The sequence below is a fragment of the Thamnophis sirtalis genome, unplaced genomic scaffold (genome assembly GCF_051295495.1).
Source record: "Thamnophis sirtalis isolate CommonGarterSnake01/CBP01778 unplaced genomic scaffold, rThaSir2_p1.2 scaffold_5, whole genome shotgun sequence".
In the NCBI taxonomy this organism is placed as follows: Eukaryota; Metazoa; Chordata; class Lepidosauria; order Squamata; family Natricidae; genus Thamnophis; species Thamnophis sirtalis.
In genome coordinates this window covers 106,093,989-106,222,709 of record NW_028261385.1, presented here as the reverse complement: position 1 = coordinate 106,222,709, position 128,721 = coordinate 106,093,989, and the positions used below count along the sequence as shown (strand labels likewise).

Sequence of the window (128,721 nt, the reverse complement as noted above, 5' to 3'; positions counted from 1 at the left end):
TTATATACTGCTTTACAGACCTCTCTAAGTGGTTTACAGAATAAGCATATTGCCCCCAACAATCCAGGTCCTCATTTTACCCACCTTGGAAGGATGAAAGGCTGAGTCAACCTTGAACCTGGTGAGATTTGAATTGCCAAATTGCAGTCAGCAAGCAGTCAGCAGAAGTAGCCTGCAGTACTGCCCTCTAACCACTGTGCCACCATGGCTCATGGTACCATTCTGAGCTGGGAGTAAGACAAGACTATAATCCTCCATAGTTGTTTAATGTATTTATTGATTTATGTATAAGGAATGTTTGTGGTGGAATTAGAGATGCATTGGCTGTGGATAAGATTGCAAGTACATTTTTATATATAGATACTACTATGTTGTTAAGAATCAGAATAATTTGTGAGGAAGCTTCAGTAGATTGCATGCATGATAGAAAGAGAAGCTGATTACATTCCATCAAGTCATTTTCAACCCCTAGTGATCACATAGACTTTCTCCATGACAATCTATTCCTGACCTATTCTTTCAAGTCTCCCAACTACGGTATATACCCATTGCCACTGCAACCATCCATCTTGCTGCTGGTCGTTCTCTTATTTTCTTTCCTTCTATCTTTCCCAGCATTACCCCTTTTTCCAGAGAACCAGGCCTTTGCATAATATATCTGCAGTAGGATAATTTGAACCTGTTCAATTGTGCAGCCAGTGATAGCGCTGAGTTGAGCAATGAGAAGCAGGAGTCCAAAAACTAATTATCTATAATAGATCAAGGTAACTGTGTTTAAACAGGGGAAATGGAGTGAACAATTACAAATTCTCCATAAATGATGAAAATTGAGGGCAAGGTAATTAATTTTTTTTATCTTGGAAGAACATTTATTGAAATGAGGAAACGAAGCTTTAAGATACCCAAAATTAAGATTAAAATGAGGGTAAAATGTGAGTGGTTTATTGCAAGGAATGACTGCACTAAGAACTGAAAACTGCAATATCCAAAAATGTCCTTGTCAGCCTTGAAGCTGTTCTGGCCAAAGCCATATTGGAGCTTAAGTGCTGCTACACTAGAGCGAGGGATAGGGAGGAGAGATTAGAGATAGTTGGGGTTGCATAGTCAAAATAAAATGCTTTCTCTTGGGAACCAAGGGCGTTCTCACACCTGGCCATAAGGAGGAGGTGTGATGTCACCAGACCAGCAGACACTTCCTTTGATTGGGCCATGTGACTGATATTTTGGGGTTGAGGAGAAAACTTTCACTTTTAATTAGGTGAAAACCAACGGGCCCATCAGAGTTGGTTTTCACCAGATATGTGCCAATATATTTCCAATAAAGCTATTCTTTGAGGAATCCACCTGCCTTGGAGTTTTTGCTTGGGATGGATCTATTACGTGGAACCCTGATAGTCCTTCTGTCTACCTTCTTATGAGCAAATATGATTTCATTGGGTGAAGAAAAGCTTCAAAATAGTTAACTGGATATTTAAATGTATACCTTGTTAAATAAGCAATTGGGAAGCAAATGAATCTTGATTGAATACAAAACGAATGCTACAAAAGTAGTATATTGGTTTGTAGTGGTTTGATCAGATAGAGAGAATGAACAAGGGCTGGATTGTGAAGAATAAATGGGTTGTAAGTACAGCGACAGCGAAAGTCGTGACTGGATGGAGTTGCCGAGAGATGAGAGATGTTTAAAGAACAAAAGGCAACGCATGAATTTAAAGGGAAAGGAGAGATGGTTTACAAAGAATAACACGGCATGGGACAGTATAGTGAATTTCACCGGTATAATTTGGGAATTGAGCTTTTCAAGTCTCAAAGCCATTCATTTCTTTCGTTTACTATCCCTCGCGTTTTTTCCCCTATTCTCTCTATATTGCTCACCCCGAAAGGAAATGGTGCGGTGTGGTTATGTACGTACTACGCTCAGGCTCGGAGCAACACGCCTCCAGCCGTGAAACTAGAAACCACAACCCATAGCTGAGGCGCTTAAAAACGAAAAACAGCGAACCCTGCCTCCTTCCGGTAACAAAATAGCTATTAATTCCCGCTTGCTCCCAGCCCTGACAGAACAGCGGCCGCGAGACTCCCTGGTCCGCGCCGGCCAAGTCCCGCCTCTTTGTTCCTCAGCTCCCCGGCAGCAACTCCTCCCGCGGCGCTTCTAGCCGCGTTTTGGGGGTGCTCAGCCGCTGGAATTTACAGCCTTTGTGTTCCCACCCACCTCGGCTGCGGGAGGGACCACAATCGAAAAGAAAGGAAGGGCTTCTCGGGCAGTAATCTGCAGAAACTGGAGGGGACAAAGGGAAGGACGTGCGTTTCAGGCTCTGATGCGCTCGGCAGCTTGTAGGAAAAACAACGCCACAGAGCTCATAAACGGAATTCAGATTCGATGGGCTTCTTTTTTTTTTTTTTGGCCGAAAAGTGACAGGTTCTTGCTTTGGAAAAAAACTGCGGTGATTGGCTTTGTTCTAGCAGCCCTGAAATAGATTTCAGCTTGTCGGAAATTAGTATTCAAAAAGACAGTTGGTCAGCCCTTTTGCTGATGCATCACTTAGGAGAGCTACAGAGGGACTGTCTCTGCATATGACCCTGATCACTTTGGTACTTGGTGTGCAGCTTGCTGATAACTGCTGATGGGCCAAGCCTTAATTTAGGTACAAAATGTAGCTGGGAATCTTCCTTAGATAACAGGTGGAGACTTGCCTTGCTCACACCAGGAGTTCCAAAGCTGAAAGCCTGAAAAGTCACAAGACTGGCAGAAAGCGTCCATGAAAAGCCAGAAGACTCAATGTTAACCATAATTTCAAAAACAAACATACCTCAAAACAACAGACCAGATCTTCCTTATTAGATGTTTATCAGTTTTCACCATCCCTGCATTAATGTTATATGACATTACACCTTATTTCCAAAAGTACAGCACTGAATATAAAGTTTATGGATTTCTGTTAAAAATATGCATGTGTTCTAGTGAAATATGGTGTGTCTTTATCTTTCAACCCCATTTTGAGGGCAACAGATGAAAAATCGCCAAACTGAGGAGCCTGAGAATCACTCGGCTCCTGTCCACTTACAGTTCCACCAATATAACATCTGTTTCCTTGTCCAGCTGTTTTTTCTTCCCAGATCTTTTCCTACTGTCAACAAAATTACAAGACAATTTGATTGCCGATATTTGATTGCCTATATTCCATTAAGCACCTATGAAATGTTCAACTACTTAAGCCCACTATGATTCACCTGTCCACATAGTGAGGACAGACCAGTTGCACTTAAAAGCTTGAGGTGCCAAAATTCTTTTAAGATGGTCTTTGGTACAGATATCCTGGCTGGGCACCATATTAACTGGGACATGAATACAGTAGGACTGGAAATAGAAACTCAGATACTTTTTGAATTATCCAATGTTTCAAAAGTACCTATGGGATCACCTAACCAGCATTGGTCTGACCTCTTAAAAAATCATTATTTAAAGATCCCAGAGGTTTTGGGGTGTGGGGGAGCTGAAACCCAAAGGCACTGTTTTCTTCCATGGCAGCACTTTGCTCTGGAATATTTTCTTCATGGAGGAAATACTTCTTTGCCACTTGTATGTTAGTCCACCTGCTGTGGTGCCTTTCATTGCCTGCTCAAATAAAAGTTGCCATGCAATTCAGCAACATCACTGTGGGTTACTTAAGCAGAGCAAGCCTATACACGTGTGATTCATGACTGGCCTTCCCTTTGCCTGCCTTACTGGTTTGCATCAGCACTTCCCATCTTACAGTCTCCAGACATTTAAATTATTATTTGTAACATTCCAGAGCAGCCAAGTTGATGGGAACTGCAGTCTAACATAATATGGAAGTCTTTAGGTTGGACAAGGCTGAATAGCACCTATAGAAGAGAATACATATAGCCCAGGGCTGAAGTGTGGAGTTCTTGCTGCTCTCAGTGCTTAGTTGTTTGCTTGCAGATGTTTCATTGCCTGCCTTAGTTCTAGTGAGTGTGGGGTTTGCTGCCTGTTTAGTATCTTGCCTGCCAGTGTTGGTGAGGGTGTGGTTTTTTCCTTGGTAGTTCCTTGACTGGGGAAATGTTTCCTGCTCTTTTGTCTGGTGCTATCCAGTGGTGGGTTGCAGGTAGGGGCATACCGGATCCTGCCCAGAGCACTGGATACTGTGCCGGTACGGTGCTCCAGAGGGCCCACCCACCTGCCCGAGCTCCTTACCGGTCTTTTAAGTCTTCAGCACTTCTGCACATGCGCATGGCATGTACAGCACCTGCGCGATGCTCCACTGAGCAGCTGGAGCGTCGCAGAGGCTTGCAGAGACGCTAAGACACATGCATGTGCTGTGTGCATCCATGTGGATGCTGCCAGGCCCGTTCCAACTGTACTAGTTGGAACAGGATCCAGAACCCACCACTGGTGCTATCCCTCTTATCTGCTTAACAGCCTCTAGCCTTATGAACAAAATACTATCAGAGATATATAATACAATTGTGGGAGTTGGCACAGATCAAATAATATTCCAAAAATGGCATTCTTTTGTCAATCACATTACTTTTGACTCAACTTTCATTAGTTCACTCTATAAAATGATGTCACATTTTTGAGTATTAAAAATAATTTTTAACATACACTGTTTTTAAGGGTTGGAAGCAATTGTTCTTGTCTCATTTAAGTACAATGCTATCTTTTTAAATATTCTTCCATTTTGCAAACATGCTTCTAGCTGCTTTGTACAAAGCAGCAAAATCCTGGGAAAATGTGATGATAGTAAATAGAATTATTTTGAACTCTTTAAAGTTATTATTTTATTTTAATAATTATACAACTATTTTAAAACTTTCTTTTATTGTGGTTTTGCAGATGACATGTTAGTTTATTACACTGAGGCCTCAAATGTTTTTTTCTTTCTTTACAGAAAGATATCAAAATGTGTAGATATGCCTTCTAGCAATACAGGACTCACCTACCTCTAGAAGACTGATACCTTTCAACTGCTGCTTTTTTAACCTGATGCTCATCCTCTGACATCATATCTGCCTTTGTTTTGACCTACAATAAGACTGTTCCATTGACTGCATTCATTTTCAGATTTTTTAGCTACTCCTTTCCTATATTTGTTATAAGTTAAATACAGTCCAGGAGAACAGCACGTCTTCATTTTTAATGTGCATGGATATTGAGGCATCATAGGCTTTACATATTTCCAGCTGAGTGTTGGAATTGTGAATCATGGTACTGTAGATATTCTAAATACATATAGGTACTACTTTAGAAGAAGTGGGTTGTCTCCATTCAGTCTGGGTTCAGACCTCCGTATGGGAACGAGACAGCTTTGGTCTCTTTCTTGGATGATCTGTGTAATGCACTTCTCCTTTTCCTTTTAGACTTCTTAGTGACCTTCCTGCCCTTTTAGACATCTTCTCTCTAGCATCTTACTAGACTGCCTAAGGAGGTCAGGCTTTGTGGCACTGTTTTGCAGGGGTTCCACTCCTGTGAATGGCTTCAGTCTGCTGTAAAGAGGGAAGTGAGGTCAGCCTATCAGACCCTTACTTTACAGGGATTAGTCTTCACCCTCCTGCTTCTTAACTTTTATTTGAAACTGTTGGGGAAAGATCATAGGATGACAATTTTGGCTATGAATAATCTGTATGCCACACATTGCTATCTTGGGTAGTAAAGGGAGGTACTGCCAATATTCTTTCCTGGGGTTTGAAGCCTTGATGGCAAGGGTGGGATTCTACCGGTTTGGACCAGTTCGGGCAAACCAGTAGCTCCGACCATGAGCTGGGAGTGAACCGGCTCGCCCCAACAATGAAGTGGGCCTGCCCGCCCCTGCGCTTTACTCACCTTTATCTTCTCAGCTGAGTCGCATGGCAAAGCAGATAGCCACGCCTCAGCTGCTTTCCTCCCCAGCAATAATCCAGTACTTTTTCCCAAAACTGCGGAGCGTTTGATCACCGAACAGGTTGTTAAACCGGTAGGATCCCACCACTGTTTGATGGTCTGGAGAGAGAACAGGTTCGAATTGAACCCAAGGAACTTGGAGTTTCTCTTTGTTCAGGTAGTCCTCAATTTACAACTACAATTGGGACCAAAATTTCTGTGATTAAGAAAGATGGTTGCTAAGTGAGTGGCACCTGTTAGATTGGGTAAAGGAAGGCACACAAAGGCTCCAGTAACAACAGCTCTTTATTGCAAGTCAGGTAAACATCTGGCTGGAGATGTTCGGACAGCATTCCCTTTTAAAGGGATCTGTCAGATCTTGACCAATGGGGTTAAACCTCTGTTCCGGCAGGAACAGAGGACCTTGGTGGAAACCTCTGTCAGTGTGTGTGTGCGGGGGGGGGAATATCTAACAGCACCCAATTTTATGACTTTTTTTGCCATGGTTGTTAAGAGAATCACTGCAGTTAAGGTGGTTATTAAGTGAATCCGTTTTCCTGATTGGTTTTGCTTGTCGGAAGCCAGCTGCACAGGTCGCAAATGATAATCATGTGACCTTGGCATGCTGCAATCATTCATAAATACATGTTGGTTGTCGAACACCCAATTTTGGTCATGTGACCGTGGGGATGCAGTGGTGGTTGTAATTGTGAGGATTGGTTGTTAGTCACATTTTTGAGTTTGTTGTAACTTTGAATGGTCGCTAAATGAATGGTTGTAAGTCAAGGTTTATCTATATGTCAGGGCTCTCCTTTGGTGCTGGTGTTATTCATGAATGGAGAGGAGTAGGTCTTTGATGTAGGGATCCTCCTGGACTTGTAGTTCCCATTTGAACAGGAGGTGGAGGCTATGGCTAGCAGAGCTTAAACATATCCTAAAGCTAGTGGAGGAGGATTTAGCAACAATAACTGATGCTCTCATCACCACCATTCATATAGGCTGCTGCAGTAGGCTTTACGTGGGGCTGCCTTAAAGACTACTCAGAAATTGTAATGATTAGCCCAGAATGTGGTGGCCTGTCTTTTAACTAGCTCCTGATGTTGGAAGCATATTAAATGTGTGTGGCAGGCCCTTCATTGGTTACAGGTTCAGTTCCACATGTAACTTAAAGTGTTGCTGTTACCCTACAAAGCCCCCGGGCTTTGGCACCCGGGCACCCATGGGACTGGCTCCTCCCAACAGGTTGGAGCAAGTAGGGAGGGTCTCCTTGTTTAACATTTCTGGGACATCAGGAGAGCTGAAGCTAGAAGGCACTGCTTCTCCGCACAGCATTGACCTATAGAAAGAGCTCCCTGCTGAGACCTTGCCAGCCCCTACCAGATTGTTCTTTTAGTTGTTAAATACAGATTTTTTGAAGAGTCTTTCAGTAGCATCACCTGCACCTTTGGTTGTTCTTACTATGTTTCTGCACCGCTTTGGTTTGTTTCTGTAATTTGGATTTTACATTGCTATAATTTGGTTGTTGTTTCTATTGTGACATTGAACCAGGGTCACAAGATTGCAGCAAGATAGGCATTAATTCATTAATTAAATAATTAGGATTGTTGTTTGTCACACAGTCTGTTTGAGAGGAATGTGCAGCAATTTATGTGGAGAAAAGAAGAATGTCTCCGGACAAGGAAATTACTCTGATCCATGAAATGTCAGGGGATACCTTTCCATATGCCATTGTAGCTGATCATTATTATTTTTAAATATCCTTACTAGGTAGGCCCAGAAACTTGTTTGGATCTGCAGCTCCCAGCACACCTGACACACCCCATAAGACTGGTTTTACCTGCTGCCAGATCAGAAAAGGGCTTCAGGAAGCTTGAGCATGTCTGTTTCCTTTCCTGAAGGAGTTACGACCAGGCTGTGCAATTCCCAGTCCCATGCTTTGCTACAACGGCACAACTTTACCGCTTAAAGAACTCCAAGAACCCAAGAGGTAGGACAATCTGAGCATGGAATTCAGAGCACAGTAGACTTAAGTTTGGAACTCAACAAATGTATCACCTATCATTAGTGTTCAGGCTTAGGGCAAGTCAAGAGGGATTCATGTTAACTGTTGATAAAAGCCAATTAATTCAGCACCTTTTTGTATACGGAAATCAAGATATTTTGCTGTTGCCACTTCTTTTCATGCTTTCTTTTGGCAGGCATCCAATTGGAACAAAGAAACAGGACATCTCAGGTTCAAATCTTGCCCTAGACTAGTCACTTGTTCAGGGTGGTGGTGAGAAATGTTTTCTAACCAAGAATTAATTCATTTCTATCTATTATTTTAAACTGAAGTTTTTAGGCATTAACCTTAAACATAAGATGCCTTGAATAAAATCTTCTGTTTTGAAAAATCCACAAATAATTAAACAGGGATGTTGTAGAGGGAAATATAAGGATAAAATTATTTCAATAAAAGTTATTAACAGAAACCTAGATTCAGGAAAGGGAGGAAGTGTTCTTTCTCCCCCAAATAATGCTTATAGACTCTAATATTGAATTAATAGCCTAATAACAGCATTTTTTTAAAAAAAAGATTTGGACTCATTAGGTTGGGATCAGTCTGCTAAAAAATATTAATAGTAAAACTAAATGAAGCCCACATGTTAAATATAATTTAGCTCTGACAATAAAGGATGGAGAGAGATTATACTCTTCTGAGTTTCCTAAAGGTATCTCAGAAATCCATCACCAGAACTGCCTTCTTGTGAATGTCCATGGAAAGATAGAAGTTTGGGGAGTGTGAGCCTTTCAAAACATCCATGAATCGGTATACCTGAAGAGGAATGTCAGGGTAAAAGAACAATAATTCTGAGAAACAAGATCTCTTAGAACCATGCCAGCTCAAGAAAAAAGGTTCTAAAATGAAATTGGTTACAATACTTGTGCTTTATTTCAAGTTGTAGAGGTGGCAATGAAATATATATCTCCCAAGAAGATATTAAAACAAGAAGGAATGGAAAATAAGGAAAAAATATACTTACAAAGGGAAAGGAGATAGTGAGGGAGCCCTGCATTCCAATATTAGGTTTTGTTAAATTCTACTTGACCTTCACGTGATCCTCAGGGCAACTTTCAATAGGATAAATAGATAAAAAGAGTTGTGATTTTAAGTATAGATGTTATGTTTCAGCTATGTTACAAAGGGAAAGGAAGAGATATGCTTGATCCTCAGCTTGTACACTTTGGTTGATGATCCAGTTAGAGCTTTGCCCAGACTGGGAAGCCTTGAAACAAGATTACTGTGATGTGTGGCTGCTTTTGAAGACACCCTAGAAACTAAAATTGGCTCTGATATTACTCAATGACCAAAGTTTTAGAGTCTGCACTGGTTACCAGGCCCAACACTGTTTGTTTGCTTGCTTGCTTGCTCATTTATTTATAAAATGTATTGGCTACCCATCTCACCATAGGGTTACTCTGGACTGCTTACAGATACATATATAGTTTAAACCTAAAAGTTAAAATCAGACATTAAAGACAAGGATGCATGGGGAGGGTGAGGGTGGAGGGGGGACCTGTTATTACTCAATCACTTACCTCCATTGCGCTGTTTCCTCACTGGGGCCCCAAGCTGACTGGCAGAGCCACGTCTTTAGGCCTTTACGAAAAGATAGGAGTATTGGGGCCAACCTCACATTGCAGGGCAAGATATTCCAGAGGGCAAGAGCAATAGTAGAGAAGGCCCTCCTCCTGGATCCCATCAACCAGAATACTTGGACTGATGGGATCCACAGCATACCTCCACTGCAGGCATAAGTAGTACAGGCCAAGCCCAGCGGGGTGAGACAGTCCTGAAGTAACTTGGACCCATGTCATGAAGGGCTTTAAAGATGAGCACCAACACCTTGAATTGCACCCTGAAATGGCATTGGCTGAAATGGCAAAATTGACCACTTTGATTAAAGAAAAGAACATAAGTACTTTTGTTTCCACATGGAGACTGCTTCTGAACTTCAAGCTTGATATGGAAAAGAATGAAACCTCTGACTTTAGGTTTTACTGATTAGACCAGGGCTGTCAAACTTGCATCATCACAGCAGTGTCACATGACATATTGGGACTTTTTTTCCCTTTGCTAAACTGGGCGGGGGTGTGGCCAGCAGGTAACGCATCTAGCCCGCAAGCTGGGAGTTTGACAGCCCTGAATTAGACTGATAGATCTTTATAGAAATGGCTTGTTTATATTATTATGAAAAAACAAAAAGTTGTGATTTGATGTTAATACCTTATTTTACTGTAAAAGAGAGAGTCTGAAATTAATTATTCTTTTCCTTTCCTCCCCCACTGCTTTTCTATTTACTTTGTATTTTTCTTTTTATCACACTATATACGGTAATTCAATAAAAAATGTTGGCTATAAAAAAAAGAGTTGTAGCCAGAAGCAGACTGGTAACCAAGGCAGTTCATGAAGCAATGATGTTACAGGCGATATTCTTGGAGGTCCCAAATCTACCTGCACTGCTGCACTCTGCACCAGCTGCAGCTTCTAATGCTCTTCAAAGGAAGCCCCGTGTAGAGCGCATTCTATTAGTCCAGCTGTGAGATGACTAGACTGAACGACTGAGCGCAGAGAATCCTGACCCAAGGGAGGCCGCAACTGGTGCACAACACGAAGTTGTGCAAAGGCTCTCAAATGGTCACAAAGTGTTAGTTATTGCCTCTAAATCCTTGCAAAGAACAATACTAGGTTATGTTAGGCTCTCCCTAGTCCTGTGATGGTGAACCTATGGCACGCATGTCAGAGGTGGCACGCACAGCACTCTCTATGGGCACGCGCACCATCACCAGCTGCTCTTATGGTTTTCAGCATGCCAGCCAGCTGGTCTTCAGAGGTGCCGGAAAAAGGACTGAAAATGGCATGAAAAACAGCCCAAAACGGCCAAAAGCCAGACCATTTTTGGGCCATTCTCAGGCTGTTTTCAGGTCATTTTTCGAGCAATTTTCAGGGCGTTTTTCAGATCATAAATGGACCAAAAAACATCCAAAACAGGCCAAAAGACAGGCATGCACAGACTGGACAGCTGGTTTTCATGTTTTCAGTGCTCCGGCACGCATTCACATATACACACACTCAGTGCCCACAGGTTCGCCCTTACTGGCCTAGTCTGTCTTGTCAAGTCATCGAAAGGGATCTGCTCAGATTCCCATTCTATGAGAAGAGGTTCATGGGGTGGAATGCAGGCCTTCTATTGGAACCAGTGATCCTCTAAAATCATTTCTGATTTTTGGTAGAGTTTTTTCTTTGTAAATGGATGTAGGAAGCCTGATGCCTAGATGTTGAGGCTGGGTTATCAAGTTTTATATATTATCTTAAGGGCTTGGTTTGTTAACGGAGTGGGAAATGCTGCAAGAGATTTTGTTAGTGTAATATTGTTTGCCTAGGGTTTCTATTTCAATTAAATAGTAGTAGTAAAAGTAATAAAGATAACCATTTTCATGCCAGGGAAATGTCTGCAGATTTCTCCCCTGTATACTTATTATAGAGTTCTAAGTAGCTTATAAGCTTATAAGATACATGTCTATATACCTTTCTGTTTATCTACTATCTATTTATTTATCATCTGTTTATATATCTATTAATACAGTAATCAAGAGCACTATCCAAATTATCAGTAGACAGTATACAAGAAATGAAAATATAATTGATATGTGCATGTATTTGCTATTATTTGCTATGAGGCAGTGCAAGATCCTTCATTTCAGAGTAAATCACTCTTCTGGAACAGCTTAAGGTTGCAAAGCAGCTGCTTGAATATATGGTGCAGCTGCTTTGTGACCTCCCAATGCCCCCATGGTCTCAAAGTAGAAATATCTAGGCTTCCTTGGTAGCTGTGGTTTTGCAGTATCTAGAGAGGATCGTCACTTAAAGTAAAGCATCTCTTTGAATGATTTGTCTAGCTTGGTCTTTAGACATTGGGGACTGAGATGGCTTGTGCAGTTCCCTATTAGCTCATGGACCAATTGTTCCCTCACACTCTGCTCTGTCTCAGCCTTTGTCCCTGTCTGCATCTGCCTCCCTCACCTGCAAACATGCCATTCCCAAATACATTTCTTGTTCATAGGATTCATGGAGCCTTGGATTCCTCCTTTGTGTCTCAGCCCCATCTCCCCAAGTTCATTTGATGAGCGGGTTTCAATATCTGGGAAGCCAGCTACCAGTAGCCATGCAATGGCTGGCTGGGCTGCGGTTGGAGAGAAGAGCAGAAGCACCTGTGGTTGTTTGGAACAGGAAGATGATGTAACCCCACCTGCAGAGAAAAATGATTATTGAAACACTAATATTTTAAGACTGGAACTGAGCCTTGCAAAGCCATCATTACAACAGTCAAATTAAGTGGCAAATTTTTTATTAAATCCTACCTATAAGATTCAGAATGGAATACTTCATACAGAGAAGGAACTATATGTGTTTTCTAAAGCACCTTGTTAATTTAAGAATTAGAACATAAGCTGCAATGTAGAAGAATACAGGACAGTGACAAGAGTATAATCATCATACAATGGTTAACTATTCACCTCTACAACAGGACTGGGAAATAATAGGAATAGCTCAGTTGAAATAGCTTCGGGTAGGGTCTCCCTTACTGCCTGCCTGAAGGAGACCGGTGAACACTTTTGGGAGTATGTGTAAAACAGATTAAGACTGAATCCTAAGAAAATCTCTTTCCTCCTCCCATCTCAATCTGATTTACATGTCACGCTAAATAAAATTTTGGCTTCTTTGTTTTAGCTTGGCATATTGTATGAACCCAGCCTTGTGGTTTATAAACCATAGTTTAAAAAGGTAAAGTTTCCCCTTACATGTATGTGCTAGTCGTTCACAACTCTAGGGGGCAGTGCTCATCTCCATTTCAAAGCTGAAGAGCCAGTGCTGTCCGAAGACATCTCCATGGTCATGTGGCCCGCATGACTAAACGCTGAAGGCGCATGGAATGCTCTTACCTTCCCACCAAAGGTGGTTCCTATTTTTCTACTTCCATTTTTTACATGCTTTCAAACTGTTAGGCTGGCAGAAGCTGGGACGAAGAACAGGAGCTCACTCTGTTATGCGGCACTAGGGATGCAGACCACCGAACTGCTGACCTTTCTGATCGACAAGCTCAACTCTTAGCCACTGAGCCACCGCATCCCTTTCAAATAGTTTATGATATACCTAAAATCAACCATCTATACCAGTGTTTCTCAACTTTGGCGACTTTAAGTCCTGTGGACTTCAACTCCCAGAATTCCCCAGCCAGCTGTGCTGGGGAATTCTGGGAGTTGAAGTCCACAGGACTTAAAGTCGCCAAGGTTGAGAAACACTGATCTATACTTTAGTCAATATTAAATGATGGCTCACTGTAGTATGCAAACAAAGCCGACATCTGGATTCACACAGACTCAAGGCCATCATGTACTTGGTTGAACTTGGTTTAGTATGTAAATGAACAATCAAGATCACTGAGACTTTCTTAATATGTACTGCATGTTGGGATTTGAATCTAGGTCTCCATATTATAACTCTAACCAAATTGGATTTGGTTATCACTGTTTGGGTTATCTGCCACAGCACATCTTGAGCCGTCTTGCTATTTGGATAAAGGAGAGAATGCTATCTTGTGGTACTACAGATACAAGATGTGAAAAGTTCTTAAGTGCAGAGCAACACTGCACATTATTTCAGAAAGACCAAAGAAAGGCTGAAACGCTGGTGTACTGGGCTTGTGTGACATATCCATCTAGGGAACACTCCCAAGACAGAGCTCAAGGGTTGCTGACAGATGTTGGCTAATGATTAATGTTTTTGCTTTGCTCTGCATTGTTCCCTACTCCAGGTAAGGTAGAAATTTGAGGAAATGTGAAGTGGGGACAGTAAGTACATGTTTTAACCAGCCTACTTCCTTATTTGTCACATGTCCACAGTTGCTGCTTCTTTCACTCTCATGTGTGCCTTAATGAAAAATGGCTTGTTAGCTACTGAAATGAACATTCCTACCAAAACCTAGTTAGTTGCATTACAAAAAGAGGCTGAAAATAATGGAATGGAGACAAAAAAGCAAAGTGATGCATCTGAAGGAAGAAGTGGAAACAATCAGAGAGGAAGTAGAATTAGACAGATCGAGGGAAGTTTGTTAGTACTGAGAATTGTTGCCATTTGTCTCCGATTCTTTTACTGCTTGGGATGTTTCTTTGAATTTTTGCTCATGAACGAACGTCTCTTCAGTCGTTGCAAGCATTAAAAAGAGGAAATTTAAAGCCTGTAACTCCACCAACAAAGGGAGCACCAAAGGAAAGAAAAAGGTAAAGGACTTGGAGTGTGAGAGAAAATGGGCACAGAATTAGATCTGATAAATGGTAGTTAAACCTTTTTGACATCAAGGTAATCAAGAAATTGGGGTGATTGGGAAAGAGGAAAACTTCAGACCAAATTTGTCATCTGGATCAAACCAATGGGGCCACCATTTGTGTGTGATCATGTTTGAGATATGGTTTCTGCAATCAAACTTAAATTAGAGATTAGAAGATACATATGTTACGAGTAGAGATTAAGTAGTACACTGTGAGTGATCAATATCGTATCTGATTGTATCTTGTATCTGATTTTGTTCTCTGCATCCCAGTTGTGAAAAATGAGTAGTGATTATTCTGAGGTAAAAAATGTGAAATATTCATACTTATAGAGAATTTTGTGCACAAAACTGAGGAAGGATTCTGCTCAGGTTTAGTAAACCCTTTTCTCAGAGATAGTTGCTCTTTTTATTTGGACAGGATTTCTCTTGTACTGCTGCAGAGCAAACAAAAATCCAGCAAAGGAACAGCTTCCTTATTGCTGCTTTGCTATGTTGGAAAAATGTGGGCAAAGAACATGAGAGTATTATATAAATTTGGGTTTTTCACACTGGATTGTGCGAGAGTTTAAAACAAAAATAGATCATTCAAATGCAGTCAGTTTTGTATCATTAAAGCTTTCATTTCTTGGATTTCTTGGGTTGTTTTTTTTTTACTAACATGAAAACATGTTAGTAAACAAAGAAAAACTTTGCCAACTTTAGTGTTATGGTTGGTCATACAGTCAGCCAGATGTTTGGACTGGATTTGGCATTTTTATCCATCTATTGAATCCTCCCCAAGCACCAGGGATAGGCAGATGTTGATGTTTGATTGTGTTAGAGATATAATTGCAGCTGTTCCAAGTACTGCTGTCCTTTGCCATAGACCGATGGTGAATTTCTCGGTGCTGATGGTGTTCAAGTGATGCTCAAATACATTTTTTAAAAATGTACTGGCCATGTAAAGCTTTGTCTTTCCATGTCTCTTTTCTTCTCTTCATTTGGTCTTTCTGGTAGGCCAGTTTGGTCTCTCCAATACTCAGTAAGCCTTCCTGATATACTAGTCTCAATGCATCTTCTTCAGTATCCTTCTAATATTCTCCCAGTGTTCTTTTTTTATTTTTTTTATTATCAAGCATACATGGGAAAAGGCTGTGACAAAGTTACATAAAGCAACAGTTGTGTATTTGCTAAAAGTGCTGAACTGATTAATCATTAAGACCTGTTTTAAATGTTACCCCTGCCATGTTCCAGATGCTTTTAGGCAACAAGACTAAGTTGCTTATTCTCAATATTGTTGTTATATCATTAAATCTTCTGCCTATTTTGGTGAGATACAAGTTTCTCATGTCCAAGATTGTTTTCATACTACTGAAACTTTTCTGTGCAGTTCCACATTTCAAAGTATATAGTACATCTGTACATACATGACCAACCCATGCATGTTTTTGGCTGATCATTCCTGAGATAATTGATATATTGAATAGGGCACTGGTAGTGGTAGATGCTTCTCATTCATTTAATTTTATTTATTGATCCATTACACAGGATGCTTCATACTTAGTAATATGGAATAAGAACAATGTAATTCAGTCTCTTGACATCCAATTAAAATTTGCAGATATGTACAGTTAATGCCCAAATAATAGCATGAAAGGAGAGAACGCCATTGTTAAGTATCACACAAAATAAACATCAGGGATTGGGCAAAAAATGTAAATATCTCAAAATACTATATTTACAAGCAAATGGATATTTCAAGTTGTTCCTTTGGTCCTATATTCTGGAAAAAAACTCTTCAAAAAGCTTTTTTTTAAATAAATATTTTACCTGCCCCTAGCCCAGAGGTGGTATTCAGGAGGTTCTGACCAGTTCTGGAGAACCAGTAGCAGAAATTTTGAGTAATTCGGAGAACCAGTAAATACCACCTCTGACTGGCCCCGCCCCATCTATTCTCAGTCCCAGTTGATTGGGAGGTGTTCTGACCCCCACCCCCCTGTTCTACGCCAAAGCACACTCTGAGCCAGAGATAAATTATGGCATTTAATTAACAGACAAACAGGTCCTTGGCAGCAATCCAGCACAGACAAGCTTGGGCAGCAATAAACACAGATAAGGCTTGGCAGCAATCCAGCCTGCGAAGCTGATACAAAGTTCTCCGACATTCGATTCTGTGTTGATTTCTGCAAAGAGGGGCATGTGCACAAGTAGCTTTTTATAGTCTGGAGAGGAGCCTAATGACCACCAGCTGAGTGCAATCACCTCCTGTAATTGCGCAATTGTTCCTGACGCCTATTAGCTCTTCGATGGCGTGCATTCAGGAACAACTCACTACTGGCTTCCAGCTCACTCTCCCTTGTCTCCTCCCCACTGGTCCAAGGCTCAGGTGCCTCCTGGTGGCCAACCAGCCTCTCTGCGCCCTGCTCAGAGTCGGAACCCTTTCAAAGGTTCTCCACATCCTCCAGAGCCGACTCATAGGGCCCCTCGCTGTCGGAGTCTGGTGGCAGCTCCAACGGCTCCTGCTGGGCCACAACAGGAGGGAATGGGGATTTTGCAGTAATCTTCCCCTGGAGTGGGGTGGGAAGGGAGATTTTACACCATCCTTTCCCTGCCACACCCACCAAGCATGCCACGCCCACCAAGCCATGGCTACAGAACCGGTAGTAAAAAAAAAAAAAGAATCCCACCACTGCCCTAGCCCCCCAATTTTAGCCCAAAGGCCTCTTTTTGCTATGATGTTGCACAATGTAGCCATCTTATACGCACCCCAACCCTTATCTTAAGTCATCCATAGCTATTCCACTTTAAAGCAATGCTTTCCCCTTTAAGCAGCAGTTACCTTGAATGTGCTTTGTGTTTTGTGCTCTACTGACCATTCATTTGGTGTTGTAGTCAGGTGCTTCCAAAGGACTAGATTAGCCCTACATCAATGGGACACTTTAGAATGGTGCAGATATGCCCCCTTCCTTCAATCTCTTAGCCTTGTCCTCAAGGATCACTCTAACCCAGGCAGTAGGCTGGTCTGATTCGTTCAAACCAGCTTCTCTCCCTGTACCTTACATGAAGTAGAAGGGAGCTTATTTAAGGGAAATCACTGAGCCGGGGGGAAAAAAGAATAAGCATTTACAAAACTCTGCAAAATAAGAGATGGGTGTTCCATTTGTGTCCACTAAATGGCAGCCAGCTTTCCCTTACATCAAGATACGTAAAGAGAATCAAAAACATAAAGTACTTGGTGATGAAAGGGTGGCCTCACCCCAAGTTAATTGCCAGCCCCAACCTTGCTTCTGAGATTTAGTTAGTTAGACAAGCTAGTTCCTTTTTGCTTGAAATACACCTGACGTAGAATATTGCTTAAGAAAATGTAAGCCGTATTGCTTATAAAGGGGTACTGACAAGTGAAAGTGGAAGAACTCCAGGTTCTGTTCAGCAAGCGGTTACTGTGAGATAATATCAATTTTCTCTTGTTTCAGTCATCCATGTCCCTGTGGCAATCAGTAATCTTCATTGGAAGGAGAGAGATTCAGCAGAATTGTGTTCCATCTAGTGAACAGGTAGAAGGAGGACCATGCTAGTCTATGCTCAGGGATGGGTTCCAGCAAGTGCTACTGCCATTTTGTTTGTGGACGTGCTGCACACATGTGCACATTTGATGTGTACTGTGCGCAAATGCACAGTGCAATAAAATTGTTCTGTACATGCACCAAAGCTTAAAAACAAGATGGTGCTGATGGTGCTGCCCGGAGAACCGGTTTGGGGATGTGACAGGCCTGGGTCATTGCCGGTTCCAGCAATCCAGGCCACCAAACCACTACTGGTTCGACCGAACTGGTCCGAACTGGTAAGAACCCACCACTGTCTAACCTCTGGCAAAAATAAATAAATCATGATCTAGTAGCACATTTTCCATAAATTCCTATACATATTGTGTTTTCCCGAAAATACAACAGGGTCTTATTTTCTTTTGCCCTACAAAATATGGCTTTGGGCTTATTATCAGGGAGGGCTTATTGTTTTGGGGTTGCCGGGCGGCTGCTCCCTTGCGAGTGGACTACCGAAGAGCCGGGCATAGCCTCAGGAGCAAAGCAGTCATGAGGTAACTACGCTCACGAGCAGCCGCCCAGCAAATCCCCTCTCCATCCAGGCAGAGCACCATTCACTGACTTAGGGGGTATCACTAAGGCGCCAAGCCATGTGGCGCTCTGCTTGCTCCCCAGCTCCTGCGGCTTGGCACATTCAGGATACCCCCTAGGTCAGTGCATGGAGTTCTGCCTGGCTGGAGAGGGGGGTTGCGCGAGTGCCTGTTCTGCCCCCAGCCTCATCATGCCTTTGTGCAGCTCTCCCAGGGCACCACCACCGCTTGCCGCCGCCACGATCCGAGCACAACTTCCAAACTCCAAAAATCAGGGCCGAGTCATCCAGCATCGGCCACTCTAGGAGTGCTCTCTATGGTGGGCTGGCTACCGGACAGAGAATCTTCCGGACAGAGAGTCTTCCAGCAGCCGGCCCACCATAGAGAGCCGATTTTTGGAGTTTGGAAGTTATGCTCGGAGCGTGGCGGCGGCAAGCGGCGCTGGGAGAGCTGTGCAAGGGCTTGATGAGGCTGGGGGTGGAACAGGTGCTTGTGCAACCCCCCTCTTCAGCCGGGCAGATGCTGACTTAGGGGGTATCCTGAATGTGCCAAGCCGCGGGAGCTGGGGGGCAGGCAGAGAGCCACGTGACTTGGTGCCTTAGTGAGGTCAGTGAATGGCGCTCTGCCCGGCTGGAGAGGGGCGGCTGCTCGTGAGCGTGGTTACCTCATGACTGCTTCGCCCCTGAGACTGTGCCCGGCTCTTTGGGAGCCTGCTCGCAAGGGAGCAGCCGCCTGGCAACTCTCCCCTCTGGCTAGGCAGAGCACCGCTCACCAACCTAGCGGTATCCTGAAGGCGCCAAGCCACGGGAGCCGGGGGGAAGGCGCTCACATTGTTGGGCGCCTTCAGGATACCGCTAGGTCGGTGACCAGTGCTCTGCCTGGCCGGAGGGAGGGTTGTCCAGGGGGTTTATTTTCAGGGGTGGGCTTATATTTTTGCCCACGCAAAAAATGTGGCAAGGCATTAGTTTCGGGACAGGTCGTATTTTCGGGGAAACACGGTAAATACATACATACATACATTCATACATACATACATATATACATACATACATACATACATACAATGTATATGTATATGTATATAAATAAGAACACTTAAGGTTTCATGAGCTACAACTCACTTCTTCAAATGTAATCAGGAAAGCTGTTAGATTTGTTAGCCACTACAGAGGATCTGAAACTAAGTAAACCCCATCAAATTGTAAACTATTTAAAACCAATGAATAACATCAAGTCATTATTATGCCATGTAATACGGTAAAAAAACCTCAGATTTAACCTATGCCCTCTTGAGTAAGTGTCACTATATAATAACTGGGACAGACCAAAGGCTTCTAATTAGGTTATTAACTCATCAACCTTTCCTGGCGTGCATTTTGAAGTTTTCTGCCAGCACAGCAAATCAGCAGGACTTCACCCTTTGGCCTCTCTGCTAATTGATGGAAACCCCAGTGATCAGAGCTTCCTCATTCTCATTCAAACAACTCCTGAAGATACAACCTCCCAAGCTGCCTCCTTCTTTGACATACGTATATTATCTGCAGTACTGGGAAGCTTGATTCTGCTTCAATGCCCTTCACTTTTCTACTTTACATTACGAGATCTAAGCAACAAGGACTGTGCTCCTAACGGCTCCATCCGGATTTCCTGCAAGTCTGCTTTTTCCCTTCAACCAAGCCCAAGGAGTAGGCTGATGAAAGCTGGTAAAAGCTGTGCTAGCAGATATTTCATTTGAAGCACCTGGAAGTTGCTTCAAATGCAGGAAAAGGGGGGTAAAAACCACTTCTTGCCTGTTTCTGCATGGAGGGAAATGCTTAAAGTAGGCAAGGTAGAGAATAATGGCTTCCTGGTTTCATCAAGCACAGATTGCTTTATCCTCCTAGAACAGTGTTTCTCAACCTTGGCACCTTGAAGATGTCCGGACTTCAACTCCCAGAATTCCCCAGCCAGCGAATGCTCCGACGGAAGCCCTGATATACCCGAATTTGATAAATTTTGATAAAATTGTTATCTACCAATAGCTGCTAGATGATCAAAATAAACTATACCCTAGGGAAAATTTGGCTGAAAAGGGAATAAACATTGATTGGTGGCCATATCTTCAAATTCAAAATAAACATAAATTAGATCTAGCACAATTTGGCTTCCAGAACAAGAACCAGGAATTAGATAAAATTTTAATTGGACCAGATGAGAAATTAATTTCGAAAATATACAACTGCTTACTGATTCGAAAAATGGAAGCAGAAAGAGTAAAAAAAGTCATGGTAACCTGGGCCCAAAACATCGGCCACACAATAGACCTAGATGACTGGGAAAGGGTCTGGGAATGGAACCTGAAATTGACAAAATCAACAGCCTATAAAGAAAATATATACAAAATGTTCTACCGCTGGCATCTTCCTCCGACAAGACTGGCAAAAATTTCTTCAAAAGTGTCGGCCAAATGCTGGAAATGTAAAACAATGCTGGGCACATACTACCATATGTGGTGGATGTGTCTGGTTGCCAAAACGTATTGGAAGCAAACACTAAGATGGCTGAACGGAATCCTGTCAATTAAATTATGTCTCAAGCCGGAAACCTTCCTATTAGGGATAACAGATGAAAAAATATGTAAAACCAATCAATACCTCCTCGTCCATATTTTGACAGCGGCAAGGATTGCTTACGCACAGTGCTGGAAGAGTGAAAATGCCCCCACTAGCACTATGGTGATGAATAAAATCTTAGAATTAGCAGAAATGAACAAACTGACGATGCGGATTAACGATAAAGAAGATACAGACTTTTATAAAGTCTGGGAGAAGCTGTACAAATGGCTTGATGAGTCAGTGAAGACTTAGACATAAAAAGAGATAGCTGACTAACTCAATACGATTCAAGTAATAACCCAAACGAATAACATACAAAAATTGAGAGATAACTGAGAGGAGAAATGTATTAGGGGTGAGAACTCACCGTTGAGCAACTCTGCTAGACCACAATGTTGGAAAAACTTAAAAAGCTGATAGGAAATCCGTTACAACTACCTGCATGGAATTAGCAATCAAGTTTCATTTTAGGTAAGATGAGATGAGTAATGGAAGATAAAAATAACTCTCCATCTCGCATTTTGTAAACCTTGCCTTTTTTAAACAAGGAAAGAAAAAGAGAACCAGGTCGTCCTAAGTAGAGGAAAATATGTAAATGCAACAAAGGTTAGCGTGGAGGGAGGGGGGGTAGTAGGAAAGTCAGGATGGAGAGGAGAAAGGAGAGGAGCAGGAAAGGCAGAAGAAGAGGGGAAGGATAAAAAAGAGGAAGAGAAAGGAGAGAAGGGAAGAAAGAAGGAGAGAAGAAAGAGAAGAAAGTGGGGGAGGAAGGAGGGAGGGAAGAGGAGAGGGTAGCAAGGAGGGAAAGAGGGAGGGAAGGAAGGAGAGAAGGAGAGTAGAAAGGAAGGAAGGAAGGAGGGAAGAAAGGAGGGAAGTTAAGAGAAAAGAAAGGAAGGAGGGAAGGAGGAAAGGAAGGAGGGAAGGTATGTGAGAAGGAGGGGGGATGGAGAGAGGAAGGGGAGGGGGAAGAAAAGGAGAAAAGGAGAAAAGAAGGGAGGGAAGGAAGGTAGGAGGGAAGGAGGCAAGGGGGGAGGGAAGAGAGGGGAGTGGAAAAGAAGAAACGAGGGAAGGAAAGAGGGAGGGAGGGAAGAAGATACCTAACCTTTGATGTCTATAATGATTTTGATATTATGGGAATATCTCGAAACGTAGTCAAATGTAAAGCAAAACAGTGGTGGATGTTGTATTGTCTTTTACAAGTTATTGATTGTTGTATTTTTCTTTTACTAATAAAAATAAATAAATTATTTAAAAAAACTGTTTTTTATTGTATTTGTATCCTACCTTTATTATTTTTACAAATACAAGGCAGTGACCGTATTCAATACACATTTCTCCTCCTATTTCCCCCACAATAAGCAATCTGTGAGGTGCATTGGGCTAAGAGTGACTGGCCCACAGTCACCCAGCTGGTTTTTATGGTTAACATAGGACTTGAACTCATGGTCTCCTGGTTTCTAGTCTGGTGCCTTAACTATCAGACCAAAGCAGCTCCAAACTATCAAGCCACCTTTCTCCTTTTTCTCCTTGAAAGACTTGCTAGAACAGTAGAAGCCCAGAAACTAACTAACTAACTAACTAACTAACTAACTAACTAACTCTCTCTCTTCTCTGTCTCCCCCCCCCCCATGTCTGTGCATGAAAAAAAAGTTTTTGCAAATAGGAAAATGACTGCCCACAAGTTCAGCAGAATTATAATATTGCAAAGCAAACATCAGCTTTGTTTCAAAAACAATGGAGCCAGAAAAGAAGAATAAAAACCACATTTATCTATCAAAACCAGCCATTTCTATAGAACTTCAAAGCTGGTTCCAAATTGGTACAGCAGGTTTGCTATTCCTCCCCTGCTGCTGTCAGCTGAAACCCACCTTATATAATAACTCTGTTATTTAGAATATGTCAATCCTGGGTGCATGTAACAGATAGTTAGCTCCAAAATTAGCAGACAAAAATAGATAAATACCTGCAGAAATAAATAAATAAATAAATACATAGATACATACATACATGCATGCATAAATACATACATACATATCAGTGACGGGGAGGCAGGGGAGGCAGGGCCTCACCACTGTCATCATGAAAAGAAAAGAAAAAATAAAAGGAAAAAGGCTGAGGTAGTTGCTGCCACAGTGGATGACTCTGCTTAGTGCTTAACTGTTTTAAAAAGCCTCTAAAAAAAGTGCCCTCTACAGGAGGAGGCGGGAGAACCACATGCCTCATTTAGTCTGACTTTTTGAACACTCGAGCAGAGTTAAGCAAGGGTTAAAAGCCGAAAAATTCCTTATGTAGATGAGGCACTTGGTTCTCTCACCTCCTCCTGTAGAGGGCGTTTTTTTTTTAGAGGGTTTTTTAAACAGTTAAGCAGAGTCATCCATTGGGGATTCTGGCAGCAGCTAGCCCAGCCTGACCTCAGCAGCTCTTGCCTTTTTCCTTTTATATTTTTACATTTTCATCATGGCAGGCAAGAGCAGAGTTGAAATCCTCTGTGATTGTGAAACAGTTGGAAAAGATATGTGGGTCGCAGGGAGGGGGAGGAATTCAAAATTAATGTAATTTGTAAGTAATTGTAAGTAATTTGTGTGTGTGTGTGTGCCCGCCAGCTTTCTTTCTCTGTGTCGGGGAAGTCCGCCAGCAGAGGCGGGTATTTTACCCGCCTCTGCTGGCAGGCTGGCACTTTCTTTCTTTCTAGAAAGTGGCTTTTGGCCGCCCCGCGCTATGTCCGACATAGAGGTGGGACGCCTCTATGTCAGACATAGTGGCAGGGTGGCCAAAAGCTGCTTTCTTTCTTTTTGCCTCACCAGCCATAAACCTCACCGCACGTCACTGATACATACATACAAACATACATACAATCTACTTTTGATTTCACTTTCCATAATTTTTAGTTTTGCCCACAATTTATTTTTAAAATTTAAGGTGGTTTGTTTTTTTGATGCCTTCAAGACATTGTTGACTCCCTGTGACTGCCTGAAGTTTTCTTGGTAAGATTTCCACTGCCTGTTTCCTAGGGTTGAAAAAGAAGAACTGATCCAAGGTCACCCATCTGGCTTTGTGCCTAAGGAAGAGTGGAAGTTTCTAGATTGGTGCCTTAGCCACTACACCAAACTGACTCTAATTTAGGGGCCATTTCATTCTTTGGAGATTTAATGCTTTTGCTTTTTCAGAATGCTATAATAAAGCACTTTTTCTCTTTTTTTTCTCTAGACTCACCGTTCTGTGACAGAGAATGGCCCTAAACCTCCTGGACTCTGATGGATTGTGAAGCCTGGAACTTCAAGTCAAAGAGTTAGGACCACCATTTGAATTAAGGAATAGAAGGATGAGCACTAACTTCAATTCTAGGCCCTTTTTTGGTCTCTTGTAATCTCTGCTTCTGCCAGAATCTTAACCAGATCTATCAAAGTCTTCCTTTCAGGTGATTTCCAGGCATGTCAACTGCCAATGTTACTGACTGTCCTGATGACATTCACCAATTGCAGTTGATTGGATACAGCTTGATCTTCATAGCAGGCTTATGTCTCAATGTTGCGTCCCTCTTGATCTTCTTGTACTATCTGAAGCTCAAGTCAGTGGTGGCCATCTACATGTGTAACTTGATTACGAGTGACCTCCTTTTCACCATATCTTTGCCCTTCCGTATATATTACTATTACATGGGGGAATGGCCCTTTGGAAGTTTCCTTTGTCAAGTCTCGGGTTCGCTTTTCCAAATAAATATGTACGGTAGTTGCATTTTCCTGATGTGCATCAACTTGGACCGCTTTGTTGCTATTGTCCACCCGCTACGCTGGCGCCACCTCCGGCGTCCCAAAGTAGCCAGGCTGCTCTGCTGTGTGGTTTGGGTACTAATCCTGATAGGCTCTGTTCCAGTTGCTATAATCCACAAGGGAACTTCATGTATTAAGAAAAGTGGGACAAATTCTAACCTTAAAAAAATTGAAATCATTGTGTGCTTTGAAAACTTCAGTAAGGACTTGTGGCAGGGAAAAATCTTTGGTCTGGTCATTTTAGCAGAGATTCTTGGCTTTCTCCTCCCTCTGACCTCTGTGACAGCCTGCTCAATCCGAATTTTTCAGAATCTATGCCAGACTCGTGGGTCGCGGAGCCTGCGCCAAGAAAAGACCATTCGCATGCTTGTAGTCAATCTGGTCATCTTTATCATCTGCTTCGTACCCTACAACACCATCCTAGCAGCTTATGGGCTGATAAAAGCCAAAGTGATTGTTACTGATTCAACCACACAGGCTTCAGTGCGCAATGCCCTTATCATCGCTATGCTACTTGCAAGTATGAATTGTACCCTGGATCCCTTGATCTATTATTTCAATACAGAAGGCTTCAAAAATACTTTGAAGAGAATAAGAAGAGGGCAGGCTTGGGATTTTGAGATGGGAACCCTTCAGACTCGAACAAGAAAAAACAAAAAAGCTGTCTCCTACAAGGCAGCAAATATTAAGCAGGATAGTAAACAATATCCAGTTCAGAATTCAATTGCTCCCTTTGCTTCTCCTAAGATATTCTTGAGAAGCTCCATTGAAGACTCTGAAATATAGAGATGAGAGAACTATCAAACTATCAAGCTTTTGGAATGAAGTAGCATTACAGAAAGTGGCTGCCAGAAACATTTGGACAAAATATGAAGAAGACTTGATGCACTTAAATACTGTAAAGCCATATACTGTACTGTAAGACCATTTCATATTTCAAGAACAATTTCTGATCTTGATTTTAAAATTTATTTTCCATTTCCTATCCATAGAGCTGTATGATATTCATATGAATGCTATGAGATATTTATGATAAAGTCACTCATTTCCAGGTTCAGTTCAGGCTCCCTATGGTGTATTATCACTTGATTTAGCAACTGGCATCAGAATGAACCAAGAACGGTGGTCTATGGGTCACACAGCTTGCAGAAATACAAATTGCCATTGCTGTACTTTTCTCCAAAACCTTACACCAAATATATTTATTAGCTGTTTCTGTTTCCATAATTACATTTTAATGACAGAATGGCAGGGTTTTTTTGTTTTTTTTTGAGCTTTGGAAAATTGTTTACAAATACCTAAAATAAAAAGCCAACCAAATTAAAAAATCCTGCATGACTCAACATTGGTTTAAGGCCCAGTGCTAGGCAGAAGACATTCAGCAAAGTCTCAATGGTCTCTTAAAGATTTGAATTGGAGAAGGATGAGGGTTTATTTTTTTTGCACAGACAACCTTCAATTGCTATGGATGAGAGTGGAGCTTACAGGAATTATTATTAAACTCCTCCCCCAAACACGCACACAGTACAAGTAATCTTATAAAAGTTCATTTAGTGACCATTCAAAGTTGCAACGATACTGAAAAAGTGACTTATGACTGTTTTTCACACTTATGACCATTGCAGCATCCCCAAGGTCAGACACTTCGCAACTGATTTATATTTATGACGATTAGAGTGCCCTGGGATCATGTGATCACCTTTTCTGACCTGATAAAATCAAGGGGGAAGTCTGATTCACTTAACAACCATGTTACTAACTTAACTGCAGTGATTCACTTTCTTGCTGTGGCAAGAAAGGTCATAAAATGGAGCAAAATTAACTTAACAACTGTCTCGCCCAGCAACATTTGTGTCTCAACTATGGTAATAAGTTGAGGGCTACCCTGTACACACATTGAATGCAAACACTATATTTCTCTATGTTATCTCTTGCCGCCATAAAAAGTTCTATGCAAGTTGTTTGTAAAAGCCTGTTTAAATCTTCCATGAAAGGGCAATATGACATCTGGAACATAAGGTTCAATAAAAAGGTATTTGTTCCCATTTTCCACAACGTAGTATAGGTCTAGGAACCTTTGGCTCTGAAGTATGAAAATGTCATGCCCTCAATAGTCATGCTTCAGAGAGAAAAAACTGCCATTTCTAATTTAGTAGGTAATTTGACCCATACATCTTCCCAAGTAAATATTCACTGGAAGTATTATCTGAAAAGGTAGGATGTATGGTTTATTTATTATAAACATGCCACAGTATCAAAGATCCAGAATGTAAACGAACTGGTTTTAATATCACCAAAGCAATATTCAGAAATATGCTACACCAAATCTCTCCTTACTATGCAAGAAGAAATAGAAATTTGATCAAAAATAAAAATTTGAACATCAAGCTTGTGTGTCTTATTCTTCAGGATTTCCATAATGTCAATATTTTTACTATCTTTACAATGTTCGGTCACGTTAATTCATGGCAAAAATATGAAAAATCTATGCATTTGCAGAACCTCCTTACTAGGATATCTCAAATAATCAAAAAAATTACCAAGGCTTGAAGGAAACCTTATCTTGTTCCAGAATTATGGTGTGAGGGTTTTTATGGTATTATTACTGAACGTAATGAAGAGGGCGGAAACAAGTAATGCTTTAATTTCAGCCATGGCAGAAATTATGGCAGAAAGCAGTGTTAAACATATTTAGGATCTGCACAGCTAGACTAGATTTTTCAGATTTGTCTTTCTGGGAAGCCTAAGTTTTTTTAAAAAAACTTTTCTGCTGTTGCTATATAGTAGAGCCATCAAGCATAGGAATCAAAGGTGACACTGCATTAGAGAAAATTTATCCTAATTATATTGAAAAAGTACATTTGCGTTAAGAATAAAGAACAGAAAAATATGATATTGTCCTCGCTTTAAATTGCAGTTTGTCCACAGTTATTTCAGTTAAAGAGTGAAGCTAATTTTAAAAATATCATTGGAATTCAATAAGGCTCTAGATTGTAATTTAAAGGTACACTTGATTCACTTCCTCTGTGATATCAGATTTGCTCTTGCAACCTTTATGCAGAATGCAAACAAAAATAAATAAATTTAATTCCTATGAAATTACTAGAGATTGTACATATTACTTGCATAGAATTAAACAATTTCATCAATGCCCCTGGGATCTTGTAAATGTTCTTTATTGGAGCGTCAGTTAACCTTAATCACAACTAGTATCTTAAGCCCCAAAGTGCAGAAGTTTAGTCAGTCTTGTTCCTCTACTGCCACCTGGTGGCTCAGAATCCTTAGGGTGAGAGTTGGAGACGGAAGTAACTTTCAACAGGCTTGAGAAGCATTTCTAATGTAGGTCAATGCATTCAGTGTTATTCCAAGTCTTATTCAGTGTTAGAAGAGTTTTCAGAAGACCTGGACTTGGAAGCTTATCTACTACAGCTACACAATACACACTTTTCTCAGATACTATGAGTATCCCATCAATTTGAAAATAACAAAGATGAATGTTGAAAAACGTGTTTATTAAATTAGTTCATTTCAATCTGTGATTGAAATGAACTAATTTTTAGTGGCCAAAAGGTGGTTAAAAATTTTATAATGGCCAGCATCATTTGGATGGCATCTGAACCAGCAGTGACCGATGAGGAAAGAGCTCTAGGAATAATGGTAAGCAGTGGTATCGATGAGTGTGTATCTGCTGTTAAAAAAAGCCAATAGCACATTTAAGGTAATAAGAAAAAAGGAGTGAAAATGGAGATGCCAATATCATAGTGGCTTTACATAAATGGGATATCTGGAATATTGTGTGCAGTTCTGGTCTCTGCACTTCAAAAAGGATGTGATGGAGCTAGAAAAAGTTCAGAGGAGGATGACTAAATGATTAAGTGGCTGGAGCAGCTTCCCCATGGAGAAAGATTGAGACATTTGGAGCTTTTTAGTCTAGAGGCAAATGAAAAGGGACATGATTAAGCTTTACAAAATTACATATGGTATGGATAAAATAGACAAGAAGAAATGATTTTCACCTTTCCAAAATATTGGCCAGAGGCCATTAAATGAAATTAAATCCTGAAAGAATCAGGATAGACAAAAGGAAGAAAAATCACATGTAATTTGCCTTTGGATACTCCTATGGAACCTGGTGCTGACTGTTTGGGTGGCTTTAAAAAAAGGGGTTAGACCAAGTCATGGAAATCATGGGGATCAATAATTATTTTTGATAGCAGTGTGACTACCTCCAAGGCTTCCGCTGGGAGACTAGTGGTTTCCTTGTGCAGTTGTTGGCCACTGTGTGAGAATAGATTGCTGGATTAGGTAGTCAAGAATTTGATCTACCAGGACCCTGCTCATGTCATTGGTTGTTTTGTTTTGTTTTGCTTTATTTCTTCTGTGATAATGAGCAACATCAAAATTATTCAGAGGAAAAGTACCTCCAATGTCCTTCCAACTCTAATATTCTGATATTCTGTTAATTATGTACAGTATTACAGGCAAAACATTATTTTTTATCAAAGGTTGGTAGGTAGATTGGAAAGTCAAGAAACTTAAAAAAGAAATTGATAACAAACAGAACTGACCAAAAAAACTACACAAATGAATTCAGCAAGAGTTGAGTTCAACATGATGGAATCTTTAAATTTATTTTTGTAAATGTCACATTTTGTCAATCTGGGATCTCTCACAAGTGTTAAACAATTTCCAAATTTCCAATCACCATAAGAAAGCTGCAGTAAGCATAGTAGTTTACTTTAACTAAATTTTACTTTTATTTTCCTTTATCTTAATGCACCATCTAAAGTGATATCAAGTTTTGTCTAGCTGGCTGCTTTTATTTCCACCTATCCTAGATCTTTTGCTTATGGAATAGGTTTGAACACAAATGACTTTTAAGATTTAAAACTCTTTGTTGCTTCCTTCTATACATTGAGGCTAAGATGAATCTTATTCCAGTTTGGGGTAAAATCCAAACCTGTGATGAATGGAACAATGCAGAAGGATAGATTTTTATTCACTAGAGGCAGGATAGGTGGTTCTAAACTACTTTATCCCAGTTCAAAACTTCCCCTAATTTATTGAGAATGAGTTGTTGAGAAAAAAAAAGGACAGGATTTTAAATAACTTTTGCATTTGCTTTTTAGCATTTTTAAATACCTTGGTGTAAGAAAGGGGAGTTTTAGATTCAGAGATCAATTTTTCGATCCTCAAATCAACATCACTTCAGCTCAAACCATTATCAGTACAGATAGTTCTCTGTGTTTAATAACTGCTAACAGTCATAACAAAGTGGCTAAGTGGCTAAGATGCTGAGCTTGTTGCTCATAAAGTTCAGCAGTTCAGCAGTTCGAATCCCTAGTGCCACATAACAGAGTGAGCTCCCGTTATTTGTACCACCTTCTGCCAACCTAGCAGTTCGAAAGCATGTAAAAGTGCAAGTAGAAAATAGGGACCACCTTGATGGGAAGTAACTGCATTCCGTGTACCTTTGGCGTTTAGTCATACCAGCCACATGACCACGGAGACGTCTTTGGACAGTGCGGGCTCTTTGGCTTTGAAATGGAGATGAGCACCGCCCCCTAGAGTCAGGAATGACTAGCACATATGTGCGAGGGGAACCTTTACCTTTAACAGTCGCAACAGATGCTTTACAGCCCACAAAACACTTCCAGTCATCATAAAACCTTGTGTCCCCCAAATTCACATGACTGAATTTTGGCTGCATGGCAACCTGTTTGTATTTACAATAAGGTGACCAGATTTTCAGATTGGTAAAGAGGGACACCTTTGACCGGGGGGGGGGGGCTTGATTAAAAATTTTATACGGAGCAACAAAAATTTTCATATAACGCAAAAATAGTATTGTAATTTTTTTTTATTTCAACATAACTACAATTTACAAATATAAATTGTAACTGTTGCCAAACATCAAAATTTTGATCACGTGACCATGAGGATGCTGCAACGGTCACTAAGTGTGAAAATGGTCGCTAAGTGTGAAAAATGGTCATCAATCACTTTTTACAATGCCACTGTAACTTTGGTCACTAAGCTCATTATACCACCTTTCTTGCCACAGTTGACAGTTCTTAAGTGAATAACTGCAGCTGATAAGTTAGTAACATAAGTGATCTGTGATAAGAGCCTGGAGGAAACACTTTGTGGCTTTGAGGTGGATAGAAGCTACTTGAGATCAACCAATCAATCAGTCTCAAGACGTGGAGACTCTGGAAAGAGTGCAGAGAAAAGCAAGAAAGATGATTAGGGGACCAGAGGATAAAATATATGAAGAACAGTTGCAGGAATTGTGGATTTCTAGTCTATAGAAAAGAAGATCTAGGAGTGACATGATGGCAGTCTTCCAATATTTGAGGGGCTGCCCCAAAGAAGAAGGAGTCAACCTATTCTCCAAAGCTCCAAAGCAATTGATGGAAACTAACCAGGGAGAGAAGCAACCTAGAACTAAGGAGAAATTTCCTAACAGTGAGGACAATTAACCAGTGGAACGGCTTCCCTCCAGAAGTTGTGGGTGATCCATCACAGGAGGTTTTGAAAAAGATAATGTACAACAGTTTGCCTGAAATGGTGTCAGGTCTCCTGCTTGAGCAGGGGGTTGGACTAGATGACCTCCAGCTCCGGTATTCTGCATTCTTCTCTAAGACAACAGGGGCTGGAAAGTCCATTTAGTGGCTTGCAATGGCCATTGCAACCTTCATTCCCCAATGTCGGTGTTGCAACTGTTGACCAGAGCTCTAGTCAAATCAGAATTGAGCTGGAGGGGACCTTGGAGGTCTTCTAGTCCTTCAAGCAGGAGATCCTATCCATTTTAGACAAGCGGCTGTCCAGTGCCTCTTCTTAAAATTTGCTGACCGACACTGCGGCTGAGCTGAAGCCGGCAAAGCCCAGCACCCCTGCCTGCCCAGCTGAGGTGTTCATAGCGGGGGAAGGGGAGGCACCGCCGCTATAACTCATTAATACATCATAAATTCTCAAGCACGGGGGCCACCACAAACCCCACAAATCAAGCCCTCCAAGATACAAACCCACATGAGTTATTACTTTGTACATTCATTCTCAGGACGCTACCCTAATGCCCCAGACTATCAGATGTTAAATTATGGGGCCGGCAGATCCATGGATGGATCCTACAGAGATCCAGGCAACATGCACGCCGGCTCTTACGGGGGATACAAATACAATGGAATGGATCTGAGCATCAGTGGATCAGCCACCACCACCTCCTCCTCCTCCTCCAGCCAATTTGGAGCGGTTGGGAAGAGCTCTCATGTCTTTTCTGCCCAGGCGGCGCTCGAAAGCAGGTTAAGAGAGGCGTTCAGCTGCTCCTTGTCCTGTCCCGAATCCCTCCCTTGCAGAAGCAGCACCAGTAGTGGCGGCGTCAACGAAAGCCGTGGAGGCAAGACAGCCGGGTCCTCCCACGCCAACCAGTAGCTTCTGTCGGTGCAGTTAGCGTCACCGCGTTTGCCGAAATAGACAAAACCAGCGCGTCCTTGCGAACCGAAGAGAGCGGTTCTCAAGCCAACAACGGCGCCTGAGTTCAGACGGAACCGAACGCCACCTCCACGCCAGCCACATAAAGCCTGCCCCCTTCTTGTCTCCCACCCAACATGTTTCGCTGAACGGCGGCCGGCCGAGTTCTAAACTGCCAGCATGACTTTGAAGGGCTGGATTGCCCTCCGCACGGGCCGACGTGGAAGGCAAGCGGCAAGCCAGCACTTTCAAAGTCATGCCGGCACTTTAGCGTGCCCCTCGGCCACCATTCAGCGAAATATGTTTCGCTGAATGGCGGCCGAGTTCTAAACTGTCGGTATGACTTTGAAGGGCTGGATTGCCTTCCGCGCGGGCCGACGTGGAAGGCAAGCGGCAAGCCAGCAGTTCAAAGTCATGCTGGCACTTTAGCGTGCCGGCAGTCAGGGCTGGAGCGAGTGAGCGAGTGTGTTCCGTCCCGGTGGGTGCATGAGCGGAGCACTTTTCCAGCGCTCCTGTGCCTGGAGAGCTCCGTCTGCATATGAGCCCAGGATCCGCCGCTTGCACTCCCTTGCTCCGCCCCGCCACCTGCCTTCCCTATCTAGCGGCTCCTCCAGCAGAAGTAGCAGAGTCGCGTCGAGCACCGCTCTGCCTTCCTCCGCGCTCTTCCCGCCCGGACGCCCAAAGCCTCCCAGCCCCCCCGGCCCGGGGCGAGTCAGCTGCAGTGCAGCGGGCAGCGATCCCATCACCATCCGCCCGCTCACTCGCCCACCCATCACTTACTCTGAGTTCGGAAAAGAAGCGGCAGCCCCAGATGGCTCTTTTCGCAGAGGCTTCCCCACGGTTTGTCCGGAAGTGGGGCTGGAAAGGCGAGCTCGCTCCCCCACCCATCCGCCCGCTCACTCACTACGCTACCCCGCCCATGCAAGCGGCAGCGGATGGGCAGGGGAGCGAGTCGAAGAAGGCGCCAAAATTAAGCAGGATCTTTTGGGAATGTCCCGGGACGCGGGAAAAATTATGAGAAGGCGTGCCTGTCCCGCCAAATGCGGGACGTCTGGTCACCCTAATTTACAACCAATTGCCAGGTTCCCGTGCAATCATATGATCACCATTTGCAATCTTTTCTGCCAGCATCCCCAGAAAGGCAATGGGGAGGCCTGCAGAGAAAGCTGCAAGGGAAGGAAACACTGAATTTGAAGTCTGTCCCCTCCAGTGCACTGAGGGTTTGCCTCTCCACTTTATGCAGGGAGGGGAAATCCTCTTGCATGCTGAGGGAACAGAACTCAAATCCAGCAAACAAGCACCATATCTTGAGCCTCTCAGAATGCTGGCATTTGCTACGCCAGGTTTCAGAATGGTGGTGTTTGCTAGCATTTTTGCTATATTTGAGGTCTGTTTCTCCAGCACACTGAGGCATTTCCCTTGGTGCACTGGAAGAATGGACCTCAAATCTAATGAAAATACTAGCATTCTTATGATCATTTCCCCAGTGGAATGGGAAGAGGTTCCTTCCGCCATACCCAGACCCAGGCAATCTCACCAATGGTCTGCTTAATGACCTGATTTAACAACTGAAACTGGAAGAGCCAGGATTGCTATCATTGTGAAGTGATATCTTAATGTCTCACTTAACCACCACTTGTGACAGAAATTTTGGGCCCAATTGTGGTCATAAATGGAGGACTATCTTGTACCCCCAAAACAGCATTTTGGAAATGATGTTATTTTACTGTTTCCTTCAGTTCATTAATTCCCCATTTTGATTTCTCTAATAATTGGATGGATTTATGGAAAAGATCAGTGAGTCAATCTCTTATACTTTTTCCTGTTCTAAAATCTCCAACTTATAGAAATGGGTATTATTATTCTTTATCATCACAGCTGTGGTTTGAAAAGCACAAAACCCTCAGCCTGTTTGAAATGTGTTACAATCCTTCTGAAAGGAAGCTTTGCTGCCACAAATTTAATCATATTCTAACTCAAACAGAACATTATGTGTACAGTGCTTACAGGGGTACAATTTTCCCATTTTAAGGAAAGGCAAAAGTGGTTCTTGGTTTCCTGAATTATGTCCCAGAACTGGGAATGTGTTGAGGCAAGGAATTCCCAGGATTTTAAATATGGCCCTCATAGAGGATTAGACATTTTCTGCATAGCCCATTTGGTCATATATCAGAAAATAATATCTAAATTGGAGGCTTCTCATCATCTAAACCTCAGTGACCCTAATCCTGTCCACTTTTTCTATGTTCTTTTCCTCCAGAACTTGTTTTTTGCAATGCTTTATGAAGAATTATTAGAAGTATGAGTTTAATGTAATTAAATTTAATACTTTGAGTTGCTTAATAAACCATTTGTCCTAAAATTGATGGAGAAATGACTTAACACAGTTCACAACCACTCCAAACTAGGGATAAAAATCACACTTTTCTCTCTAAAAAGGTCTTTTTATAATAACCCTCATCCTCATATTCTCCTTATTACAGCTGAAATAATTCCACTGACCATTTTTAATGGAAAGGTTCTCACAGAGTACCTTTTATTATCCAACTGCAGAGGCATTTTACATTTGCATTTAGGTATTTGCTGTAATTGGTGTTTATGGTGATGGCTGAATCTTTTGCAAAAGCAAAAGGAAAGGAGATTCCTCTCAAACAAACTATCAAAATACACCAATTGCAGGTAGCTACAGAGGACTTGTTTCTTTCATTGGATGTCTGAAGCTTGAATTAATAATCAATGGAAAGATGTTTTCATTTCAAATCCTCCTTTCTCTTAATAAAACAGCAACAGGATGGACACAGAATATTAAGTTCTACTATTTCATAGTTTTCACGACTATATATAACAGAAATATATGGCACTAATTTTATACATTTACTGTAGTTCCTTTTTAAGAGAGACTAATGAAATTAGTAATGGCTATTTCCATTAAAATGTATTTGCCAATGCACATATCTCTGCAGTATATTGCAATCCATTTATTATAAGAAAAACCTCTTAAAACTGATTTCCAATCCAATTTCAGGTTTAATTCAATCAACAAACTGTTTCACACTGATTTTTCTACTGATTTTCAAACATAAGATCTCATTGTTCATTATGAATTTTTCTATCTTTACCAAAGGCAATTAATTAATTGTATAGCGAGGCTGCTATCATTTCTTACTTCTCAAATCAGTTATATGCATTGTCCATTGTGTCTGCCCTTCATACCTAGAATAGAATAGAATAACAGAATTGGAAGGGATCTTGGAGGTCTTCTACTCCAACCCCCTGCTTAGGCAGAAAACCCTAGACCATTTCAGACAAATGGTTATCAAATCTCTTCTTAAAAACTTCCAGTATTGGAGCATTTACAACTTCTGGAGGCAAGCTGTTCCATTGAATTGTTCTGACTGTCAGGAAATTTCTCCTTAGTTCTAGATTGCTGCTGATGACCTGATGACTTCTAAACTTTCTTTTAGTATGACTACTATTATAGCACTCTGGTTCATACAGTATCTCCCCGGATAATAGGATCCAGTCTGATAAAATTAAGGTCCTGCACTTAGGCAAGAAAAACCAAATGCATTAATACAGATTACAGAATAGACAGTAACTGGCTCAACAGTGGTGGCTGTGAGAGGATTCTAAGTGATTTTGTGGACTCCTGCTTAAGTATGAGTTAGCAATGTGATGAAGCTGCCAAAAAGGCCAATGCATTCCTAGGCTGCTGCACCAACAGAGGGATAGCATCAAGATCACAGGAAGTGGTAGTACCATTCTATACTGCACTAGTGAGACCACACTTGGCATACTACATCCATTTCTGGTCACCATGATCCAAAAAATATGCTGAGGTCCTAGAAAGAGTGCAGAGAAGAGCAACAAAGGAATCTGGAGGCTAAATTGTACAGTAAACGCCTATGGGAAGTCAGGTATGTTTAGTCTAACAACAAGAAGGAGTAAGGGTGACTTGATCGAAGTTTTCCAATACTTGAAGAGCTGTCAAAGGGAAGAGGGGGTCAATTTATCCTCCATAGTACCTGAAGGCAGGACAAGAAGCAATGGGTGTAAACTCATCAGAGCTGACAGTGAGAACAATCAATAGAATAGCCTGCCTCCTGGAGTTGTGGGTGCGGTGCGCCATTACTGGAGGTCTTCAAAAAAAAAATTGTACAGCCATTTTCCGGGATGGTGTAAGGACTCCTGCCTTTGGCAGTGAGTAGAACTAGAAGACCTCCAAAATCCCTTCCAGCCCTATGATTCTGTTCTGTTCTATGATTCAGTCCTACAGAAACCTGTTTCAGAGCCAGGAACACTTTTGTTATTCTGAGACAGTCCCTGTGCAGACTACAAGCTGTTATTGTCCTTTACTTCTAAGAGTCTCCGAGGGCCAGTCTGAGTTGGTGGATGGAGGCACTTCACTCTCCTTGCCAAATGATCCAAGCTGCAGAATGTAAAGATAATTGATGGATGTTAAAAATAGCAACTCGGGAGGCAGAATGATATAATGTACATTTATAAATAAGACTATAAAATAAACTTTATGCAAGTAAAGGCTACTTAATTTAATGAGAGGATTTCCAAAATTATATTGCCACTTTTTCCTTTTAATTTCATTGCTTTTCTTTTGTATGGGTATAATACAGACTACATAGTTTGATTTCTGGCTTCTGTTATTGTCAAAACTGAAGCCAGGTGGTAAATGCTAATAACCTTTAAAAATAAAAAGTCCATATACTGCTACTTAGGCACTAAAATACTCTACTGTATCACAAATGCCCCACTGTTGCAATCTACTCCAATCATTAAAAGCTAGCATTAATGGTCAGGCTTGGATTGAGGAGAATAAATCTATACCTGACATGCAATGTAAATTGTTTATGCTTTCACTGGCAGCTTCACAACCAGTTATATTTTGATAGAGAGCAAAGCAATTTCATCAAATTTCCTTGGTGGAGCAATGGTTAGAATACAGTACTGCAGGCTAATTCTGCTGCCTGCCGGCTGCCTGCAATTCAACAATTTAATCCTGACCAGCTCAAAGTTGACTCAGTTTTCCATCCTTCCAAGATCGGTAAAATGAAGGCCCAGATTCTTGGGGGCAATATGGTGACTCTGTAAACCACTTAGAGCTGTAAAAGCATTGGGAAGCGCTATATAAGTGCTATTGCTATTGCTATAAGTGCTATTGCTATTGCTATACTTCGTAATATGCTTTTTTTCTTTTAAAAATCGTGTTTGTTAGTATTTTAATTTAAACCATATGTTGTAATAATACTAAAGTACTGAACTTTGATCCAAAATGGGCAAATTAAAGATTTCCTTATGTCAGTATTCAACTCCACAATTATAGGATCCTACTGCCACTTCCCTCATCAAGAAGCCTGGGAAGATCTTTAGACAGAAAGAAAAATAGAGACATACCTGTAAGGGAGGAAGCAATGTTATTGTAAAAAGTGCTTGTCTCACTTTCAACCACTGGGAGGATACAGGCTCAAGGTACAATGGTACAATCAGAGAGTAAATAGCCAAGACCTGGCTGAAGATATATCCCTATTGAATCCTATTGAAGATTAATCCCTATTGAATTAACTGGAAATGATAACAAAAATACTATTGTATTTCATTTAATGTAGCAGACAAATGCCAAACAAATCCAGAAGAGCAAGCTTCAAAAAGGTGAAGGGATTGGTTAAAAAGAAGAGAGAATCAAGAGGCAAATCTGTAAAAGGATTTGAGATTTCTGAAAATCAAACTTGATGAAATAAATAAGTCAAATCAGGAAAAATGAAAATTTACAATTTGCCAGATCTTAACAAACATGGGAGCTTTTTTAAAGGAAAGAAAGCCATCTTAAAAACATGATAAGTCTTTCTGAAATGTGTAACAGAAAAATCATTGGCTTGAGGAAAATAAACACAAGCTCTAAAAAAAAGAAGCAAAATATTTTAAGCATGTGGTTAAAACATTAGGACCTTCAACAAGTTTTTAAAACATTAGAAACAACAAGCTAACTAGATAGGCTGTTGGACAAAAAAACATTAAAGGAAGATAAGATTTCAGGAAAACAACAAATTGTTACATCTCTCTGCATGGTGAAGGATGAACTAAATAAAAATAGAAGTATCAAGAAAGTGAAGTAATAGGCCTATTGTAGTCACCAGAGTAAAAATAAACAAATCACTGGGTCCAGATGGTATCCACTCAATGTTTTCATTCCAAGGTGAATTTGCTAATTTTCTAACCAAAAAAAAAATCATTGCTTCTCCTTAAATCAACATCCATCTCTGAGGACCAGAAAAATGGTAGAAAAAAGGGATACAGGAAATTTTAAACAGTCTAAAGTCTGTTCTACTACAATGATAACTTTTATTATTAAAGTGAAAAATGATAATATACATGTCCAATAGAAGACCTGTAAGCAATTCTTCTCATCATCTAGATGTTTTAAAGTTTCCGGTAATTATGTAGATTGTATAAGCTGGTAAATACTGCATATTTAAATATTTTTAAAACTGTTTAACTCCTTATGAACTCATGAACATGCTTCCTAGAGTTTTGGGTGCTTCATCACTGGAGGTTTTCAAGATAAGATTGGACAACCATTTGTCCAGGATAGCAATAGCAATAGCACTTAGACTTATATATCGCTTCTCTGTGCTTTTACAGCCCTCTCTAAGCGGTTTATAGAGTCAGCATATTGCCCCCAACCAGTGGTGGGTTCCGGATCCCGGTGCAACCGGTAGGGTGCGACGGGCCCCAGCGGCCACCACATGAATGTGCACACGTGTGCAGTGCGCACATGCGTCCTTATCTCCTGTGATGCCTCCGTGATGGTCCAGCAGCTCGGCAGAACATCGCGCAGGCACTGTATACTCTGTGCGCATGCGTGGAAGCACCGAAGAGGTTAAATACAGGTAAGAAGGGCGGGCGGGCGGTGGGCCCTCTGGAGTACCATACCAGAACGGTACCCGGTGCTCCCGGCAGGCACCGGTATGCCCGGATTGGGGTGTACCACCTACAACCCACCACTGCCCCCAACAATCTGGGTCCACATTTTACCCATCTTGGAAGGATGGAAGGATGAGCCAATCTTGAGACTGGTGAGATTCAACCTGCCAAATTGCAGGCAGCTGGCAGTCAGCAGAATTAGCCTGCAGTACTGTATTCTAACCACTATGCCACCATGGCTCCAGGATAGTATCTGCTTTGGGCACTGGTTGGACTAGAACAGTGTTTTTCAACCACTGTGCCGCGGCACACTAGTGTGCCGTGACATAGTGTAAGGTGTGCCGTGGGAAAATTACTTTATATATAGTCAATATAGGCACAGAGTTAAAAAATTTTAACATTTTCTAATGGTGGTGTGCCTCGTGATTTTTTTCATGAAAAATGTGTGCCTTTGCACAAAAAAGGTTGAAAAACACTGGACTAGAAGACCTCCAAGTCCCTTCTATGGTAACTGGTTAAAGAGGAAGTAGTAGAGAGTAGACATAATGGACAATTTCCCACAACTGAGTTCTCTAAGTGCTGGTGTTGGAACTAATACTTTTTCATATAAATTAAAGATGAAGAATGACATGGGTAGTTTGTTGATGACATTGAATTTTCCAAAGTGGCAAAATCAATAAGAGATTACTCAGAGTTCTAAAATATGCCTCTAAATTGAGCAGAGATGCTAAAAAGGGATCTTAATATAAGCAAGTGCAAAATAATATACTAATTGTACAGTAGTTGGTACAAACAGTCTTATCAAAAATGCATTAATGAGATCTAAGCTGGTAAAGACATATCAAGAAAGTGATGCTGGATCATGGTAAATATCCCCCTTAAAAATAGTAGTATGAGGTTGCTTTTAAATAAATAACTTCTACAGTTGGGAAATTAGGAAGGAGGCTAAAAATAAAGTTGTTAATGTAAAAACAACTTTGCATACATGAACAGTTGAATATATTTGGGTTTGTTCAGTTTCAGTTTGTTCTGATTCCTGAGCTTGGAAGCGGCATTACAATCTGAAAAAAGTACAGAAAAGGGCAACCACGATGTGTATGAAACTAGAAGAAAATGTTAGTATTTTTTTTTAATTCTTTAGCAAGTAAGAAGAGATATGATCAAGTTTTATAAATGGAAAATGTGGACAAAGATAAACTATTCTCCCTTTTTCATATTAAAATGAGATAGTGTACTAAATGTGAAGAGATTCAATATCTATAAAAGAAAATGCTTCTTTACATAATTTGTAAATTATTATATTTTCTTGCGTTTGGATGTGATAAGGGCTACCAACTTAAATGGTTTTAAAAGAAGGGAAGCCACAATTCCTAAAGCATCTAATCAGGGTTAGACTTAATTAGTTCTTGAATAAGGGCCACTAACAAATCTGAGTGGAAAACTCAGGAAAAAATTAGGAAATCAGTAAAATGGAGGCAGTTTGGTCCAATGGTTAAAGCCAGAGGCTATTGGGTTCTAGTGTCACCTTAGCCCATGAAAGCCAGCTGGATGACGTTGGTCCAGTCCAGTGGTGGGTTCCTACCAGTTCGGACCGGTTTGGCCGAACTGGTAGTGGTTTGGCGGCCTGGGTCAATGGCAGGCCGGTCATGCCCCCAAACTGGTTCTCCCAGCAGTGTCTTGTTTTTTGCTTCTGCACATGTGCAGAACAATTTTAATTGTATTGCACATGTGCGCGCAGCACACATAAAGCCCGTGGGGCGCACACGAGCAAACTGGCAGTAGTGCCTACCTGAACCCACACCTAGTCCAGTCACACTTTCTCAGCCCAACTCACCTCAGTTTTTTTGTGGTGGGAAAATAAGAGGAGGAAGGTATTTTGGATATGTTCACCGACTTGAGTTATTTGTAAAAATAATAAAGACTGGATACAAATGAATAAAAATAAACATTGGAAAGGAGGCAATGGCAAACCTCTCTGCACTCTATTGCTAGCAAGAAAACTTCATGGATATGTCCATCAATTCCATGATAGGCTCCAGAAGTCAAATCCCACTCAATAAATATTTATCTTAGTCAAATTCATGGAGGAGAGATATTTATTGCTGTTAGGCATGATAGCTGCACATAGTCAACATTGGTTAAATGGCAGCTCTGTGGGAATAGTAGTAAAAGACAGCTATCAACCTCTCTCTTTGCTTCTGAGATTTTTGGGTGTATTGGTTTGCTGTTAATGAACCTTTGGCCTCTTATTGTGTTCTTAATTATTCTTAGTTCCCTTAATTGGAAAATGAAACCCAGACTAGAAGATGTTCTTAAACACTGTGATGGAAGATAAGTTGGAAAAGCATTGTTTGAACTATGCAAAGCTCTTCTGTTTAAGGCTTGATAGGTTAAAGTTTGCAACTTTAATTGTAATCAGAAAGAAACAGTAAAAGCACCCATACATTAGCACACAGATTTAAATGTTGCCCTCCCTTTAGACACATTAAGGACTTGTTGATAAGTCCTGCTTGTATGAGGACAGTATGAGGACAGCCAATTTCTCAAGGACAAGAATGTACACTCTCCATTCTCGGTCTGTTCCAGTCCACTGTGTAGCTACCCTCTTCACTGTCTTTTCTTGCTTTTTATCCAAGGTAGTGTTTTACAATATCTACCAACCTAAGCTACCTGTGCTTAATTTTATTGCAGGTAGTCCCTTGACTTCTGCCAAGTTTCCTTTCTAACTCAAGTGACAGAAAGAATGGCAAAACTACTGTATGTTGTTTCATTCCCAGGAGAGGGAGATGGGCATGTTGGGCCCATTCACAAAAGAAAAGTGATTATCTCTTGCTTTGCCAATACAGGTGAGCATTACATATATACAGATGATGGTAAAAAAAACAATCAATCAAGAGTCCTGCTAACTACTGTCTGGGCAGAATATCTAACCAGCATCATTGTCAAAATTGTAGACTGAAATCCAAACAGCAATTTCTTAAACCAGCTTTATGTGCAGCCAGTTTCAGCACAGGAGCCAAGCTGCTTAAGGCTGCCATGCAGAATAACCCCATAAGAACATAATTGCGTAGACTGAGATGAGCTCTCTGAAAAAAAGTCTGAATTCATGAAAATAAACCTGTATTCCAAATTATAGCAGTATAATAAAGTAATGCTAGATAGGTAAAATGGAGCTAACTTAATATTGAACCCCTTCCTTAATAATTCCTGACTCATATTAAAATAACCAAAAGAGCTTTGGGCACAAATGAGGAAGAAAGTCAATTACAGGTAGTCCTTGATTTACAACCTTTCATTTAGCAACCATTCAAAGTTACAACAGCTTTGAAAAAACAGACTTATGACCGTTTTTCACACTTATGACAGTTGCAGCAATCCTACAATCTCATGATCAAAATTCAGATGCTTGGTAACTGGCACAAATTTATGACGGTTGCAGTGTCCCAGAGTCATGTGATCACATTTTGCAACCTTCTGACAAGCAAAGTCAATGGCAAAGCCAAGTTCACTTAATAACTGTGTCACCAACTTAACAACTGCAGTGATTTACTTAACAACTGCAGCAAGAAAGATCATAAAATGGAGTAAAGAACAGACATATTGGGCTCAATTGTGGCTGTAAGTCCAGGACTATCTGTAAAATACTACCAATCAGGTTAAAAAAAACATATTAACATGAGAAAATGGAGAGAGAGAGAGACAGGCAGACAGACAGACCTTTAGATTAACAATATGGAAGATTTTTGTTTCAAGCAGAAAAGTAAAGTGGCAAGAAAAGCCATGAGCTGGCCCAGCCAAGGCCTAAAGGTTTCATGGTCAGGGGAAGCTGAAAGCAAGGCCCAGCCCCAGCCCCATGAAATGTCTCCAACCAAGCTGGATTAGCTGGCTGGGGTTGGCCCATGGGTCATGCCTCTGGCACTATTATGGGATTGGGAGGCTTTTCGTCACAGCGGAAAGCAAATACATATTATGGGATGGCACAGCAGCAAAGCCAAATGTGACTAGAAATGAGGGAGGAGGGAAAAGTGGGTGGCTGAGAGTACTATGGGATGTGGTAGCTGCTGCTGCTGCAGCAGCTGGTGAGAATATTATGGGATGGCACACACACACACACACACACACACACACACACAGACTGGGACTATTATGGGATAGATAACAAGCAAAAGAAAAATCCACTGAGCAGAGGGGGTGTGGTGTAAGACTGAGGATTCAGTGAGTATTATGGGCTATCTCAGTATTCTGTCAACACGCACAATTGGAAGAAACATTATGGGATATAGCTGGTCTTTCTGAATTATTATGGCGTGCTGTGGACAAGAGGGAGGAGAGTAGATTATTATGGGATGTCAGCACACAGACAGCATGTCTGGCTGCGTCTGTTGGGACTCTGTCCAAGAGGCTGCTGTGTTTTCTCCCTCTCCCTCTCTAGTCCAGCCAGTTCCAGCGTGCCCCCTCCCCTTTATCAACCGCCCTTTTGCCACCCACCCAGGCCGGCCCCCTCCGCCACTTAATCTCCTCCTTTCAATTGTCAGAACCTGTAAAGCAGGCAAACTATTATGGGATGGCTGCTAGCAGGATGGGGGTGGGGATAGTTGCTATGCTGCAAGCAACGTCTCCTCTCAGCAATACTATGGGATGAGCCTAATTTGTTGGGTGCGGCTGTTTGTCCAGGGACCTTCAGAGCATGTGTCTCTTGCTATGGAAGGGAAAAAAAGGTTTAGAGGGAAAAGAAGTCGAGATGCTCAAAACATAAAGATTGCTGTTTTCAGTTGGTTTTTATTCCGGGCAAGTGCTCCATCTTCCAAGTCTATGTGTGTGAGGAAAAAAGGAATAGATAATAGTTTGGAGGTTATCCCTGATCCTGATCAGAAATGCACCAACTTAGTTAAACTGGGAACAGAACATTCCAGATCGTCTTCCGAATGCCTAGAACACCCCAAGCTGCTTCTGGTTTGGAGCATTTACTTCCAGAAACTGCCAAACAGGCTCAGAAACCTCATAGTGGGGATGACAGTAGACACAGCATAGAGGAAAGTTGAATGTTCTGGAGTTCTCCAGAACCCCCCGTTTTCAAATCAACTGATTTTCCACGTCTTTCCTAATACACATTTAACAACTTGATATGCAACCATCAACAATGGTAAAGCATAAAAAGAAGTGATAGGAAAAAATGTTTAATTACTGCATGTTGTGTCATGCACATGTTAAAAGCAAAATGACAGGACCACAAACAAAACCCAAAACAGCAATCTTTCACCTATTCAATCCTTAACTTCCAGTGTGATATAGTATTGTAGCTAGAGTATCAGTGACATTTCGCTTCTCATTCAAGAAGCATCTTCAGTTCTGAACCCATTGGATAATATACTCAGCAGCTTTACCTTCAAGCACTGGTTGCCATTCAGCTTCTCATATCATACTGGATGGACATACTGGATTCATACAGTATTCCTATGGCATCCTGGATGAGGTGGCTTTGTTGATTCCACAATGTTGCAGGACTTCCAGCATGGCTCCTGCTCCAGAGAAAACATTGCAGACAAAATTTCATTGCATTTCCTCTGAAGCTTCAGGGCAGGTAATTTCCATTAGTAGCACTTCACATCTCATCCTGCCTATTCCTTCCTGGGATTCCTCTGCACCCTCACTGGTCTTCTAGTCCACAGTTGCTCCAAGGGCTAATTTTGCCATTCCCTCTCCAATTAGTTAGTTGTGTTTTAAAAATACTTGCCCTGAAAAGAAACTAAAAGAAGAACAAGGAAGGGAGCAGAGCACTGAATATGTGGTGCTTTTAATACTCCTTAGTTAGCCATATATACAGAGAATTGGCCAATGCATGAGAAGATGAAAGTGTTGTGTGAGGAAATAGATGGTCTTCAAGATGCTTAACAATTTTTATATTCTATGATTTGTTGAATATTGTTAAAATGTTGCCATGCAGTGCCCCAATTTCCCCCTTTGAAGGATGAAAGAGAAAAATATGAAACTCAGAAATACTTTGTACTGCATGTTAAAATAAAAAGGCACCAAATGAATTAATTGGGGCATAAACTTTCATAAGCAAGAATTTGATGATTGATGAAGTATTCAATGAAGTTCCTTGCAAAAGGTAACTTTGGAGATAAATTATGATTGTCAAGTACTTGTATACCACATTAGACTTTGAAGATAATAAAAACTACTGGTGAATATTAAGAATTCAGTCTGCATTTGTAGTTTGGGTGTGGCAAAACCTATTTTAGTTAAAGAAGAAATGTTCACATGGCATGAATACTAGAATCAGTGGTTCTGAGCTGGTCTCCAGAGAAAGGTTTTGCCATAAACTTATCTATTAATGAACCCCATGTACTACACATACCAGTGGTGGGTTCCTACCGGTTCGGACCAGTTCAGCCAAACTGGTACTAGCTTGGCGGCCTAGGTTGCTGGAACCAGCAGTGACCCAGGGCTGCCATGTCCCCAAACCGGTTCTCCTGGCGGCACTATAGGCGGCACCGTCTTGTTTTTTGCTTCTGCACATACACAGAGCAATTTTAGTTGTACTGTGCATGCGTGCACGGTGCGCATCAAGTGTGTGCATGCACAGTGCACACCTGAGCAAACCGGCAGTAGTCTCTGCCGGAACCACCACTGACACATACACATTATTCTTGAAACTTTTTAGGTGGCTGTAGTCCAATCACCATTTTTTTGCCTATCTCAAGACAGTATTATGAGGACAAAACTGGAGAACATGTACCTATATACCAGTTTGTACATTTTCCAGAGATCATGAGATAGAATTTGTTCATTTAAATGCACGCTATCTGGGGAAGTGCCTTATACCTACTTTCATGAGACATTATTGCAAACTGTAGCGCAACTAAAATACACCTAACATTCCCTTAATTAAGAATTATACTGAATAGACAGACCATATGGCCCCACTATGTTCACAATCAAAAAATTAGTGTAGTTTAGTTGAAACCTATAGCTTGAGCAAAAAGTGGAAATCATCACGGTAAAAATATCGAAAGGTGCAGTCTATTTCATCTCCAATACATTAACATACTGAAGATTGGCTTCTAGGAATTGCTAAACAACTAATGAAAACTTCATATTTTGTTTAATATGCAAGCCAGGAATCCTTGGCTTATTAATCTCTTAACTAACCAAAACTGGGAAATAAAAATAAACCATGGCTTTTAAAGTTGGTTTCCTAGGAAGGGAAAAGTCAGAAAGTCTTGTTTGCACATTGTAGTCAATAAAACACAAAAGGAGTTTCCAGTTTGTTTAACCCCCATTAATAGGAAGAAGGAAGTCATGTATGAAGTTTATCCACTTGATACAAGATTCTTCAGTAGTCATACCAAAAATGACTTGTGAACTATTAGGTGACATTGTCTGCTGACATAGTAGCTTAATTACATACCTTCCCCAGTCTGGTTCATTTCAGATGCATTGCGACTAAGGGCTGTCTATATCTCCAGATGTTTCCATTCCCCAATCCCTTAAAAGTAATTTGAAGACTGATATAAGAATGCTGAAAACAAAGAACAATGAATAACTGCTCTTTCCCAAACCCTGCAGGTCCTGGAGAATCACATTTTCCCCCACTCCTGCTTCTTTTACAAAAGGGAAATAAAATAAATGGCTTACAGCATCTCCTATGCCCTTATTTCAAATGTGTGCATTTGTATAGTTGTTGGAAAATAATTTGAGTGATTGTTATGAGGATATGGCTATCAGATCTGGGATGAAAAACTCCAGATAACTGAACGAAAGTAATCAATGGATATAGCACTTAACTCTTTGCTATTATTTACTAGTAATCTAATTTTTTAAAATAGTTCAGACTTTAAAGTCAAGGGAGCTGCAAATGCAGCTGAATCCCAAAAGTCAGAGTATGGAAATAATTTCTGATGTGGAAATAGACTGCCCATAATGCCACAGAGTTTTACAATTTTAACAAAATATTAGATTTACTAAGGCTTTCAAACACATTGTAGCTAAGCCAGAAATAAATAATATCTGCGTCTGAATACTGCTTATGTCATGGGATCACTGATATGTGAAGCTAGTTTTGAGCTGGTGCACAATTCTCTAATGGAAACGCTTATATATTTCCCAGAATTCCTAAAAAAAAAATTCAATCAAATACCTTGTCCCACAGAATTCTAGCATCCTGAATATTTGATAGCTAACAGAAAAATATATGTACATATATCTTCATGATTAAAACAGAAAGGCTGGCAATTCCACATAATAATTGCTAAACTCACAAGGATTCCTGTTGATGAATGTATATCCCTTGTGCTCTGAAGTAGGAGTTGGGTTGGCTTTACCACTTCACTGGTTAAAGAGTTGCCTGTGCGGAGTCCAAAGGATTGTAATAAGCAGCTAAGAAACAATGCTGCTACAAACATATTCTATTACCTAGTCCTAGGTTCTCTCTCCCTAAAGCCTAAACAGAGAACTAATGGGGCTGTAGTAAATATGTATTCTGCTCCAGGGAGCAAAGTAAAAGTGATCCTTAGGTTTAGCCCCTCTGATTAATGTGAACTGCCTTACATTTACCAATAAAGACTTTAACTGCTTCTGGAGGTTCATGATCACCAGCTTTCCTCTCTTCTATCATCTGAGCTTTTTTTGGTCTGGCAGCTTTCATTGCAGGAATGGAGAGGGAGTTACCGATGGGTGTTTAAGTATGAAGAATTAAGTATTTAAGTTTAAGTATGAAATCCAGCAGCAAAATAGCTATAAGGATTATAAGACAAAAAATATTAGGACTTTATTCTACTATATTTGTTACAGGGATGGGAGTTTGCACATGCTCCCCTTTAAGTGACTTTTCTCAATTCTATTACAACATTCTTTACCGGTATGCTCATGTGTATATCAGACATAGCCCTTTCACAAACATTATAAGCTTAATAGGACCCCTGCCTAAACCTTACAATGTATAAACAAGATCCAATCTGGGTTGGTCACTGGGGCCAGAGGTTTAGTCTTCCGAGCTTTTGGATTCATGCAGAGTCCATCCTCAGGGAACTTCTCCCCCCACCCTCTGGTCACTGTTAACATAATTTAAATATTTAAAAATAATTTAAATGTTAAATATATTAAATACTACACATAGAATAGTCCAAAGTGTACATTCTGGTAGAGAGAAATTCCCTGAGGATGGGCTCCAGCACAAGTCCAAAAGCTTGGAATAGTAAACCTCTGGTCCCGGTGACCAACCCAGATTGGATCCTGAAACATTATCCTGAGACACGTATACATTCAGCATACATTGTGTTTGCAACATTTGTCAAAATTATATTGAGCTATGGGAGAGTGGCAAGAGCAGGGTGGTATGGTGGGATTGGTAGTGATGGTAGGGATAATATATTTTTGTTGCCAAAAATGCTAAAAGCATGATCTCAGGCCAGGAATTGCCCCAGTGGTACTGACATTATCCAGCTTTCAGATCTCTATTCATTTTAAATCTGCTATCCTATTTACATATTTTTGGGGATAAATGGAACAAATGGAATAAATGCTATTAACGGTAATTTTAATGTCAAAGCTATATTAATGCTATATTAAATTTAATAATCCAATATGTTGTTTTAAAAATATATCACCAGTATATCTGGTATAGTATAAATTTCTAGAATAAGAAAAAAAATGGCAGAATAAAAACAAGTTATTTTAAGTCAGGGAATAAATAGATATAATGAGCAAAGATGCTATTCATTTAACAATGTTATAAATTTTCTTTATTTAATAATACTAAAATGCATAACAATGTGAGATTTTTGTAACTAGCTTTCCATGCATGTTAAAAATCAACAGGGTATGGGACATTTTGAAAGATAACATAAAACATTGGGGGTCAATAAGGGAACCTCTACATTTAAAATAAGACTTTGTATTTACATTTCAGTAGTTTCTTGGAATACTTGTATGGACATTTATACAAGATAATAAGAATATCTGACAAGAAGTGTCTACAAAATAGTATGCTTAAAATGCTGTTGTGGGATGTGTCTTGTGTACATAGAAATAATCATGAACAATTTTTATTAGCCACTTGCAATAAAGTTTTAAAACTGAAGTGGACCAATTTTTTTCACAACTAGACACAGAATGAGTAGAATGAGTATCCAAGAAATGTTCCTATGGATTTCTGTGACTGAAGATTATTTTAGATTGATACTGTATTTGCATAGACAGTAATCATTACATATAGAGTTATCCCTGTGTACTTTCTCCATATCTCTGTGCTATCAAACTGTCAGAAACAATTGTGGAAAGGTGAAATCTGTCTTGAGGCCTTATAGTACTCAGACAATGGTGTAACTTAACATGTCCCTACTGTATAGCAGTCTATGAAAGATTATGGGATGTGCAGAGTCTGCATCATTTGAAGGAGGAATGGAGATTCCTGGCAGGCTTTGCTAGAGTATTATGGGATAGGCTATTGGCCCCATGCCCCCAGTGGTTATTATGGTCTGTGTGTTCAGTAGGGGGATGGGATACATTTATAACACATTTGCCAAGTGGTTTGGGGGTTGCTGTCTGTAGGAAGGTGCTGGTCCAGAGGGGTCCCCGGGTGACTTAGACTCTGGAGCAGGGTCTTCTTTTCCTGCTGCTTTTACTTGTCAGGGGAAGAACAGTGTGACAGTGATTATTATGGGCTGCAGGAAAGGAGAGTGAGATGCAGTAAGTGCGAGCATTGTAGGCTGTGGCTAAGAGTTGCTGGTAGTATTATGGGATATCTCACTGGCCAGAGACTATTATGGGATGCCTGGCTAAGGGGGAGGAGAGAGAGGTGAAAATGGTTGATATTATGGGATGTCCTGGGTGTGCCTATTATGGGATGCCATGGGGGCTCCCTGAATATTTCAGTGAGGCAAGGCTGAATGCAAAAGGGAGGGCTTGTTCTGGGATACCAGACTTGGCAGCCAGCATGCACTTATTATGGGATATGCCAGGGAAGGAGTGAGTGGGGAGAGATTACTGTGGGTGGGTTGGAAGAGCCAGGCAAGGGGATGAGAGTAGGTAGTGGTGAATATTATGGGATGTTCAGGGCAGTGAGACGGTGCCTGTGGGAGGGGGGGAAGAAAGAAGAGAATGTGACTATTATGGGATGCCTCCATGGGGGGAAGGGTGACTATTGTGGTGTGTATGAGTAAGAGCGAGTATTATGGGATGTTTCCGCATGGGGGGAGCGTGTATTACTGGACGGTCCCCCCCGCAGGGACTATTATGGGATGTTTTGGAAAGGGGAGGGGAATGGTTATTATGGGATGCAGAGCCGGGTTCCGAGCGGGTACTTTGGTGGGCAGAGAAGTATTATGGGATGCCTCAGTTGGGGGGGTTACTGAGGTGACGGAGGTGGGACCCGTCTCCAAGGCACCAGGGGCATATTATGGGATGGAGGCGGGAGTGCGTGGGGGGGGGACAGGGGGAGGAGCTTGGCTGGGGCTTTTTTTTTCCCCTTTAAGAGGCGGCGCTGGAGCCGGAGCCATTTTCCCTTCAGCGGCGTCGAGAAATAAGAAGCCGGGGCGCCCGGAGTCGGGTGAGGGCGGGATGGAAGGAGAGGCCGGGGGCGGGCGGACGAACGGATAGACACCGGAGAGACGGGGGGAGGTTAAACGGCAGCCCCCCCCCCCGGCTGCTCTGCCGCGCTTCCCCCGGGAGACCGCCGCCCGGCGCGCCCGAGGGAGGCGGGGTGCTTCGCCTCGGCTGCCCGCCCCTCCGCGAGCCCCCCTCGTGGCCCCGAACCAGCCTGGAGGCTAGGGGGGACCCCGCGCTGTCTACCGCGCGACCCGGCCGCCGCACGTGTCCGGAGAGCGCTTTGGGGCTCCGTTGCTCCCCAGCCCCGCTTCTCCCTCCGCGTCCCGAGCCGGGAAAGCGGCCTTTCCTCGCCATCTCCCAGACCTGGCCTTGATTCCCGTCCCGTCCCCGCCTCCCTCCCACCGTCTCTCTCCCTCCCCCCCCCTCCCCGCTTCCCCTGCTTGATTTCTGCCTTCGTGCCCACCCCCATTTCCCAGGGGGAAGCAAGTTTGCCTTGCTTTCCTTTGAGCTGACTGTGCCTTTTGTTTGCTATTTTGCTTAAAACGATCCCTTGGTATATTTTCCCTGCAGCTGGGCTACTTACTGGTCACCACCGAAATGTAAAATCTTAGCTCTTTTCTTTTCTTTTTAAGTTAGCAAGAAGGAAGCCCTTCAGATAGTTTTATCTTTTAGAAAGTATAGCCAGATTATTCCAGACATTCGCCTTCCTGCCCACAGGCTCCATCCGAAAAGAACTGGGAAACCCAAAGTCGAAGTTCCTGTCAATCTACTTAGAATGAAATAATTGCCTTGAATTAATTTAGCATTGCCCTCAGGACCACTTTGGATTGGTGCTTGGGCCAAGTTGTTGACTTCTTTGGCTCTCCCTGGTGCTGCCTTTTTCTTGATAGTCTATGGAGTCAATTTGGGCAGTCTGACAACTTAGTATAAAAGATGTTGGGACTTTTAGTCTTATTGCTTGCAATCTTCTTTCTTCATGTAGCACGTTACTGCCATTATTAATACGAAAGTGCCAAGATAGCACAAGCTGCTTGAATCCCAGAAGCCCTCTTAATCAGAGGGCATGGCGTCGGGCATAGGATCCCCATCGCCCTGCTCTGCTGGCAGTGATGAGGAGGAGATGGAGATCCTGTTGAACAACAGTATTCATCAACATCAAGGTACACAGGAATGCTGTGATAGAAGGGGTTTTTAAGGCAATGAATAAAACTGTCTGAACCAGAACTAGCTACAGAGTCATCTGTTTTATATTGGACCAGAAACACCAGAACACTCCAGATTTATTATAGGGCTGACATGGAAGTAATTAGTTACCCTTCATCTAATATTTGATGATAACTTTATGATGAAAACACTATGTAGTATCAGCAATTAAAAAGAACATAGATGGTAAAAATGTGAGGTTCTCCCTACAGTATTAAAATGACATCAAACTTCTGCTTGGATTGCAGATGAATCTGTGGTTACAGCTACTGCTAATATTTGGTATGTCTTCCTTCTGTATCCATTGCTCCTTGCAGAAGTTGAGTTCTGCTGTGTTTGGGAAGAGCATTTTGTAGATCTCAGATATTTTGAATTAGTAATTTGTCATTTTTTTAATGTATGAAAATTTTTATGGAAGGTTTTGTTTATTAGTGCATGCATGTATTACAGAAAGTGTCTCTCAGGTGTCTGCATCCGTTTTCTAAAACCTGTTTGGTTTATTTTATTTGTTGATGTGCAGAGAGTATCTTGCATGGATATTAAAGGAGATGAGACTGGGAGGTATGGATAATGATTCCTATCAAAACAAACATTTCACCCTCAAAGAGTGAATCTAAGTGACAAGTGCATGACTTTCTTTCTATTGCCCACTTGAAAGTTCAGTATTTCTGTATCCAAAGTGATCATTGCTTTGGGTAATTGTATGACCCATTTTTGTTCCCAGCCGCACCTAGCATAGCTTACTTTACAACTGCTCACCTTAGTTGTTTGGATTGAATACGGTCAACTTGATGCAGCAAATGAGCAATGGGTTTTGGTCACGTTTTAGTTGTTTTCAGAAAACTTTTGTGTTTGAGATCAGTTATTTTCTGCAGCAACCAACTTTTTTTTCAGAGTCATTGCTTTTGAAGTTCCCATAAGAGTTGGACCAATTGGATATTACCTCTTTTTTTTTTTTACCATAAGAGAGCCAGCTCTTCTTTTCTCTCTTCCAAAATTCAAGAGGGAAGTAGATAATTAATGTTATTTTGTGTTAATCAGCTGAAAAGTAAGATAGCTACCTATGTGGGTATTAGTTTGCATAGGAAAAGGAGTGGAAAGAACACTTAGTCCAGAATACTTGGATTTAGGGTTAAGTTTAGAAACGTTTATAGTAAGAAAGATTGGGAAGAAGGGATGTAATAAAAAATATTTCTGGCACAAGATGTATTTTCTGGTTTGGGAATACGGGACTCCACCCAGAAGTTTCCCTCTGCTTCTTGTCCTTCAGTGCAGCAACTGCTTTGACCTGTGGCTTCCCTCATCCTGCCCGGTGCTTGTGGTTAGGAGGCCATTTTCCTTGGAGGGAGAACTAGTGACTCTAGCTGCGTGTAATGGGCGGGGGTGGCTGATGAAGGGGGAGGGGAAGAAGAATGACTGGGTTACTGTGGATCCTGTCACAAAGGAAGCTGGTTACTGACCGTATTCCTATGTGCTTTGGGGAGTGGGAGATTGGAAGAACGGATGGGATTATGGTGTTTTGGAATGATGTGTTAAATTTGTGTTTGAAAAAGAGAGTAAGGGAGAAGGAATGAGTTACAGCTTGCATTTGCATTGAGAAGATGTGTCTGAACTGGAAAAGTACCGATATCCAAATAAACACCTAATGATTGAAATGGAGGTTATGTTTCTTCTTTTCTGACACTTGCTGAACTTGGATACCTGAACAGTAACTGCTAGGTAGAGTAGGGGAGTTCACACAGTTTCCTATCACGTTTGTTGTGAGGGTAAAGGTTTCAAAATAGAGGCAAGAAGGATAATAAGGTAGATGCTTCATATGATTTTTGTTCGTTTGTTTATCAAGGACTGTTGATATTTCCTATGCTGTTTTGATACTTACATAGAAAATGGATGCAGAAAGCCAATTGACTGTATTACAGGGGTAGATTCTCTGGAGTAAAGAGTATTCCTTTGATCATTTTTTTATTCGGGATTTGGATACAGATTTATAGGGAAGTTAGTATGTCCGGTTACATCACTTTGGCTTAGAAAAAATGAGTGCTGTATAGAAATTGCTTCTTTTAATGAAAGCTTCGTATGTGTAATTTTTAACAGGTGATTGCATCTGCCCATTAAAAAAAAAACCTTCAGTGCCTATTTGAATGGTTACATTAATGTTACATTTCATTTAGGAAATATATTACTAGTACAGGTAGTCCTTGACTTATGACCACAATTAAGTCCAAAATGTCCATTGCTAATTAAGTTGTTAAGTGAGTGTGCCTCATTTTTTATCTTTTTTGTCACAGTTAAGTGAATCACTGCAGTTGTTAAGTGAATCATGGAGTCATTAAGCAAAGTTGGCTTCCCCCATTTACTTTGCTTGTCAGAAGTCAGCTAGGAATTCACAAATGATGATCGGATGACCATAGCACAGTACAACTGTCATAAATATATGCCAGTTACTAAGAGCTCAAATTTTGATCACATGACCATGGGGATGCTACAACCATTGTAACTGTGTAAACTGGTCATAAATCAATTTTTTCAGTGCCATTATAACTTCTAAGAGTCACTAAACAAATGTTTGTAAGTTGAGGACTACCTATATTTCATGATGGGGAGAAACTAGAAAGAGTTTAGTAAAGACCAGAATTTAAAGATTACAGAACTGCCTACATTGTGGTTTGAAAAAAATAGTCAGACAGCTTTAGGTAAGTATAGGTAGGAGGATGTAATTAGGAACAGAATATAATGTCACATTTGAGTTTTAGAAACTCTCTTCCTGGTTTTATTACTTACCTCAGAGCCTGAAGAAGAGCCAGAGGAAGAACTGTTATCTGAGGCCGAGTTGCCAAAAATCAAGAAAAAGAAGAAGCCCAAGAAGGTGAAAGAACCTAAGATACCCAAGCTCAGTAAGCGTCAGAAAAAAGAGGTAAGAAAATAGAAAGTCTTTGCATGTGTGGTAATTGTAAAGGATTGAACATTTTTTAAATTAGATTATAGAATAAAATACAAAAGGAAATAGGAAAATACAGTGGGGGAGGGAAGTAAAGGATTGAAGAGAGAAAAGCTTTTTTTTCTGAATAGATGGGACTTCATGTTAATGGCAGAAAGTCTGATGTTCTTTTTGAAAGAACAAGGGTTTGATGCTCACTTTATCTTAATTTTTCCAACTGCCTCCATTCCAGCTTGGAGATAGCTCTGGTGAAGGAAATGAATTTGTAGAGGAAGAAGAGGAGGTGCTGTTACGCTCAGATAGTGAGGGAAGTGACTATACTCCTGGCAAAAAGAAAAAGAAAAAACTTGGGGCTAAAAAAGAGAAGAAGAACAAAACCAAGCGTAAGGAGGAGGAAGAGGAAGAAGATGAAGATGATGATTCCAAGGTGAATCTGAAACATTCTGTTAAAGTTATTTGTTTAGTTTAAGAATATTCCGGGATGGACAGTTAAAAGATTATTGTTCTACTTTCTGAACTTTGTTGACTTGGTGTTTATCTTGTATTTTTCCTTTGCTTGGTTTCTATATCTCTCACTTGGTACTTCTTTGGTAAAATGCTTTTTTGGTACCAAAAAGAGTTTTCAAATTGAGATTTTATCTCTGCTAATACTACCTTCTGTATCCTTCTTTTATTAGGAACCTAAGTCCTCTGCCCAGCTTTTAGAAGACTGGGGCATGGAAGATATTGATCACGTTTTCACAGAAGAAGATTATCGCACTCTAACAAATTACAAGGCTTTCAGCCAGTTTGTCAGGTATGAGTCTGTTTTGTCCCTTATGTCTCAGTAATACTGCATTAAATTATGCATAACTAAGTAGTTTTAATAAAGCATGAACTGTGAACTGGAAATCTAAATAGTTGTTAAACTGCTTTAAAAAAAGCCCAGCTACTTTTTCCATGCCTCTATACCTCATCTGCAAAATAAGTTAATAATACTGTTGAGCTGTAATAAGTAATACTGGTAACTTATGTACCGTTAAAATTTCCATATATTGCAATATCTTATGCCTGAGGATTTAATTTTATAGATATTGAGGGCCCTACAAATTGGTTCAATATTGCCTGTACTAGAAAGAAAATAGTGCTAGAAACGTTTTTCTGTTTTGATTGTGTTAGTATCTCAGATTTTGGAGAGAACTTAGCCAGTACACAGAAATTTGTCTTGTTTGGTGGGAATGATGTGATTATTGAAATAGAAGAAAGCTTAAATCCCACTCAGTCCAGCATGACCTACTAGTGCTCTTTTTTCTCTTCTCCTTCCCATAGGCCACTTATTGCTGCAAAAAATCCTAAAATTGCTGTCTCAAAAATGATGATGGTTCTGGGAGCCAAATGGAGAGAGTTCAGCACAAATAATCCCTTCAAAGGGAGTTCTGGAGCATCAGTGGCAGCGGCCGCTGCTGCTGCTGTAGCTGTAGTGGAGAGCATGGTAACTAATGTGGATGCTGTTCTTCCTCAGCCCCCTGTTGAAGTCCCACTTCGAAAGGCCAAAACCAAAGAAGGAAAAGGTGAGGGGAAAATGTAGCTATAGAGGTTTTTTAATAATGTGTCTGGCAACCCTAATTTCTTTAAATATTGTTAATATACTGAATATAGTTGAGTTCTAGTTGCTATTTAACTGGGTGGTGATATCTTCTAGGGCCTAATGCGCGGAAAAAACCCAAGGCTAGTCCTCGTGTCCCTGACATCAAAAAACCCAAAACCAAGAAGGTGGCACCTTTAAAAATCAAACTCGGAGGATTTGGCTCCAAGCGTAAAAGATCATCTGTGAGTTTTTTACTTTTTTCCCTGGTACTTGGGTGTAGAGAGTAGAATCTATTACTTCAGGCAGTAGCTTCCTTCAGCGTTCATGAGATTAGGAAGAGGTGCCTATTGTTATATCTGCCTATCTAATGTATTCTTTCTTCTTCAGAGTGAGGAAGATGACTTGGATGTTGAATCAGACTTCGATGATGCAAGTATCAATAGCTATTCTGTGTCAGATGGTTCTACCAGTCGCAGCAGCCGCAGCCGTAAAAAATTAAAAGCTGGAAAGAGGAAAAAGAAAGGTACTGAACTCTGATAAATAAGATCTCCAGGGAGTACAGGATTCAAGAATAGAATGGGCCTGTGTGTTTGAGGTTGGAACCTGCCTCAAATCCATAAAAGGGAACTTGCTACTGTCAGTCTAGAGAAAGAATCAAACTGAAAGATTCTGGAATGAAGTCCTGTTGAGAATAAAAACAAAGAAAATCTTAATTGTTGGTTGGGTCCTTTTAGTGTATACCTGTTTCATTGTTGCAGTCCTTGGAAATCTCTGGTGGATTTAAATTGCCATATCTACAGCTGTTAGTTATCTGAACTGTAAATCTTTTATCTAGCTAATTCTCAATGATATAAGTCTGAAATACATTTATTTTGCTTAAAGAACCTAACTAATTGATCGCTTTTCAATGCTTTGAACACTATTGCCTCCATTAGGAGAAGAGGATGCAACTGCAACTGTGGATGGCTATGAGACGGATCATCAGGACTACTGTGAGGTGTGCCAGCAGGGGGGAGAGATCATCCTATGTGATACTTGTCCTCGTGCCTATCACATGGTTTGTCTGGATCCAGATATGGAGAAAGCACCAGAGGGCAAGTGGAGCTGCCCCCATTGTGTGAGTTTGGGTTGTAGAAGACGGAAAGAGGTGAATGTTCGCTAGAGCTTACAGCACTTGGAGCTAACAGTTTGCCTCTCCTTTAGGAAAAAGAAGGTATCCAGTGGGAGGCCAAAGAAGATAACTCGGAGGGTGAGGAAACTATGGAGGATGTTGTGGGGGATGCAGAGGAAGAAGATGATCACCACATGGAGTTCTGTCGTGTCTGCAAAGATGGTGGAGAACTTCTCTGCTGTGATGCCTGCCCTTCATCTTATCACATACACTGTTTGAATCCTCCTTTGCCAGAAATCCCCAATGGGGAGTGGCTTTGTCCACGCTGTACGGTGAGTCCTTAACAATAATTTGTACCTAGTGTAAAATGTAGCATAGTGTTTATTTATGGGAATGATAACTTTATGAGATAAAAGGTGTCTTACTGAACTTATATTCCTAAAGAGAAGTATGTAAGCGTGGTTTTGAATAATTCATTGTAGATCTTATATATTTTATTTAGAAAATGAGCTATGAATATCTTTGTGAACAGATTGGTAATTAAATAGGAAATACTGTTCTACCCTGAGTAGGAGCTAGATCATGGAGTGGAAGGAGCTATAATAAAAATAACTAGACGTTGAGGCCAGACTTTTCAAGATGTCATCAGAAAATCTTAAGTCTATTTGCTAATGGAATTTTATCAAACCAAGAAATCTCAATGAGGAATTTGGTTGCTTATAGAAATATCTGGATCACACAGTATTAGAACAGAATATATATTGGCACTTAACCCACCATCATTTAAAAAAAAATCACATGTACTCAAAACATTTTCTGCATGTTGGTCTGAACCACTCTTTCGTATTAACAAAATAGTTCACTAATTATAAGCTATCCTGATTTTTCTCCACTTGCTAATTTCTAATGATCCAAATACTGGAATGCTTTTATGCTGTACAAGACAAGTTGTTATGAAGTGTCCATCTTGAAACCACTTAAAAGGATCTGTAAGCCATGCTACAATACTTACATATTAGACAGTTGTTTTTCTGTTCTGGTTATTGAAGATACCTAATATATTAAGTATAATTCTGTGGTTCTCATTGTAGTCTATTTTTATTATTAATCCTGAAAAGGAATATGGAATGTTCTCCATAGTTTAAAACTTTCTGGGATAGAATATAGTTGTGTGTGTTAGGTAAGCTCCCCGTTGGGAGAGCGAGTACATTCAGCGAAACGTTGTGAGAATTGTGTTGGAGAACACACAAACCAGCATACAGAGACACTGCAGTTTAAATAGGCTTTTACTTTTGTGGAAATAGAGGTATCAGAGTCCATCAAACAGTCCAAATCATACACGAGACAGACAGTCATCAATGTCTTTCAGTTAAGGGATAATCCAAATAACATAGTCCAGTATCATATAATCAGTTCAGTACTCAAAGTTTGCTAGCAGTTGCAAAACTTACAATAGCTCATGGCACTTTCTAACAGCCAGCTTCCAAAACACTTAGATCAGATAAGCCCAGCATCTAACAAACAGAGAGCTAACAATCATTCTGGCTCCCTCTTATGGCCGATTGAGGAAAACAGCAACCAATCACATTTTACAGTATGATTTAAAGAAACAGGTACAACATTGCTATATGATTTATATATTGCCAACCCAACCGTTAGATTATATTCCTAACTGTGTGGATATTGTCTTTCCAATAGTGATATAATTAAAGTATTGGGAAGCTTTAGCAAATGCCAGAGGACCCAGAGCAAACATTTTCTAATGCCTTTACACACCTTTAGTGTCCATCTCTGAAAGGCAAAGTGCAGAAAATCTTGACATGGAAGTGGGGACAGCCTCCATTACCAACTCCAGTGCCACGGCCTGCTGATGCAGATCCAAATGCACCTTCTCCTAAGCCTCTGGAGGGAAGACCTGAGAGGCAGTTCTTTGTCAAGTGGCAGGGGATGTCCTACTGGCACTGTTCCTGGGTTTCTGAGCTGCAGGTAAGTTAAAGCTGATTTTTCAACTGATTAGGGAAGGGAAGCTGCCCGACTATGTTCAAATGATATGTAATCTGCTTGTATCCCAGCTGGAACTGCATTGCCAAGTAATGTTCCGCAATTATCAACGTAAAAATGATATGGATGAGCCACCTTCAGGAGACTTTGGGGGAGAAGAAGAGAAAAGTCGCAAACGGAAAAACAAGGATCCCAAGTTTGCAGAGATGGAGGAACGGTTTTATCGATATGGGATTAAACCAGAATGGATGATGGTCCATCGAATTCTCAATCACAGGTTAGGCAAATAAGGAATTATTATCTGGAAAACAAACCTGTACACAATTATTCATAAAGTAGCAAAGGGTGAGCATGCTTATTTGGCAGCCATTACTGCTGATATCTTGATTCTTTTAGTAGGAAGTCACCCTACTTTTGCATAACTGTCAAATTGTCTTATCTTAAGAATATGCACTTGGGTAAACTATTAGTGAATGCCTGTTGTTTTTCCATTCTTTAGTGGATTTGCAGGAAGGGGGGAAAATATGAAGCTTAATCTTCTGCTTCTGTGGACTAGGTTTATTTAGAAGGTTATGTTGATTGTTCTCTTTTTCTTCCAGTGTGGATAAGAAGGGGAATGTTCATTATCTTATTAAGTGGAGAGATCTACCATATGATCAAGCTTCTTGGGAAAATGAAGAGGCAGAGGTACAGGATTATGATATCTACAAACAGTCATACTGGAACCACAGGTATATGAACATAATTGAACAGTAAATTTATAAGGGAAAAAGAGAAGAATTATTCCTACTAGATTGATACCATTAAGGATACTATCTGGAATTTATCTAGCCTACTTTCTGAATGTATTGGAAAACCCATTACGTTTATGCTCCGTATATTTGCTGTAGCTCAATTTGTGTGGTTCTCTTCCTAAACAGGGAATTGATGAGAGGTGAAGAAGGAAGACCAGGAAAAAAAATAAAGAAAGTGAAATTACGAAAATTAGAGAGACCACCAGAAACCCCCACAGTGGATGTAAGTTAATGGATTGATGCAGCCTCATGGCCATACAGTCTTCATATTCAGTTTGGGATATAATATTTTTAGTGGGATTTTGTTACATTTTTTTAGAGAAAATTGACCATCACAAAGATTCTTTTTATAATTTCTGTGTTTTATGTGGCAATTTACTACTATCAGAAGTATGTTAAAGCAAAGCGAAGCAGAATATTATCTCTGATATGTATTAGGTGTCTAACAGCAACTATCAGCCTCCAAGTAGCAACCTCTTTTCCAAGGTTACTCGACTGTCCTCTGCAACTGAAGCACAATATTTGGAAATGATTTGCTTGGGTTTAAGGAGTTGCAAACAGATGCAGTGGATGTTTTTCTAAAGTACCTTTATGCCTTTGAATTTGAAGCAGAACCTTAATAATACATAATACATTTGCTTTGAAGAGATGCTTCAGTAAAACAACTTTAGGCCTTGTTAAAGAATTACCTTCTTTGCCAAAGTTGAAATTTTTCTATCCTCAGCAGTTCTCTGAGTATCCACTCTGGTCATGGCAAGGCATCAGACTATGTAATTATATTGTGTGTTCTATACACAAAGAATCTTATTAGTTAAGTTCAGGCATGAGTATAATAGGTGATGTCTGTGGATTGATAAGCAAGTGTAAGTACCGTTTTATACTGTAGTGGTAAGACCACACTTGGAATACTGTGCCTGGTTTTGGTCACCATGATACAAAAAAGATGTGGAGACTTTAGAACACTAGAAAGAGTGCAGAGAAGGGCAACAAAGATGATTAGGGGACTGGAGCTAAGACATACAACGAACAGTTGTGAGAACTGGGTATATCTAGTCTAACAGAGAGAAGGGGTAGAGGTGGCATGATAGCAGTCTTTTAATACTTGAAAACTTGTTTTAGGGAAGTGGAGTTCAATTTATTCTCCATAGTACCTGAGGGCAGGACAAGAAACAATGGGTTGAGTTCCTTAGAGAGAGAGTCAACCTGGAACTAAGGAGGAATTTCTTGACAGAACAATTAATCAAGGGAACAGGCTGCCGCTCGGAGGTTTTTAAGAAAAGATTGTGCAACCATTTGCCTGGGATGCTATAAGGACTTCTGCCTTGGGCAGCAGGTTGGACTAGAAGACCTCCAAGTCCCTTCCAACTCTTATTCTGTAATTCAGTAAATGCCATTTGATACATTTTCACTTTGTCAGAAGTAAAATAATTATCACACCATCTCCCCCCTCCAAAGTCTTAATGTTCTTTTGTTATTTGTAATAAACTTGAAAGTTGTGCCCACTCTTAGAGCAACATTGGACAACCAACTGAACTAAGTACTACAGGTAGTTCTAATTATTTTAAATAATTTAATTCTTATGGAATCATTTTTAAAGTTTTATTTCTAAAGGTGCTTTTTTCAAGAGGCAACTGGACTTTCTGGGTTTTCTTTGAAGATGTTTCGCTACTCATCCAATAAGCTTCTTCAGTTCTGACTGGGTGGTGGAGAATGGAACTCCAATCAGAGCTGAAGAATCTTCTTGGATGAGAAGCAAAATGTCTTCAAAGAAAAACCAGAAAGTCCAGTTGCTTCTTGAAAAAAGTACCTTTGGAACAACCATGATGACTGAGAATCTCCATAGATATTTGCTTTAGTTCTACTGAACAAGTTTTTAAAAAAGATAAATTGGATATTTTAAAAACGGTAGCTGTTTATGGTGGCAAATTAAAAAAAAACAAGCTGACCTTAAGCTGAGACACTAAACATTTTCATTTTCTCTCCAACCTCTCTACAGCCCACAGTGAAATATGATAGACAACCAGATTATTTAGATGTAACTGGAGGAACTCTTCATCCTTATCAACTGGAAGGCCTGAACTGGCTGCGTTTCTCTTGGGCTCAAGGCACAGATACCATTTTGGCTGATGAAATGGGTCTAGGGAAAACTGTGCAGACTGCAGTGTTTTTGTATTCTCTTTACAAAGAGGTAGGGTTGCAGCATTCCATGTATAATTCATAAACAGCATTCTAAAAATTTGTTTCCTGTTGCCTTTATTTCAAGAATTTATCTGATTGTAGGGCCATTCCAAAGGACCTTTCTTGGTGAGTGCTCCATTGTCCACCATCATCAACTGGGAGAGAGAATTTGAAATGTGGGCACCTGATATGTATGTTGTGACTTACGTTGGGGATAAAGACAGCCGGGCCATCATCCGTGAAAATGAATTTTCCTTTGAAGACAATGCTATACGTGGAGGAAAAAAGGCTTCCAGGATGAAGGTATTTTGCCAACTAATTTAACTTTTTGACTATTTCTTCTTCTCTAGCAACTTAGAATTTCTACTAAGGTTGAGTAGTGACAACTTGGTATCTTGTGAGTCTGTACCTTGTATTTCTATTTTTTAAAACCGATCAATACTTTCTGATCCTTACAGAAAGAGGCATCCGTGAAATTCCATGTGTTGCTTACTTCTTATGAATTGATCACTATTGATATGGCTATTCTGGGCTCTATTGATTGGGCTTGCCTTATAGTGGATGAAGCACATCGACTGAAGAATAATCAGTCCAAGGTAGGGATACATTGCTTCATTTCTATTTCTCCTGTAATTCTTACGATTTATCCAAAATTACAAGAACTTTCTTAGAATGGGAATTTTCTCATTTTTTCCTAAATGGTCATTTAAACAGGTTTTTCAAGGAACTCTTGTCAGCTGCAGTCGTCTTGTGCTGTATATATGCACATATATGCCAATTTTTGATGCAGCTTATTTGTAAAAGATCAGTGTATTCTTTGAATTCTTTTAGTTTTATGTACTATTATAAATACTTTGCAAGATAAATATTTATAGTAATTATCATTTTTAAAAAATTAGGAATAGTTTTGTGAGACTCAGATTGGAACGGATTCCTTAAAATGTTATTTCACTGTTGCCAGTTTAGATGTTTGCTGGAAAATTTCTTGGTGAACAGAAATGGTTTTTATTTTTTGGATCACAGTTATGCATATTTTAAAATGTGTTGTAATTTATGAAATTGTGCTTAATAGCTCTTTTCCTTCGGTATGCATCCTTTAGTTTTTCCGAGTCCTGAATGGCTATTCTCTTCAGCACAAACTGCTGCTCACAGGAACCCCTCTTCAAAATAATCTGGAGGAACTGTTTCACCTCCTTAACTTCTTGACACCAGAAAGATTTCAGTAAGTCCTACCGTGCACCCTGTTTGTTTGTTTACATCTATGCCACTAATCTCACTGAGGTGACTCAGGTGGCTTATTTTCCTCTTAGCTTGAGGTTTCCATATTTCTTTTTGAATTCCTTTATAGTAATTTGGAAGGCTTCCTGGAAGAATTTGCAGACATTGCCAAGGAGGATCAGATCAAAAAGCTTCATGATATGTTAGGACCGCACATGCTAAGACGTCTGAAAGCTGATGTATTCAAGAACATGCCTTCAAAGACAGAACTTATTGTGAGAGTGGAACTAAGCCCTATGCAAAAGTGAGTGTCACGGAATAGTTAGCTTCTCTTTACTTTTTTTAAAACTTAAATAATAATGGTTAAGTATCCTAATAAGCACCCACCTGCTTTGTCTTAGGATATTGATTTAAAATTTCTCTCTCTCCCCACCCCCCTCCCGTTTCTTATTGCCAATCTATTTCCTCTTACTACATTTAAGGGGTGGAGAATGGAGGTAAATTTATTGTAAAAGGTATTCCTAAGGTAGTTGCTTGATTTTAAGGCAAGTCATGTGAATAACCAATAATGTGAACATTAACATTTTACAGGAAGTACTACAAATACATTCTAACAAGAAATTTTGAGGCACTGAATGCACGGGGTGGTGGCAACCAAGTATCTCTGCTCAATGTTGTTATGGATTTGAAGAAATGCTGCAACCATCCATATCTCTTCCCTGTGGCTGCCATGGTATGTTCTGGCTCCTTCAGGGTCTTGATTAAAAAGCCTATAACCTTCTATTATTTTTTATTGGTTGTTTGGATATGGAATTTCTTGACTGTAGGTACCATAGCCAATCACTTTTTTCAGGTACAAGAGAAAAACTGTTTTGACAAGCACCTCAAATTTAAATTTAATCCATACATATTTAATAACAGACCCAATGTTTGTCAGCTGTGTTGTCTTGGATTTAATAAAACTCTTCTCTCCAAACGGACTGCTAACATTTTACAATATGAATTGGCTCAACATTTTACATTTTTAAATTGATATACTTGTTCTTGGATACAGCAATTGAAAGTCTTTCTTTGGGTAAAAGTAGTCAAGACAATAAAGTAATAAGGATTACTTGAGCGAGATAAACAATAAAAAATGGCATTGAAATAATATGCACTAAATTCAATTGTAGGATATTTGTAGCAAACCTGACCAAAGCCAAAGAAACTTGAGCTTTTAACCTCTCTCTCGCACCCACAGGAAGCACCAAAGATGCCTAATGGGATGTATGATGGTAGTGCCCTAATCCGAGCTTCTGGGAAGCTACTTCTGCTTCAGAAAATGTTGAAGAATCTCAAGGAAGGGGGCCACAGGGTGCTGATATTCTCTCAGGTAACTGAAAGGAACAGTATTTTCCTCTTGATTAGGAGTAGTTACATGTCACAGAAGCTGTTCACTTGATTATGGATTAGCAACATGTTTTCTACTGATTCCATTTATTTCTTTGTATTTTATAGATGACTAAGATGTTGGATCTATTGGAAGATTTTCTGGAACATGAAGGGTATAAATATGAGAGAATTGATGGTGGGATCACAGGAAATATGCGTCAGGAAGCTATTGATCGCTTCAATGGTATGAATAGGATGGGTACAGCCAACAAATTTACTTACCTTAGCCGGAGCTATGACTCTACATCTTCTCCCCCTCTACTAGCTAATATCTCTAAAGTTAATCTGGGACTGGTTAGACAAGCTTTGAAGGTTAAATGGATATTGCAAATTATTGACAACTGATGAACTCTCATTTCTCTTTTTTAGCTCCTGGTGCCCCACAGTTTTGCTTTTTACTTTCCACTAGAGCTGGAGGCCTTGGTATTAACCTTGCCACTGCAGACACAGTAATAATCTATGACTCTGACTGGAATCCACACAATGACATCCAGGTGAATTAGTAGAAAAACAAAAATTTCCAAGATTGAACCTTGGAAAACAATGCATTTGGGGAGAATGCTGGGTGAAATGGGTAAAAACATGGTTTGTGAGAATACAGGCTGGTTTAATGAATATCTGAAAGCCTGTTTTCATCTACATTTTTTTCCCTGTCAGGCTTTTAGTCGTGCTCACCGAATTGGCCAAAACAAGAAAGTGATGATTTATCGCTTTGTTACACGAGCCTCTGTAGAAGAGCGAATCACACAAGTGGCCAAGAAGAAAATGATGCTAACACATCTCGTAGTAAGACCAGGATTGGGCTCCAAGACTGGTTCTATGTCCAAACAAGAACTGGACGACATTCTTAAGTTTGGTACTGAAGAGCTTTTCAAAGATGAAGCTACCGAGGGTGGTAAGAATCTGTGCAGTGTAACACAAAGTGAGTAACTTACTTTCCTTTATTTGCTTTTGTGTTTTGTTCCTTTTCATCTATTAAATGATTCCTTTTGTTTTGTTCCTTTTCATCTACTAAATGATTCATCTTCCAGGGGATAATAAGGAAGGCGAGGACAGCAGTGTCATCCATTATGATGAAAAAGCAATTGAACGACTTCTGGATAGGAACCAGGATGAGATAGAGGATGCAGAACTTCAGGGTATGAATGAGTACCTGAGTTCCTTCAAAGTAGCCCAATATGTGGTGCGTGAAGAAGAAATGGGGGTAAGTGAATTGATTGGCTCTTGCTAGATAATTCCCCCCCCCCAAAAAAAAACCCTGTTCTTGATAAAAGGTTCACATGAAGTTGGCAATTAAAAACCCCTTTACTAGGAAACACTGAAAACAGGGAGACTTGCTTCTCTTATAAACATGGATAATACTGAACTATTGTTACCTTCTGATGTTGTGGGTAGGAGGAAGAAGAGGTTGAACGTGAGATTATCAAGCAAGAAGAATCGGTGGATCCAGACTATTGGGAAAAGCTGCTTCGCCATCATTATGAGCAGCAGCAAGAAGACTTGGCTAGGAATCTAGGCAAGGGCAAGCGCATTCGTAAACAAGTCAACTACAACGATGGCTCACAAGAAGATAGAGGTGTGTGACGAACAAGTGAGAGTGAATATTATGGTTTGAAGGTAGTCTTTTTCAGAGAATTTTCACAGCCTTTTTGTTTTTCCCAGACTGGCAGGATGACCAGTCAGATAATCAGTCTGACTATTCTGTTGCCTCCGAGGAAGGTGATGAAGACTTTGATGAGAGGTCGGAAGGTAAATTTTGATGCAGATTCAGGCACTGCTTTCTTTCAATTTGAGAAAACAGTATAATTGTTAAAATCCCAGCAACAATCTAGATGTTTGGGGAGATTAGGAATATTCAGTTTCCCAGTCCTGAAGCTCTTTAAGTCATTTGCTATACTTTGACCTAAAATATCTGAGGGTGAAGATTAAAAAAGATGGGCAGGTAAATAGGCTTGCACAGTCCCTTTCTTGGAAGAAAAGCAGAGTATATATTGAACTAAAGTATTAAACAAGACATACATTCTTTATACGCTTCCTGTCTTCAATAACAGTATATCATACTCTAGTCCTGTGGTTGAAATTGTGCTGTTAACTGACCCATCCTTTCTTTTTGTCAGCTGCACGGCGACCTAGTCGCAAAGGCCTAAGGAATGACAAAGACAAGCCATTGCCCCCACTCCTTGCCCGTGTGGGAGGAAACATAGAGGTAATGTAAATAATTATAAGAATGTTATGAAAAAGGAAGGTCTAATGTGTTCTAAGAATACTAATACAGCCCTACGTGGGATACTTGAACATACAAACATGTTACCATTACATCTAAATCTTTTCCCTTGAATCTATTTACTGTAACAGGTATTGGGCTTTAATGCTCGACAGCGGAAGGCCTTCCTTAATGCCATCATGCGCTACGGGATGCCACCTCAGGATGCCTTTACTACCCAGTGGCTGGTCCGAGATCTCCGTGGCAAATCGGAAAAGGAGTTCAAGTGAGTTTGTGGTGCAATAATAGAGAAATCTCTTTTAAAAGCTCAGGAGAAGGGAAACCCAATGAATGCCATGGAGATAAGGAAGAGCAATATTAGAATTTGGCAAGTACTTCCTAATGAGCATACATAAGAGCCAAGTTGATGTAGGCAGAATAATGGTGCCTGCTGCTCAAGCTCTTCCATGTTAATTTATTTGGCTGTTCCAGGCAAATAATCCTGATTTAAGAGTGGGGCTGTTGCAGAGTGACTATTATTACTATAAAGGTTTCTCCCCCTTTGCATTTGGCAGGGCCTATGTCTCTCTCTTCATGCGTCACTTGTGTGAACCAGGAGCAGATGGTGCAGAAACATTTGCCGATGGAGTCCCACGTGAGGGCTTGTCCCGACAACATGTTCTCACACGAATAGGGGTCATGTCTCTCATACGCAAGAAGGTGAGCTCTAAAATGCAGTATCCATTTATGCTACAGATTACAAGAAAATATTTTAAAAGGCCTTCTAATCCTTCATGCATATGTGATACACTGATTAGTGTATCTTTTTGCCTCTACTCATTGGAGTTCAGGAATGTAGATGCTGACATTCTTCATTTGTTTTGATTTTGAAAAGAGTAATATATTTTCTTATTTTTTCCACCTAAGGTACAAGAATTTGAACATGTGAATGGACGCTGGAGTATGCCAGAACTTGCAGAGATAGAGGAGAACAAAAAGCTTTTGCAGCCAAGTTCACCTTCCCCCAAAACCCCAACTCCTTCTACTCCAGGAGATACTCAGCCTAATACTCCTGCACCTGTTCCTTCTGTAGGTGAGAGCCTTGAGTTAATATCTTCAAGAAAGAGCAGTCCAGCTTTCAATTTCTGCTCCTCCTGCCAGAACTGTGGCAGAGAGCTTGGGACTGGACGTAAATAAAACACTCTTATCTTAGGAGGGCTTCTTCAAGTGTTGAACTGCCCTCAAAGGCAGAAGAGAACACTCAGGTGGAATATTCATATCAGAATAAAATTTCTTTAGGGTTGGGTGAGTATAGAGGTCAGGTATGGAGAAACATCAGTCTCTCATGAAAGAGAGGAAAAAACTTCTGAAAAGTTTCTTTGCTTGTGCTGATTATAGAAGAGGGAGTGAAGGTAGAAGATGGAAACACTACCAAGGATCAAGTGGAGCCCATAGAACCGGAGAAGGAGATCAGTCCTGCAGTTGTTGCTTCTGTTGAAAATGAAGTTCCAGTTGAGGTGAGTGTCTGCCAGATGTTTGATTTAGGAAGATAACTTCTATAAGTATCCCTCCATGCTCAGAAGTAATTTGCAGCTTTGAATCCAAAGCTTCGCAAAACCCTATTAAAATAGCAAAATACACAGGCATTCTTTATTGCATGTAATTAATTTTAAGACAACTTTCTGCTGTTACTAGATATGCTGGGACTGGTTTTACTTTCTTACACTCTTGTTGACTAAATATTCTGCTTACTTTTCTCCCATATAGCAGGCCCCGCCTTCAACAGAGACCAACTCACAAGAGGTAAAATCTCCTATAAATACTGTAGAAGCTGAAGAGAAGAAACCAGATGACCTGGAAGTGAAAGAGGAGCCAATGGAAACAGAAAGTAAAGGTATGGCTGTAGTTCCTATGTATCTTATTCCACAGATAAATGAAATTGTAGAGCATGGGAGTTCTTGGTGTAAATGGAAGCTCCTAATGCTACCAGGGTTTAACCTGGATTGAGAGAGTACAGTTTTGTGAAAAGCACCCAAGACGGCCATTTATACAAATATTTTTTTCTATAGCTGACACGGAGAAAGTGGAAGAAAAGCCATCTGTGGAGCCACCTGCTGAACCTCCCACAATTAACCTTGATGAAAAAGGCAAGGGTGCTATTTATTGTATATTTAATTCACCCAATAAAATAGGTTTTCTAGGCAGAGGCTAGGGTATGTTTGGAATATTGAGATGAACTCATTGGTAATTGTGATCTAATTATTCTCTTTTCAGAAGAGAAAAAAGATGAGAAGAAAGATATAGTCATGCTGCAAAATGGGGAAACACTTAAAGATCCTGCGGATGATCGGCACAAGAAAGCCATAAAACAACGGTTCATGTTCAACATTGCAGATGGCGGCTTCACTGGTACTAACCGATGATGAGGATAGATGTTTTCTGGGAGCTTTTTTTCTATTCAATTGTAAACACTTTTGCCTTTTTACTTCCTTGCAGAATTGCATTCCTTGTGGCAAAATGAAGAGCGAGCAGCTACTGTTACCAAGAAGACATACGAGATCTGGCACCGGCGCCATGACTACTGGCTCTTGGCAGGAATTATAAAGTATCCTTCCCCTATGTCTATGGAGATTCTCAGTCATCCAAGTCATGGTTGTCCCAAAGGTGCTTTTTCAAGGGGCATCTGGACTTTCTGGTTTTTCTTTGAAGACATTTCGCTTCTCATCCAAGAAGCTTCTTGGATCATCTGAAGAAATTTCTTGGATGAAAAATGAAACGTCTTTGGTGGCGGGGAGTCTGGTTGCCGCTTAAAAAAGCACCTTTAGGATATCCTTTCTCTAGGAGCCATGATAGATTTGATTGAGAATTTGACTTAGCTACGGCAAAACAGTATGATTCTTGAGTTTAAAACAAGTCTGGTATTTGCATTCATATCACTAAACAAGAATAGATTCTGCACACTGCAGTCTATACATTTGTATTATATTTAAGTACTTTCTTTAATAGAAATGCTTGTTTGCTTCTGGTGGATTTTCAGATTTCCTGCTTTACTTCATTTTACATTTACTGTTGTTCTCACCAACTTTTGGAGCTGTATTCTGTCCTGTGGTTCAGCATATCCTATTACTTATTGGGATCAAATAGATCTCTCTTTGCAAGGAGGGTCTGCTATGCCAAATTTTTCAGCAGTGACTTGGCAGATGAAGTAATAATATGAGGAAACCTGACTGAGAGTGTCCAAAGAAAGGATTTTACCTGAAAGTCTTCCCTGTGAATAAATTGGAATCCTACTATAATCCCTAAATTGAGCTTGAATATCACTACTCACTAATTCAAATAAACTGTAATTGTTACTGATTTACCACATTTTCCAGGTTATTTTTTTCCTGAGCTTCTCCAATTACAGTCATGGTTATGCTCGATGGCAAGATATCCAGAACGATTCCCGTTATGCCATCCTCAATGAGCCTTTCAAGGGTGAAATGAACAGGGGTAACTTTCTAGAAATAAAGAATAAGTTCTTGGCAAGGAGGTTTAAGGTGAGCATCCTTCTTAGGATACAGTTTCTTTTTAAATGTGGCAAATGAACAGGTTAGATTTTTCTTCAAAAACAAGTCAGCTTTTTTCCCCTTTTTTAGATTTTTTTTGGGGGTGGGGCTTAAGAACAGGATAGATGGGTGAATGAATTGAAAGTATCGTTCCCTTTTTTGTTTGAAGGGTAAGGGTGGGCTTTAAAGGCAAAATGAATGCCCTCTGACTTGATTTAAGGCATCCCTTTTGCCCCTTAAAATTTGCCATATAAAAACAGGGAAATTTCTGATTTTACATGCAGTTAAGTCAGGTTTTTATATATATATATATATATATATATATATATATATATAAAAGAAGAATGTCTCAGGTTATGATAATGCTGTTGACCATATGGTAAAGCTTAATTCAGCTCATAAAGAATTGTAATTTTTAAGCAAAACTCTTCTTAAAATATTCTGTCAAGTTGTAATTGTCATAGGAATGATTCTTTTGTAACATTTTGACTCTGTATTAATAGTTGAGTTATACACATGTATTTATTACTCTTATTTTAGTGGTTAGGTTTTAAGATTTTTATCCATGTCTCTTTGCGGCAACAGGGCAAAGAATTAGCTGTGCATTTGTGCCACATGGCCTTGCAATTAAAATTTTATGATATCTTGTTAGAGAATTTTGAATGTTCACTTAGAACAGGGGTCAGCAAACTGCGGCTCTGGAGCTGCATGTGGCTCTTTTCTCTCTCTGCTGCAGCTCTGTCACCGGTCGGCGCCACAATTTTGAGAAGAGCTTCCGGGGGGGGGGGGGGAGAGAAGCACAGTGTGTCAGGAGAAGACTATGGCAAGAAGAGGGTTTTCCAGTTGTGTTGACAATTAATAGGGCTTTCGTTATGACAGGTAGAGGAAAAAGTATGCCGCGCTAGGAGGAGACTCCATGGTGAGGGAACTGAACTTCCGGTCAGCTCCAGAATTGAACAGGGGGCTTCCTGTTAGGACCTTTGTGACTCCCGGTGTTTTCTTTTCTGTGGGAAATGGGTCCAAATGGCTCTTTGAGTGTTTAAGTTTGCCGACCCCTGACTTAGAACAACAGTGTATAGGTCTTACAAGACATTATAAACTGAGTTTAACTGAATGTAACATTATAGGAATGATAAGCAATGTGGATCTTGTACCAAAAACTGAGGACCAACATTGCTTTTTACAGCTGCTGGAACAAGCCCTAGTGATTGAAGAGCAACTACGGAGAGCTGCATATCTAAACATGTCAGAAGATCCATCTCATCCCTCTATGGCTCTTAATACCCGTTTTGCTGAAGTGGAGTGCCTAGCTGAGAGCCATCAGCATCTATCCAAGGAATCTATGGCTGGGAATAAACCAGCCAATGCAGTGCTTCACAAAGGTGAGGACTGGGGAAACATTAGGGGTTGAATTGTGTTTCACTGCCCCCCCCCCCTTTTCTCCTTTGACACACATTGTTCCATGCACCTTTCCTTTTCTTCAAGGGAAGGAGGGCAGCTAGTACTTGGGGAAAGCCTCTGTTTCAGTTCAGGAAAACAAATCCATTTTGAAATGAGTAGGAAAGCTCCCCAAACAACTGGTGGTTTTACAAATACAAAACAATATAAAAAACTACTCCAAAAATAGAGCAGAAGATGAGGTGGATGCCAGGTTAGTCTTTGTGCAAAATTGTCCTAGTATTTGTAACTATAGAGGAGCATTTTTTTCCTCCAGTAAATATGGCCCAAGAGTTTATTTCCTGCATAAGGTAATTTTCTCAATATTTTAAATTTGGTGACATTTCTAATTAGGAAATAGTTGCCACAAAGGAAGTCCTGGTTACATTTCCAAGAAGGTTTTTAGTGCTCAATTTAGGATAATGGAGAAAGTTCCAACTTACAATGGATATAGAAACTCTACATATCCTGTTAAAATGCCAGGTTTTTGAGATGTAAAAAAATAGAATCACTTCAGAATTTTTCCACCTTTAATATAATATATACGCTTTACAATTCAATTTGAAAAGAAACTAAAATCTTTTAGTGGGAAATAATAAAAAAACTTACAATAACATGGTTGCATAAAGATGCACACCCTTAAACTAATACTTCGTTGAAACACCTTTTGATTTTATGACAACATCCAGTCTTTTGGGGTAGCAGCCTATCAGCATGGCACATCTTGCCTTGGGAATCCTTGCCTATTCTTCCTTGCAAAAGTGATCCAAGTCTGTTAGATTGCAAGCTCTTTAGGTCACCCCACAGATTTTCAATTGGATTCAGGCCTGAGCTCTGATTGGGCCATTCCAAAACTTTGATCTTCTAGTGAAGCCAATATTTTGTTGATTTGAAGGTTCAATATTTTAGCAGAGGCCAGAAGGTTTTGTGCAAAAAATGGCTGATATTTGGAACGGTTCATAATTTCCTTCACCTTGACTAAAGCCCCAGTTCTAGATGAAGCCACCATCATACTTCACTGTGAGTATGGTGTATTTCGATGATGCACCAAAATTCTTTTGGGAATTAATGGCCCAAAAGTTCAATTTTGGTTTCATCAGACCATAGCACATTTTCTCACACGAAATTGTCAGATATGATGTAGGGTTTTGCAAAATATAGCTGGGCTTAGATTTTTATTTTTTGTAAGAAAACATTTCCATCTTGCCACCCTTCCTCACAGCCCAGACATACAAAGAATACAGGAGATTGTTGTCACATGCAGTACACAACCAATACTTGACAGGAACTCCTGCAGCTCCTTTAATGTTGCTGTGGCTTCTTAGTAGTTTCTTGAACCAGTTTTCTTATTTTTTCATCAATTTTGGAGGAACATCCAGTTTTTACTAATGTCACTGTTGTGCCATATTTTCCCCATGTGTTGATGACTACCTTCACTGTGTTCCATGGTTTATCCAATGCCTTGGAAATTTGTTTAAACCCTCCTCCTGACTGATACCTTTCAACAGTGAGGTCCCTTTTATGCTGTGTAAGCTCTTTGCAGACCATGGCTTTTGCTGTAAGAGGCAATTGAGTAAATGTCAAATTACTACAACAGCTGGATTTTATGTGGGATTGATCCAGAGTCACTTTAATTGATGGGCCGTCTGTACTGATTACTATTTAATATCAGTTTGAATGAAATTGGTTAATTTTGAACACAATCACATCCCTGGGATTGGTTAATTCTGAACACAGCCACAACCCTACTTATAAGAGGGTGTGAACAATTATGCAGCCACATTATTCTAGTTTTTGTCATTTACCCCCCTAAAAGATTTAAGTTTGTTTCATTTTACAGCTCATATGTTATATTAAAGGTGGAAAAAATCTGAAGTGATTTATATTGGTCTGATTTTTGTATAACTCAAAAATCTGGCATTTTAACAGGGTGTGTGGACTTTTTATATCCACTTTAAGTGTTCACACCCTTTTATAAGTAGGGATGTACCTGTGTTCAGAATTCACCAATTACAATCAAACTGATGTTAAATAAATGCCATTAATTAAAGTAACTGACCAGTCCCATAGAAAATTCAGTTTTAGTAGGAATTTTCTGACATTTGCCTCTTACAGCAAAACCCATGGTCTGCAAAGAGCTTACAAAGCATCAAAGAGATCTCATTATTGGAAGGTATCAGTCAGGAGAAGGGTACAAAAAAATTTCCAAGGCCCTGGATATACCATGGAACACAGTGAAGACAATCATTAACAAGTGGAGAAAACGTGGCACAACAATGACATTACCAAGAACTGGATGTCCCTCCAAAATTGATGAAAAAACGAGAAGAAAACTGGTCCGAGAGGCTGCCAAGAGGCCTACAGCAACATTAAAGGAGCTGCAAGAATTCCTGGCCAAAACTGGTTGTGTATTACATGTGACAACAATCTCCCGTATTCTTCATATGTCTGGGCTGTGGAATAGCATGGTGGAACAGAAGCATTTTCTTACAAAGAAAAATATCTAAGCCCAGTTACATTTTGCAAAAACATCATGTCTCTCAAATGCATGTGAGAAAATATGTTATGGTCTGATGAGGCCAAAGTGGAACTTCTTGGCCATAATTCCAAAAAGTATGTTTGGCACAAAAACAATACTATGCGTCATCAAAGTACATCATACCCACAGTGAAGCATTATGCTTTGGGGCTTCTTCAGTTGGAACTGGGGCTTTAGTGAAGGTGATGGAAATTATGAATGGCTCCAAATATCAGTCAATTTTGGCACAAAACCTTCAGGCCTCTTCTAAAATGCTGAAGAGCAATTTCACTTTTCAACATGACAGCAACCCAAAATACCTCCAAATCCAAAAAAGGATGGCTTCACCAAAAGAAGATCAAAGGTTTGGAATGCCACAATCGGAGCCCAGGACTAAATCCAATTAAAAATGGGGGGGGGGGTTGACCTGAAGAGGGCTGTGTACAGGAGATTCCCTAATAGTCTTGATAGATTTGGAGCACTTTTGCAAGGAAGAGTAGGCAGAGAGTCTCAAGGCAAGATGTGCCTTGTTGATAGGCTCCTGCCCCAAATGCTGTGATAAAATCAAAACATGCTTCAACAAAGTACTAGTTTAAACTGTTAGTTTACAGCCACATTATTGTAAGTTTTTTACTGTAAATCCACCCCCACCCCCCAAAAAAAGACTTCCGTTTGTTTTTCAGTTGAATTGTACAGCTTATATGTTACATTAAAGGTGAATAAAATTCTGAAGTGGTTTATCTTGGTCTGATTTTGTGTGTGTGTGTGTCTCAAAAACCTGGCATTTTAACAAGGATGTGTAGACTTTCTATATCTACTGTACTTCTTTTGTAGTGAATTCAGGCAACTTGAATATTTCTTTTTCAAATGGCAACAAGAAGTCCATCCTTAAAATTCTATTGTGTGCTGCCCAGAATCCTCTGGTGAGAGGGCAGATACATTAGATAGATAGATAGATAGATAGATAGATAGATAGATAGATAGATAGATAGATAGATAGATAGATAGATAGATAGATAGATAGATAGATAGATAGATAAATAAAAGTTGGAAGTTCTTTCCATAGGATTGAAAATGCTTATATTCCCCATAATATCAGCAGAAATCAGGGAATAACTTTCTCAAATTTCATTCTCCATCCTTCTCTTCTTCCTCTTATAAGTACAGGCAGAAAGAAAGTGTAGAGCATGGGAGTGTTGCTTTTTTCGTAGATGCTATAGATCATATCACTACCTAAAAATAAAAACATGGGTTTGTGTATAAGGCCCTGTGCAGACTGTAAAGAAAGAAAATAAGTCCTGCAAGATATTGAAGACATGTTTAAGATTGGACTGTCCCAAAAGATAAGAGCTCTGTGATAACCATTGCCTCAAAAATATCACTCTTGTGAATGCTTTCTTATATACTAATACAGTTATAAGGCTAATCTATTCTGAAAATTATACTTCTAAGCTACATATTAAGAACATCTTTTGCACAGTCTGCTCTATAGTGATTGGGGAAGAGGGGGACAGCATCATGGTCTGAATGGCTATCTGATGAAAATAGAAAAACTATATATAGTTACTCACGTACAAGCAATTCTACATTATAAATAATGTTTCTTTATTGGATTACAGATTCTTCAGGAACCTTCAGAAGTATGTAATAAATGATAAAATGTACCGCCTGTACTAAAAAAAAACTTTTTCCAAACCTTGCTTCTTTTCTTTCTTAAGAAGGATAGTAAGCCCTTCTTAAAGACTTAACGAGATCCAGCTCTGATGACTACGTAGTATTCTGGAAGTTTGTGAACTCCTTTGAATTTTCAAAATGTCTACATAAGTATAATGTAATTTGTTCTTCATACAGGTTCTAAAATTGGGTAAGCCAATTAAACTTTTGAAGAAAATAATCCAAAGCTACATATTTGTGTGGGGCAAAAATAGGTGACCTTTAGGATTATTAGTTCATTTGAAGGAAAAATTAGGGTCAGATGTCTCAATCAATGGAATGACAATCAGATATGAATGTAGGCCTGCCTTATTTAAACAACATAATTCTGAATTCACTGTCAAAATCTGATCTTCCAACACAATTATGTGGAGATGTGGCATGGGCTGAACAATTTCTGAAGATCTTCAAAAAGCAGCAGGCTGGAAAAGGTTACAAAAATATTTCCAAAGCACGTGGACTTCACAAATCCACTGACAAGCAGATAATATACACTTTGAGGCAATTAAACACCATTGTTGCCCTCTACAGAAGTGATCAACCAACCAAGGTCACACCAAGAGCAAGGCATGCAGTACTCCAGGAGGTCTCAAAAGAAGTCTAAGGAACTAAAGACCTCTTTTGCATTGCTAAATATTAGTGTTCAAGAAACCACCATCAGGAAAACTGAAGGACACCAGTGCACATGGCAAAGATACAAAGAAAAAGCCACTAAATAACTCCCAAATAGCATTGCTGCTTGTCTACCGCTTGCAACATAAATAAGTCAGGAGGCATTAGAAGAATGTTCTGTGGATAGATGAAATCAAAATAGAAATGTTGAGGCTTGAATGAAAATTATTATGTTTGGCAAAAGGCCAACATTGCGTTCCTGCATAAACTTATCCTATCTATGAAATTTGGTAGTAGCGGTATCAAGGTTTGGGCCTGCTTTGCTGTTTCTGGATCAGGACAGCTTGCCATCATTCATGAAACTATACATTCTGAATTGAACCAGTAAATTCTACAGAAAAACACCAGTGTTTCTGCCTGTGAACTGAAGCTCAGGAGAAAATGGGTCCTGCAGCAAGACGACAACCCAAAGCACACAAGTAATATAACCAAAGAATTGTTAAAGCAGAAGAAAATTAATGTTTTGGAATGGACAAATCAAAGTCCTGACCTTCATCCTATAGAAATGTTATGGAACGATCTGAAGCGGACAGTTGATATGAGGAAGCGCACCAACATCCCTAAATTGAAACTTTTGTAAGGAGGAATGAGTTAAATTTCTTCCAAACTGATGTGCAGAATTTATCAATTTATCAATTCTGCACATCAGTTCAGAAAAGTTTAGTTGCAACTTTTGCTGCCCTGGAGGGGTGGGGGGAACAGGACCAGTTACCAAACAAAGGTTCGTGTACTTTTGCCACACAAATATGTAGCTTTGTATCATTTTCTTCAATAAATAAATGAACACGTCTGTTTTTGACATTTGTTTAATTTGGTTTATTTAGATTTGTGTGGAGAACGAATTACATTTTGGATCATGTTTATGTAGAAATATGAAAATTCAAAAAGACCATAAACTTTAAAATACTATTGTAGCTTATTGTGTTCAGCTTCCTGCAAGATTCTTCTAGTTAAAACTGAAACAAAGAAAAAAAAGGATCACTTCAGAAGTTAGGTCACAGAATTTTCCAAAATGCTAAAGTACACACTTTTCTTCATTCTAAAAAAACACTAGCTCGAAAGTTTGCAAGTCATTGTTTTGCTTAAAGCAAATTCTGCATACAGAAATCTCCACATAATTTTTTTTTCTCAGTGAGTGTTCTCTGAGCTTGTTTTCTTGCAGACATTTCATTACTCTTAACTATTAACATCATCAATGCTGGAAGGGAGTGGAGGTTGCTCTCATTTTATATACTTGCTCTATCATTATTTGTGTGAGGGATCTTGGTGGTTCTTTGGTTGTTTGTTGTTAGCTTATTTGGCAGTTTCTTGATGAGGATATTGTTTGCTTCTTGATTGTTAGTCTAATATTAATTTTGATGTTAATCTTTGCTCATCTGGGTATTGATTGCTGGTGAGGAGGTTTTTTGGTCTTTTTGTTCCCTTTTTTGTTTATTTTTTGGTATGTAGACGTTGTTTATGTGTATGTACCTGTTGATGGATGATTTGTCAGAGGTCCAGGCACTCCAGCTTTCTTTTTTCTCAGACTCTTCTTTGAAAACCTTCCTATTTACAAATATAAATTGCTGTATTTTTTCACATTTATAAACCAGTATTACCAATTTGATATCTCTCCAGGCCCCTCATCAATGTTCATTTTTCCCTTGTGGGAGCAGGGATACTCTGCTTATTGGTTGAGTGATAATTGGCAAAGATATTATTGCTATTTCTAATTATCTGCTTGAGCCGTCATCGGGTTTTTTTTTCTCAACCTAGGGGTTAACGTCTATAAATCAGATTTCCCCACCAACAGACACAATATATACATTATTATATTATAGCTATATGTATCCTGATAGAGAACTACTAAACTGCACTGGAAGCTCTTGCTTAAAGAGTTGGAACGTCAGAATAAGATCTAATTTTTTGAAATAGATATTTTTGATTATGTCATTGAATATATGGATCTTTGCCATAGTAATACCATAGAATTCACCACAGTTCTTGCCACCACTTTTACAATAAATGTTCCTTAGATTGAATTTAAGATGCAGGGGGGGGGAGCGATAAGCAATATACACGAAATGTCACTTTGTTTTTCCATTGCTTTATTTCAAACATTATCCAGAAAATAGATAAAAAGCAAATATAATCTGTAGCAATTTAGATTAGGGGAAGGACTCATAGTGCTTAAATGTATTTTTCTATTGGCAACTAATGTCTACTTTTAAGTCTCCAAGATCAAATATCAAAAGATCAGTAGCTAGCTATTTGGAAAACAGTGTAGGAGATCATCAATTGTCATGAATTTTTTTTAAAAGCCATTTCAATATTTTTTTTTAACATCCAGGTGGCACAAAGTCTTCATTGACTAATAACAGCAGATTATTTTTAAAAATTGCTACTGCTGTGACTATCCAATTATTCTCTTGTCTATTCAGCAGGCCAGATAATTTCACTTCTTCAAATCTGTTTACCTTGTGAGCCTTTTCCTATTCATTCCTCTGCTCTGCCTGAATATGAATTCAGGGCTTTAGTTAAGTTTCCATCTGAAAAAGAATCCCTCTTTGAAAGTTTGGTCTTCAAAAGTTATTTCTAATATTTATTTTGGTGCTGTAGAAGGACAAAATATTCATTAACTCAATTCTGAGATTAACTGTGCATTATGTTGTAGTTTGCTCACCCATTTTCATGGATATAAAGATATTGATTACATGGCAGCTTGACAGTAAAATTGAAAAAGACAATTTTCAAGCAACTAGTCACAGGGAAATTGCATGCAGCTTTCTTAAATCACATTACCCCCCTCTCCCGAGCTCCCTTGGTTTAGGGCAGTGTTGGCATGCACAACAGCCATCTGTGTGCACATGCATGCCAGAAACCGGAAGGCCAGGTGGCCAGTGTGCATGCACGTGCCGGAAACCGGAAGATCATCTTCCTGGTGTGCATTTGCACCGGGTGGCTGCTCTTCCGGTTTCCAGCACTCCTGTGCACATGAAGACCAGTTGGTCAGCACGCCGGAACCCAGAAGAGCAACGGGCAACGGCTCGTGTGCCCAGAGAGATGACTCTGCATGCCACTTCTGGCACGCATGCCATAGGTTCGCTATCACAGGTTTAGGGTATGGATACCATTACATTTCTGTGTGTTCAGTTTACTTGAATTGTACAGATTTGGCTAACGCAACTATTGGCTTTAAAAGCCTTTGGAAATGCCAACCTGCTCCCAGTATGCATCACTTGTTAACAGTCTAGTGCTAGCTGCCCTTTACCCTCCACTTCTCCCCTGTTGAGAGAGATTCTGAACTTACTGAATTTTTATTCTAAAGAAAGGGCAGTTGTGCCAAGGTGTATATAGTAATGTTGCATCTCATGGTAAGGATATTTTTTATGTAGGGCTGGAGTCACTCCTTCAGTCTCATGTTCTCTACAGCCATTGACTATAGCTATGGTTTAGACACTGTTGTACTGTTAGCAATTGTGTTTAGGAAATCAAGTGAATGTGCCCTTCTCCAGTTCAGATTTGTAGTTGTCTTTCTGGTCCTTGGGGAGAGGTTTCCCAAAATGAGCTGCCTTCCTTTCCTTAAGGAAAATACATTTACAGAGAGTCCAGAATTTCCTTTTTATTTCTTCCAGTGCTGAAGCAGCTGGAAGAGTTGTTGAGCGACATGAAGGCCGATGTGACACGGCTACCTGCCACAATTGCCCGCATTCCTCCGGTGGCTGTGCGTCTCCAGATGTCGGAGCGCAACATCCTCAGCCGCTTGGCAAATCGTAGCAGTGAACCTCCTCCACCACCACCAAACCAGCAGGTAAGCACCAAACCCTGCCATTTCTATCCCTATCCTGGAGGGAGGGAGCCCATGGCGACTGCATAAGATAGGGGACTGGGCGTTGCATAGAGTATACTATACTAAATGTTTCTCTCTCTCTCTCTCTCTCTCTCTCTCTCTCTCTCTCTCTCTCCCTTTCTCCCCTTAAACCTAGGTGGCTCAGCAGCAGTGAAATACCTGACTGGTGCCATCAATCCAGTGATTCAGCTAAAGTGACACGTGTACCCTTGTTTCAGTTCTGGCCCCATCCCCATCCCCTCCGTCTGGCACTCCTAATCAGATGATGTCCTCTCAGATGGAGGATATGACTGGAGAAAGGAGGAAGTGCAATCTTCCATAAGCTGCCAGTTGCACTTAGATTGCACTTGGGTGAAAAGGAACATTGGATGGACTCTGTATATAGTGACTGGAGGCTGCAGCGTCACATCTGTTACACAGACCTGGCTGCAATGCTCATCACCTTGGCCCACTCTTCCTTTGATTTTAATTTTATTTTCAGTTTGTTTACCAAGATGAGTGAAAGCAAACGTCAGGACAGACACAGCTACCTCCATCAAGATCCTTTTAATACAAAAACTGACTGGACTTGTCCTCTGAAACAGCTGGAAAAAAGACAAATCTTGATAAAGTTAAAAATAAAGGTTTCCTTGTATTTTATTTGCTTTGGGCAAAATATATGGGGGATGTAACAGCTTCTTTATTAAAATTTTAATGTGACTTGTGATCTTGATAGAAAAGTGTACATGTGCAAACAATACGTACACTTCCAGCTTAGCCCAAGATAGAGAGATTCCAGGCTGTCCTAGATAATTTTTCCAGTTGATAAACTTTAAAAGGCTTTGTAATAGAAAATAAAAATGTGCTGCAATGTGCAATTACAGGCAGCACCTACATGACAGTGTCACATTTTGTCTGAATTTATCTAAACTATAGGCTCAGTATACTTTAAATCTGTTCCTTTTATATCATAAATAATGGTTTTGTATCTTGGAATGTCACACAGTGCACACAAGCAACTTACAAGCTCATTCATGCGATTTGTTGGCCCATGAATTGGATTATTGACTATCATGGTTGGATTCATTACTTTATTACTTAGCACAATGTGTGAACCCAGCCATGGTTACTCTATCCAACAACCTCACATGGGATTGTAAAAAGATTGCAATTAAAAGATATTATGGAGCTTTTCTGAGTAAACCCCAAGCTTCTGTTCTGAGAAATGCTTTATTTTCAGAGTGGTATTCAAAAAACCAGACACACAGTTGATTTACATTGGGACATAATGCTGACACTTGTAGAAGCAGTTGTCACAGGGGCTCTTGACAATGTGTTAATCTAAGATATTTTCTAAAAAAGACATGCACCTCATGCGTTTTTGATAGGGCCCACATGATAATTCTCTGCAAGTATTTTTCTATATAGAAATTGTAAGAAAATGAGCAGCAAGCATCTTTCATTCATGTCCAACTGACATCAAAAGCTAGGTGATCAGATTTCATTAGTGTTTGCATAGGCTACCACCAGGATGTCCCAGGGCTGTAGGTATATTTGGACTAGTTGCGTTGAATGATGGCATTTTTAAAAAATAATAGTAATTGTGACTAAACCATATACATAGAATTGCCTTGAGTCACATGTCCTCTCCAAATTCCTGAGATCCAACAGTATCTTGTAGATACAGCAATGGAAAAAAATGCACAATCCAATTAATTACTTATGCTAGTGTTTCTAAACTTCAGCATAACTAATTCTGGGAGTTGAAAGTACACATATCCTAAAAATTGCCATGGTTGAGAAACACAGTTATGAAATGCTTCTAACTCTGGCTGCAGATATCTTGTTTTCTGTCTCAACACTTCTTTTGGAGAAATCATTTTCCAAGTCCAGTTGGCTGATAAAAGACCGAGAAAGGATACTTAATACACGCTGCACCTTTTAATGGAGAAACATGTCATATCGAATCGGAAGAGAACACTTCAGATTGTAAAGCACTCCTGGAATAAGCATGTCTTTGACTTCACTGAAAAGTTCACCGTCTAATAGAATTGGCAGAATTATGCGGAAGTCAGAGGCTGCAGGAAAGTTCAAGCATAGATTGCTGAAACGGCGTGACTCCTATTTCCGCTTTCGGCGTCTTTTCCTGCGGACTAGAAGCGTGGACCTATGCTGGAAATAACATTCACATTCTGGAAGTAGCTGCGATGGAGCAGAAGCTCGTCTCCCCAACTGGGAATGTGGCGTCGAACTTTAGTGGCTCTTCTTTTTTGTAACTGGTTTCGTAAAAAAACAAAACCTAATTTCTGCATAAAATAGAAGGTGATGGAGAGATTAAACTGAGTGGATAAACCAGATCCCGCTTTCGAATCCCCACCCCACCCCCTATTTATTTCTGCGGACCAGCCTTCCCCTACCCCCCTTGCTGTACTGGACGTGTAAGAAAAAAGGCAGGGAAAAGAGCAACGAATCCCACCAAAGCAGAGGGTCTCCAAGCTCGGCAACTTTAAGACTTGTGGACTTCAACTCCCAGAGTTCCTCAGTCAGCTGTTCACAAGTCTTAAAGGTTGAAGACCTCTGCACCAAAATATTCGCACTCACAATCTATGAATCAAAGAAAGCGGCAACCAACTAACCAATCACAAGGCCGCAGAAGTAAGCGGAGGTAGGAGAAAAGAACGGCCAATGAGGCTTGTCCGAAAACGGAAGGAAGTCGTGATGTTCACAGAGGGGGCGGAGCTTACCCACGTGTCCCACTCCACGCCAAAGCGGAGGCCTTCTCAGTAAACCATGGGGCGCAAGTTGGACCCGACCCGGCAGGTAAAGCGGGGGCCAGGTCGGAAGGCCCGCAAGCAGCGTGGGGCGGAGGAGGAGCTCGCCCGCTTTTTGCCGCCCGGTAAGTCCCTCTGCCAGATCTTAGTCATTAGCCTACGATGATGGTTAAAAAAATAATAATCTGATGGCACCTTTTCTGACTAACCCATTTTCGAAGGCATCAGCTTTCATGACATGCGGTTCATCTGCCCCACGCATGAAATGGCTGGACTCATGGAGGGTTAGGGTGGGGAATTAGGGTTGGGCTGAGATCGGCTGGTTGTAAAGATGGGGGTTACAGATGAGAGAGATTACAAGCATTTTAATGGATTAGCAATTGTATTGGGTTAAATCCCTTGGGTTTGTTGCAGCCTTTTGAAATAGACGAAAGCCTCTGATATGGAGTCCTTGGTGCCTGAGCTTACTTAATTTTCCTGTGGACATTTCGTTACCCAACCAGGTAATCTCTTCAGAGCACTTCTTTTATGGTGGCAGCCTGGGTGGTAATGAAACGTCTGCAAGAAAACAACCAAGCTCAGGAGTATCAAGGACTCCACAATTCAATCCTGAGCTACGTAGATTCTCTTCTATTGAAATCCCACAATTTATTAATGGATGATGCCTTCAAACTCCTGCTTTTCGAAAACAGTCACTTTGAGATTTGTTGCAGAGTGACCTGGTACTTGAGATATTAATTTGTCCTTGTTTTGAGTTGTGATGTCTAAGAATGTATAGGCACACATTTGAGATCTTGGCTCAAAACAAGGACAAGGTAAATATCAGGCAGGGCATCTCAGCCCATCTATAGCAGCTCTCAAAGTTACTGTTTTGAAAAAAGCAAGACTTTAACTTCATTGTTTAGAAAAGAAAATGTTGAATTTATATACATCAAATGGTTCTGGTCATCTCAGATGATTTCAGCAATGGTTTTAATCACCAACCTCTTTTTAATTCCCTCCCCTCCATGGCCTCACCCCAATTTAAATTCTATATCAGCTTAGCCTTTCTGTGCATTGGATGAAGTGAGCTACAACTCACAAAAGTTAATGTTTTTGCTAAAATTTATTAGATGGGGAAACTGCTAGCAAACTCCTGTTTTTTCTCTCAGGGCTGGGCACCTGGATGAAACAAAATAGGTTTCAGTTCTTTCCCCTGGCCTCCATTTTTTAGGAATGAAGATTGAATTGGATTGTTTTTTTGGTGGAGCACAGCCTTTTTTGCTATGGTGCTATTCCAGCACTCCACCAGCAAGTTGATTTTATGAGCTCTTTTTTCCTGTATTTGATTTAGGTGATTAAGTATTCAGAATTTTGCCTGTTGCTGTGCTTGGAAGTCAGGTTCATATTCCTAATATTGTTCCATACCTGTTAAGGAGATAAATGTGTTCAAATCTGTGAGCTCAAGTGCAGGGTTGGCTTTGGGTAGGGCACTAAACTTCGCACACTATTTCATGTAGCGAAGCAATGTCTCTGCTTTCCTTTTTAGGCTAGTTGTAAGAATTCTAAGGCTGGCTGTAGTACAGTACTTCAAAACATTTGTTGACATGTTTCTATTGAGAATGAGATTTCTTTGTATCTGTGTGGAACCAGAATTCTCTTGAACAAAAGTCCCAATTTTTGTTAATGTAAAAAGAGGCCATTCAAAAAGTTATGAGGGAAAGTGTTTTCTGTTGTATTGGTGCATATTTAATTTTGTGCTGGGGAGGGAAGAGGTATGGAAATTAAACTATGTTATTTACCAAAAACATGTATCTTACTAAATCAGTAGCAAGATATTTCATTTTCTTGCTGTAAACTTGGATGTACAATTTGATGCACATTTTCTTCTTCATAAAAATCAGTTTTCAGTATTTAATCAATTACATGACAACCACGCTAAACCCAAATGCCATATATCCTTCATTATGAAAGTCCCCAATATTTTTAATAGAAATCATCTCAGAGAAGACTCTGGGACTTTTGCAGATATTTTCAATTTTATGTGGAGGACTTGAGGCAATAGGATCTTTTGGTTCTATTTTTCCATAGATGTGCATTTTGTAGTTTGACAATTAAAAAAAAAGTTTGTTGTTTTTGGCATTAAAAGTCTGACTTCTCTGTTCTGTCAAATTCAGATTTGTTTGTATCAGCTTTTCCATAAGCTCTGAAAAGTTTGTGGGTTGTAGATTATCTACAAAGGTTTATAACCTGAGAAACCTATTGGTCTTTAAATGTCATGAAAGTTTTTGTATTTCTTATAAAGATTTTCCCTTCTTGAGATGTTGTGATTTGGTGTTTTTTTTTCTCCCAGCACTTGATGACAATGCAGCCAAACTTTCCAGTCATGCCCGACGAAGGTTAGTTTACATTAAACCATATTTCACAGTGTCTTTTTTTAATATGCCTGCCTATTGGTAAAAATGTTTTCAGATGATAATTGGATTTATTATACTGGTAATGCTTATTTTTTAAATTACCATATTGTGCATTGATATCCTAAAGCTGTGATGGCGAACCTGTGGCATGCGTGCCCGCAGCGCCAGCCATTCCTCTTCCTGGTTTCTGGTGCACATGCACATGCACATGCAACAATCAGCTGGCTTTTGTGTGTGCAGCAGTGCCGGAAACTGGAAACACACATGCACGCGCACACACACAAACACACACACATGTGCTGAGTTCCGTCCCCGGCTCTGCCCCCATCCTGATGAAGCAGGTAGACTGACCAACACAGACACATGGGCAGCAATCCCAGCATTCCATATCCAGCTCTTTGATATATCTTAACAGCTTCTGGTTTAGTCAGATTCTGGCCTTTCAAGACCATGTTGATGTCAGCGGGGAGCCAGGTTAGTTTACTTTGCTCCACCCACTTCCTCAGCATGGGGAAGGAGGCTTTTTTCTAGGCGGGACAAAAGTCTTCTTCACATGAAAAGTATGGAATGTCATGAAGTGCAGTATGAAGGGTTTCATCAACCCTGAAGTGCATTTGGTTGTAGCCAAAAGAACCCCCAATATAAGAAGATACTAAGATTCTACGAAGATACTAAAAATGTAAATATTTACAATTTAGTGCACAACATCTGACACTTATTGCTAGGGATTTTCACTGAGATACCAGGAGTGCTTTGGTTTAGACTTGTTTTTTTAATGCTAATTTTAGATCCCGAGATTAGTTGTCCCTGAATCATAGTTCCTATTTTTCCTAAATTGTGCAGATTAGCATTTGAAATTAGTGCTAAGTTACTACATACTTAGTAGAACATCCTCTAGATCTCAGGTAGTGATTGATCAGTGCTCAGAGCAAACCATAAGATTTAATGTGATCTTTTATGCCAGGGGTGTCAAATTGCGGCGTCACATTGCTGTCACGTATCATGACTTTTCCCCCCTTTGCTAAAATGGGGGTGGACGTGGCTAGCGTGTGATGCATCCGGGCCACAGGTCCCCCCCCCCCTGTTTTATGCTATTCAATTTTATATAGCTTTGCGATACATGTATCTGCAGTTTAATAGGAGCTTTTGTAGTTTTGCAGATAGCTTCAACATTATTAGGAAAGCATATTATATATAAGCTGTGATATGAGGCTTGAATGAAAGTAACGCCTTCATCTCTATAACTTTACATGGGAGTATTTTAATAAATGAAGCAGGAAAATAATCTTTGCAATCTTTAGGTTTTTTTGTTATCTATTTTTATTTCTGCTTATAATTACTATTTGCTGCCCATTTCTCTTCATATGAAATGCCAAATGTGACACCCATTTGTCTTTGATTCATCTATTGTCCTTAATCAACCTCACCTTCATTAACTTTTTCATGTGAAACTCATCAGTTCCTGCCACAAGTTGCCTGCTTTGTTCTTGATTGCACAAATCAGTTCTTATTGGTTCACCATGTTTACATGTTTGGTCCAGTGAAGTATTATGAACAAGCTTCTTAAAACTGTCAGGAAAGAGCTCCATACTTTGTCTCTCCAACCAGTCCTTTCCACCTCTTTTGAGTCACACAGATATCCACCAAGTTTTAATTTTGGGAAAAGGTGGAAGTCACATGTGCTAGTCTAATCTGATGAAGTAAGATGGTCAAATTTAATTTTGCCATTGCCTCTTGGATCGCTTATGAGGTCTAAGGCAGTGTTTCTCAACCTTGGCAACTTGAAGGTGTCTGGACCTCAATTCCCAGAATTCCCCAGCCAGCATTTGCTGGCTGGGGAATTCTGGGAGTTGAAGTCCAGACATCTTCAAGTTGCCAAGGTTGAGAAACACGGGTCTAAGGTTTATGTTGCAGCAAAATATCCTTTTTCTGCTTACAAATTATGCTTAATTGTTATTTCAAAGTTTTCAATATTGCAACTTGGCATGCTAGTTGATAGTAGCGTAAAGTTCAAGGAAATAAAAGTGATTATCATCAGAACCATGAGTTTTCCTGCCAGTGCCTGAATTTTGAAATTTTTTTTTAGGTGAAACCTTTTGACTATATTCATAGACTAATGTTTCATTTCTGGGTCATAATGAGGAGTGTGTGTTTCATTGCATTCACGGTGCAATGAAGAAATTCCTCATGATGTGACAGCAATTGCAGAAAGAGTCTGCAATTCAGAGTCTGTGATGAGAATTGCTGGCAAATTTAAACTCTTGAAGCTTTCATTTTTCACCACGTAAGGAACCCATCTTGCATCAACCTTCTGATTTTTTTTATAATTTTTTTTATTTTTATTACATAGACAACACATACACACAACAATGGGAAAAAAACACAAAAAGAACCCATAATCACATACAGCATGTCGTTTGGTTACAGGTGTTTTAACATTTATCATTCTTATACATTTATTATTTCATTTAATAGGTTATAATATACAGTTTGGGTTGTTTTGTTTACCATCCCTTCCTCCTGTTGTAACACCACCTTATTTTCCCTTTCTTTTCTCCCTCCCTCCCTTCTCTACTTCCTTCCTCCTCTCCTTTCCCTTCCTTCTTCCTGTACCTTTCTCCTACTCCTGCTCTTCCCCTTCCTACCCTTTCTCCTCCTCTTTCTCTCCTTTCCAACCTCCTCTCCCTACCTCTTTCTTCTTTCCCCCGTCTTCCTTTCATTCTCTCCTCCTCTCTCCCTTTCTTTTCTATTGTTGTTGGTGTGCCTATTTTGAATCTCAGTTTATGTTTCCTTGGGATGGTATTTCCGCCAACCCAAACATAATTTAGTATCATTTCTTATTCCCTTACCTATGCTAATCTATCCTAACTATATTTCCCCCCCCCACACACACACTTTGTATCTCTCTGTTGTATATATACTTATATATTTAATACACACAACAATAAAAAAACATTAAAAAAAACCATCATCACATACAGCATGTCGTTTGGTTACAGGTGTTTTAACATCCATATTCTCGAATAATATTTACCATATCAGATTTTCCATCTAATATAACTAAATACCTCACTTTCATTCTACAATATATATTCAGTTACCATTAGTATTATTTTCCCCCAGAAAATATGCTTATGTTCCTTGTACATCATACTTTCAAACAGAAGTCTTATTCCTTCATTTTTTGACAAAATATTCTAAATAGTCACTACATATATATACCAATTTTCAATTATTCCCTTATTAAAATTATTTATCAACAACAAAATATCATTATAGTACGTTCTTAACGTTATACATTATATCACCAGTCCTCTATTAAGTATACATAAAACCATTATTATCCTTATCCTTTTTAAAGCAAAAAGTTCTAAAGTATTCAATTCATAGATATATTAATTTTTCATTGTATCATTGTTAATTTATTTCACAGCATGATTGTGTTATCATTTAACTTCTTCAGTTAGAGCATGAGTAAATCATTTTTCATTTCCAAGTTTTTTCCCCCAGCCACTGATAAAACAAGTCCCATATCTTAGAAAATTGCTCGTCCTCTTGTTCTCTAATTTCAAGTGTCAATTTACTCATTTCAGCACAGTCCATTAATTTTCAAATAACTTCTTCCTGTTTTGGTATTGTTTCATTTTTCCAGTTTTTTGTAAATACGATTCTGGCTGCTGTTAACACATTTACAATCAGATATTTTAAGTCTTTGTTATAGATTTCTGGTATGATCCCCAATAAAAAGACCTCTGGTTTAAAGTCTATTTGTTTGTGTGTCATTTTCTCCAGCCACATGTGGATTTTAGTCCAGTATCTTTTAGCTTCAATGCAAGTCCACCACATGTGGTAATATGAGCCCTGTACCTTCTGATATTGAAGAACATCATATAATGTGATACAAACCTTTCTGTGGAATACAAATTTAGCAGCAACTTCTCTTTGAGAGATCTGCCAGCTCTCCTTCATTAATTCATCAGCCTTTCTCATGTAAAACCTGTTGGTTTCTATCACAAATCCTCCCTTTTGTTCTTGATCATACAAATCAGCTCTCTTTAGATCACTATCTTTAGATTTTATTTTTGCCATTAATGCACAGTACTCATGAAAGAATAATTATCATGATAAACAACCTGCATATAGTTGTGGAATTTTAGTTGGAGAGACTTTTTTGGTAGTCAGAAATTAAATCATGGTACATTGCACTGTCAAGTATTCATTGCAGATTTCTATTTCGCAAACCGTAGCCACCTAACATTTTCTCATAGCAACTTCCCAACAAATGAAGTGAAAGAATTGATGCTAAAAAAAACCTACATCAGAGCTTGCAACACATCAGTCCTGCCATCTACCGATGACCTATAATATTAGAGGTGTTGCTTTTCATTCAACCCAATTTTTTCATTAGGCTTTTTAGCAACAGTTGACACAATTTTCCTGAAATAAGCACCTCCACCTATTTATAGCAAAATTGAGGAATTTAAAATGGCAATAAGGGAAAACCAACATTTTTTGTTCTCAAACAGTTGTTTTGCTAATTAATCATTTTAAATGTATTTACTCAAAAGTGTTACATCCACGTTCCTGGTTTTTACTGTCTTGAACATGGTAGCTTTTTATTAATTCTTCTATTTCATTTTAGAGCTGCAAAAAGACGGGTTAAATCTGAGCAACTGCAGAAGAACAAGAATGCCCCCAATCACCAAAATGTGACAGGTACATTGATAGAATCAAAAAAATAGTTCATTAAGCTTATTTAGGCAGGTTAGTTGGAGCTATTACTATTCAGGGTTTACAATTGATGGATGTAGAGCAGCAATGTGTTTTCCCAACTTCGTATCATCCTAATTCAGGAGACTAGGAAGGATATTCCACTTCAGACACTGGCTTGTATTCAGAACCTGGGTTCTAGTGGGACAGAGTAGGCAGAATGAGGATGGGATCTGTCCTTTTCTTCCTCCAGGCCCAACATCAGCTTATTGCAGTCTGTTCATGTCAGTTGCTTGGACCCCAGGGACTCAAAGGCTCATTCTATGTCATTTATAAATCTTTTTAGAAAACTTTCATTTTCCCACCCGATGAGAATAACCGAGTGTTCTGTCCTCGACAGATACAAAAAGATTAACAAACCACTGTTAACAAATTTCATAATGCTCTATATTCTCAGATGTAAGTTTGGTAAACGAAAGCTATTTTTGTGCCACTTTGGTACGCCTATTCGTTTACCACTTGTAGACTAAAGGTTATTTAGCAATTCTATTCAACGAATCAGCAGAACTTTAGCAAGATTGATCACTTGGCATATATAATCTTCGTCCAAATGAAAGTTCTGTGACATATACATTAAGCAGGATCAGGATTCCTCAGTTAAGTACAAAAAACAAAAATAGGAATGGTTGAAAAGTAGTCGAATTGGGATTCAGTTACTACTCTGCTGGCATTGATTTGCTTGGAAATGTGACCACATCACGCAGCAATGGCAAACCCAGTATTTTCTGTTGCCATCGTTAACTGAACCCCGTTAGTTATTAGGCAAGGACCCACATCAAACTTGGTCCCTCCCAGCCCCGAGCTTCAGTAAGATAAAGGACAAAATGTCTCTTCCTCAACTCTCTTCATCTGCCTATGCCCTATGTCCATGATGGTGAACCTATGGCATGGGTGCCCAAAGTGGCAGGTGGAGCCATGTCGCCTGGCATGGATGAAGTCGCCTGTTCCTCTTCCGGGTTTGTGGCGTACATGCACGAGCAACAATCAGCTGGCCTTCCTGCGTGCGGCCGTGCCGGAAACTGGAAGAGCTTGTCTTCCGTTTTCCGGCATTAGCATGTGTGCCAGCCTGCTGATGCACACCAGTCACTGGAAGACTAGCTAGACGGGGCACACGTGCATGCCAGAAACAGGAAATTAATTTTCCGGCGCACGCATGCCCCCTGAGCAGGTCCTTTTCCGGGTTGCAGCTCTGATGAGCGCGGGTGCCATAACTGCCCCATGTCCTCTGCCACACACACCCTTCATCTCTCTCCTGCCTTTTGACAGCGCAGCTACCCTGCCTTCATTGGCCCTGCCGACCCCATCGGACTTTCACCATCTTTCTCCTTTCATTCTTCACCATCTACATGAGGTGAAGGGCTGTGCTCCAAAGTAGGCAGACAAATTCATTGTAGTTGTCTCACGGTGTTCTATTGCCCTTCTTGGCAGCTAAAAAGAAAACACTCAAGAATGCAAAGAAGGGGAAAAGTTCCCCAGAGGACAACCCAACTAACGGCAGCACTGATGCGGCCATGCAGCTCCCTTCCCCTGCCTTAAGGAAGAAAAGGTCCAGGACCGAAGAGAGTGAAGAAGACAAAGAAGAGAGCATGGCTTTCAGTGATGAAGATGATCTAAGTGAGGATGAGATTAGGGATGACTATGGAGTTGCTTCCTCTAGTGATGAAGAGGTAAGAATATTTGGCAATAATGCTTTTTGGTGGCTGTTACTCAGATAGATGGAAATGTTCCTTATTTATTAAGGTGGAAGTTGTTGTCATTGTCTCTTATTTGAAATTTGTGTCTCTGCTCTGTCTCTTGGGCCATTTTGTCCCTGACTTAGGACCCTATATTCTGTGTTGGGACGCACTGTAATCTAACATTTCAAAGCAGCTGGGCTATCAATACAAACGGAGTATACTAAGAGACTTGTATGTTTTTCATTTAACTTGGTTACTAAGACCAACTCTGGGGATCTGCCTGAATGACCAAGAACACCTGAAAGGCTGAAGATGATGTTTGTCTCACGCCTAGGACAAAACTGTCAGTTTTGAGTGTTGTGCAAGAGATACCACAGTGGCTTTCCAAGGGTGGTGGGAAGTTTGTTTTATTTATTTGCCTCCTAGCTTTTCCAAAGGTTTGCTTTGAGCCTTGCTGAGTAATAATGAAAAATAATGGTCACATTAATCTTGCTCCTTCCTTCCTCTCTCCTTCCACCTCCATACATTCCCCAGTATTATAGTCCTGGGGGAAAGCTCCTCCACTGAAATAGGATGGTCTGCTGCAACAGTGAAGTTTAATGAAATTATTTTTATAAGGATCTCTTACTCCTATTTTGTTTTGGTTTTTTTGTGACTGGTTCTAGTCTGTTCTAGTGTCACCATTACAGTTTATAAAAAGGTAGCTGCGTTCACAGAATGAGTACATATTTTATATATATTTTTTAAAAAAAGACCACAGATGGGATTCTCTAAGGCAGTGGTCTCCAACCTTGGCAACTTTAAGACTTGTGGACTTCAACTCCCAGAGTTCCTCAGCCAGCTTTGCTCTGGGAACTCTGGGAGTTGAAGTCCACAGGTCTTAAAGTTGCCAAGGTTGGAGACCACTGCTCTAAGGCAATGGTCCCCAAGCTTTCGAGCACCAGGGACTGGATCAGTGGAAAACAATTTTGCCACGGACCTGAGGGGTGTGTGTGGTTTCACATGCTACCTAGCTCCTGTGCATGTGCAGATGAAGCTTCACTCACTTGCGTGGCTTGTTTCCTAATGGGCACAGCTTGGGGGTTGGAGATCCCTGCTCTAAGACCACCCAGATTCGGGAAGCCTTCTCGATCTAATTAAATGAAATTGATGTTAATATACTTTTCCTTCCCATTCCTTATATTGTAGATCTGCATTATTTAGAGTGGGTGGGGAGAGGATACTCCTGGCCTTTGGTTAAGTGATTCTTTGTGTGCTTTTACATTCAGCTTCTGCCCATAGAACGAGCTGCTCGAAAAGAAAAGATGGAAGGGTGAGTAATCCAGAATATTTAATTTGGGGGAATTGCTGAGCCTTCCCCCCTTACAATGGATCCAATGTTTCTCCTACTCTATGAGTCCCTTTGCAAAATGGTTTTCTTCTGGATTGCAGGCAGGACATCAGTGAGGATGACAGTGAGGATGAGACACCACCATCCAGCCAAAGGATAGAGCAAAAGGAAGAAAAGGATGCAGACCTGCAGCTCAACATGGAAGCAGAGGAGTGCTTCGTGCTTCCCAGTGGGCAGGAGATAGAGAAAGAAAATATCCTTATCATGGTGGACTCAGAGAATATTAAAGGGGGTTGTCCAGAGTTGCTCTGTGCCTCTTCCTGAGTCTTTCCCTAGAGATCCCTTTGTATGGCACAATTTTGTTACAGGGAAGGTTTCCCAACCGTAGCAACTTTAAAACACATGGACTTCAGCTCCCAGAATTCCCCAGCATGGCTGGATGGGGAATTCTGGGAGTTGAAGTCCACATGTCAAAGGAAAGCCTTGATTATAGTGTCTGTATGGTGAATTCATATAGACCCCTTAATACTCTGTTAAACTTTCCATAAAAGGATGGCATTTGCTTCCTGAATTGCTTTCTTGGAAGAGAGCTTGGGTATCAATACCTCTCTAAAACATTTCAGTTCATTGCCATTTTAGGACTGTTTTTAAATGAGATAAATATGTAATAAGTAAATGAATGTGGTGTGGTTACAGTGTGACACACTTTCGCAACCAGTTTGTATTTTGGATGGTAGAATATGAAGGTTTAAAGCTTCAACTCCTAAAGTTGCCTTTTTGGGATTCAAAGTACTTTGCTTGTAACTTTTATATTTGTGCAAGAGGACCAAACTAAGTACGGGGATTACCAAATCTGGACTGCAAAAGAATATTTTTTTCTGTCAACTAATAGTCTTAGTTTGTATTTGTGTAATCCTAACTAGTGGTCCCTTGTTTGGTAGGTTCCAGTTACTCTTTTGTGCCCCCGTTGTGGAGGCGTGAAGAAGTTGCTGATGGAATCAATAATCTCTGGAGTCTGTACTGCAAAAGGCTGAGTAAGCTATTAGTAAAATAGCTTGGTATTTTATCTGACTTGGTATAAGACAGTTTTATTTGTGGTTGTTCCTTAACTCCTTTTCACCTGCTCAGCCTCCTGATCTCCAACTCATTCATCAGCGTATAAAAGATAACATGGAGGTGCTTCAGAATTTCAGTTCAAAGCGAGAGGAAGGACGCTCAAGGCAGGAATATTTATCCCTTCTGCATCAGGATCTTGCCGCCTATTACTCTTACAGTGATTTCTTAATTGGAAAGATGACAGAACTCTTCCCTCTGTCTGAGGTACTCTTTTTCTAAAAAGATTTTTAGTCAGAAACACAAAAATGTGGTGGCTGCAGTCAACAACAGACCTGAAATCTTGGCAGATAATTATGTTGGTGCCAAACTTTTCTCAGTCTTCAATTTCTTTTGTTTGTAAGTTTCACTGTATTGTCATGCAGATCAATGTGCACACTTACATTAGTGCAGATCTGCTTGCTGCAAGAACTCCAGTATAATTGTAAATATTCCTCTTCTTCCCTGCCATCAAAGCTTCTTCCCATATAATATTAGTTCTGGCTGACAAGATGCTTTTTGCCTTTAGATTATTATCGGGAGACTAAGAACTGGTCTTGGTTTCTTGCGTAGCATCAATTGACAAGAACAAAGAATGTTCAGTTTTGTCCTATTCACCTCTTTAGATAGATCAGTATTCTTTAAATCAAGTGTCAGCTCAATACTTCTACTCCATGGGGGGAAAACAATGGGTGTATAACCACTGCTTCTTGATGAGGAAAAATTCCCATTCTTTCGTTCTGCCTACTTTTAGCTGGTTGAATTCTTGGAAGCCAATGAGGTCTCTCGACCAGTGACCCTCCGCACCAATACACTGAAGACAAGACGCCGTGATTTAGCCCAGGTCTGTACCTGAGCATCCCCAGCCTTTTTCTCTCCTCTGTTGCCATGATTGGAAGAGCTAAATTGCCTCCTTTGTGTTGCAGGCCTTGATAAATCGTGGAGTGAACTTAGACCCTTTAGGAAAGTGGTCAAAAACTGGGCTTGTTGTTTATGACTCCTCTGTACCTATAGGTGGGTGCCCCCTTCTTCTCTTTCTCCCCCAAATCCTGCCTGTATACATGCGCTCTGCCATTGCTTTCCCTGTATTTATCCCTTTGGTTTTTCCTTTTATTCCCCTCTCTTAGGTGCCACCCCAGAATACTTAGCTGGACACTACATGCTGCAAGGTGCCTCCAGCCTTCTCCCTGTTATGGCTCTGGCCCCTCAGGAGAACGAGCGCATTCTGGACATGTGCTGTGCCCCAGGAGGCAAGACCAGTTACATAGGTACTCATGCTTGTTGGGGAAGAATGGGTTCAAATTCCCCATTTTGGAGACTGCCCACCATCAGTGCTGCTCTTTACTCTCCATTAAAAGGCAGGCTCCTTCTGAAGGTCCACTTCTCCTCTGAAGACAGAAATTGTCATTCTCTTCCTTCTGTAGGAACAGTTGTAGGTTTCATATTGGTTTAGTTGAGTTCTTGCAACATAGCTCTCACTTACAGGAGAGGCAAAGAGTTGAAAAGGTTAAAAAAAAACCAAGTAATAAGATCTGGGCTTACTCTTCACCCTCTGATTTCTCATTCTCCTAGCAAGAGAACCAGATGAAAACAAGAATAGAAATAATGCCAGGAGATCCAGTTTTAAGGCCTTTAACAGAGTAAAGTATAGTTCCATGTTTCCGTGGACTTACATAGAATCGGTTGTAGCTCCCCCTTCTATGTTCTTTCCCAATTTCCTCCTTTGAGCCCAAGGATAGAACGCAGCTATCACAGGGTGAGCTTTAGGTGGAGAAATTAGAAGAGTAACACTTTGTTTTCCTGTAGCTACCATTTTATTTTTTATTCTTGAGAGGGAATGTCGAGGATTCAATGCGGGCAGGGATAGAGATATCCTGAGTTGACAGAAAAGAAGAACCCTGTTAATATTTCAGCCGGACTAGTATTTGAATGCCTGCAATAAACACAGAAGTGCATATGATGAATTAAAGAATATTTCTGGTTCTGTTCCCATTCCATTTCCCTAATCCCTGGATTAAAAAGGAATTTTTTTATTTATTTCCTGGGATTTAGTAGAAATGGCATGGAGAATTGGACTTTATCAAGGTCTCTTAATGTCAGACAGAGGGTTTTTAAATTGATATAATTTCTTCTTCAGTTGTTGCGGCCCCACATGGCATGGCTAGAGGGAAAGTGTGTGCATAGGTATAGTCTTTCCTCCTGTCCTGAGGTAATTGTTTGGTAGGAACCAGTGCAGTCAAGGTTTAGGTTCATCTCTTCAACTTTAGCACCTTTGTCTCATTTGAGCCCCTTGTTGTCCGTCCCACTAGTTCAGTGGTTCCCAAACTTGGCAACTTTAAGACTTGTGGACTTCAACTCCCAGAATTCTCCAGCTCTGCTGGCTGGAGAATTCTGGGAGTTGAAGTCCACAAGTCTTAAAGTTGCCAAGTTTGGGAACCACTGCACTAGTTGAACCAGACCAGACCATCAACTTCATAGGAAATCTGAAACTACTTTGATTGAGATTGGCATAATAACCGAGCCGTGCAAGTCTGTGCTATATTTATTTATTTTATTTGTGAAACCTATTTACTACCTATCTTGCCATGGGGCTATTCTAGGCAGCTTACAATAATAAAAAGGAAGAAAAGGAAAGAAGCTCAAACAGAAGTAAAATAATAGAACAATAAACAATGACAAAGGAACACAAAGGGATAATACATCAAAATGATAACCACAAAGATGAGTAGGTAGAGAGCAAGTGGGGAGGTAGAGTCTGCCATCAGTCCAGAAGCCTCCACCACGTGGAACCACTTGCCCTCTGCTCACCCATTTGGTCCCCCAGGCCAACTGGCAGATCTTTTGTCCTCTCCCTTCTTTATACTCCTGTGAAATAGGGAGATTTCTAAATCCCTTTCAAATGTTATCTATCGTGGACTCTTGACATATTTCACCTCTTGTTGCTTTGGTAATGAAGCCTGCATATCCTGCTCATCTTCCTTGTTCTCTGTATTTCTCATAGGAAGTAGGGTTAAAGTGCTTTTCAGTTTTGTTTACTAAACCAGTGTTTTTCAACCTCGACAACCTTTAAGCCGTGTAGAGTTCAGCTCCCAAAATTCCCCTGCCAGCCTTCAAATGCCATAAAAAGACAGTTGCCACCCTTGTTGCCTTGGTTGTTGCTAAGTTGTTTCATAACTAGCAACCTAGAGGGAACTAAATGTCATCTCTGGCTTTAGGGAAGAAATGGAGAAATCTTGTCCTCAACCAACTATTTTTAAAAATGGTCTAATGAGTTTAGAGCTGTGCTGAGTAACCCACAGAGAAGTCTACTTTATAGGAATGCAAGCAATTTTCTCCATTTTGTACAGAGGAGAAGGATTTGCCTATGTAGGACACTCCAAAACAGCAAATTGTGTGGAAGAAAGGGAAGCCTCTTGGGAGTTGCAGCATCATTGCTGCAAAGGCAGCCCTGACGCGCACTTTTCTCTTCTGCCCGGCAGCCCAGCTGATGAAGAACACAGGGGTGATACTTGCTAATGACAGCAATTCGGAGCGTTTGCACAGTGTGGTGGGAAACTTGCACCGCTTAGGAGTCACAAACACTGTTGTGAGCAACTGTGATGGGCGCCAGTTTCCTAAGGTATGCTGCTGCTGAGGACATTGACCCCATGTGTCTTTTGAGATGAGGGGCACCTTCTTGGGGTAACTGTCGGGGGCAAAGCTGCCTCAACCTCCCCCTTCTGGGCCAGACTCGTGCCCAGGTTGCTGAGGAGGCCAGGAAGGACCAGGCATGGCTGGTTTGCCTTCTGCTCTGTGGGGAAGACTAGACTTCAAAATCAGAGTTTATTCTTCAGCTATTAAGCTGATCAAATCAAGAGCAGGTAGAATCGAGAGAAAGTTCCTTCTAAGTCCATTTTTCTTCATCTTAAGGTACTGGGTGGATTTGACAGAGTCCTGCTTGATGCTCCCTGCAGTGGTACTGGTGTTATTTCAAAGGACCCCACAGTCAAAACTAATAAGGTAAATTTATTCATTCTCACTACATGAAGCACAGCAGTATCAGAATGGGCACACAGAGTAGCTCAGAACGATACATCCATTGTTCCTTCTGATAAATTGCTACAAGCTGGACCGAGGTGCCTCTTTAAGGATACCTGAAAGAGGTGAAAGGTTTTATCAGGTCAGGAGTTAAAACTTTTGGCTGGATCTGTCCCTTGGAAGAATTGGTCATGGAACTAAACAGTGTGAAAGGTCCACACTGGGTTGGTGCAGGTCTGGCATATAAATGAGATTAGTTCAAAGAGAATTTCAAATAATTGAAGTTGCGGAGTAGTCTGAACTCTTGTGGATCTCCAGAGTATATTTAGAACCCTGATAATAAAATGTATATTGCTGAATAAAACTGGTTTTAACAGGTTCAAAGGGTATGCCAGTATGCTGAAATAATATTTTTGAAATAATAGTCTGAAAATAATTGGTTTGAATTACTTGTTAAGATGAGTGGCTATAGAACTCAAATAAATTTTAAAAAGCAACAACACAAATTCTGGCGAAATGAATGCTTTGACCAAATCCCTTAGCAACACCTCCAGGAAGCAACTCCCCAACTATGAGCACTATCCAGGCAATCCTCTTCTGTCCACATTCTAGACCCGTGATGGCAAACCTATGGCACGCAGGTGTTGCCCATTCCTCTTCCGGGTTTCTGGTGTGCATGCACACGTGACAATCAGCTGGTCTATGTGTGTGGCAGTTCCGGAAACCAGAAGAGCTGGTCTTCTGATTCCCAGCATGAGCATGCGTGCTGGCTAGCTGATCGGTGCATGTGTATCCAGTGCGCGCATGCCCCCCCTGGGCAGCTCCTCTTCCTGATTGCAGCCCAGACGAGCACACTGTTCTACACCAATGATGGTGAACCTTTTCGGCACCAAATGCCAAAAAGGGAGTGTGTGCATGCGCGTGCGGCACTGAGTGCCAAAAAGGGAGCACTTTGCCGTAAAGGAACATTGAGTGCTGAAAAGGGGAGCACTCGTCTGGGCTGAAACCAGGAAGAGGAGCTGCCCAGGGGGCCTGCGTGTGCCAGAAACTGAAATTCTGGTTTCTAGCGCGCGCATACGCGCCAGCCAGCAAGTCTTCCGGTTACTGCCGTGCATGCACATGCACCAATCAGCTGCCCTGCGTGCAGGCTCACACCGGAAAATGGAAGACCAAGTTTTCCGGATTCCAGCACTGCCACACACACAAAGTCCAGGTGATCTTTGTGTGCACATGTGCACAAGAAACTTGGAAGAGGAACGGGTGCACTGACGACATTGCTCTGTGTGCCACTTTGGGCACGCATGCCATAGGTTCGCCACCCCTGTTCTAGACCCTTGCTGGTGGTAAAAAAGGCACTAAAAAATACAGAGTTCAGTCCCCCCTCTGTCTGCTGGTGGAAAGCTGTAATCTCCCCTTTTAAAAAAAGTACTGAGATTTGTTTCTATTAACATTCACCTTCCTGTCTTTCTTCAGGATGAAAAGGACATTTTGCGCAGTGCTCACCTACAGAAGGAGTTGATCCTCAGTGCCATTGACTCCGTTAACGCAGCCTCTGAGACCGGGGGATACGTTGTGTACTGCACTTGTTCAGTCATGGTAGGTGTCTGTTTTATTTGCTGCCTGCACTGATGCTTTTGTTCTGCTGGAGACGTTGACCCACCTGACTGCCTGTGCTCTGTGGTGACAGGTGGAAGAGAACGAGTGGGTGGTGGATTATGCCCTGAAGAAGCGCAACGTCCGCTTGGTGCCAACGGGTCTGGACTTTGGCAGAGAAGGATTTACCCGGTTTGTATTCTGAAAAATAAAGTGGGACAGTGGAGATTCATTCAGATGCTTCGGGTATTGGAAATGCATCACTTTTTCTTTGCATTTATTTATCTAGGTTTAGGGAGCGTCGTTTCCATCCGTCCTTGAAATCCACACGCCGTTTCTATCCTCACACCCACAATATGGATGGTTTTTTTGTGGCCAAATTGAAAAAATTTTCCAATGCCATTCCTAAACCTCAGAAAGGTAATAAGTCTGAGAGCTTGCCTTTTTCAGAAACCTTGTTTTGCTAACAAACAACACCCACCAGGAATCATAAACCTGGAAATAAATTAACATCTTCAACCAGACTACATTACTTTGCTGGATTACCCTTCATCTTGCTATCCACAGAATCTATTTAGTTGAGTAACAAGCTTTTATTTTGAGATGGACCTGAACAGTACCTAAATAATTGCTAGGAAAAGGGCTAAAGAATGGAAACCAAGGAGAAAATTAAGTATGTTGGGGAGATTGTGAATGTCACACCTCACTATTATATTAGATGTCACAAGTAGATACTCTGCAGTCGATATTTGAGTTGAGATGCATAACCTATGGAGGCAGGCTGCTATGCATGTTTAACTCAGACAAGTATTTTGCTGAGCCCAGGAAGCTATCATGCAGGGCCAGAAAATCTCCTTTGAAGTGTAGGCCAAGGATGCCTTTTTCGATCCAAAGCCCTCTTGCCTGCATTAGACCCAAACGCTGCACACCTTTACAATAATATGTGTAAATGAATTTGACATTTTACAAACGTGTTCCAGTGAAGCTAACTCTTAAAAGTAAATTAATCAACTGTAAATTACTGTGTGGTTTGAACATCCCAAAACCTTTCTCTAATAGCAGTGAGGAAGGTGCAGTTTAAATTAAAATGAGAATTGGGTTTGTACCACCTCTTCTCAGAACTTTTAGTAATAATTGGGACCCAGAAATCTCCTGTTAAAGATGTTAAAACCTGAAATAAATTAAAAACTGAAAAACATCGTAATCTGATGACTGCTCCTAATCTAATTTTATTTTTTAACTTCTAGATGAAGTGCCCAGTGAGGAGCTAACAATGCAAACAGTAAAAAATGGATCTGCTCCAACTGAACCTCCACCTAAAAAGAAAAAAGATGCAGAAAGTAAAGCCAGTCCGCAGCAGGCTTCAAAGCAAGAGCTTTCAGCTGCAGTCGCAGCCAGGAAGGAGGCTAAAGGGGAGTTGAAAGCTAGTAAAAAGAAGAAAGCGCTTGCTGCCTCCAAACAAAGCAATTTTCAGAAAAAGTCCAGACTCTTGAATGCTGCTTGGCCCTCTCCTGGAGGACTAAGGGCTAAGTCAACTCCCAGAAAAAAAGGCAGGGTACAACGAAACCCACAGTAGGAGGAGGCCATTATGTTTGATACACCATGGAATAATTGCTGGCAATTCTGGGATGACTGGTGGGAGATCTTGACTACCAAGATAATGTGTCCTGGCAAGACTTGTGCAAAAGTGATCAGGCATTTCCCCTTTGCACTTCAGATGCTTCATTTATTTTTAGCCTGTTGAAGGGCAGAGACTATTTGTATGAGACCCCTACCTCTCATTAAAATTTTCCTTGATTTCATGATGTGTGTGGATAACACTTCCTTGTCATCTGCAACCGAGTTCAACACTTGGGACTATGCAATGATTAATAAATATAGGCTTGTTATCTCGGGCTGGCAAAAGCTTTAAAATTCTTGGAACAATTTTGCAGAAGGCTAATAGACATTGCAAGCAAGCACACACAACTTTATGCAGAGCGTAATTTGGCTTCATTTAATCATAAACCAATTTCATTGGTTCCTGGTTGCTTTCTGAGATGGTGGGTTTGGATTTTAAAAGTGGCAAATTACATATATGGAATTTTAAAAACAAAAGGCTGTATTTTAAACTTAATTGCACACAGGTGCAGCATGGTATAGTGTTACGATGTTGGAGAAGGATTGGAGAGACCAAAGTCTTAATCCACACTCCCCAGTTCAGCCTTTTAAACATGATCATGGGGAATAAAATAAAGGGAGAATTCTGTATAGGATGCCTGGAGCTCTTACAGAAAGGGTGGGTGTAAGTCTAACCTGTAATGATAAAGCTCTGCAGCTGAAGCCCTGATCTATCTTGCTGCTCTCCCAAAAATCCAATAGATTTTTGTTTTCAGATGGTGGAGCTCTGGGTGTCTTTTAAAGCACTCTCAGCTAGTGTGTTCCTAGTCAGAAGGTCTGGGGCTTGAAAACCTGCCAAGGCATTTTTGCTGCCTATCTAACTGTGTGGTATGTATCAGTATTTTTGTGGGGGGGAAGTAAAGCAAGTACATTTAATTTGAAGGGATCCTAGGAATGCTGCACAGTTGTTTGTTCCTGAACAGAAACATATAATAAAACTACAAAAATTAAGAGTGAATTTGACATGCTCAATAAAACCTAGCAAATTTATATTGCTAGAGGTTGTAGAATTTGAGTGACAATGTTTTTGGATCAATCTTTTTTTCTATTCTTTGTTAGTTCAAATTTTAATGCCTGCCCTAATAGCAGGGAATGAGTATGGACAAGATGGGAGATAAAATGGAACCAGGTATTTGGTAAGCTGGAGTGCACTTGAACGTCCAAGAAGGCTGTTCCCCTTCAAAGTAGTCAATGAAGACTCAGCATATGCTTTAACTGCTGAAACCACAGAATGCTGTGTGAATTCCAGAATACAAAATGAATGTGAACTGAGGATCTGGAAAGAAGGCAGGAAGCCATCTGGGTAATGAGGTAAATATTACAGGGCCTCCTTTTGTTCCAGATCATGTTGGTCTTTCAGCTCCTTTTAAGGAAAGCAATTCATTTTGGACATTTAAGAATGTTTGGTTGAATTCTGTAATGATCAACATGCTTGTCAATAACATGGAATAAAAATGGGCAAAAAATATATATATTTTCATTTAGTAGATATCTTTTGGGATCTTTTTTCACGGAATTACACTATACTGAGCAAATTAGTATTCCTTCCAAATGTATACTCCACTGTTCACCCACCCAGGTTCAGATAATCCGTGAACAAGTTAAAGTGTTTGGACAGAAACCTGCTCTCTGCTCATTCTCAGGTGTCCATATAGGTATATATTCACCACCCAAGCTACTTACCGCTATCACTGCCCAAAGTGAGCCATCACAATTGCAGCTCTTAATGCCTGCTGATGCTGCTGTGATTTTCATGCCAAATCTCATACTCTATTTGGAGAGCAAGATTCAGCTGCAGGGAATGATAATCAGCCGAATGTTAGTGGGTCCTCTGACTTCTTTTGTTCAGCTGAAAACAGCTTCTGCAGGCAGGACTTGCTGAAGCCTAACTCCCTTTACAAGCTACAAATATGTCTTGACCACACCAGTGGAAAACAGCCAGGAAGGAGCAGATTCTGAGTAAAGAAAGAAGTCCCTGAAAGGCAACCATTAAACAGCTTTCTTTTCATTCGTTCACCTCTGAAATGCTAGGTTACTGATTTCAAAAGATTCAGAAGCTAATATTACAAGGGAATCATCTGTTCCATTGTGTGCTTTCTGCTTTTCAACGTGTAAATGAAACTCTGCCTGCCGCTGGCAAAGGCTTCTGCAGGGGTTGGTCGGTTGGTTTTGGACAGGATCAGCACGTCCCTTCAGCATCCTTGGTCGCTAAAATTTAGGGGTCTACGCTGCCAAGCCTTCTGATCCCCAATAGCTCCGGTGGGAGCTGATGGGGATGATGCAAAACGGCGGCGGGCATTAAAGAAAAGGGGGGAAAAAACACCAGCCGGATCCTCCCGCTTTGTCTGACGGGTCGAGCAATTTATTCCCCGCCGCTTAGCGGGAGAAGCTGCAAGCCGGATCCTCTGTGACAACCGCAGCCGCTGCCTCAGAGCCGGCCCAGGCCGTCGGCGTCGGCGGGCCATGGTGCGCTCGCCTCACTCCGCCGTCCGTGGGCGCGGATCCCTCCTCCCGCAGGACGCCGCACCGTCTTCTCTTGTCCAGCGTCGCATCCCTCCCTCCTCAGCTCGGGGCTCCTTCCCGCCCCTCTTCCGCGGAGGGCGGCGGTGATTGGCTGCTCGGGCTGCGCCTCTCCGCCCAGCGGCCGCTTCCCCCTTCCCTGTCGCAGCTGCGGGACGGCTGGCGGAGCCATGAACCCGTTATTCGGCCCAAACCTCTTCCTCCTGCAGCAGGAGCAGCAGGGCTTGGGAGCCGCGGGGCCCGAGCAGCGCCAGCGCCAGAAGCTGCCGGCCCACCTCTTCCTTCCCCAAGAGCCCCAGGGCGACTCGCTCGACGGGGAACTGGCCCCGCCGGCTTCCCTCGCCGCCGGGTCTTCCTTCCCGGCGCCGCCGGCCGCCATGGCCCTCCGCAACGACCTGGGCTCCAACATCAACGTGCTGAAGACCCTCAACCTCCGCTTCCGATGCTTCCTGGCCAAGGTGCACGAGTTGGAGCGCCGCAACCGGCAGCTGGAAAAGCAGCTGCAGCAGGCCCTGGAGGAAGGGGGAGCCCGTCGGGGCAGCCTGCAGCGCCGGGACCAAGCCGTCCAGACCGGCTTCATCAGCCCCATCCGCCCGCTGGGACTCTCCTTGACCAGCGGGGCTAGCAGCGGCAGCCGGTCGGTGGGACTGGGCAGTAGCACGTCGAGGGTGCTGATTTCCCCCAGCTGCCACCACCCGGGAGCACCGCTCACCCCCACTTCTTGCCACTCTCCCTCCTTGCCCAGCAGCGCTTTCTCCGCATCCTCCCGCTTCCTGCCTGGGACCATCTGGTCGTTCTCACAGGCTCGCCGTCTGGGGCCAGGCCTAGAGACTACCCTAGTTCAGGGGCCCGGGGTCTCCTGGATGCACCCGGATGGCGTTGGGGTGCAGATAGACACCATCACCCCTGAAATCCGGGCTCTCTACAATGTCCTGGCCAAGGTGAAGAGGGAACGGGATGAATACAAGCGCAGGTGAGGTCAAGAGGCAAGAGAGGGGCTGGCTGTGGTCCGGGAACCTGTGCAAGTTTTAAAGGCTTCTTTGGGGAGTCTTCTGTCCCCATAGAGTGATCCCTGCCATCACGGGAATCTCAGAAGCCGGCATTGGAGGCACTTCCTTCTCTGTGAACCCTCTCCAAATGCATATCCTAGCTTTAAAAGTAAAAACAAAAAACAAAAAAAAAATGGGAGAGAACAGTTTGTTTCTTTATGGCCCTCATATAAACTTGTTTGGTATGATGCTATTTTAGGGCAAAATCTAAGCTTTTGGAGACTTTTCATTGGAAGATGGGAATGTAGCATCACTTCTCCTCTTGAGCCCATTGGTCTCTTTCAGAGAGAAAAACAGTCACACAGCCTCCCCTGGGCTTGTTCTTTCTTAGAACCAAAAAAAAAAAAACCCATAAGAAAAAAAGATCAGGCTTGAAGCAGAGTCAGTCTCTTTTGATTAGTTTTTAAGTCCTCTCCACTTATGCTTTCTCCCATTTCTTCTCCATTTTCTTGATGAAACACCACAAAGCTAGGATTGTGTAGTGCTCCCTTGTTATCAGTTCCTACCTAATTATTCTCAGGTCTCAGTCACATCTTTGCCACTGGCAGATGCCGGCTGAGGGGAAAAGGGAGAGGAAGCTGCAGAAATTCAACTCTCGGCAAGATCTCGGTATGCAATATTACTGTTACAGGAGTACTGTATTATTTATATCCTACTGTCGGCACATGTAGCACACGCAGGAGACGTGCACAACTTCGATTTATTTATAATAGTGATGGCTGAATTCTTAGTTTGAGGAACTTGCCACCTACATTTAGACAGGGATTGTATGACAAGAGATACATTTGAACAAATCAGCTGGATGTTAGTGAGTCCTCTGAGTTTTTCTTTGGTTCAGCTGAAAACAGCTTCTGCAAGGTAGGATCTGCTGAAGCCTGACATTCTTTACAGGCTACAAATATGCCTTTACCCCACAAGTAGAAAACAGCCAGGAGTAGATTTTCAATAAATAAGTCCCTGAAAGGCAAACATTAAATAGCATTCTAACCAGTCACTTCTGAAATGGTAGGCTAGTGACTTCAAAATAACAAGAACAAGTAAAGTCGAATATATGGCAGGTTCACTTTGGCCTAAAGGGTGAAGGCAGAGAGCTCTTTTAGAGAAATTCTTCCCCAGAAAGGTGTTCAGTTATTACAGTTATCTAGATTCCCTCTGCAAAGTTTCTCCTATCAGAAGTATGTGCCATTAGAGGCAGTGGATGGTCCAAGCAAAAGGACCTTCCTTTTTGGGTCAACCCCATGGTGGCGTGTCCATCTCAGCTTTCCTCTGCTAAGTTATTTTTTCCCCTAAATATATATTTTTTTCATCCAGGCATTTCAACTTAGCTCTTCTTCAAATCTAGATTTATCAGTGATTTTTGTTCTTTTTCTTTTGATTAGTACCCTTTTCCCCACCAGAACACTTGGGAACGGAGCATCCCACAATCTAGTAAAACAAAGCATTATGCATTGTATTTTAAAAAGTGAATATCAGTCTGAAGCAGAAGAAATAAGGAGATACACAGGGCTTGCAATGTACATGGATATTTAAATATACTGAAGTCAGTCTTCGCTTATTAGACACTGATAAGAAGTGTCAGGTTCAAATATTTGGTAAGCCTTGAATCTCGCTAGCTTACCAAACTGGTCAAGTAAGGTCTATTGGCCAAAGAAATTTAACACAGTAAATTCATACAGAGCACTAAGTCATATGGGTTTATTTTTTATGGTTAAAGTATAAATATGATCCCAACCATTGTTGTATTTAAATCATCATTTTTGGCTTTGGATAATATGCAAACTGTTTATTCAACAAAACCAGTGTGTGAAGCTAGTTATGCACATCCAGATGGAGACATTGCCCATCAGGGAGTAGAAAGTGGTTTGCATTCTGCAGCTATATCCAATAGATATCAGATTCTGGCAATATCAATTTTTTTCAGAAGCATTAAATATGAAGAAATGGAAACAGGGCCAATTTGTAAGTGTTGAAAGCTAGCCAGATTTCAGAGTCTTAGATATTTGTCTATATAACTGAACTGGCAAAGTTGAAGAAAAAAAGAATCCCAATGCTGATGTCAGCTGAGATATCGTCCACTTTCAGGAAAGTATAAAATGATCTCATTTGCTGTTTGTGGGCTTTTCTTCCTTCACCAATCAAATTACTCAAAGCCGAAATATTATGCCCTCTGCGGTATGGCACACAGTGCTGTCTGTAAGCATAACGATACTGCTGTGGATAAGCAGTTCAATGTACTGTACATTTCTGAGATCTATCCTCATTGCTTCCTGCTCAGACTAACAAAGAACACCCTCCCTTGGTTAGAGTTTCAATGTTTCATTGGAAGCCTATTCTGTTAAAGAGAGTCCTTGGCTCAACTTGTACTGATAAACTCACTTTCCTATGGAAGAATCATATTATGTCAGATCTGTCTTACCACCCTATCTGTATCAATGCTGGGTTTAGAACAGTTTGGAGTGGGATCAAGCAAGGAACATTAGATTTTTATTTGCAGAGAGTTGATTTAGCAGACCTCTACTTCATTGAGGTTTTCTTACCATTCCCAAATATTTTGCTGCGTTCTCATGCTCTGCTACAGCTGAGTGTTCTTGCTGGCAGGCCTAGACACCCTACTTCAATGGCATTGACTGGGAGATCCAGTATTATTGCCCATCAAAACTGCTTATGCACATGCTGAGATACTGAAATTGGATCAGACACACAAGTGCTTTGGAATTGTCCCTCACCTGATGGTTGGAGCTAAACAACTCAGCTTGATCCTGAACAGGCAATTGTGCATTTCTTACTAAATAATATTCCAAAGTTCCCAGTAAAGTGGCTAAATCCTATGCAATTATTCTTAAAAAATCACTGGATCTGAATAAAAACCAGTTATACTTAGTTTCTGTTATAAACACGATGCTTGTACTTTAACCATGTTTACGTCAATAAATAAATATACGGTAAGTCAGCTTTCTGCACCAGCCTCCTCTTGGCTGGCTGTCCTACATTTGTGGCTGGCTCTCCTATATTCAGGTATTCGTGGCCAGTCCTGGATTAAAAGACCAAGATTATGATCTGTCACTATATGTATGCTTTTACACAAATTAGCAAAATACCTGCAACTAATTTCAATGTGATTCCTATCATTATCTTGTGTTTCATGATTCATTGCTCTTTCAAGACAGTAATGAAACGTCACTTCTCCCATCCATATATTGCCTTTCTCGACAAGTTAAGTGAGAGGAAAAGAGATGATCATTCTTGGCAGTGTTTGAGTACAGTTAACTGCTTTGCTCAGATGGAAGCAAGTCCCTTCTGCTGAATCACTTTCCAGAGGCCCTATTAAAAAATCTAGGACACTTCATAGATACCACATTTCTGGGTTCCATAAACTAGAACGTTGCAAATCGATTCCAGTGAAAACTTTAGAATTCAAACAAGAACCATGAATCATATTTCTGCTCTTAAAACTGTTACGTGGAATCCTTCTCCGTGGGGCTTGTAAGTGAGAGGTAGGGGGCAGTTGAAGCTCTTGTTGTTCACTCACGAAGTCATGTCCAACTCTTTGTGACTCCATGGACCACAACATGCCAGGCCTCCCTGTCCTCCACTGTCTCCTGGAATTTGTCCAAATTCATGTTCATTACCTCGATGGCACTGTATAACCATCTCATTCTCTGTTGTCCCCTTCTTCTTTTGCCTTCAATCTTTCCCAACGTCAGGGTCTTTTCCAATGAGTGAGCAGATGAAGACCAGGCACCAACGTCATGTTCTACTTTGTAATTTCACTCATAGGAGTTCATTTTTGTGCATTATTATTTTGTAGGTAATTAACCTACAAACTAACGTACAAAACTTATAAACGTCTTGGTATGTGGAAACAGGGTTGACCAATGATATATTGGGATCTGAAGCAGCAAAATCAGTACAGTAGTTGATGATGATTTAAACTTTAAAAAATGCAATAAATGTTTCTGGAAAATAGTTTACAGTATTATATTTAAATTAAATAGTAATATTAGTATTTTATAAATTTTTCCAATGTGAGATTAAACTGTAGGGACAAATATCCCAAAGATGCTTTTTTCAAAAGGAAACTGGACTTTATTTTTCCTTCAAAACATTTCACTTCTCATCCAGGAAGCTTCTTCAATTCAGTTCCATATTTGTAGGGACAAATATTGTCAATTCATCTTATACGAATTTATACCTCTAATCTAAACTCTAGCCTGACGCTATTTTTGCCTAGTCTGAAGAGGGATTATTGCATTAAGGAATATTTTATCACACTAAATCCTCCTCCTTTAAATCTTGTTGAAAATAGTTGTTGAAAATGTTCAGTAAGAATAGAATCCCCCAACTCAGTTGGGTGAGTATGAATTCAGATTCAACATGGGTTTGCATATATATGATACTGTTTTATTTATTTCATTTATATAACTACATTTCTACATGAAATGAAGTCAAGGTCATTTTATTAGATAATGTATTTTGCCCAGAAAATTGGGTCTGTAGCTCTTTTATTGAGGCTTGGGTAAATTGTTGCAGGTTAACCACAAGTTGGAGGAAAAATAAACAATTGTTTCACTCTGTGTTTCTGCATCAGATTTCTAAAGCTGTCCTTATAAATAATTTCTGCAGTTCCGCAATCCTCTAAATTAGAAACAGGAATGCTGTAGTTCTGTAGATGTAGCTGAATCACAACTCTCAGATGACATGGCAAGGGGTGAAAGATGCTGCAACAACACCTAAAGAATATTTTGTATGCCTTTTCCTAAGCTACAGCTTATGGTAGCATATTGTACACCTTTTCCTACACCTCCCATGATTCCCTTTAACCACACCTGCCTGGAGACAGCTAGACAGAAAAGTCTGTTTTTAGGATAACTAAAACTGTGATGGACAAGAGATCTTTCTGCATCTAGCTTTGTTCAGTCCTTTCCTTCAGTTTCCAGATTTGGCATGTATGCGCATATGTGCGCACTCACGCGCCACCAGTCTAGACAACAAAGAAAACAACTGATCTAGAATTTTCTTCCCTGCCTTAAGTAACAATCAAGAGGAAAAATTGAGTTCATTTGCAGAAATCAGGGAATGAGTTGGAGTTTGAGATTCCAAATGTATATTGATTAATATTTCAGTTTTGACAATTGGAAGTGCTAAGAGTAGACATGAGATGACTGTGCAGAGTTGATGTCTGCAGAAAACTCAGTCCTGAAGTTGGAAGGGATTTTAAAAAGCTTTGCAAATTCTCGCTAAAACTATGCTTAGCAGATAATCGTCTAGGGCACGTTTATTTGACCTCCTAATTTGACTTCATATGTAATACTTCTAATTTATTTAATCTTAGAATAAAGTTTACTGCCTTTTTGAGGTTTACTTTAGATATAGCAACGTCACAGTGACCAAAAGCCTTATTCCCAATGGCTCTTCCTGCCATTTGGAAGCATTAAATAAACCACAAAAGCTTGTTTAGGACAGTATTGCATCTAAACTAGGATCTCTGCAGTGAGATGTGAGGATGCAATAGTTCCTAAATTCGACTTGATGAGAGCTAATTGATTGATGTGGTTGCAAATTGAGAGAACATTTGCTTCCAGATCTCTTAACAAGGCAAAGTCAGTATTCAAAACAAGTTTTGATTCTAGCTTGCCGTAGAGCAGCAAGCCAGAGATTGTGATTTGTTGATGCTAAAACAAGGCCTAGATGATGTTCCCTGGTTTGTTTAGATAAGAAGGAGCCAAAACCAGGTAATATTCACAAACAACTTATTTGATTCTCTAGCAAACAGACTTCTGAATTTTACTAAATTGTGACCTAATTTAACCATTTATGTTATAAATTGACTTTGATTTTTTACTTGCTTAACTTGTGTGCCTGTTTCTCCAAAAACTTGGGAATTATAGTTTTATTATGGCAATGAGACTCTATTTGCAATTCTTGGCATCTTTTTTACTTCACATAGAATATAGTATTGCTTAAAAGTTTTCCGAAATTAGTCAACAAATTTAAGACTGCATTATAAATATGCTTTGAAATGGTGATCCTCTTTATGGCTCCATTGTGGGAGAACTGAGTGTATAGGGCAAATATAAAATGCTGAAGTCAGGATGGGATACATTGTTCTCATGCTGCATTTTTGAAATTTTCTGTCCCTTTAATTGAATCAATACAACAATTAGATTCTTCTACACATTTATACACCCATGCAAAGAGGGAATATACAAGAGATATGAGCAGGCTGACTCTAGTTATGGGCTGTCTGGGGGCCATTTAATGTGGCTCTTGTGGACCAAAACTAATCTTCAGAAATCTGGTACTATTCCTAATAGATTGAATCAGGGACATTCTTCTAGGCAAGTGATTGCCTTGTCCTTATTTGCAGAATTTAATGTGAAAGCCAGATAGTCATAGAATGCAAGGGTTGGACATTAGTTTTGAGATCATCTACTGCCACCCTCTGCCTAATTAGGACTATTATTTTCCCACTCCTTCCACCTATATTTTATTTCTATAAATCATTCATTTAGTAGAAAATGTCAGATCAGTTGTACAGCACAGCGTTTATGGGCATTTACAATTATGTACTAAGTTATTGCGCTATAAATCTGGGAGCATGTTAAAGCCAGGATACAGGAAACAAAGAGTTCTGTTCAGAGAGGCTCCCCTGGACTGGATGCAGTTTATTCTGGAGACCTATAAGCTAGAGTTCTCATTTCTTGGTTTCTTTTCCTGCTGAGAATATGATGTCTTCAGGAAATCACACTTTGTTGCATGGAGAAGAGAGCTTTGCTGGTTGATTGTTGTTGTTTCAGTTGCTTTGGTTCAGTTGGGAATTGGTTTGCTTGCCCCCCTTTTTTTGAGGGGGGGAAATGCGAGTGGTGAGGTCAGTCCAGGAAACGGTGTGCTGGATGCCCTCTGCTTGCTTGGCTTGTGCAAAATGGGATGGAGAGACTGTTGCAGTAAGACTATTATTAGGCAATGGTGCATTGCAGATGCGAATGAAAACCTGGTGGGGAGGGCAAAGAGAAGTTGAGGCTGAATGTAGAAAAAGAAGGGAAAGAAAGCTTGGCTTTTTCTCCTGGTTTTAATGGCACATAGCCTGGTTGGTTTTGCTCTTTGACCAGTGTTCAGTCCATTTTCATCCATTAATAAGACAGAAATGAAAAAAGTTGAACACTGGCCATGTCAATTTTGGGAGGGACCTAAAGTCTGTGTTCCCATTCCAGAAGGCTAGTGAAGGAGAATGGTTTACTAAAGGTAGCATTTGCAAACAATTTAAATCAAATTTGCTGTCTTTTTGGTACGTATGAAAGGCCAGCATCTGACATTTCGTCCCTTGTGATTTTAAACATAATGAAGAAGAGAGTCGCTCTCTATAAGTATAAGCAGCCTCAGTTTCTCATCTCTTTGTAGGGAGAGTACTTAGGCAGTGCTTCTAAGATACCCTTGCCCTGTTGTACTCTCTCTCCCTCATAACATTTTTGTGTGGCTCTCTCTGTATGAATGAGGGAGCGAAAGAGTTTGGGGGAGGGAAAGAGAGAGATTTCCTAATATTCATTCACATTCTTACCTGAGGAAACAGACTCTTGAGCAAGATCTTGCAGAATAAAGATCTTGCTTTTCAGAAACAAGGATTGTGCAGTTTCCTGTGTTTTTCATAATATGGGAACGCCCATATTTGTTTGGGGGGGGGAAATCCTTTTATATTTCAAAAGAACAGCAAATTGCTATGTTCAAGAGTTGCAGGACTTGGAGATTTTGCAGGGTATTTGTAGGGAGAGGGTTGGGACTGGATTGGTATGCTTGTGCACCCACATTTTTAAAGTGGATATATGATAATACTAGCCATTTGTTGCTCCCTTAATATTTCCCACAGACTCTTGTGTGTCTGAGTGTGTGTGTGTGTGTGTTCACTTCCTTCTTCATGCCCTCAACTTGAGTCATTCTTTTCTATATTCTGCTCAGTTTTCTGTGTTCTTTCTCTGTGAGTAATCAACCATTTGTTTTGATTCTTTAGGGTGGGGTGAGTGGCAGATTTTTCTGGCCTACAGCCTACAGAATATTTGCCTTGGACTTTGCCAAAAAAAAAAATTCCACTAGGCAAGACAAAGTGGCCTTTAGTTTGAGAAGAAAAAGAGCAGTTTAAAATGGGGTTAATTTTATGCAGTGTTTAAAGAATGTTCAGAGGGGGAGGGAAAAGAAACACTGGCATATTAGCTTCATGCTGTATCTTTTGACCAAATGCCTTTCCCTCTATTTAATTTCTGAGAATGGTGAGATGGCTTTGTTTATCCCTAGTCAGTTACTGGGGCATTCATCTCTTGGCCTTGCAATGTAGATCGGCCAATTCAAGCAGCATACATTTTCCATCACGCTTGTTGTGTTTATACCATTCTGCTTCTCTAAGGAGACCTAGTATAGGAATCATAAATAGCTTTGTTGCCCCTTAACATCTTTTATATAACTGAATCACAAAATAACAAAGTTGGAAGGGACCTTAGAGGTCTTCTCATCCAACCCCCTGCTCAAGCAGGAGACCCTAATATACCATTTCAGATAACAGTCCAATCCCTTTTTAAAAACTTTGGGTTTTTAACAACTTGTGGGGGCAAGTTGTTCCACTGATTAATTGTTCTCACTATCAGGAAAGGTCTCCTTAATTCTAGATTGGTTGTCTCCTTGCTTGGTTTCCATCCGTTGCTTCTGCCTTCAGGTGCTTTGGAGAATAGGTTTACCTCCAGAATAGAGAAAATATAGGGTCAATCAAGTGGTTCTGAAAAACTACCATCACCATAAAATGCTCCCTTCAAAATTATAAGGCAAAAGATTCTCAGATTGGAAAGAAACTTCAGAAATTGTTGGGAATATGCTTTTTATAAGGAAAAATTCTCCCATTGGATCAGAAGTGGTATTCAGCAGGTTCTGATCAGTTCTGGAGAACAGGTAGCGAAATTTTGAGTAGCTTGAAGAACCGGTAAATACCACCTCTGACTGGCCCCACCCTCATTTATTCTCTGCCTGAGTTCCAGCTGATCGGGAGGGAATGGAGATTTTGCAGTATCCTTCCCTGGAGTGGGGAGGGAATGGAGATTTTACAGTATGCTTCCCCTGGAGTGGGAAGGGAATGAAGATTGTATAGTATCCTTCCCCTGGAGTGGGGTGAGAATGGAGATTTTACAGTAGCCTTCCCCTGCCATGCCCACCAAGCCACGACATGCCCACAGAACCAGTAGTAAATTTTTTTAAATCCCACCACTGTATTGGATGCAATGGGATCCTTTGAGGTTTTCCAGTCTGGAATAAAATAGCAGATAGCAATAGCAGATTTTTATATACCGCTTCATAGGGCTTTCAGCCCTCTCTAAGCGGTTTACAGAGTCGGCATATTGCCCCCAACAACAATCCGGGTCCTCATTTTACCCACCTCGGAAGGATGGAAGGCTGAGTCAACCCTGAGCCGGTGAGATTTGAACCGCTGAACTGCTGATCTAGCAGTCAGCTGAAGTGGCCTGCAGTACTGCACTCTACCCACTGCGCCACCTCGGCTCTTAAAAGGCAATACTAGATGACTAGTAGGTTTCATTCCTACTCTGAGACTGCATGGTGCCATTTTTGAATTGTAAATGGAAGATGTTGTTTGCAGCTCAATGATATGGCCTTTCCAAATATACTACATTCAGTCATTTTCATCAGCTAAGCAAATATGCAAGGTCTAGACCAGTGGTTCCCAAACTTGGCAACTTTAAGACTTGTGGACTTCAACTCCCAGAATTCTCCAGCCAGCTCTGCTGAGATGGCTGGAGAATTCTGGGAGTTGAAGTCCACAAGTCTTAAAATTGCCAAGTTTGGGAACCACTGGTCTAGACCACTTATTTACATATTACTGGCTCTTGCTACTTTAGTCCAAATAGCGTATTTATTTAATTTAGCTTCCACTCTTCAATTTACATCAAACCTTAGGGCAGTTATCATGTTAGATAGGACCATTCTGGCAAACTATATTAAAAATTTTCACATATTGCAAAATCTGCCTCCCTTGTTTTCTAATTTGGTTATTTATTATTTATTTAATTATAACATTTATAAGCTGCCCATCTTACCTCAAGCTAACTCTTGGCTTACAATTTCTAATGATAACTGTTGGGATTTGATGGTGGAATTGTGAAATTTGTAAAAAGTTAGAAACATTCCACATTTTCTTCCAGGACCTATTTTTTTATTTAAACCAAAACCAGTTCTTGCTGTTGAAAAAATATTTTATGATATATTCCATGCCCCCTCCCACATTTTATTGTTAAAAGAAAGTTAGTTTGGCAAAAATCTAGCAGACCAAGTTAAAGCAATTTGAAACCTACATCTACAGAGTAGCTCTATTCTGTAACCTTTGTGTAACACATGCATGTTCATGTATGTTAGGTTGCATATTTTCTGCCAGTTTTTCATTGTGTGCGTGTGCGTGCACTTTTTTTCCCCATGTGTGTGTGTGTGCAGGCGCAAACGGGCACATGTGCTTTTTAATCATTATTGGCTTGTAGTGTCTGGATTAAAGTCATCCCTGCAGTGTTCTTGGCAAAATATTTAGAAGTGGTTTGCCATTTTTTTTCTTCCTAGGTCCTAGGACTAAGAGAGCTGACTGGTCTAAGGCTGGTTTTTTGCATACGGCAGGACTTGGGTTCAAATCTCCCTACTCTTACATATCTGCCTTCACCACTTCACCAAACTGATTCTCAGTGTTAGCTTCTGGAAATTCAACTGACAACCCCCCCCCCCCCCCAATTCCTGAGTGTGTACTATACCTTTGAGCTATAATTTTTCCAAGTCCGTTACTACAGAAACTTGCTTCCTATTATCAGATGAAAACTGGTGTCCGACTCTGCCCTTGTTTATCATGGGCTGGGATACAAGTCTGCACTTCTGGATTTTTCAGGTTCTAGTACTTTACACTTGGGTTTTCCAAATCTGTCTTTTGCTCTCTTTCTCTTGTAGAGTTGCATTTGATTGCCATTTTCTCCCAAGTCCAAAGCTTTCTACTAATTCTGCCAAGGAATGTGTTACAACAAAAAGGAATTACTTCAATGTTGCAGACAAAGGCTCTTATGGCTGATTTAATACCTTGTAGAGATTAGAATGGCTCTGAAGCATTTGCTCTTGTTAGTTGGCATTAGAAAATTGATACTCTGTAGGCCAGAGACAGCTGAGTGCCAGGTATAGATGCGGAAGAAAGGAGAGGAAAACTCTTGGATTTAGACATGCCCATCGGCCTGATCCAGCATTGCAGGGATGAAAGGCGGGGACCATCTGTCATGACAGTATATTCTGAGTGGGCTGCAGTTACTAAACATAGTTTGTGGTTACTCTTCTCAATTGAGAGGGGGAGAGTAGCCAATGAATCCAGATCAAGATGAGAGAAGTATGTGGGGTGAGACTCCCACCTGTCATAGGAACACATTCCAGTGGGGTAACTGTGCTTATTTGCAGCACTTCTGTTCTCTGGATGACATCCATTTAAAGTTCCTCCGCTGGGACCAGGTTGCACTGGGGAGCGAGGACTCAGGGAGGGTTCCCTTTGCGTCATGGCACCCTCTGGGCTCAAATCCATTGTCATAGCCTTCGCCTGTTCGACTTCTCAGGTGGGAAGAGGAGTACACGTTGCGGGTTCAGCTGCAGGACCAAGTGACCGAGCTACATGAGGTAAGGGTTACTCCTTTTCTTCCCACTCTCTGCGAGCTGCCTCTGCCTTTGTCTCAGTTCCTGTTTTCATCTATACGTCTCCATCTCTCAACCAGGAAGCCCAAGAAGCAGAAGCATGTCAGGAGGAGCTGGCCATGAAAGTGGAGAAGCTAAAAGCAGAGCTGGTCGTGTTCAAAGGACTGATGAGTAATGTGAGCATGCTATTCCCAAGGCCAGTCTCTACAGGCAGATGCCCCCACCTCACCCCCAACTGACTCCTGGTGGTGTTCCTGGCTCTTCTCCCAGGCTTTGGGCTACAGTGGTGGGAATCCTTATTGGGTACCATGAGATGTTTGCTTATTGGTGTCTGGATTCACCATCTTCTTTAATGTTCAATATTTCTATTTTGATTGCATTTATGTTGTTTTAATGTCCTGAGCCACCCAGAGTCAATGACAGTTGCACAGAGTCTTAAATCCAAATATTGAAATTAAATGTTAAATTCATTTCAGGGCCGGAAAGAGACATCAAGTGAATAATTACAGACTGCCATAATACTTGGCGAACAATCAAATGTCTGGCTATAAAACATGATGCCACCCACAATTGTTCCCTTCCCTACCTTGTTCCTCAATGAAACCTCCAAACCAGAATAATTTGTGCTAGAGCCATGATGGTGAACCTATGGCCTGTGTGTCCAAAGTGACACATGGAGCCATTTTGTCTGGCACACGCAGTGTCGCCCATTCCTCTTCTGGGTTTCGGGCATGCATGCGCATGCGACGATTAGCTGGCCTTTGTGCATGCAGCCCTGCTGGTCTTCCATTTTCCAGAGTGAGCATGCAAGCAGGCCAGCTGATCGGTGCATGCACATATGCAGCAGTAACCAGAAAACTTGCTGGCGTAAACCAGAAGTCTATTTTCCAGTGTGCACATGCCCCCTGGGCAGCTCCTCTTCCTGGTTGTGGCCCAGATGAATGCACGCCCACGAAGTGCTCCCTTTTTGGCACTCAGTGTTCCCTTTCGGCAAAGTGCTTCCTTTTCAGTCCTCAGTGTCGAAAAGGTTCGTCATCCCTGTGCTAGAGGCTACAGAGAGATTAGCCTAATCCTTCTCTCTTTTGTTTCTTCTGCCTGTGTTAAGAATCTTAGTGAGCTGGACACCAAGATCCAAGAGAAGGCCATGAAGGTAGACATGGATATTTGTCGACGTATCGATATCACAGCTAAATTGTGTGATGTAGCCCAACAGCGCAACTGTGAGGACATGATCAAAATGTTTCAGGTGAGAGGCTCCCAATTCCCAATTCCCATCTGGAACCGAAACATCTAAGGGCAAAGTCCCCATCACTCTATCTTCATTCCATGTGTTCACCTCTGTCTATGGCAGAATCAGGCAGGCATGTTGAATTGGAGGGCAACTCCCACAAAGGAAGCCCCAGGACGTCTCTCCATCCAGTTTTGGTGGGCCGTCTCTGGGGGAAAGTTGCCGGAGAGGAAGACATGGTGCAAAACATGTGTGTCCCTCTAACACCGTCTCTCTCCTCTCCTCCCCACCCTCTTTCTCTCTCTTTCTTTGCCTTATTCACTTGCTCACTTTCTTGCACTATTTTGCACACATTCTTCTTTCTCTTCTTCCTTTACAGAAGCAGTTGGTTAGTTTTTATTTTCATTAAGCTGGGAAAATATCCAAGTTAGAAGCTTTTCTTTAAAATAAAACGTAACTGCAAATCCTGGCATTTTTCTCCTTATGTCTTGTTTTGTCTTCTTGCCTCCATCTCTGATGTGTGATTTGAGTTCTTTTATATGAACCCCCATCCGATTCCATCTTCAGCTGCTTAGCTTTTAATTTTAAAAAATAAAGGTTTCTAATCTTGCATTTTAGTCATCATATCATCTTTAACTTGGTCATAATAAGCTTCTCTCTCTCTCTTTCTCTGTCTCTATACCTGCCTCTCTACCTATCTACCCTTTTCTCTCTCTCTCATCCCATCCCATCCCATCCCATTCCATCCTCCCTTGCATCTCTTTTCACCCATCCACCTACGATCTCCAACCCAACTTCGTTCTGTAGTCTCTGCACTTGTCTCCCATTAAGGTCCCAGCTACAGTGGGGCGGAAACGGGAGCGAAAGCTGGTCAGTGATGAGGACACCTCCCTCTCCGAGAGTGAGGCCCCCAAAAAAGTAGAAGAGGAAGAAGAGGATGAGACCACTGCAAGCATCAATGAAGAGATGCAGAGGATGCTGAATCAGTTGTGAGTGACGCCTGCCTGCAGCGGGATGGGGAAAGAAAGGCACCAAACTCATGTTCAGGAATTGCCTATGAAGTTTCTGAAAACAAGTTTTAAACAGCACTACTGAATTTGAATCTTGTTATTGTAAAAACAGGGGTCATTTTTTAAAAAAATTAAATATAAGAGGCTCTTTCCTTACCCTGTAACTTTGTAAAATTGAATGATTCTCCTGTGTTCTGGAAAGGGGAATAGCCTCTGTACAGTCTGACCTATTGTGGGACCATTCAAGAATCAGGTAGATGTTTCATTTTGGAGGAGTTGCTTGGAGAAAACAATTTCATGCTGAAAGCTTTGCATCCGTGTGTGCTGGGAAAGAGGGACTGGTACCCAATTGCTCTAACTCCTGGATTACATATGGCCACCACATGCAAGAAACATCCATTCCAGAATTAGAGAAGGCTGGAAGGTTTTCCCCAAATGTGGTGTGTCTAATAGGAAATGTGGAAGTAAATGTAGCAAAGTCACTTCTTTTGTTGTAGTATTTTTTACTTATTATCTTTACAATTTATCTTCAGGAGGGAATATGATTTTGAAGACGACTGTGACAGTCTCACCTGGGAGGAGACTGAAGAAACACTGCTGTTGTGGGAAGATTTCTCTGGTTATGCTATTGCTGCTGCCGAGGCACAAGGAGAGGTAACATATGGCTTCTGTCTTCCAAGCAGGCTTTTTTGTCATCTCCAGATTCTGTCCTGTTCACTTCTACATGAGATCTCTCCTGTTGTTTAGTGTGTTATTTGACTCATCCCTGTATCATGGTGGTGGAACCATGGTGGCGCAGTGGTTAGAATGCAATATTGCAAGCTAAGTCTTCTCACTGCCAGGAGTTCGATATTGACCAGCTCAAGGTTCACTTAATAGCAATAGCAATAGCAGTTAGACTTATATACCGCTTCATAGGGCTTTCAGCCCTCTCTAAGCGGTTTACAGAGTCAGCATATCGCCCCCACAGTCTGGGTCCTCATTTCACCCACCTCGGAAGGATGGAAGGCTGAGTCAACCCTGAGCCGGTGAGATTTGAACCGCCAAACTGCAACTAGCAATCAGCTGAAGTGGCTGCAGTACTGCACCCTAACCACTGCGCCACCTTGGCACTTAGACTTCCATCCTTCTGATGTTAGTAAAATGAGGATTCAGATTTTGTTGCGGGAAATATGTTGATATTGTAAACCACCCAGAGAGTGCTGTAAAGCACTGTGGAGCTTTATATAAGTGCTGTACTGTACATTTTTTAATGGGGAGAAGGGCCGTGTGTTTGGCACAGGTTCGCATGTGTATAGAAGACACGTCAACTTTCTGACCAAGTTGTTTGAATAAATAGATTTCTTTGGCTTCAGATACATATTTTAATATCCTTTTTTAAAAAAAGAGCAAAGAGCTCATCAGGCTATTTAAAGTTGGATTACACGATCATTAGCAATCCCTTCACTTATCAAGATTTTGCCCTTGCTTTGAGGTAACATAAACTATGACCCACAAAGTAAGAAGGAAAACTGACTCTTCTTGGGAAGTTTATTTCTTTCAAACTCTGTAACAACTCTGGGCAGCTCACAATATAATAAACAGAGAAGTCCCCCACAATGCAAAGTTGGGATTCAGTTACTCTGTACAAAAATACAGACCAAGACACATCCAGTTAGGGGTTCCATCCATTGCAACCTAAGGCCCAGGGGAAATACCAGGTCTTCTAGGAACATAAGGCCCTCAGCATGGAAGAACATAGATTTCATGAACAATCACATTCCACAGGATAGGTGCATATATTACAGTTTTCAGGTCTTTATACACTCTGAACACTTAAGCACTCTTTCTGTCATATTGTGAAGAGCAGAGCTGGCTGGAGAATTCTGGGAGTTGAAGTCCACAAGTCTTAAAGTTGCCAAGTTTGGGAACCACTGCTCTAATAGAGAAAGAAGAGAAATATACGTACTTTGAAGTCCCTAAATGTATTTCTCTGATTGCTTGAAAGGCTGGCTAATGAAGTAATTTGTTGCTCATCTTGTACAATGTTTGGGTTGGAATTCTGTTATGAATAGCCCCAGGATTGCTTATACTACTGAGTGATGCACTTGCCAGCTGATATAGAAATAAGTTCTCAGGCAAGAATTTTGTGTAGGTGAAGATTAGGTGAAGGTGAAGTTAGAACTGGCAGCATATGCCAGATTATGGCTTATTTTCTATGACACGAGACTCAGTCTTTGTACTGCGTTTGTAGAATTGTTTTGTCTCTGGAGACAGCACTACATCACTGGGCCAAGCATAAGAAAGTAAGAAATAGATTATCAATTGATGCACTCATTATCCAAGTAACAGCAATAAATTAATCATGAATACCTGATATAATATAAAAACAATTAAAATAATATAAATTGGCTCTAACTGAAAAAAGGCTGTCTGAAGAGGACATTTATTTGAAATTTACTTAAAGAGTTAAAAGAAGTAAAAATAACCCCAATGGAACCCCTTTTCCTATATACCTGACAAATGGACCTAAGAGAATGAAAATCTCTTTATAAGAGAGCCTTTCCTGTTGTTGTTGTTGTTACGGTTTATTGCTGATTTATTTATTAATTTATATCCCTCCAGGAGGGGCTGAAGGTAGCATAGAAAGATACTTTATTTTATTTATTTTTTTACCACAATCCACAATGTTGGAAAGTAGGTTGGGCTGAATGAGTGACTGGTTGAAAGTCATTCAAAAGCTTCCATGTCTGAGGTCTCCCCAGGTTTAGTTCAACTGCTTAACCATTGTAGCACACTGCTTCTTTGCCGTTTGTATATCACATTTAGATAAATGTGATAGTCAAACAATTATAAAAAATAGAAAATGTGATAGATAAAAATTAAATAAACGTGATGAGGGGAAGATCAAATCTACCTAGATGCTTAAAATAACAGAACAGAAGCATGTTCTATGAGTTAGGTGACAATGGAATGGAGTGCAGTGGAGTGGAGTGGAATGGAGTGGAATGGAATGGAACAGAACAGAACAGAACAAAACACAACAGAACAGAATTGGCATCCTCAACTCCTCCCCTCGGGATGCCACTACAGAACATTGCATCCCAAAACAATTAGACACAGAGATAGTTTTTTCCTTGTGCCATCACTCTGCTAAACAGTTTCCACAGTTTTGTCATGTCTAATTATATTATCCATGTAGTATGGCTGTGTTACTTTTATCTTTCTCATCTGTTCTACTACCTTCTCTTTGGGTGTCATTATTATGGTTATTATCATTCATTATCATGATTATTATTGTTATTTTTCATGTACACTGAAGGCTTATGCATCAGAAACAAGTTCCTCATGTATCTAATCACACTTGACCAATAAAACTATTCTATTCTGTTCTGTTCTGTTCCGTTCTGTTTTATTCTGTTCCATTCCACTCCATTCCACTCCACTGCACTCCATTCCATTGTCACCTAACTCATAGAACATGCTTCTGTTCTGTTATTTTCAGCATCTAGGTAGATTAGATATGTAGGTAGTAATCTGTACAGATGTTTTAATAAAGTTATAATCTGCTTTCAATATTTGTTCCAGTTAGCAGTATAACTACCAATTTTTAAATCAGTTTGGAAAAATAGTGAGAACGGAAGCCTAAGTAGAGTAATGATGACGATGTGAAGTTGGGGCAAGATTTAAATCTTTCTCTCAACCAGGGAATTAATTAGGTGTTTTTAGTTTATATATTGCTTCCTTCTCTATCCTATGAGAGGGTAAAATGGGGAGGTGAAGGGAATCTCTTTCAATGCTTTATAGCAGTGGTCTCCAACCTTGGCAACTTTAAGACTTGTGGACTTCAACTCCCAGAGAAAGTTGCCAAGGTTGGAGACCACTGCTTTATAGGAAGGAAAGATTAATATTTTGGAAGAGATGTCTTGAAAGTGTATAGTAAGATACAGAAGCAGTTTAAGATTTTAAAGAAAATGATGATAGATTCTGATTGCTCCAGATTGCCTGAAGTGGAGAGCATTTTTATGTAGCTGAGGCATCTAGATTATCTGTAAGAATAGCCTGAAGCAAAGCATGTTGAAACAGTAACCCTTAAAAACACTGTAAATAACATAGTGATTAGAAAAATATAAGAAATGAGAATTTAATTTTCCAAGATTGTTTACCATCTCCCACATTTTTCAGTGCTGCTTTTAGTGTCTTGAAATATAATTATTCATTGTTGTATAACGCATAGGAAATTTTAAACAGTTGCATGTATGTTTTCTGAGCCATCTCTAAATGTGGCCTCTCTGTTGCAACAGGGCAAAAGAGAGAGAACTGAGAAAGTGATCTGTCTGATGCCAACTAGGAAGATCATGGTTGAGGCAAAGTGAAAAGGAGCATTCCTGATTTACAGCTTGAATTTAGCTTACCCAAACTTATGTTACACTAATTCTCGCGTGAAATTGCCTTTCTGGAAATAATACAATAAATGATTTTGTAAAAGAGAAATAATGGTTATGTGATCTTTTCTGCCATGTGATAGGAATGACTTTTCCTCTCACCTTGGTTTTCATGAATGGTATCTGTTCTCTTTCTCTCTTTCTTCAGCAATCAGATGACAGTTTGGAGAAAGTGATCAAGGACACAGAGTCACTCTTCAAAAGCAGAGAGAAGGAATATCAGGAAACCATTGACCAAATTGAGGTGGGGAAAAAACAATATCTGTCAGGTTTGGAAGCAAGAGAAACACAAGTTGCCTTTACCTTATCAAATATGAAGCTTGCAAACTGGCATTCTTATCATTGGCATAGCGCAATGCAAATGTCATGGCTTAGAAAAGCTAGTTGGCAGTGGCAAAAGAAAAATAATAATGAAAGAAAGCAGTGAAATCTCTCTAGAAAAAGAAAGAAGGTTACTGAGGAGAAAAAATGAAGGGGAAAAAATGAAAACCACTGGGTGTCCTACTTAGATAAATTACTCATGGAAACTTGCCAATTGGTTACACAATGCATAATGTGTTTTGATTTTGACCTAGAATTATGTATAAAGCAACTTCTGATTTGTTTGGCATATCGTGGTTAAAACAAAATCTGCATTGGAATAATGTCTTTAAGAATGGACTTTAAGAATTCCAAAAGTATTTGTCTAAAGAGGAATATCCTTTGACGCTGGGTGCCTCCAATTGTTGCATCCACAGATTTGAGATGCAATAAAGTTTCGGCCAAATGGCAACTCAATAGAACATAGGGTAGCCTATTTCTTAGTCACACTAGAGTATGGCTATGATGAAAATCAGTTTTTATGTACAAATGGAAGAAGTATTGCAGTGAAGGACAACCACAGAGAAAATTATGTATGGTGTGGTGTGGTGTGGTGTGGTGTGGTATGTATAATATAGTATAGTATAGTATAGTATAGTATAGTATAGTATAGTATAGTATAGTATAGTATAGTATAGTATAGTATAGTATAGTATATGTATGTATATGACAAAGTTGGGATACAGAGTAGTATAAGGGAATATTTGCCTGGCCAGCAACATAGGTACAGCCAGTTCTTTTGAGAGGAGTGGAAATAGCGTAATGTCCCCAATATTGATGGCAGAATGATCCCCTGTGTTGCTACCCTTTTATTTAGCTGGAATTAGCAACAGCAAAGAATGACATGAACCGGCATCTGCATGAATACATGGAGATGTGCAGCATGAAGCGTGGGCTGGACGTGCAGATGGAGACATGTCGTCGCCTCATCACCCAGTCTGGAGATAGGTAAGTGCCCACGGGATTGGTGACTATAGTATAGTCATGTTGTAATCCTAGACGGTGTGGGGAGCGAGGTGGGGTTAGATCCAGATAGCACTAAGAGGTGCAGAAGGGTCTAGGGGTGAGACCAGGCCACATGGACTTCTGGAGTTCTCTTCTCTGTTATGGGAGCACCTCAAAGGGTGGGGTGATGGCAAACGTGAGCTGGATTCTGAGTGATTGGCTGTAACCCTTGCAGACTTGCAGGAGTTGTGTTTCGTGCCATGTGTCTCTAGAAGGTGATGCAGTTTTGTCAGATGCAATCGCTGTCGAACGACAACTTTCATCGGAAAAAGAAGCACCACTGATCGGCTGGGCCTTTGCACTAGCTTATGGGACAATGGATTCAATGCAGCACCCGGGCGGGGAAGATTTTTGACTTTCCCGTCCAACTGTAATCCTAGGCTTAGCAAGAGCCCAAATGAACCTCCCGCCTTGCCCACCTCAGTTTCCTCTTTGTGCTCTTCAACAGTGTCCATTCTAGTTATGAAGCCACGCTAACACTTCAGCCAAGTCTCTCCATGCAACCTGTGCCCTGTCTTATGGCCTGATGCTTGTGCCCGACCCCTTTGAGGCCTCTTCCCTCTTCTCCTAGCTCTAGTGCCCATGTGACCCCCCCCCCTTTTTTTCTTTCAGAAAATCTCCTGCATTTACTCCGGTACCGAACTGTGAATCAGCCCCAAACGAGGAAAGAGAGGAGTCCGATCATGACCTCCCAAGTGACGCCTCGATAAGATAATGAGGGAGGTTTTGTCCCCTCTGTGTGTTCCCCTCCTGTCCTGGGAGTGTGAACGTATTGAGGGGGAGATTTGTCCTAGCTAAAGCTCTGAGGGGCAGAAAGGGGCAAGAAGCCACTCCTAGAATTCTGCCACTCATGCCCTCCCTACTTGAAGGTGGAGCCAACCAAGATGCCCAGGGCAAGGAGATGTCCCAGCTCTTTCCCATCCCTTCCTGCTCCTTCCTTCTTGCCATTGCTTGTGTGGGGAGGCTCCCATCTAACTGTATCTGGCGCCCTGAAGATTTGCCTTATGAAGCCCCGTCTTCCTTGCAGCCTCCAAACGTACGTGACTCTCCTCCCCCTGCTATATGTATAGAAGCAGGGTCTGCCTCTCTCAGCAAAACTGAACTTTCTCTTGGTGCCAAGTGGACCGAAGGCTGGGCTAATAGAGCCCACCCCTCCAGGCCACAATGTACACAATAGTGACAGTCTGTTGTTGTGGAGTCACAGAATGAACCCCATCCCTCCACCTCAGCTCTGGCCTTGCCTTGCTTGGCTGTGCCCTTCTGGCACAGAAGTCATATGTGATGTGTTATGTCTGGAAACAAGAACATTAAATGGTTACCTTCCTTTTTCAACAGCTGTTGTTAGTGAGTTTGTTTCTGAAATGTGTGTCTCATGTAGCCGAGTTTTTAAAAGACATGTAATGACCCTGTTCCGAGCAATAAAATGGGTGGGTTTTCAGATGTTGAATGTTGAATGTTGATTTTATTTATATGCTGCCCTTTTCCCCCCGAAGGGGACTCAGGGCGGCTCACAACTCAACCAGGGAAGGGGGATACAAACAAAAAATTAAAACGACACAAACAATGCATAATTAAAAACACACAACAGTCATACCAATTTGAGACGGGGGCAACAGTTCCTTAGCCCCAGGCCTGTCGGAACAGCCAGGTTTTAAGGGCTTTGCAGAAGGCCTGGAGGGTGGTGAGGGTTTGAATCTCCACGGGGAGTTTGTTCCAGAGGGTCGGAGCAGCCACAGAGAAGGCTCTCCTCCGGGTAGTCGCCAGTCGACACTGGCCGGCAGATGGAATTCGGAGGAGGCCTAATCTGTGGGATCTAATCGGTCTAGTGGAGGTAATTGGCAGCAGGCGGTCTCTCAAGTACCCAGGTCCAATACCATGAAGGGCTTTATAAGTGACGACTAGCGCCTTGAAGCGTATCCGGAGACCAATAGGCAGCCAGTGCAGCTCGCGGAGGATAGGTGTTACGTGGGTGAACTGAGGTGCACCCACGATCGCTCGCGCGGCTGCATTCTGGACAAGCTGAAGTCGCCGAATGCTCTTCAAGGGCTGCCCCATGTAGAGCACGTTGCAGTAGTCCAGTCTAGAGGTCACAAGGGCGCGAGTGACTGTTGTGAGGGCCTCCCGGTTCAGGTAGGGACGCAACTGGTGCACCAGGCGAACCTGGGCAAATGCCCCCCTGGTCAGAGCCGACAAGTGGTGTTCAAAAGTCAGCTGTGGGTCCAGGAGGACTCCCAAATTGTGAACCCTGTCTGAGGGGCGTACTGTTTGACCCCCCAGCCTGAGAGATGGAACACTTGGCCAATTAGTAGGAGGGAAACACACCAGCCACTCGGTCTTATCTGGATTGAGTACAAGCTTGTTAACCCCCATCCAGTCCCTAACAGCCTCGAGGCCCTGGCACATCACGTCAACCGCTTCACTGAGTTGGCACGGGGCGGACAGATACAGCTGCGTATCGTCCGCATACTGATGGTATTTTATCCCGTGCCGTCGAATGATCTCACCCAGCGGCTTCATGTAGATATTAAACAGGAGGGGGGACAGGACCGATCCCTGTGGCACCCCATAGTTCAGGGGCCTAGGGGTCGATCTCTGCCCTCCGACCAACACCGACTGCGACCTGTCCGAGAGATAAGAGGAGAACCACCATAGGACAGTGCCTCCCACCCCACCTCCCGCAGTCGTCGCAGAAGGATACCATGGTCGATGGTATCGAAAGCCGCTGAGAGGTCAAGGAGCACTAGGATGGAGGCATAACCTCCATCCCTGGCTCTCCAGAGGTCATCGATCAATGCGACCAAAGCAGTTTCCGTGCTGTAGCCTGGCCTAAATCCTGACTGGAAGGGATCTAGATAATCGGTTTCCTCCAAGGACCACCAGAGCTGAAAGGCTACCACCTTCTCAACAACCTTCCCCACAAAGGGGAGATTGGAGACTGGACGGTAGTTGTTTAAAATGGCTGGATTCAGAGATGGCTTCTTCAGAAGGGGTCTCACCACCACCGCCTTTAGAGCGGGGGGAAAGAACCTCTCCCGAAGGGAGGCGGTAACAACTGCCTGGATCCAGCCCCGTGTCACCTCCCTGCTGTTAGCGACCAGCCAGGAGGGGCACGGGTCCAGTACACA

General features: G+C 40.9%; 4 protein-coding genes, 1 non-coding gene and 1 pseudogene across 8 annotated transcripts; all 6 read left to right on the top strand.

Annotated features, from left to right (window-relative positions):
- Positions 1-17,694: 17,694 nt before the first annotated feature.
- Positions 17,695-27,094, top strand: LPAR5 (lysophosphatidic acid receptor 5). Its single transcript, XM_087716424.1, has 2 exons — positions 17,695-17,768; positions 24,145-27,094. The coding sequence occupies exon 2, from the start codon at positions 24,369-24,371 to the stop codon at positions 25,491-25,493; it is 1,125 nt and encodes a 374-aa protein (XP_087572550.1). The 5' UTR covers positions 17,695-17,768; positions 24,145-24,368; the 3' UTR covers positions 25,494-27,094.
- A 4,645-nt stretch (positions 27,095-31,739) lies between these two features.
- LOC148045529 (homeobox protein Hox-B5 pseudogene) lies at positions 31,740-32,287 on the top strand (annotated as a pseudogene).
- Positions 32,288-50,577: 18,290 nt separating this feature from the next.
- On the top strand, positions 50,578-81,665 carry CHD4 (chromodomain helicase DNA binding protein 4). 2 transcript variants are annotated; one of them, XM_014067590.2, is made up of 40 exons: positions 50,578-50,667; positions 51,649-51,826; positions 54,656-54,783; positions 55,040-55,234; positions 55,485-55,603; positions 56,116-56,357; positions 56,489-56,616; positions 56,762-56,897; positions 57,310-57,491; positions 57,578-57,817; positions 59,268-59,471; positions 59,558-59,763; positions 60,086-60,217; positions 60,407-60,503; positions 62,277-62,468; positions 62,561-62,761; positions 62,917-63,054; positions 63,559-63,680; positions 63,807-63,980; positions 64,268-64,409; positions 64,917-65,048; positions 65,174-65,291; positions 65,477-65,601; positions 65,765-66,029; positions 66,139-66,311; positions 66,503-66,683; positions 66,770-66,856; positions 67,225-67,313; positions 67,463-67,596; positions 67,886-68,030; positions 68,238-68,403; positions 68,709-68,827; positions 69,078-69,204; positions 69,380-69,457; positions 69,585-69,719; positions 69,807-69,915; positions 70,717-70,849; positions 72,045-72,240; positions 80,812-80,987; positions 81,163-81,665. In XM_014067590.2, exons 2-40 carry the CDS (start codon positions 51,730-51,732, stop codon positions 81,178-81,180), a joined length of 5,781 nt encoding a protein of 1,926 aa, XP_013923065.2. In that variant the 5' UTR covers positions 50,578-50,667; positions 51,649-51,729; the 3' UTR covers positions 81,181-81,665. The 2 variants fall into 2 exon arrangements, with proteins under 2 accessions (XP_013923065.2, XP_013923064.2); XM_014067589.2 differs by lacking the exons at positions 80,812-80,987; positions 81,163-81,665 and adding an exon at positions 74,411-75,552.
- LOC148045528 (small Cajal body-specific RNA 11) lies at positions 68,438-68,572 on the top strand. Its single transcript, XR_015696857.1, has one exon.
- Positions 81,666-83,744: 2,079 nt separating the features above from the next.
- Positions 83,745-102,452, top strand: NOP2 (NOP2 nucleolar protein). Its single transcript, XM_087716423.1, has 16 exons — positions 83,745-83,901; positions 86,109-86,154; positions 90,815-90,888; positions 92,371-92,609; positions 93,887-93,930; positions 94,050-94,201; positions 95,069-95,268; positions 95,795-95,884; positions 95,967-96,054; positions 96,168-96,308; positions 98,520-98,659; positions 98,950-99,039; positions 100,531-100,653; positions 100,745-100,842; positions 100,940-101,070; positions 101,898-102,452. The coding sequence occupies exons 1-16, from the start codon at positions 83,796-83,798 to the stop codon at positions 102,224-102,226; spliced, it is 2,091 nt and encodes a 696-aa protein (XP_087572549.1). The 5' UTR covers positions 83,745-83,795; the 3' UTR covers positions 102,227-102,452.
- Positions 102,453-104,962: 2,510 nt separating this feature from the next.
- On the top strand, positions 104,963-126,928 carry IFFO1 (intermediate filament family orphan 1). Of its 3 annotated transcripts, none has more exons than XM_014067596.2 (9): positions 104,963-105,802; positions 117,494-117,554; positions 117,650-117,745; positions 118,675-118,815; positions 119,629-119,786; positions 120,341-120,461; positions 124,380-124,475; positions 125,409-125,539; positions 126,209-126,928. In XM_014067596.2, exons 1-9 carry the CDS (start codon positions 105,000-105,002, stop codon positions 126,309-126,311), a joined length of 1,710 nt encoding a protein of 569 aa, XP_013923071.2. In that variant the 5' UTR covers positions 104,963-104,999; the 3' UTR covers positions 126,312-126,928. The 3 variants fall into 3 exon arrangements, with proteins under 3 accessions (XP_013923071.2, XP_087572548.1, XP_013923070.2); XM_087716422.1 differs by having other exon boundaries at positions 119,605-119,786; positions 120,344-120,461; XM_014067595.2 differs by having other exon boundaries at positions 119,605-119,786.
- The last annotated feature ends 1,793 nt before the right edge of the window (positions 126,929-128,721 follow it).

What these genes read in the sequence shown, in the direction of transcription:
- IFFO1 (XM_014067595.2), top strand. Translation starts at nt 105,000, where the DNA reads ATGAACCCGTTATTCGGCCCAAACCTCTTCCTCCTGCAGCAGGAGCAG. An exon ending in CAGAGGATGCTGAATCAGTT is followed by an intron (nt 119,787 to 120,340) that starts GTGAGTGACGCC and finishes ATTTATCTTCAG; the next exon opens with GAGGGAATATGATTTTGAAG. An exon ending in CTGCCGAGGCACAAGGAGAG is followed by an intron (nt 120,462 to 124,379) that starts GTAACATATGGC and finishes CTCTTTCTTCAG; the next exon opens with CAATCAGATGACAGTTTGGA.
- CHD4 (XM_014067589.2), top strand. Translation starts at nt 51,730, where the DNA reads ATGGCGTCGGGCATAGGATCCCCATCGCCCTGCTCTGCTGGCAGTGAT. An exon ending in AAAAGGCTTCCAGGATGAAG is followed by an intron (nt 62,762 to 62,916) that starts GTATTTTGCCAA and finishes TGATCCTTACAG; the next exon opens with AAAGAGGCATCCGTGAAATT. An exon ending in TGGCTCACAAGAAGATAGAG is followed by an intron (nt 66,684 to 66,769) that starts GTGTGTGACGAA and finishes TGTTTTTCCCAG; the next exon opens with ACTGGCAGGATGACCAGTCA.
- LPAR5 (XM_087716424.1), top strand. Translation starts at nt 24,369, where the DNA reads ATGTCAACTGCCAATGTTACTGACTGTCCTGATGACATTCACCAATTG.
- NOP2 (XM_087716423.1), top strand. Translation starts at nt 83,796, where the DNA reads ATGGGGCGCAAGTTGGACCCGACCCGGCAGGTAAAGCGGGGGCCAGGT. An exon ending in GCAGGAGATAGAGAAAGAAA is followed by an intron (nt 94,202 to 95,068) that starts ATATCCTTATCA and finishes ACTCCTTTTCAC; the next exon opens with CTGCTCAGCCTCCTGATCTC. An exon ending in GACGCCGTGATTTAGCCCAG is followed by an intron (nt 95,885 to 95,966) that starts GTCTGTACCTGA and finishes TTTGTGTTGCAG; the next exon opens with GCCTTGATAAATCGTGGAGT.